At 38.3% G+C, this 144,179-nt stretch overlaps 2 protein-coding genes across 13 annotated transcripts in view; one reads left to right on the top strand and one right to left on the bottom strand.

Moving 5' to 3' along the window:
* The window catches only part of GLDN (gliomedin), a 22,254-nt gene extending 18,297 nt beyond the window's left edge, over positions 1-3,957 (top strand). The window contains exon 10 of one of the 2 annotated variants that reach the window (XM_056345397.1): positions 1,916-2,748. In XM_056345397.1, coding sequence (XP_056201372.1) covers positions 1,916-2,063 — 148 coding nt within the window. In that variant the 3' untranslated portion in view covers positions 2,064-2,748. The other variant, XM_056345396.1, reaches the window with a different exon arrangement.
* A 1,359-nt stretch (positions 3,958-5,316) lies between these two features.
* DMXL2 (Dmx like 2) lies at positions 5,317-60,476 on the bottom strand. Of its 11 annotated transcripts, none has more exons than XM_056345385.1 (45): positions 60,253-60,476; positions 51,431-51,556; positions 49,645-49,716; positions 48,881-48,959; positions 48,092-48,248; positions 47,087-47,153; positions 45,090-45,268; positions 44,209-44,392; positions 43,027-43,201; positions 42,029-42,262; positions 40,636-40,913; positions 39,751-40,447; positions 37,945-38,066; positions 36,795-36,884; positions 35,290-35,407; positions 34,440-34,559; positions 33,747-33,974; positions 31,368-33,047; positions 30,958-31,068; positions 30,014-30,183; positions 28,590-28,687; positions 28,265-28,430; positions 27,023-27,287; positions 25,173-26,272; positions 23,881-24,072; positions 22,230-22,306; positions 21,473-21,600; positions 20,554-20,802; positions 19,605-19,643; positions 18,782-18,963; positions 18,294-18,424; positions 17,205-17,290; positions 16,762-16,963; positions 15,547-15,664; positions 14,687-14,749; positions 14,204-14,290; positions 13,983-14,104; positions 13,074-13,212; positions 12,408-12,468; positions 12,194-12,321; positions 10,556-10,633; positions 9,896-9,987; positions 9,259-9,311; positions 7,928-8,145; positions 5,317-6,800 (listed from the first exon to the last, which is right to left on the bottom strand). In XM_056345385.1, the coding sequence occupies exons 1-45, from the start codon at positions 60,337-60,339 to the stop codon at positions 6,591-6,593; spliced, it is 9,258 nt and encodes a 3,085-aa protein (XP_056201360.1). In that variant the 5' UTR covers positions 60,340-60,476; the 3' UTR covers positions 5,317-6,590. The 11 variants fall into 11 exon arrangements, with proteins under 11 accessions (XP_056201360.1, XP_056201362.1, XP_056201361.1 ...); XM_056345387.1 differs by having other exon boundaries at positions 18,782-18,942; positions 21,473-21,603; XM_056345386.1 differs by having other exon boundaries at positions 18,782-18,945; positions 21,473-21,603.
* Between the last annotated feature and the right edge of the window lie 83,703 nt (positions 60,477-144,179).

Raw genomic sequence — 144,179 nt, forward strand, 5'->3', positions numbered from 1 at the left:
GCGTCAGAGTAAGAATTGGTTCAGCTGCAGTCTGGGGGACGTGGATGAGTGGTTATGTGACTGCAGCCCACTTGTGGAACTTGACTTTGCCGAGCTCCTTGCTGGATTGGTGCACAGGCTTTGCCCTTGGCTAGCGCTGTTCGGAGCTGGGAGGGGGTGAGCTGGGGCTGCTCGTGCAGAGGAATGCGCGAAGGCACCAGCTGAGGACATGGCGACCTGGTGAATTGCACATTCCCAGACGGAGGAGTGATCCCACTGTTTGATTCCCTTGCGATAAGAAGTCCCTACGGCTCTCCCAGTGTATCTCCCTGCGTCGGAACTGGGAATTATGTCTCTATTTCTTCAGTTTCTACTGAGGACAGAGACAATACAAATCAAACTCAAAATCTCATCTTGTGGGAAGGGCCGAAGACAGACAGTCCAAGGGCAAGTCAAAGATTGCATCTGCTTTCAAGTTCTCTTACACGGCTCTGATGTCTGAGCCAAGAACATCACTGTACTTTGATGTCTGTTCACCAGCAGGTGTGAGTGCTGCCTTCCTATATTCTTTTGGATGCCAAGGAATGTGAGCAAGCTGCTTGGGTTCTACAGTATTTGTTCTGCCAAAGACAAGCTCACTTTTTGGCAACCTCCTTTAAATACCTTTAGGGCTTTTCGTTTACACATCGGTAAAAGACCATTTCTGTGATCACACACAGTGGTAGGACAGAGGTTCCTCACCTTTGCTTGGGTACTGTTAGTTGGGAAATGCCTTCGTGTACAGATGAACACAAGTGGAATTTGCAAAACCTACGAAGTTGCTGAGACATGGCCGTTCTTTTCAGTGATTCCCTCAAAGATTCCTTCAGCACAGGTGGAACGAGACACTGTGAATTCTGTGATAGTGAAGTCCTTACTTTTGGACCAGAGAAAAGTTTCTGGGAGTCTTTGTATTGATGTAATGGGAAAAACAGGTGAGGACCTGGCTGGTTCATTTTGCAAATGTTGAAAAAATATTGAAAAGGAGTTTCCTGTCATACTTAAAAGCTGGTAAAACTAGGTTTGTCTGACCTTTGGCAGGTTTTCTCGTGATGGTCAGATCCCTGTTATTATGACTGCTTCCTGCATTCTTCCCTTGTTTCATAACATGCTTTCCCACCTCTGATACTTACGGTTGACTGCACTAACCTTAGTGATCAGAAAAAGTGTTTGTAGTTTGAGTTCCCTGTAGCTGATGAAAATATTACACTATATTGTGTCATTTACCCCAAGGAGCCAGAGGATTAAGGAATTCCTGAACAATTTGGAGTTCCAGGCCAGACTGTCCTTGAGTGGGGGACTGGACAGAACCTCAGGAATGAGACCACACTTTTCTGCTCCTTTCAGGGTTTCCACACAAAAGAGGAAGACAGGGTGTTCTGTCTTGTAGATCTTGCACGTTTCTAATGAATCTTGAGATGCTTTTTATCTTGGCTTTTTTTTAGTAGAAAAAACCCTGAAAATCTGCACTTCGATGTGACTACTCCTGCTAAGGGCTGTCCTTCTAGCCCTAGCCCTTGCGCAAGGTTATTTACAGATGTGAATCGACTATCAGATGAACTGGGTTGGCACATGTTTCTCGGAGATCTCCAGCTTTGAAGCCTTTTTTTTCTTTTATTACACACATGCTGCTGGAATGTGGAGTTGCTGCAGACATGAATTTTACAAAAGCTGGGGGGGGAATCATCTAGTTACAGTTACTCTTGACTTTTCTTATGGTGATTTTTCCAGTATATGCTATCAGCGCCTCTCCCACAGAAAAATTATTCCTCCATTATCTTCCTTCTATTGTAAATTCCTAGATCTGAAATGTGCCTGTCATTAAACTGGGCATTTCAGAGCACTCTTGTAACTGCAGCAGATTCCTGTATTGAGTAACGTTTTTCCTCTATTCGAGGAACAGAGCTATGCGGCTGGATGGAAGTCAGAGGATGAGATGTGCTTCGTTACAGAAGGCATTACTTAGGATAAAGCATCCTCCTGCTAAAGCGCTGCGTTACTCGGTGATTAAATGCCAAGCGAAAATGTGTCTTGATAGTAGCTGATGACCCTCTCAAACTAGTAGAGGAACTCAGTCTGGCTGCTCAATGCTGCTGTCCTCAGACTATCATGCCATTAAGGAATTTCAGGGAATAAAAACAATTTTATACATAAGAGATGAGACATTCAGAGGCCAGCATGAGGTCAGAATTTTGGCTCTGCAGACGTGGAATTTTTATTCCTTTGATGTTTACTTGAGCAAATCACTGCATTATCTGAACTGTTTTAAAAAGAGGAACTGTAAGTTTAGGTGAACCTGCCCAGAATTCATGCTGGTTTGGTCAATCCCATTTTCTCCCTTTAGTTCCCACCTAGTAGAAAGCAAACTTCTGCACAGCTCTCATTTCACAAGTTGGGCCTTCACCTGGCATCTGATTCTTTTTCATACCCGTTCCCTTCAGTTGCTTCTTTCATCCCAGTGATAATAAAGCTCGTAGACTAAATAAAGTGAAACCTACTGAAGGGAGTTCAGGTTCTCGTGCACCTTTCAGGTCGGTTATTAATTTGGAATTATCTCCCAGCGTTTTGGAAGGTGCGTTGAGTGGAATACTTAAAAGACATCAGAATGGTCCTTGAACCCAAGTATTTTCAACAATGCTTCTATCTGTAATAATGCACTCTGAATTGCTTCAACCACCCAGCGCATGTAAACACGACGTTTTAATACAACATACCGAATACTTTATCTCATTTCAGACTTGGGCTTGACAAAGCGTCGCTGGGCACACTGCTAATTGAAAATGCCTTATACCATGGTCGTAACTACCTCTTTTCTAACTCGAAGACGTATTTCAACGTAGCAGTGGATGAGAAGGGGCTTTGGATTATATATGCCTCAAGCACTGATGAAAATATTATAGTAGCACATGTTGATGAAGAAACGTTTTCAGTCATTCGGCATATCAATACCACATACCCGAAGTCCAAGGCTGGGAACGCATTCATAGCGTGCGGCGTTCTGTACGTCACCGACACCAAGGACACGACGGTCAGCTTTGCTTTTGATTTACTGAAGGAGCAGCCGATTGATGCGAGGTTTGAGTTACGGTCTTCGCAGTCTGTTCTTGCTATGCTTTCCTACAGTCTAAGAGATAAGAATTTGTACACGTGGGAGAACGGGAGCTTAATGATATACCCTGTACATTTTGGCAGATGAATATATTTTAAAACGTCAGGTATGGGAGCCTTGTTTGACTAAATAGATTATTTAAAGCGATATGATAAACGCATGGGGGTCTCTCGTTATATTTCTGTTCACTGATGGTGGTTTGGAGTGTGCCTAAAAGGGAGATCAGGTGCCTTTGTATAAACACACTTCAATTATACAGGCCGTTCTCATCTTCTTAAAAGAATAGCTGTTCAGGATTGCAGCTGGCACGTGGTTAGCGCAGACTTGGCTTTTGTTTTCCCCCTGTTGTTCAGCCGATAATTATATCTAATGTACATTGATTATTCCGTGGTCATGTGCTCAGCAAGGACTATTTATAACTTCCAGTTGCAATCATCTTATCTGCAGTCATTTTCTACTCGGTGATTATGATCTAGGATAAACGCCTAAATAACGAAATTTTGTGTACATATACTTTTGTCACTTAATACTTTTCCACTGATGAACATTTCTTTTTGGACAAAAATAGACAGCTGTTAAAAATCATGGGGATGGAAATAGTTGTTTAAATAGAAGAAAAGCAGAAAGCTTCAAAATTTGGCAAGTCCAGTGAACTGTTTCAAAATGAAAAGCAAAATCCAGCCCGAGTACAAGGAAAACGGGAATAATGGTGTTACTAAATATTGAATATACATGAAGTTGTGTTTAGTAAATGGATTGTGGGAAGAAAAGTAACAAGGTATAGAATTGAAGATGTAAAATTTATGATTAAAATTCCCTTTTTAACAGTGCTTGTGTTGCTGCACTCTTCCTTGCCCGCTATGTAAACTATACCACTATAACTTGTTTATGACTACGCTTAATTATATTAAGTTCTGTTTCTAAAAAAAAAGCTCCCCATGTTCCTCCATCCAAGTGAAACCATGAAATGAAGGGTTTACTTTTTTTGCTGTTATTCTTAGAATTACAAAATATCTTGAGCAGGAATGCATGCACTCATCGGGGTGCTTAGTGACAATTTGTTGTTACTGTTAATTCAGAGATTGCACATTCACATCCAAATTTTTGAGAGCCGGAGGTGAGAAATAATAACAACCAGAACAAAAGCCAAAAGTTGCTGTTTCAGATGTCTGATTTTAACATCAAAACATAAACCCCTACTGTTGCTTTGCGTAGCTACGTTCAGAATCACGATCTCAGAAAACCCCCTACCTGCATTTCCAAGCTGCCTGTGTGTATTGGTAACGTTCACAGAGCTCATTCAAATATTTAGAAGCACAGTGTCACCGAAACCTTGAACTTAATACCCCTCTGTGACATCCAGGCACCTTGAAGGGATTAATGGATTTGGGAACATCTATGCCTGCAGAACCTTGTCTTGCAAATGTGCTGGAAAAATACCTCTGCTGCAGCGTGTGATACAGCCGTGACGGGGCCCGGCTGCACGCTCTCCTCAGCACATGTGCTGGTTTCACTAAGGCCAGGACTCAGGCCTTGCATGCTAAGGAGAGAGATGCAGAGCGAAATAAAAAAGCATAATTAATACTTCACACTAGCATATACATCTATAAAGAGCAATGGTTTTGTATGTGGTTCTGCTACTGCCTCTGTGGGGTGGGGGTCTTTTGGAGGGGGGTTAGTAGGTTTGGGGTTGTGTTGTGTTTTTAAAAATTGAATGATGGTACTAATAAAGTAGATTCTTTGGCTAAAAAGCAAGCTCCAGCAGTATACAGTTGAAGTTATAACTGTATATATATATAATATATATAGTTTAATTTATACAGTTTAGGGCACATTATAGAAACTGTCACCTCTGGCTTATCTTAAATCGTGTTACGTTTCTGAATGGCACTGTTGAAGCACTGGGCTCAACGCTGGGAGAAGGCAGGGCAGTGCGTTCTGCCTCTTGGCCTCGCCGGGCTGGGGCAGAGCCAGGCTGGCTTCTTGCAGCTGCCTTGGCGGGGGGGGAAGGGGCTGAGTTGTTACCCTTCGGCGCTGCTAGGGCAGCTACAATAAAATGCAAACACTCCTCGGCCTTCAGCTCGGCACGGTGTGAGGTCACGGTTCAGCTCGCTCCGGCACTATCCCATCAGCCCACGGAGGTTTAGTTAAATTAATTTAAACATAAGGAGGAGTTCTGGAATGGACCATTCCCTGAAATAAAAGTAATTTATTTAACTTACAAAGGGAAAACTAAACAATGACATTTACTCATCTTTCTTTTCATACTTCTCCTACATCACAGCCTGCAATTTAAAATCACCTTTGGCGAAAGGTGCTTTTTATTCTAGTATATTTTACAACACAGCACAGACATCAAAATTTTCATTGGAGGAATAAGACAGTTTGTTAACATTTAAATATGCAGACATCCGTTCCAGTCTCTTAAGAACATGTTTTTTGTTTACAACAGAAAAATACATCCGACAACAGTAGCTAGTTATATTACAAGCAAACAATATTGAACTCTGCATAGTTTATACAATATACTGTGGTAATAATTTAATTACCAGTTTTTATCCACTATTTACTAGCTGGCCACATAAAGCCTGACATTCATCTGAAATGTGGCATTATACGTTCCATTGGTATTCTCTTAACAGCTTCATTTAATGAAGTTATTTTCTGGATAAATGAACTTCAAAACTAAAAGCTGGTTAGAATTCGTGGATGTCTTCACTACAAACACTTAGTGCTTACAGTACATTCCTAAAGTAAAGGCAGGTGTCCAATAGAAAATGTAGTTGTCAGAAGGAAAGGACAATAGTGTGCAAATTAAAACCCATTGCATTTAAAAATGTGTTGATGTGCAAGTTACAGTATCAAGTGTGTGTTAATACTAACTGGGAAAAAAAATATCTCCACATAAAATGATACATGTCTCACAGTACATTCTTCATTGCACGTTCCACAGCATTTGCATCCATTACACTTTCTTATGAAAATCAAATACACCGAGTACCCTTAATTAAAACTAAACTATTTTACAATGAGGAGTGGTACACATGCTTCAGGTAGTGGGAAAATTGAATAAAAATAATCAGAATCACATCAGAAATGCTTACTGACTTGTAGAGCCACAGTGCTTGTTAAGTGACTGACAGCTGTCAGAATCTTTACAATACACTTACTAAACGCAGTTGAGAGTTACTGAGCGATAACCCCATCCAAGCCTGACTGTGCTGGGTTTAATTCTTTATTTTTACAGTCGTGCATTTCCACCCTGGTGATCCCTGTGGGCATACTCAAAATACACCTGTTGAAAAAGTGGTTTGTGTTTATTTTTTTTTTAATCTTTCCCCATCATATTTAATGCTGCAGTAACTGCTCTGAAAGGAAACGACATTTCCTTTCCACAGTGGGTATCACTGTGTTTTTAGCTACTTAAATGGACATTATATAAAAACAGGATTAGCTCACAATGCTACAGAATGTCAAAAATGCCTGAAGGTACATTGAAAGCACTGGGAAGAGCCCGCATTTTCAGGGTGCCGTCTGCTCCACAGGAGAAGATACGATTGCCTTGCACAGTTTCAATCTGCGTGACACCAGCACCGATATTTCTGAAAATGGACTGCTTAGCGTGCTCATTTTTAAATGAATGAATTAAGTTATAGCCAGTCAGTCTCCACACCTGTATCAAAAGAATGACAAATGACAAAAGGAGATTAAAATTAGGATTTGTGTTTTTTTCTGTTCCACATTGCTGGCTGCTCTAAACCCTACTCAAAGAGAAAAGGTATTTTTTTGTTGTTGATTAGCAACAATTGCAACAAGTCCAAGAGTCTTGAGAGGCTCCCGCAGAAGCACAGGCCAGACAGCAAGAGGCTGCCTTGATGTGGACCAGCTGGTACATGGCCTGGTGATGCTGCCCTGTGTTGCCTGGTCCATAGTGCCCCTCCCAGGATCCCCTCCCCCCCCACCCCACGAAAGCTGCAGAAATTGACAGGTTGCATTTTTATCAGAGATAACTCTTGTCAGCTTTCCAGCAGCTGGAAAAGCTTTCCTGCTAAGGAATGCTGCTGAGCATAAGCTGCGTAATTAACGAGAGCAGTGGCACGGCTGGCTGAGCTGCCTGTTGTGTCCCCAGTTGCGGGAGCGCCCATCAGGACAGGGCCACAAAGCGTGCAGAGGCACAGAAAGCCCACACAACAGTATGCGGTCCGGCCAAGAGGAAAAAACCTGCTCCCACCTTCTCTCTGCCATCTCCTTCTATTTCGTTCCTTTAGTATTCAGGAAATAAGCCCTTTAAAACAGGGACTGTATTTCTGTGTTGGTTTTTTTGGTTGTTGTTCCTTGCTACTGTAACATCTCAGTAGCTGCATGGGGGTACAGTATCAGAGAACAAACAGAACCTGGCGCTACAGGAACTTTACACAACACTGAAGTTGCTGAGCGCCCCCTGCGTTCCAAAGAGAGACAGCCAAAGGCAAAACCAGGACATTTTTAAGAGAGAAAAGTAAAGATTTCAAAATAATGCACTTCAAGTTCAGTCATGTAGCTTTAAAAAGACTGTTTAATCTTTAGCAAAGAACTAAACCTACTTGCTTTAGAAGGGTATTAGTATACTGAAGTTTAAATTATAAACTTTCTACACGTTGTAAGGCAAACGTCACGTATATCAAATGTAGGTTTGGGTTTTTGGGGTTTGTTTTTGTTTTGTTACTGCATTCATCTGGCTATTTACAGCTGCTGATAAACTGACATCAATATCAGCTGAATGCTCTCCTATACGGCTGAGCGCCTCGAGACCTTCCTTACCTTCATGTTACCTTCCGCTGAGCCCGTGACAAAATAGTCCTCAGAAGGATCCAGTGCAAGGGCCTTAACGGCCGATTCATGCGCTTGGAAGGTGTAAAGGATTTGCCTCTGCCTGATATCAAAGATGCAGACGTATCCCTTCCTGCCTCCAGAAATCAGCAGCTGGTGTTTAGGCGCATACTGAAGTACTGTGGCACCATGATCATGGCAAGTGAAGGCTGAAGAAGAAGGATGTCAGGATTTAATAGATTTGAAACTGTAAGTAGTTTTTGACCTTAAAATTCACTACTTCTGCAAATTGTTATCTGAATATTTTCTAACTTGACAGATACGTTCCTTCATTTGGGTAATGTCATATCAGCTGACAGCTTTCTGCTCTCATAAGAGCTACACAGATCTAATGCACAAAGCAAGCATGACAGGCAGTCTTAATTTATTTTATAATACAGGCACATACCTGAATTTCAAAAATTCACCATATTACGTTCATTTAAATTCCCAAGTTAATTTAAATTTGTAGCTATGCTATCCTTTTAAGTATTAATTACCTTATAGATATTTACTATATTCTGATTTCCTAACCTGTTTTTCACAGGAGCCCTGACTCAGTCTCTTTAAAATGAGGCTGAACTCCTGTGCAATCTGCTAGTTCTAAAATACAAATCTCAGAATGTACTTGTTGCTTAAAGTCCTGCAGTTGTTTACACATGTTAAGATAGATGAATTTGCTCTTTTAAAAGCCCAGGATATTATATTTGCGTTTATGCATATTTTTCTTTCATAAAGCAACATGCTAGAATTTTGCTTTTTTTTTTTTAACATGAAAAAGAAATTATTGAACTTGGTCAAATAGACACAAACATCTTTTCAGGCACCCAGCCCTAAGCCAAGGGCAGCAGACAGAAGGAGTTGCTTCTACTATTACCTACAGCTGCCTCTTCCTCTGTGCTCCAGCAGAGTACTGGATATCTTAATTCAGTGACAGTTTAAGTGAAAGCCTGCATACCGGTAAGAGTTCAATAATGCAGCCTTAACTGCTCAGCTGTTAATATCTTTTTCAGGATGTATTCAGGTATTTCAGACTTCATTAATAGTGTTGGAAAACCAGCTTTGTGTATGGTTGACCTCCTTTCTTCATACTTTTCTATACAGAGCAGACTAACATCATGCTAGAGACTATACACCACGAGTTCTGGTGTAGGCATTAGCATGCAACATGCATTTAGAACAGTTGCCCAGTGAAAATTTTTCCCCTTGCCCCAAATGCATACACACACTGTATTTCCTTAGCCAATAAGAAGTAGAGGTTTAATTTTCACTGCAGCACTTACCGTGTATAAGACTGTTACCAGACGAAACCAAAGTGTCCCAGAGGCACACATTCCTGAGGGGGGGTGGGGAAAAAGTCATTACAGCCTGAAGTGGTTCATGGGGTGACATGAGCTAGAAAGCGTCACATTCTGTGTCAGCGCCTAGACAGCAGGACTGAACAAGGAGGTCCTTGACTCTCTGCAGTCATTGGAGAGCATGTGCAAGGAGTTAAGAGCTTTAATTCCGTGCTCTTTCATGCTTCCTAGCGGAATTATGCTTTCTACCTTTAGGATGTGAACTAATCCTAGGCTGTACCAAGAAATTACAGAAGCTGTTCTTTTCGGAGAAAAAGAATGATCTTGCCTTTGCTGAACGTATTTCTCCCCCCAGCAACAGCATCACATCAGACTAGTGACATTTGGAGTACACTTTGAAAAAACTGGTTAACTGCTGACCACTCCTCACAAAAAGTAAATTTGGGAAACAAGAAACAGAAGGAATGATGTTGAAATAAATCATCTGGCAAGTTCAAGCTGTAACAAAGCTCAGAACACTGAGCCTTAAAATGTCAGCCACATGTTAACGCACAAAAGCTAATGAGTTATGGAGGTGAATGGGTAGATTTGGTGAAATTCCTCATTGTTTCTTTAAACACACCTGTTATCATTGGACTGTCCCGATGTAGCAACTAGACTTGAAGAGGTTATAAATGCAAAGTCACTTGTGGTTTTACTGTGGCACTGCCAACTCTGTTAAAAAAACAAACCAAAAAGATGCAATCTTACCAGTTGTAGCCTGCATTAGAAGTTACTATCAGTAACTGCAGTCTTAAATGTTGACAGCCTGACAGGCAATACAGTTTGAAACCTCAGGGAATGGAGCAATGGATTACAAAGCCAGTGCAAAATAAAAAGATACTAAAATAAGAAATAAACTATAACAAATCCACAGCAAACCTGAATTTCAAATTAAGCATGGTCTTTCATGTACTGCTAAGAAGCAGTGAAAAGAACTGAAGAGTTTGACTGAGTCTTGAGATGGTAAAGTCATCACTGTCAGCTCTGATTTTTAATTTAATCATGGATAATGCTGAAGTAGTATTTGTAATTACATTGCAGTTTATGGTTATCATGCAATTAGTTTTCCAAAGACGCATCATTGAAATTCTACAAAGTTGTTTTGATAAAGTATGCCAATGAAAAAGCAGCAAAATCAAAAACATTTCAGTGAAACTCTTACACTCTTGGCCTGTCTGAAGTCTCAAAGACTTAACTTTCCTCTTTACAAAGAAAAAAATAAAAATTTCTGTTTACTTACCAGATAGGGCTTAGGATTTGATGTGGTTTGGTTTACTTGCCAGATACTCAGAAATCCTTCACCATCAGCAACACCACACTGCCAGGAACAAACCGCATTCGTTAGCGTAACGTACTGGTTATGGGATGCTTACTTCGTGAGAGTAAACAGCTGACTTCAGGAAAAAACCCACCAAACCGCTGACTATCATCAACGAGCATCAGGTATAAAAAAGTAGTTGAAGCCAAGTGAGTTCAGAGCTGATTGTTTAATGATTATTTAATGATTGATTCTCTCCTACATACTTCACTCTTTTCTGGAAATGGAGGCTTTCTAAGTGTGGAAGCTTACCTTTCAAATCCTAACGTCAAATCTAAAGCTCACAGAGGCATTGTTACTCCATGACCCTACTTGATAATGCTTAGTAATGTAAGGTGCGTGACAGCGTGCCATAAGCGTGGTAAGAACGATTATGGAAGGACTAAGCTGTATCAGGAACGGTAAAATGACTGAGCTTTATTTGTAAACCATAACGCATAACAATTAATACTGTATATTCTATACAGCATATTCTACACCTGTAAGTATTTTAAAAATGTTTTAAGAAATACTTATAATTATTATTTTTTTTAATGTTTCCTCCTTTTAGTCAGGTTTCACAAGTCCTGCCTGAGTGACCTCCACATGAAACAGTGGGGACTATTAGTACATCTTAAGTTCTTGGTTAAAATTGATTCCCACATGATGTTAAGATTGCAGTATCTCAAAACATAATCAAACCACTAATTTTTAAAAAAAGTTTAAATGAGATTTTATGCTGCCTGAAAATAGGTATGCTGGGAGATACTTTATATTTCAAACTAATTCTAAACTTTGCTGGTTTATAGCTATCTTACAGTCACAGCCAAACTCCTTTAATTCACTTTTTATGGCTTTTAACTATAATGAAGTTAAATAGTTTCTCAGTGAGAAGACCTGCTAAAAAACCAGAATGGGCAACATGAAATACTGAAGAGGTGGGTATTCCTCTCAATTTTCTTCTTTGTCCTCTCTGTTTTCTGCACCTCATATACCTCAGAGAGTCATTTCTGGCCAAATTGTATGGCTCTCTTCTACTCTTTCTGCTCTCCACTGCACTGGAGTATACTTACATTCTTCAACTAGTAGGCTGCATTTTATACATCTGTATCTTCTAGTCATGCATTCTGTCAAAACTTTATCTTGGCCAGAATACAAAGTATGAAGCACTTCTAGAAGAGCTGTTCCTAGATTGATACAAGTTTGCTTCTACAAAGTAAGTTAGTTCAGTGTGTTTTTTTAATAGGTTTAATTTAAAAAGGTCATCAATTGGATTCGATCAAAATCCAAATCCAAAATCAGAACAGATTTTAGAACAGGGAGAACAAGAAGTCTGAAAATGCAGCAAATGGGATATGGGATAGCAGTGTGAAGCCGACAGAAGAGAAAGGAGAGAATAAGGGTCAGAGTTTTATTACAAAGCTTCCATATGCAGCCATGATACGATACTGCTTATGCCATCGTTCTGGGACATCTCAGCGGTTGTGTGTGTCACCAGTTAAGCTGTTTGAGAGGTCACAGTGCAACCAAAGATTTCCTTATGAATGAAAGAAAAGGGAAAATCCTAACTGTTGTACTTACCTTATTGCCCTGGGAATTGAAATACATTCTTGTAACCCTGGCGTTCCCAGCCTGCCGGAAGCACACCAGTTGCTGGGGCCTTGTCCACTCAAACATGCGAACGCTACCATCTTGTGCTCCTGTAAGATCTGAGATTATAGGATAGGTGTTCATTAACGCTGCAGTATTTTATAGAAAATTATCTACTCCATACTATTAAGTGTGATTCACTTACAATACTGATGGACTGGATGTGAAGCCATCCTCTTGACGTTATTCAGATTTCTTTTAATAAGCTTCGTATAAAACAAAATTAAAATAATTTGGAAAAAAGACACAAACACACTCTTCAATGTTGTTTACACTACTACACGGTGAGTTTCCCCCAATTAAAAAAAGCCTGTTAAGCTAACATTCTTTGTACCTAGTGACGTGTAGTTGCAGTATAGTAACTAAAGCCTGTTTATGAGAGGTTTTTAAACATGAAAGTTCAAATAGTATTAACGTTACCCACTTTTATACAAAGGACTTAAGCACACGTTGGGGTACATACTTTTGATATTAGTCCCAATGTGAGTATTTAAAGTTTGGGATTGTTCCGGTTTTGATTGGCTTGCTTTGTTTTCTTTTGTCCCCAGAAATTCCAGGTCCTACCTCAGAGTTCCCACAATAAAAGAGAAACCCCTGACCTTCCCATTATTGTTTATACCACGATAACTCTATGCCACGATATACAAGGAAATGCTTCGCTTGGCCACCTTTTTGGCTGGGCCTCGGTCATCGTAGGCCTTTTACATCAACACTGACCTAACAGCATGACGAGTGCACACTAGGTCTCTCTACTGACCAATACACTAAACAAGTAACAGTCTCCCGAGCTGCAGGCGACACAAGTACTTACCACACCAGCGCCAGTGCTGGTCTGGCCGCTGCCCAGCCACGGCATAGATGAAGATGGTTGTATTTGATTCACTCCAAAAGAGGGTGCAGTTGACTGAGTGAGCGTTGTGGTAGAACCACGGAAGTCAATATCATCAGAACTGTAAGAGAACAGTAGTGCTCTGCTTTAAGCAAACGTTCCTTTGCTACCAACGTGGTTTGCTTATCTCATTATCAAGAGCCTAATGGCAGCGCGTAGGGAAAGTGATTATAACAAGACTACAAATTGGTAATTCCTGCACTTACATTGTGCAAACGCTTTCCACGTGCTCCAAAGCGATCGGTATTTAACCTCAACAGGTAAGGTTTAACTGATGATCCCAACTGTGGTAGAGGGATGTTGAGAACATAAGCTCCCTTGAGAGGAATAGTGTTGGAATATTCCTGACCTGCCTGTCCATACGTGTATCTGTTCTGTGCAATGGTGTGTGGTATAGACGAGTGCTTGCTGCAGCCGATACGTTCACAGTTCTGGGCACAATAATGGAGGAGGCAGTAATCTGGGTGGTTGCATTATGCAACTAGCACCAACTACTGCAACTAGCCTCAGTGCTGCAGTGATGCAACTGCAGCGTTTTTAAGGTAGCACGTCTTTTATTAGCTTATGCACCGTGGGATTTTACTTCACTGTGCAGCACAGACATGCCCAAAATACTCAAACTCCTCAAAACTGTATTTTCTCCATGAGTAAAACAAAGACGGTAATTGTTCTTTTGCCTTTCCTCACTCTTTCGTAAAACAATCTGAAATCTACTGAAGAGGAGTGATTCACTTTTTTTTGTGTGACCCACCTCTGCTTACACAGGTATTGTACATGCAGCCTCACAGCAGAGCAATGCTCTTGAATACAACCACAAAAAACCGATCCTACCTTTTAGACTCTCGGTCATATTCTTCTCCAATCCATATAAATGACTGAGCAGCCAGCAGAGCCGAAATATCAAGTTCTTGAACATCATGCGTAGATGCCAAAACAATTTCATTGCTGTTTGCCTATGCAGCACAAATAGAAAATTTATGCTAACTATAATTAAGATGTTTTTATTACTGTAGTATTTGTACAGTTTTCTTCTTGCAGTATTTGAGGCTTACCTTATTGACTGCAAATGCCATTATCATATCTGATTCTTTGTGAATGATTTTTGCTTTCCCTCCGGGGTAGCCAAGATCTGCTTCAACCTACAAAACATGTATAAGCAATTTCAAGTAGCATGAAAATCCATTTTGTCATAGTATATTCAGACTGCAAAAATCTATACAAAATTCATGCAAGAAAAGTTCAGTGGCCTCAGCATTGTTTAGGAAGCTAAACTTTAGACTTCTCATACTCTTTGGTGTTCTAGAAGCCAAAAGTTATTATTTGAGTGTAAGAAACACAAAGTTGTGTGTGCAATGCTATTTACAAGGTGTTCACTCATCCCAATTATCAGGACATCCGAAGTTAATTCGCTGATTAAAAGCGTGCCACACAGACTACACAGAACACATAGCTTCTGTTAGTCACATTAGAGAAAGAAAAGCCAGTTCCACAGAACTTTTAAGAATGTGCTAGAGGTTTGGGAGAAGGGATACTACCTTGTTTTTGTGATCTTCTGCTACGCAGTTTTGTTTGACCTGCTCCACACGATCTTCTACAGACTACATAACATCACACAGTCACAAACACAAAACACATGCACAAACAAATATAAAAAAAGAATGAAACATTCCAAACTAGATTTTTAAAGGCCACTCTGTCAGTAAATGATGACAAATGTATTTTTAACTTTTTATAAAAGGCACAGAAACTAAGACAGGAATCTAAACAAACTCACTTAAAATGTAATGCCTCCTAGATGAACACAAAATGTATGGTAGAGTAAATAAATGGAGGAGTAATACACACACAAACTCCATACTTACAGGAATTCTTAAAGACATTAAATAGTATACTATATTTCCCGTGGTACTTATGTGTTGGTTTAAATTTTCAGTTAGAACTCCTTACAGTTGTAACTGGTACAATTCGTAAAACCCCATGTTATATATTACTATATAATATTACTTTTATATGTATATATTACTCATGCATATATACATATACACAAAGTAATAGCTTATTTAAATTTCTTTTTCAATATGACACACAAAAATATTCAAATTTATTTACTTATTACTGTTATTGCAAGTGTTCTGTTTCTATATTAGGACAATATTCAAATACATAAAGGTAAGGTGAGATATGTCTTGTTTAAAAATATTCGGTTAAGTTGGTATTTCAACAAACAATGTGAAAGTCATGTTGGTTAAAAAAAAAATCCAGATGCTGTTAAATGAAAGAAAGAAAACTGAAATGCCAACAAAAAAAAGGAAAGAAAAATTAAAAGAAATACTGAAGAGACTGAGGTACAGTTATAATTGGGTTCTTTTCAAAAAAAGTTACATCCTTTGTTTACCTCACTTTGCTTTCTTTTCTTTGTGAATATATATCTTATGAAAGTCTCCTGAAGAAGTTCTTGCTTCACAAGAAAATGCCAGAGCCTTTTTGCTGGAAGAGCCGAATAATCCTTTGATCTGGATAGCACAAGAAGGAAAAAAAAAAAAAAAAAAAAAAAAAGCGTCAATGTAATTAAAGCTGGACAGAAAAAAAAAGATAAAGAAAGACTGAACTTCAGGTGCATTTGAGGAAAAACCCACCAAGTTTAAGCTCTAATTGTTCAAGTATCGAGAATTTTTTTTTTGCATTTTTAAAATTCCACAGTATGTTAATAACTTCCAAGTACTACAGTTTAACCTGCTGACTTGCCTTTATCCCTATATTTGCACTCTAATAAAACTGTTTTTATGTTGGAATTATGCTGGCCCTTCAGAATTTTTTATGTTGGAATTATGCTGGCCCTTCAGAATTTTTCTACATTTTTCTTTCAGTATCCAAAATAATTCACAAATACTTAGCTTATATATGAGCCAACTAAAATTCATTGCCTCAGATGTAAGGACAAATATTTTTGAAAGAAACAGTGCATGTTTGTAGGGATATTTTATTAAAACAAAATTCTATAGCAGTATCAATCATGCAAATCCAAAGTCATATATAATGAGCAAACCTGAAGTTGTATTTTAGTATATTTAGAAAAGCAATCTATTTTTCAGCTGAAAACATAGTTCGCTATCTGTGTTTAAAGATACCTGCAAGCACGACATTGGTCTAAACACAGGATGATTGGCTTTACAAGGATCATACTTCAATTTTCTCTCCTCCTCCTGACATCTGCATGTATTATTTTCTTAATTATTTAATTAATTCTTAATATTCTTTTCTTTTGTTGCTGAGCTAGGGTAGGAGACAGCTGCTACTGGAAGAACAGTCAAAGAGGTTGAATATGGTCTTCCCAGCAGCAGCTATTGCCCTTAATTTGTAGTCCTCAAAGCTCAGCTCTTATTTTCCTTTCTTGCTGCAGTTTTGAAAGGTGCAGCAGAATGAGGAAAGGCTGCTGTGGGAGACAGCTGCATAAGAAGAACAAAGGGACGTGGGAAAGTGATTTCTGTAAAGCATTGGCTAGACCCAAGATCTAGGCAACCTTCCTTTGGCTGTTTAACTTTAGATGGAAACAGCCTCTAGCGTTTCAAGGATTAAAGAACGTGGTTTTGCTAGAAAAACCCACACTTACTTGAATGGTGTGTTTTCAGGTTCAATCATTGCTTTATTGCGGAGAATAGCTGGTCCTGCACCTACGCCAAGGTCACTAGGGTAAGTATTGATGTAATTCGGTGGTGGGCCTTCGAACTGGTCCATTCTATCTTGAAGAATCTGTTCCCAGTGTTCCAAGTTTTTTATTACAGCAATGCCCAGCGGTGATGTTACAGGCAGATCTAAAGAGAAATATTAACAAACTAAGGCTTAGAGGAAAAAAAAGGATAAATCATTTAAATTACAGTGTGTATAAAAAGCCTGAATAATAGAACCATTAAAAAAAAAAATCTTGAAAGGACATGTACTTGTTGGCAATTGTAAGAAATACTGTATTGAATTATTTAAATTTAAAAATGAAAATGAAAAACCAAGAAAACCACTTATACAGAAAAATAAAATATGAAGCAGAATTTAACATACCAGTGAATTCCAGACCAGCAATGGGAAAGAAATTCTTAACATTGTGCAGAACTAATTTTACCATTGTCAGATGCAGAAGAGCCCAGCTGTATAAAAAGAATAGATCTAGTTGTGTTAAAACAACATTAACAGTTATCTGCACAATATTTTTATCCTTCTACCAAATTCACAGATTAGAGAAACAGTGTAGATGCTTCACTGAGATTTACCAGACCCATAAAGCTACTTATATCTCAACTATGCAACATAAGGGTGCCTCTGAGGGCACCTTGCTGCAACAGATGGCATCCCCTTTCCTCTTTTACAAAACCCACACTATTGTACTCTTCCCCCAGATAAAAGAGTGTGTGTGCAGGGGCCTCTACAAGACCGAGAATTAAGTACAAGCCCCCTGAAACACCTCCTGAAATTCTCCATGAAATCACGATGAATATAGATGAGACAATTACTTGAGTTTGGCATTCATGGCAGAAGCTTCCACACTGAAAGAGTCTCACAGATGTTAAAGATACAAATCCTGTACAGTAAAGCTGTCCGAACTAATGAGAGGCCTGAAGAACACAAGAGAGCCGTCGTTTTTCTCCATTATTACAAAGCTGAGATTATCCACATTATTTCATTTTATCTTGTAATATTTGCTCTTTTATGTGTTCTATTTAATCTGGCCCTCATTCAAAGACTAAAGACCATGCTTGAATCATCAGCCTAAACCATCATTCTAGAGCTGGCATTGTGGTACCTACCTCATGTTCTTAAAAACGTCTTAAAAATGCAGATGGGGATTTTTTTGGGTTTTTCCCCTCACCAAAAAAAGTGAACCACACAGCCTTGACTTCCTAATCTGGTTTGTGTTTTTTTTTGGTTTTTGTTTTTTTTGGGGTTTTTTTCCCTCTGGCAAGTCAATGGGGAACTGTTACTGTGATGAGAATTTGTCACTTCCATAATCCCACTACCACAAATACTTGCATCCACAGTTCTAAAATTATTTTATTTAATCTGGACAGTGCAGAGGATCTGTATTTTCTTTAATTTGGAAGCAAAGGTAAGCACATAACAAAGTATTCTAAAATAGTGGAAATTTCTGCTAACCTGTAAGAATTGGCATCTTTGTGTTCCTGGATCTGTATATCAGAGAGGAAAGCATCGTCTTCTTCCTCATCACTGTGAATGCTTTCATCAGAATCATATATAACACCGCTGTCTGATAAAGGAAGAAATGGCTGCAACGCAAAATAAAAGCCTGCTATAAAAGCAATTTTCTGATATTTTAATATTCAACTCTTACTTTAGTTATCACTGTCACAGAGCTTAAATGACAACAACTTAACCTATAAATAAGTTTCCCTAAAACATAAAAAAGTAGAAAGGGAAAAAGCGTTAATCCCTATTATGGGCAAGAGACATGTTTTGTAAGTAATAGGCTTGTAGGCTCTTCATCTTTTATTACAAGGGTAATATTCTGCAGCTTACTACAAAAAGCCTCCAAATTTTCACGTTATTTTTGTCGTCCTTTAAAAGTTAACAGAGAAGAAATATGCTTTTAGGAACTTTTATGAGAATCTTCCATTTTCAATTACCTTTGCCATAAAATAGTCCCACATGCTGAGTTCTGGGGGGATAAACTTTTCTTTGTAAGAGGGTCTCTCTGCCGGTACAGGTGGTGGTACGGTGCTATCCTTTACTGGTCTTCCTGGCACTAGCATCCTCATGTTAAACCGACGGCGATGTTTATCCATTTCTTCTGATGGAAGAGGTGGTGCTAAATTCAAGTAATTTCAAAAGCTGATACTAATATTGCATCTTTAGAAGCGGTGGCCGCATTTTATGATTGAAGCAACTAAAACTGTTGTTACTGGTACTAATTTCTACTGGTTCAGAAATCAAAGCCAGCCTAAATAAAGTAAGTGTAATCATACAAAAGTTCACATGATAAATTCAGTAACGATGGCATTTATACATTGGATAAATCATGAGAAATACATTTTATTGTCTGGATTAAAAGCTACATCCCCTAAGAACTTAAGTAAAAAGCTTTTAGCTGAAAAATGTCTCTAGAAAAAAATTAAGAAATTTTGTTGAGAAATAAAAATAATAGATACAATTTCACTAACTGTAAACTGCACAAGTAGCAGTAGTTACTTAAAATATAAACCAAGGACCTCTCTAGTGAAGAAAATTTGAAATTAGACAACTGAAGTCTATTTTAAAAGTGTTACAATTTAAAATGTCTTAATAGTTATCATCAAAATATTAATGGGGAATTTGTTTTTCAAAGTGTTATTGGCAAAGCAACACTGAAGATCACACTTACTTTATTACAATGGAACTAGGTATTTAAAAACTTTTTTTTTTAAAAAAAGCCACTACTAACATTCATCTACACTGCAAGTTTTTACAAACCTTCATTACCATCCTCTGAAACATCAGAAGCTGTAGCAGCTTGCAGGTTAAAGGAAAACAGAATACATCTCAAATGAAGACATGACTTTATATAAAATTATTCATATTAACATCTTGTGAAAATAACTGCCCTAAATGAGTTTAAGTTATTCCATGAATGACAAATATCTGTTGTGCATACTTATTCGGTGCATTGCCTCATTACTGTTTTGTTTTATATTCCTGGTATAGAACATCTGATTTTTGCATGTATTTCAAGCCTATCATTGTTTCCAAAGTCTGTGTGGCAGGATTTTCAGTATTGTTGCAGTGTTAAATCTATGACAAATGGTTGTCGTTGCCTTTGCCTCCAGAGGCTGAATTCAATCTTCACTTGTGCTTTTCCTCATGCAGTATATTAAGACATGCTCATCTGTCTTTGCAAAATTCCTGGGTTTAGTTGGAGCTTACATATGCATGAACCATTCTTCTGACAGAGAAGGTTGATATGTCTGCTCTGTGGTCTTATGCAAGGTGAAATCGTGTCTTGCAATAAAAATTGGTTTCAGAAATACTGTTTCACCATTACTGCAGTCGTTAAACAGTAACGGTGACCTCTCACATGCAGAAACCCATAGGTATTAACACTGATTTATATAATCTATTTTTTCACTAAAAATTATGACTTAAAGTTCTGAAAAGTGTTATAAGTAAGCATCTAAAGGTAATATTAGCAATATAACTGTACAGTTTTCATGGCAAATTAAAAATGTGCAGTTGTCCTTTGTAATGGCACCCAGCAAGACTAATATTTTTTCTGCTTTTTAATTAACGTAAGTTTTCTTGCTAGTAGATATTTAAATTCTGCTTGCTTGGGTTTTGTCTATAAAAGGAAGGAAATCCCTTCTGCTACATTGCTAAAAGGTATAAAAGGCAAATCAATTAGTATGACCTTTAGAGAACAAAGTACCTGGAATATTTTCCGACTGTCTTCTAGGTTTTACAAGAAGTTTCACTCCTCCACCAAAAACTGCAGCCCACATTCGACTGTTCAAAGGGTGGGCTGCTAGTCGAAATAATTCATTACATGAATTTGTTGCAAGGGCATGTATAAGGAGACTCAGGTAGACAGCTACAACAGCTTCGCAAAGCAGGATGTTTAACTTGGGTTGATCTTCATCCTGAGCTGAACTTAAGAGATTTATAAGTGAACTCACACCTGCAAAGAGGAAGGAGGAAAAGTTCTGTGTTGAATGAGTAGGAGTACAAATGGAGGAAAAAAAAAAAATAAAAAAAGGAAATGTTTCACCTCTATGCTTTATGTTAAACATATACTACTAATAGCCACGTGACTTTTATTCAGGTGAAGTATACTATTAGTATTTTTCCTAAAATCATAGAGATCAAAATTAAAAAGCACCTTCTTGGGCGTGGGACTTCTGCATTGTAACTCTCTGCAAATACTATGGGCGGTTCAGTTTGCCTGTGAAATTCCTGCATTGTTTCCACAGCCGACCTCAAAATACTAATTTATGCTCATAGATTGGGAGCAGTTGTTTTGGTGGCTGCACCAAGCACAGATGTCAGAGTACTGCAGAAACAGCCAACGGAAATAGCTTTGCTAGGTGGTGAGGCAGATTGGAGGAAAACATTTTAGAATGACAAATTATCAGCTTATTGAGTTTATCCTAAAGGTCACAGTCTCTTCTTCCAGCAAGATATTTGCCATATAGGAAGTTTATTGTTTTGATACATAAAAAAGTTAAAGGCTATTATTAATTTGAGAATTAAATCAGAAACACTTATCCATCACTGATCATCCATCATATTACAGGACAGTGAAATAATTTTGAGATGTGGTGCTAAAAGTAACCTTATTTTTGTCTCACCAGGCCACTGAGCAGGAGATGAGTTTGGAGTTGCATGCTCCTCAATACTTTCTGTCCTCAGTCTGCGTCGATCACTCAAAAGCAGTCCTTGATAAACCATCCCTGTAAACTGATTTGCTTCTGTTTGACTGCTAAATACAAATTAATATTTTTTTCTGATGAGAATCTATTTTAGAATATTTTTGTAATAAAGTATTAGTATATACACATGCTTCTCATTTTAATCAGAAAACACAACATTTAAACTTCTATAGGACTAAGTCAAGAACTTTATAATTTCACAGTATACAAAATGCATCTTCTTATTAAAACTCAAACTGTTTCCATGTGGCACTACCAATCTGAATATTATATGCATAGCTCCAGATTGAAAAAGGCTTTTTCAAAATTTTTGATAATGTATTTGTTCTGAAGAAATTTTTTTAAAATGTTTTTACAGCGTTCTCTTCCAGGTACGGTTTGGGATATAAACTAACTGCAACCTGACTTCAGTTAGCTCAAATATTTCCCCTGCACCCCTATTTGGCAATGAATATGCTGTGGAAAATAGCATTCAAATATTTTTCAGACGCATCCCAAGTGAGAATGATACCAGATTTTCTTATTATTTACTGGAAAATATCTGAACCATTGGTGTTGTTTTATCGGTGTAGAACTGCTCTGGCATATCAAAGCTAGCAACAAGCATGAAGAATTTCCACCGTGGATATGCAAAGCATACTCAAATGTAGGACTGCAAGAAAACTTCTGTTTTTACCTGTAGCTGTGGCTGTCACATAGTGCTTGATAAATGGATGCAGAAAGTGAAGCTGCTAAAGAATGAAGTGTGTACACCTAAAATAGAAAGAGCCAATAAGCCATATATAAGTTATATCTAAAAGGTGAGTAAACTGCAACTCTTTCTAAACAGCGCTGGCAATGTGCTGTTCAGGAATGTAGTTTTAATCCAAGTTCAGCAAATAGTAACTGAATGTTACTTGAAGTTTACATACAGTACTTGGAAAATCACAACTGCTTGTTCAAGATCATTTGATTGCAGCCAAATCCTTCTAATATTAGGTCAAAATAATTAACTTTAATACAGAACTGCTGAAATGGATGCGTATACTGAAGGAATAATTAATATTTTATTATATTTTATATTAATTTTAATATATTGTATGTTACACTGAAGGAATGATTAATATAATAATGAAAAGCTCCTGGAAGCTGTATTATATAACATTGCAGTTCAGCGTAGTAGTAGTTGCTCAGTATGCATAAAATACAGAAGTTTCTGTAAACGTTGTATCATGTGTTATCTGTAATCTCTTTGCTACCTCAGTTACTTATAGATTTCCAAAAGTCTCCAGCAGTAACAAGAATAATACTATTATTGCCTCACAATGCAATGGGAACACTCCAGTTCTTAAACAGAAGGAATACAAGGATTTCTTGGAATGTCTGATGAAATCCACAGTGTAGAAAAAATGGTACTGACAAACTGTTAAACATGTAAACATTTTTTGTCCCACCCTGTGTTCATTTTCATCATTTCCTACCATCTTCCATTTAATCAAATGCTAGGCCTTAGATTAAAACGATGAATTATCTAAGTAGTTGCTTTTGAGTTAGCAGGTGTCAGCTCTTCTGAATTCTCTTTTAAAAGAAAATGCATGTGAAGTATGAGTCCTTAAAGAAAGACGCTTGCTGTAGCATAATGCAGGATGGAAAAGGAGAGAAAATGAGATGTAAATTAGCTTTTAGAAACTTAACTGCCTTGCAGTGAGAAAACCCATTTAGTTTCTTAATTTTTCCCTACTTTTATTTAGTCAATAGAAATTTAAATTAATATTTTGAATACGAATACTGACTTAAATGTACAAAATAACAGTTTAGCTTCTTATTAATTAACTGGGTCATAGTCTCAGTCTCCTTGGCTTTCTTCCCCCTCTATTTGCTGAATCTGAATAAAGTTTATTCACCCTCAAGTATGGAATCAGGTAAAGTGAGTCACCACAGTTCCTTAAAAACCAGTACACTTGAGGAAATTCGCACTAGAGTGAGGTTTATAATATCTATATTAAAGGAAGGTTATAATGTCACTTACAGTGTCCCATCTCTGCTTTCATTAATCTCCCTACAGGATTTGACCAGAATGATAATGTAATAATTACCTGACTTATATGATCGTGTTGTTTTAAGAGGCAAGGGTTATTTACATTTGAAATAGTTTCCTGAGAATGACCAGAATTTGGATGAAAGGGAACTATAACTGGATTAAAAAGAAAGCAAGCAGTTATCTAGAATTTTCAGTCTTGTGAAAGGTTAAGTGTTGAAAAGTTAACTCAAATACGTTTCGTTTTTCACATGCTCACTCCCCATGTTATAAAAAAGTCATTTTATATTTCCTGAAAGCTTTTCATTACCTTGACATCTTCAACATTAGGATGGGGCGGTGATTTCATCTGCACAATAGTGTAAAGAATATCATGGATGTGGTTGTTCAAATACAGCACAGGATTGGCTATCACCGTTTTTGTGGATGCTATGCTTGCAGAAAGCAATGGTAGTGTTGTGGGTAATGGTAGTGGAGACTGAAGTTGTTTTACAGTAGTTTCCTGTTTAAAAGAAAAGATTGTTTTTAAAATTATTGCTTTGAGAAAAAAAAAAAGTTTAAAACCTGATGATTTTAAATCTTCAATTTTTTTCCAAGGTTATTTGTCATTTTTCACTCCTGTCTACTCAGTAGAGACAAGATTTTACTGTGACTGATCTCTAAAGTTAAGTTCTTATTTACTATAATAACATGGATCAGACTGGATAGCCAAGTTTTCTAGAACATTTTTTGATTTAGTGCAGGAAGATATCTTTATGTAGTTCATTACAAAGTGTTGGGATTGCCTATTAAGAAACACTAACTAGAAATGCACTTGCTGTAGCATAAATTGACATAGTACTCCCTGGTCTGAGTTAAATAATAAAAGTAAATTTGCACTATTCGGAGTTTCTCAAGTGGAAACAGAAATTTTTTTTTATTCTTAAAAGTGTGTGCTTAGCCTAGTACCACCAAACCAGTGTCTACTGCTCCTGTTTGAAATGCGAGAAATCTAGGACTAGAGCAAGTTAAATGGCTTGCCCAGTATCAGATTACCTGCTGTAGTTCAGATTAGTCATTAACATACAAAAAGAGTAGTTTTCAGCAAATGAAACAAATGTAGAAAATGCCACCATATAGTATAAGGGAGCACTACCCTGTCTGACTTGGTATTATTTGTTGAGCCTTGCAGCTAAGATCCCATTCCTTGTAGCTCCCTTGCGTGATTTGCAGAGGTGTAGGGAATGAGATTTTTGTCATATTTCAGCAACTGTGAGATTAATTTATTATATGGGTACCCAAATATTGCGATCAAAATTATAATTTCATTGGAATACACGTATAATGCTGCAGGTACAAAATAAACAGCAACATTCCTATTCCATTATTATAGGTCGCCTAATCCTCAATGTCACATCAGATTCTTAAGAACCAAATAATCAGGATGTGGAAAAGCAGCACACTTAAATACCAAGTTCCTTCTCCAAGAACAATAAAACAATCTTGACCATTAGACTTGCAGAACACAAGCAGCATCTGTCTAGGCACAAACTTAAGCATTTGACAAATCTGACAGTCCAGAACTGTTCACACCTGTGAACAGAAATTAGCTGAATTTTTTACCTGCTGTGACTCTTGCAGCAAGAACTTCAGCTCCATTCTTACTGATGCTAAACCACCACCTTGTGCCCCATGAAGACTACAGTAACTTAGAAAAACCCTTAGAAGAGCTTGGTTCTTCTGCAGCCACCATTTTCGTCTTTCAGCATGTTCTCGTTTTGCTTGTAACCTACGTCTTTCTATCTGGTGCCGTTCATATGAACCAATGTCTGGCTTATCCATAATTTCATCATGATCGAGTAGATCCCCATTTACTTTGGTGTATGTTTTACAATAGTCTTTGCCCCCTGCGTCGTGGTTGCATATTTCATGCATAGCAGCAATCTCTTTTTCAAGCCAGTTGTACAGCTGAAATCTGAGCTTTCCTCCATCTACTTCATAACCTGTAGCCAAAGTCCTCAGTTCAGTCATAAGGATCTTCAAACAGGCTCTGAACTTCAGTTGTTCAGCAATAACATCAACCTCAGTGTCTCCTGCATCAGAAACGTCCCCAAGTGGTGTTTGTGGGATGTTGGTGTCCGAGGTTCTCTCATCATCTTCTCCATTCTTAGAATCAGATTTTGAGTTTTTCATCATTATACCAACATCCTTGTCCTCTTCGTCTGACCCACTTTTGTCTTCACCCCAATCAAGAGTAAGAGGCTCATCGTCAAATTTTACCGCTGGTTGACTCCAGTCGAATTGTGCTGAAGATTCAACAGTGTTCTCAAAAGCAAAGGAAGTTGAAGTTGGCTTTGACCAGTCTATATCGCCACTTCCAGCACCATCCCTTAGGGCTTTGGAATCTGAAACGCCAGCCTGTATTGGAGGACTAGATGAATCTTTCTCTGCAGCCACAGTAGACTTTTTTCTTATTTTTGGAATTTTGGAAAGGACTTCAAGAGCGAGTACAGGGCAGCCCACTTTAAAATGAGCATTTGCAGTAGTGAAGAATAATTTTCTTTCTATAAGATTAATTTTGTCAACAAAGCTTTTCTCAGTTTTTAGACCTAAGGTGGCCAAAGTCCCTTCTGGTGAGCTGAAGTATCTTCGGATGAGCAAAGGGTGAGTCCGAAGATAATTGTAAAAACTGAATACCACAGGATTGCATGACTTGACGATAACTAAGGAATTAAACAGATAACATCTATTGAAAATGGCTTTCAAATGCTATTATTCTGTTTTGCAGTATTTCCTGCGGTACAGAGTTTTGTCAGAACACAAAAACAGAGACAGTTTTGTGTCTAGTTGCCAAAACAAAATGAAAGACTTATTTATTCCCCACCAAAAAACCCCTAAAGGTATGAGCTGGATGAGTAGAAAGATGCTAAGTTGTCTCATTTGCCTCACTATTTAATCCACTCAGCTAGACCTAAAATAAAGCTGGCATGATCATCCGGGTAGAGATTTCCCCAAGGGAGAGAATATGCCACAGAAACCTATACAGCCACCTGTCACTTAACATTAATCTCAGAAGAGACAGGATAGGAAATCCCGCTAGAACACTGCTAATTCCTAGAAGCAAGAACAAGAATTTAAGTCCGTTGGAATAAAGACTGGTCAGCATACAGTGGCAGAGAGGTATTGTAGGGAAGTACCAAACAAAGGTGGCCCTCCTGAGCTTGTCTGACATCAGAACTAAGTTTGGTACTTAGTTTGGGGGTTGGACATGAGTCCTCGGAAGAAACTGAAAAAGATTTTTTCCCTTATTTTATTAAGAAGCAGAAATTGAGTGGGCCAGTAGATAAGCCAATTAATGATTTCAGCATAATAGCATCTCAGTAGAAAGGACTGCATACATACAAAGAAAGTATTTCTCCTTCTCTACTTTATCTTAAAAAGTTTGTCCCATCAGACTAGTGGTTTCCTCTTACCTGGGTTTTCATCATCATCTTTAGGTGTTTGTTCCAGTAACGTGTCCAGTGCTCTAGTGTAATCTTTCATTATCCAGTATGCAATGCTTCTCAGAAATGGATCGGAATGCAATTTAGTACAGCTGAATCCAGCTCCATCCTTACGGCAGCCCAAAATCTTTTCATAAAGAATGGAGGTATATGTGACAGAGGTTTCAAACTCTGATTCATATAAACGAGCAATAACCATAGCCAACTGGATGTCTTCCATTTTCTCAAGGCACACCTACAGTAAGAAGTGGGGAAAAAGTTGCTTTATGAGGGAAAGGTAGTTCTTGAAAATAACAGTGAAGTTAATAGCAACATGTGTTTACAGAACAGATGATTTTTTTCCTCAGTGTATCTGTTCTTTAAACTATATATTCATCTTTGGGTCAAAAACATGGTAAGTGAGATACACCCAAGTCACATACTTTCTTCCGTGTTTGGAAAGAGGTGTACTTTCTTCTATTTCAGGAATTATGGTATGCATAGCAGTACATCAACATGTAAAAAATTAATACAGCAGAAGTAAAGGTCATTATTTTTATTCTACCTAGTAGAATGAACATAACTTCCAGCTTTAATGCTAATATATCACTGGTAAGATCTTCTTCACACTATCTCATCTACCAGAATTTTATCTCTCAGGATAATTCTTTACCTTCTCAGGTAAAGACAAACATACTGTATATAAATAGGGAGGATAAAGGTTCTCTAATTCTCATTCTCTCCTGAGAGGTACTGCTTAGGTTATGATCCGGCTAACAGCTCTCACCTCCCTTGTGGCAGGCAACATCACAGCTCCACCAAAAAGGGATGCTCGAGCTGCTTCGGAAGAGAACTCTGCCTCCTTTTTTCACTCAATGTTGTAACAATAGGTCATGCAGAATAGCCAGAGGCTGAACAGAGCGCTACAACTTAACTGCGCTGATCACACAAAGTTTTGCTGGAAGGGTCATGACTGGTATTCCTAAGAGTGCTTCCACTGAGGACTGATGTACCTGAACAATTATTCTGACTTTCAGATCAGCTTCCAAGCTGCTTTTCACAGTAGTGTGGGGGTAAATGGTATGCCTGCAGGGCACAAGGGGGTCATGTGTGGACATACTGTACAATTTTTGCTGCCGCAATTTGTGAAAACATCAGCAGAGAAAGGCTTGTAAGGATGCAGTTACATAGGTCAAATTAGAAACTGAAACTTAGTTTCTCAAAAGTGGATACCTCTATTGCATCTTTCAGTGAACCTGCTAGCAAGAAAAATGCAGCTGATTGTTCAAAGCGTTGTTTTCCCAACAAAGCAAAAGCATTTTTTAAGGCAGCTTTGCGCCATCTATCTTCACTGAAGTTGTGGCTGAAAAAGGCAGTCATCTTTTCATCATGCTGGGACCTGTGTAAAGAAATGCAATGCATACAACTACTTATTACAGAACCTTATCATACAATCCCTTGAACATCACTTTAAATTAAACCTTAATCTTGAACAAGTTCTGCTTTGCATTCCTGGTTCAATTAAGATTTAATCAACCTTATGGTTAGCAGAACTCACCTAAACAGACCCCACACCACTGCTTTTTTCTTCATAGCAAGGTAAAAAAGTGCAGCATCTAAGGCATCATTGTTCCTCTGGAATGAAGCTTTTGCAACCTGTAGTAAGCAAAACCTACAATTATTAACTAAAAGCAGCTATGTTTTCAGTAAACAACATCCTCTGTCAGGGAGGATTGTCGAGGTGATTGTATTATTTCTACAAAACAACAGTTACTTCTGTCAGAATGTTTTATTCATATGTAATAGCTCTTGTTATATTGTAAATGTTCTTAAGAGTCAGAAAAACAGCACAACTGCAGATACTAACCCCTCTCAACCACAGTGGGACATTACAAATAAAAATGTTTTCTTTAAAAGCGTTATAGCAACTGATACTATTAGGTGAAATTCCTCTTGCAACCCATTATTTACATATACTTAAGCTAATTTAAGTTTTTCTTTAATGAAGACCGTTTGTTTTTTGTATAGGACTCAAATGTAATTGCATTTGATTTGGAGTACTAGGATAATTAAGTTCTGGTGCTCCTGGATTCTCTGAGTATCCTGTAACTTTTTAAAATGTATTCTTACAACAGATGACTTGGAATTCAGTAAACTATTAAGTACTTCTGTTCCAAAGACATTTCAAAGATTGCATTATTTGTTGTAATTCAAAGCAAAAGCTAGTAATTATTCAAATCCATCAAACTTCAAGTTACAAGGAAGCTGAAATTCTTAAAGCAAGGATTTAAATCTCATTGGTAGCTATGGGAAACAGTGTTAGATATTACCTCAAAAATATATTGTATTTTATCCCTTATTAGATCTCCCATAAGAAAACTCTGCATGCTAATGAGATTTGGTATAATTTTTGTTTTACATAATATAGGTGCATATTTCTATAAAACAGTAATTTTGCGACTCTTCAGAAGAGTAAAAGCTGCACTTATGTGCAGTTCAGTTCTTTTATGTTCTATAGTACTCCATTAAAAAAATATAAAATTTGCAAAACCACCCTTTGTGTAGTTTTTATTGACTAATATTTTTAGATATATTTATTTATTAAATAAAACCCACTACTGAATTGAAAGCATAATTCCCGTTTTAATCTACAAATACAGATTGTCTCACATACCTGAAAACAAGTTTCTTCTTAAAAACAGGGTACTTGGTATGATCTTTAACATACCATAAAGGGGGCAGAGAAGTTAGGTATTTCAGAAATGGCTTTTCCCTAGTTCAACTGTAATATATCTTACTGTTAAATATAAAAATATTGTAAGCCAGGACTGCCAACATCAATTGGCATGGAAAAAAACCTAGTTACACAGTCCCCTGGTGGGGCTGGAGTACAAAGGAATCTGCTATATACAAGGCACCATGCGTATCTGTTGAGGCATACCTAACAGCATGTAACTGTAATTTGTAAGCAGTAAGAAGTACCTTCTCAATGCATCTTCGGAGTGTGTTGATATTCCTGACCCACCACCCAATACCCATAGCTCTCAGTTCAGACCACTGTGGGTCTCCCTTCTGGATAGCAGGAATCATATTGATCAGCTCCTCCTCAGCCTCAGAATGAAAAGCCCATGCAAAATGGCAAGTAGATAAGCCTAAAAAATAACATAGGATAATAAAATTCACACGATTAATACTTGTTAATAAGAAAATGGAATATGTGAGAGGTGCAAAGTGGGATCTTCCCACCCAAGAGTTAGGGAGATCTGCGAGAGGCTGTTTCCCTCAACAGGAAGCAGAGCTGCTAAAGGAACAGCTGAAATAACTTTTTGCTTGCTAGGAATGTCCTCTCCTCAGTTTCTCCCATCGTTTTCCACTACCCCATTCATATATGTACTGGAGTTATGTGGTGAAAGACTGAAGGAAAAATACTGTTATCACAGCAGCAGACCCATTCTGGGCCAGAAACCTTTCTGTCTGTGGTTTAGGTGGTATCTGTTTTTCTTTCCTGTATTTCACAACAACATCTACTCAGATTAAGCAAGGGAAAAAAACCTGTTGTGATGAAAATAATAACATAATCTTTAAGGTAAGATAAAGCCATGGTCATGTAAAGCAGTATGTTCACTCCTCTGGCAGAAACAAAGAAATATATGCACAATCTTTATGTTACCTGGCTGAAGACTTATCCATGCCTCAAACTGAATGGGCAGAATCTACCTTCTGTGCTAAAGCTATACTTTTTCTGCTATACTTTTGTTTAGCCTATACTAAACCTTTACAAGATAAGGGCCTTTATGGAACAGATATAATCTAAAATTAACATGCAGATATTAGAAATATCATAGTATTATAAATCAAACATAACCAGATCCCATCAGCTCAAGTGGGTTGACCAAATGAAAGCAATGCTTTGCTCTAAGAATTACCTTGGTGAAGCAGTTGAACTCGGTATAGAGGTGGGAGTGATGTTAGAAGGCAGGTGTGCAAGCGCATGGCCAACAAATACCGTAAGCCACATTCATCTAAGGTATCTCTTCCTGTGAAATATAAAATACTGACCTTTGAACATGCAGATGACTACAAAAAGCATATATACAACTTGCCACGTGCAGTGTGAGGAACGTATGTTTTTTAACATGCTGAGAACCTGAACTACCAGTTATTATGTATGAAATATAAGTAGAGATTTATACTTAAGCGTTTTTCTTTCTTACTTTATCTAATCTGAATGACTGGTGCTAGCTTTCAGCTTTGGTATCCCAGAATACCCAAGGACTAAGTTTACATTTGCTGAGAAGAACAAGAATGTTAATTCAATAATATATCTGTTACTAACCTGAGTAATTCTTATCTCTGTTCTCATCTAGTTCAGTGCTTGTCGTGGCCACGGTGTCTGCCAAAGCAACAAGGAACATCTGCTCCAGTCGAGTGAGGCCTGGCAGACTTGAGTGCATCAGGTGGCTTGAAAGGACACTAGCATGTTCTCTGCCAAAGTAAGTCGGACCATACTGTGACAGGTTAATAACTTTCGATTTACTCTCCCTCTTTTCAGGCTCAAAATCAATGAAGTCTTCAGTTGTAACAGGCTGAATCTGGAACAGATCCGAGTACTGATCCTCTGTTTTCCTCTTAGCCTGATCTTCAGAGCCCTGAGGTATTTTAGAAGTTTCTTCAGAAACGTAAGTGGCATCTTGATCTGCAGCAAGCAGCGCATACAGTGGCAGTGGGGGAATTGAGTCTATCTCTGTGTAGTCTCGAGTACCATCTTTTCCAGCTGTGATGGTATCCTTTGCAGTACTACCGCTTACACTAATGGTACGAGAAAGGTGGCGTTTAGGACCAGTTCCTTCTCCAGCTTCTGTGTCTTTAACTATTGCAACTTCTCCTGCAATACATTTAACTAAATGTGATAGAATGGCTTTGGCTCGACGAACTTTACCCAGATCCATAAGTTCTAATAACTGGGTTGGATGATACTGGGGTAGAGTAGGTGAAAGAACATGAGCAGCTTCAAAAAGGCCACCGTCCTGGATTACAGTTGGAGTGCCAAAAACATCATCCACAATACCCGCCCCATCAATGACACTGGTCTTCTTTGCTATCAAGCTTGTTTTGAGTGGGTCTTGTGTTGTTGAGTCTTCAGTAGTAAAAACATCGCTTTCTCCGTCACCAAACTTGACAGCATGTTTCCATTGGGCATAAACATGCATTTCACAGTCCATTCCCACCACCAGTATGCCATCTCTCACCCAGGACAGAGAAACAGGCAGTGAAGGAGTACCATCTACAGATGATACCAAGTCAATTGATCTAAGCAACACCCACTTTGACTTTATACCTTGTTTTATGCTTCCACCTAGTGGTAAAGTAATGACAGCTACTCCCTCTTTGCTGCTAGTTTGATCCGTTACAATTCCCGAAAGTCTTCCATACATGAAGATGTTGGCACCAACTCCAACTGTCAATATATGTGAACCGTCTTCTTTTGACACCCAGTCCAAGTGCACCAGATGCTTGATACTGGGCACCAGGTATTTGTCTTTATTCAAAAAAGCATCTGATTTACTGTAAACAAATAAATTACTATCTACACTGACCCGCGAATCAAGTACGCTTCCAACCTTAACTAAATCATCCAGATGAATCGTCTGTTCCAAAACCCATTCTGATCCTCCTGTAGACTCACATTCCAGTATACAAACATGCATGGAAAATTCTTTGGAAACAAAACCATTGTGCTGTATGGGTTGTTTGTACGCTACTGCAAGACGTCCTGTGTAAGAACAGCTAACGGCAACTGGCCTTCCTACTATGCTCACTGTACTGCTGTTGTCTTCTCCTTCATCATTCATTAAGGGCCATTTTCTCCAATGGTATGTTTCCCTTTCTTCATTTTTGCTGTTTAGATCTGTCTCTACAGTACATCTCCAGAACCGCACTCTGCTGTCTGAACATGATGTCACTATCAAATAAGGTGCAAGGCAGACTGGGTATATCGATGAAGAACTCAGGTGACCTGAAGTTAGAAAAAACATTTCCTTTTAGTAATATAAAGTAGAATGCCTATATGAATAAGGCAGACATAACACCGTCTAACTACTGATAGAGAACTTTACCCAACTCCAAATTAGAAAAATAAATCCAGGTTGTAAAGGCAAATGTATTAAGGCTGGTAACAGTCTTGCGGCTTGAACATTACTATTCATCTGCATTTCTGGTCACTATTCAAAGAAAATAAGCCGAAACTGAACTAATTCCAAGAAGGGGTGTTCGAAAGTCTTAATCAGATGAGATTAAAGAAGTTAAGATTAGGTTCATCTAGCCTACCAAAATGAAACCTAAGGCGGAGTGGGGAAGACAGGAGAGACATAGAAAAACAGAGAAACAGGAAGTGTAAGTACATCAGGTAAAAAAACCCCAAACAAACACCCAGCACGTTAATGCTGGCAGAAGAACAAGTGAGTATAAATTGTTCGTTAATAAATTCAGACTAGAAGTTAGGTTTCCAACTATTGGGGCTTTTAGAGCTTTCCTGTGGGGACTTGATACATGTATGAAAGGGTAACATGACATGGACACAATGATTTGAAAGAGTCTTTTTAGTCCTGCATTGCCTCTATCACTAAATTAGAATGTGACAGGCTGAGGAAATACAATCCTATAAACTAGGAGGTAAATTAGTGGACCAACGGGATAGAAAAAAAGTTACATTTACCTGCTGAAGGAGTTGCTCTTATTACTTCTACACCAACAGGAAGATCCAGAGGTTGGCTATACACAAGTCTGGAACTCAGAATGAGTTTACTAGCAGTCTGAAGATTAGCAATTGATGAAGATCGTGGAATGGGACTTATACCAGGTGATATATCTGGAGAGGAATCCACAGTCTTTTGCTCAGGTACACTAAGCTTATTCTCTGATGATGTAACTTCTGTTGGTTTTGCTATATATATATAAAAAAAATGCCAACAGTGTTAAAAAAATTGTTTCAAAGGACAAGGCATGAATATACTACAATCAGATTTATTATTTTAGCAGTGCATAAATTACACTGAAAATAATTATATGATGTGTGCAAAATGTGTTAGTTTCATTGCATGCTGTGACTATTTGTTTTAAGATACCCGTAACATTCTGAAATACTGACAGTTTAAATAAAGGTTCCAGTGTGTAAGTACACGCTCATCCTATCAAGAAATTTTTATATCGCTATTGGTATAGAATGCAACCAATGTCTGTAAGGAATCGTACTTCTATTGCATTGACAAATTGTTCTGAAGATTCCTGACTCTGAGGCTTCTGCTTGACAAATGTGGCACAATTTGTTTTAAAATCAACCACTAAGCCCTTATTTCAAATAATATGAAAGAAGTGTCTGTCTCTAAGAAAATTAGAGTCACTCACTCACCTAAACAGGCTTGCACAGATTTGAGGTGAAGATGCCACATCTGAAGAACAGAGCAGCCATTACTATCTTTTTCAATTACTACTAGGTAGAACTTTTCTGAGAAAGGTGGTGGACGATACCCTGTAATTTAAACATATTATCACTATCATGAAGTTTACATTCAACAAAGAACTTTCAATAACAGAAGACATTAAAAACTGATACTTTTTCCCCATTTGAAAAAAAATTGCGTGATTATAAAACAAAATACTCAAACAGTGTCATTGACAGTATTTTTTAATTGACGTTTTGTTTATGGCTATGGAAGAATTACAGAAACAAAGAGACAGACTGACTTACAGACAACCTGAGTATTAGTGGCAAGTCTAATTTATTACATATATTTGCCTTCCCAGTCAGTTTGAACTGTTTTGCTAAATTACTCTTTTCTACCTGCCCTTTTTCTTCCTTTTTCGTTTAAAATTTTAATTCTACTACCAAATTCCCTAGTTACTTTCCCTTGTATTAAGTTGGGAGTCAGGTGTATTCACCTTATCACCTGGGATTACATACTGATGCAGAAAATACACTTTTGTTCTATTTTTTAATAGTTTTTTATATGTAACAGAGCATTTTGAAAAATGGACTTTGTCATGTAAATTCAAATGTTTCACTCTATGCAAAATAGAATGCCTTTGTTTACGGTTACCAGGTAAACAACAATTCATATGACCAACGTGAAACAGCCATTTTACTAAATTCTGCAGATTCTCATTAAAAAGGGACGTAGCATATGCTGGCTAGATTTCACTAGTCCTTAAGAACATTTTCAGTACTTACTTCATACATATTAGTTATTTTTATGGTATACCTTGTGATGGCTGGAAAAATATCTCAGTTTCCTTCCCTTCCACATCTTCCTTATGTGGTTTGTATCCCAAAATGAAGTCTTCTTGAAAGACATGAAGCAATTGTGTGTTTGAACCACACTGAAACATTAAGCAATAGTTACACTTCCAGAAGAGTATAGCAACATTTTGTAATAATGCAATTATTTCCTTTGTGCAATCTAGCTACCGAAGAGGATCACTTTCTTTTATAGTGTTGAAAATTATTTTAATGCATCTGGAAAACTAACCATTTTCCTCTTATATTAAGAAAAGCATATTCTAGAACCTGAATGTTTGTATATTCAAATAATTTCCCTGAGATCTATCATGCTAGACAAATTCTGTAATGACATATTTTGCCACAGTTATTGACAAATGCATTAGTATATGGTTTTTATTTCTTTAGGCATTGAATAAATGACAGTGGCAAAACCTCTTAAGACTTTATCCCTCTTCAGTGGGAAGACATGTCTGCAGTGATTTGCTTGAGAAATCTAAAAAAGGGAATGAATTACAGATTTTCCTTCTCTTGGATATCTCAACAGCTGTCCTTCCTGACAGCAACAGATTTCTTTGCAGTACCTCCACCTCTTTATAAAGGAAGCTGCTGGCAGTGAAATCCTCTCCTGCAGCCACGGAAAAATATGTCCCCCAAAGACAGTGATGGTAAAGTTTCCATGTTGCAGAACACCCTTTTTCCAGAGAAACATGGAAAGAGAGTATTTCCTGTACTAATCTATAAAAGTTTTAGAAAAATAGTTTGTAAATCTGAACTCAAAATTGAAGATCCTATGTGATTAATACTTCAAAGACATGGAAATCTATTGAGAAATACTTCTTTATACATGTCAAAAACATCCAGATGGCTAATTAGGAAATGGCAAAACACACTGTTTTCACAGGCTGCTTCCTAACAGAAAATAGCAATGGAACATGTATGATCAAAATAACTGTAAGTAAGAACAAGGTATAAATAATACTACTTCCTCATTGTTTGAAATTTATAGCTAACAGATGGAAATTTTTCTTACAAGACAGACAAAAAAAAAATCTGGAGTCGTACATGGCTATGATTCCTATGCTTTAGAATAGTTAGGTCTAGTTTTTAGGTTTGGGGTTTTTTTAATATTGTTCACCTTTTTGTTTATTTGAGGGGGATTGTTTGGTTGGGGTTTTTCCCCCCGTTAAATTAGAATGGTTTGTAAACCAGTCTCTAGTTAAGTTTTGTTTTCATCAAGATTTATGTTTAGAAAATATTGTTACGCTGACAACTTTGGGGCTTTGGGCTCCTAGCAGCTAAAAGAAAGCTATCTTGACTAAAATGTTCCAGGTATCTCAACATCCAGAAAAATTCAAGGCATTCATCACCATAGAGAAATGTCATGTCTTTTACCTCTTCTAAACAGACTTCTAAACAGGTTAATTAACAGCCACAACTACTAAACACCTTTATGTGATACCCTTAAAGAGTTAACAATTTATTTACTTTATTTGTTATTGCATCAAGTTCAATAATGCATCCTGGTCGAGCAGTAGATTGTTGGCTCACAATGTTAAACACTTCCCCAATAAGTTTCTGAAACAGAGCAAAATGAGAAAGGTTAGTATATTTTTCTTTGAGACAGAAGGAAATTGCTGTCATTTACAATAAACTGATGCTTTAATTATCCTTGTGGCCATAAATCATAACAGATTTCTTCCTGTTGTCATTTTGGCACTTATGAATAATGCGTTTATCAAGACATTTGCACTGTTATGAGTCTGCAGCTATCCATGGGGTTAGCACACCAGTTTTTATGGAAACCAAATCTTGTTTATTTAAAGATTTATCCTTTCATAACATAACATAGTATCTGTGCCATGAAAAACTGAAATATATTGCTTCACTTTAAACAAAATTTTCAGGTTTTGTCACAACACAAGAAATAAATCAGTAAAGATTATATATAAACTGAAGGCTCTTAATTTATGCTGGAATGCGCACAATCATCGCTCCTAGAACAGTTTCCTCAGACTGATCTGAATACTGACAGGCTTTATCTTGTAGGATAGTTTATCAAATACCAGAAGAATGGAAAAAAAAATAGGAAGGATGTGCTTCTTTATACAATAACAGTGCCAGGTCTGGCTTTACTTTGCTTTAAATCATAGAAATGAAAGAAAAAAGGATGAAAAAACTGCTTATTACAGAAAAAGTAAGAACTAATATTACCCTTAGCAATAACCTACTGATTTCCTCATATCCCACCATCTCTACCCTTCCTCATACATAAATGTAACTTAGGTGGATACACCAAAGTCTTGCTCTTCTGTCCTCACCTTCCCACTTACTCTTGACTCCCCTCTTTTGAGAGGGCAATGAAAGAAATCCTGTTGGGGAAACCTGTCAGGACAATTTTGTTTCAGTCCAGCCACTGTTAGCAGCAGCAGCTGCATTTCTGTCTGATAACATTTCTAGACAGCTACAAAACATGTAATTACGCAAGGTATAATGTGTAGTAAGAATGTAGTAAGAATACATGAAATGGCACAAAAATTACACAGAACCAAGTGAAGACAAACCACTGGAGGGGAAAAAAAGTTAGCTGAATTAGTTTTATTTTAATACTTTCAAACCATTGCTACCTAAAACTTACAGATGATTCAGGGTCAGATAATTCATCTAGAAGTTTTCGGGCATCTACAACAGCTTGATAGAGTCTCAGGTTTTTGCCATCTGATGCCACAAAGCAAGCACTAGCAGAGTTGCAGTAAGTACCTAATAGAAAACACAAAATTTCATAGTTAAAAAAAAATGGCAGTCAAATGGCATCAAGTAGTTGAACTTTGAAATAACTCCCTTTCTGCTCATTTACGTAACTGAAACTCATCATGAAAGTTGATTAATAAAAGCAGAATTCATTTATGTTTACACACATGTAAAAATCAGTATGTAGTGCACGTAAGGGAATGCTGCCACTCCTTAATGTGGTTACGTTCTTTTCACTGTCACCTCTAAGGAGGTGCTTGGAACGGCTAACTAGCTTCCCCAGATTGCCAGCGATGATTTGGAGTAGGACTCTAAGGTATACTGTTCAGGAAGCTATATTAGCTGTAACTTTTTTCCTTGTTTACTGTCTCTAGGCTCTTTGGATAAAATTAACTTCTATGACTATTCCCTTTTACACTCCCCTTAAAAGTGCAGATGCAGAAGTGGAGGGAGAAATATATCTGCAGTAGTGAATAACATACTAAAAACTAACAGAGGGGCTTGTTTACTTCTCTACTGTGTGTAGAACAGGCTTGACACAAGGTTTTCTATTCTAATAAACATTTTCATCTTACATTATAAGAGGAAAACAACTAGTTATTTTTGTTTAGAAAGCTTTGTGAGATTCAGACAGCACAGAATGTTACTGTGTGAGCAGAGTAAACCTATTTATTCTATTTTAAACCAAAGATATGTTACGCATTTATTATTTAGGATTTTTGAGGTTGTATAACATCTTTGACACCCATTTAATCATTGCAAAGGTCAGGCTTGCCTTAGCATAATAAAATAACCTGGCACTATTAGTATAAAATTTAATGTTACATCCAGCGCAAAATGACATTTTTAGTGCTGTATACAAAGATGACAACTACTACAAAAGCATCTTTGTGATAACTCAAAAATAAATATCTGAGGGGCTCAATGGAGTAACATTTCTACAGACAATTATCCTAACTGCAAGAGAAAGCCCTAAAATTAAATACAAACCCCAAAGAATTGTCCTAGGGCATTACGCATCAGATGTTGTACTGCCTGACCTCTGAAAAAACATTGTCTGCGGTTCTGTGAAGATAATGTAGTCTTTCTTTAAAAATACTCCGTGTTCTAGCTGGACTTCTGTAAACCACTGATAACCTGAAGAATTTTGGTATTGTTTTAGGATCTTCTAAGCAGAGTTCTTAGCCAGCATGTTAAAAGATTTTGCTACTGTAAATTTTGGCTGAAAATCTTTCCCAATGATTCAGACGGTCAAGTGGTCCAAATACCAGTTTAGTTCAACTCGCTGCCTCCTGCAGCTGTATATGGCCAACAACCCAGATGCCCAAGTCATTGGAGCATCTGTATTATTAATACCACGTCAATGCATGGACCACTCAGTGAAGCTGCCTAAAGCACTGAGGAAAGGGATAGTCTTGTTCTGTGTGAAAGCAATGATTGCTTCCTCACACAAAGAAGTTACTGAATGTCTGCTGATCCACAGTAACTACAGACACACTCAGACCAGATGAAACATTTTGGAGTGGCTTAGCCTCAAATGAAATAAAAATGCTTAATTTGCATAATGCAAGGAAATTGCTGAAAAGTTAATATAAATATACTCCAAATACAATACAATAGTAATTTATTTTAACAAATTAATTCTATGACTCACAGTGTTAACTCTATATGGAAACATAGTAAGTATACTCACCAAGGCAATAGCTGGGAATAAGTGTTGGAAGCCAGGCTACGTTAGAGAAAGCGGAGGTATGAAGAGAGTTAATTCGAGCCAATTCAGATACTCCTCCAGTGTATGACAAAGGTCCAATAGGGTCTACACGCCATAGAATCAGTTCACTATAGATTGCATTTGGATCATGGAATGTACGAGTTGCTGCATTTTTAAGTTGCTGCCTAGAAGAACCTTTCACATGTTTAATAGGATCCATTATTCTGTTTATCCTGTCAGAGTCCCAGCAACTGTCTGATTCAGGAGTTAACAGAGCATTATGGTGAGAAGATGTTAGCAGCAATGGTAAAACAGAGTGGCAAGCTAGATCATTGAGATGAAAACGGTGACCACAGTACCTAAACTTATGTGATACAGTTAGCACAGTAGTAAAAGCTGATTTATCAGCAAAAGTAACTGCCCATTGATTTAGAGAGCCATCTATATGTTTGGAAATCATCATTACTATGGGAGAAATTATATTCACATTTGCACTGTCCTGGGCAGAGCTTGGTCCTTTACTTGCTAGAGTCTTATCTGGAAAGTCCATTGTCTTCTGATGTACACCATTACTGTTATCTTTTACAAAGACAGGGCAAGCATACATCATAATATTTTTGCTAAGAGAACTAGCATCTCCTGATGGAAATGCAACAGGAATCCTAGAAGAAAATGAAACCTAAAAAAAACAACAAACAAACAAAAAAAAAGAAAATTAGAATAGCAACAACTCAGTGTAAGTCTGAATAAATGTTAGCTGTTTCACAGGAAGACTTAAATTCTTACTGATGTTCAGATATAAAAGAAAGGACAGAATGATTGTTGATTAAGATCATAAATACTGAAACAATTTCAAATATACAATACCTGAACTTGTCGAAAGATGCCTGGAGTGTATTCATCCAAGTATTTCACATGCCACACCAAAAAGGTACCATCAACAGGATGGATAGTAAAAAGCATGTCTGGATTTCTGTTCCATTCAGTTAGGAGCAACTCAATTTTCCGATCTAACAAAACTGTTGGAAGAGGCATGCATGGGCCTGCTAGTAGAGATGTTTTAGGGCTTCCCTCTCTTTCTCCATCTTCATGTTCTGAAGAGCCTGTACCAGTCCCTGTCTCTGATTCTCTATCTATAGACAAGTCTGCAACAAAAAAGAAATGTGCTATTTTATCCATTGCAAAGATTTCTCTTTCAGTTTCTATTCAAAACACGGGATTTTTTAACTTGCTAGTAGTACTATCAGATAAGAACATTCATGCACATTGAGAGTAGAAACATCTTTCTTTGGTCTGTCTGTACATAAATGTGAGGCTCTGGCCTTTGACTATTGCTTTATGCAATACAAGTAGTAATAAATATAACTGTAAAAATACAGATACTTAAGAGTAATGCCCTGCCTAAGACTATTTTGGTCAATTATATAAACCCACACATTTTATATGAATGCTGGTTCCAAATTAATGTGGGGGTGTGTGTTGTATTTATAAGGTAATAATGAAATATATGGCATGTAATCATTGATGAAATAGTACGTATTGCACGTTCAGGAAGAATTATCACACACTTTACTGCATTGGTAATCTAGATTTTAAGAACCTAAGCATTATAAATGACACAATGTATCATCAGTTTACTATCACTAATTGGTCTTACTGGTTTCTTGTGGTTTAACCCCGGGACATTTCCATAGAAGATTTATTTTTACACATTCTTACTGGCCAAGTAACTCTCCCACAGCAGTGTAAAGTATTTCTGGTAGGATATATTTTCCAACATTAATTTCAAAATATGTCCCTCCATTGTGAACAGCTACAGTTGGGATCATCAGGTGATCTAAGGTTTAAGATTTAAGTCTTACCAGCACTGGAAGCATTAAAATGGAGCTATGTCTAACCCTTCTTAAAGCTTACCATAAATCGGTGTGTCATTACTGACAATCAGATTGTAAAGTAAATAGAGAGCAGGTCTTAGTCGTAATTTCATACCTCAGTGGAATACATCCAAAATGGAAGTGAAAGACAAAAGCTACCTGTCTTTTTCACCTTGTATATAAACTATTGTGTTCCAACAGAGAGTACATCATGGATTTTTTTCATGCCTACAATTACAGCAGCCAAAATTTCAGCTGTAAATGTTTACTTATTTTAGATTAGTGATAAAATGTTAGTACTTACAATACTTGTGCTAAATAATTGTGTTATTGCATTAATGTGCTTCAAAAATAATTCTTGTGCTACATTTCTCAGTATTACTAACCATGATCTAATTTCATATGTAAACCTCTCTCTCTTTCTTCCATTTCTTCTTCCTCTTCAACCTCAGCATCAAAATCTTGTTCTAGTTGTTGTTCAGAAATTTTTCTGAGACGCTGCATAAATACTTCAATAGAGGATGTAAAATTAAACTCTTTATTATTCAACCAGTGAACAACGAAGCCTCCATTTCCTTCATCTATATTAAAAGCTGTTCCAGCCAAGACTGATGGAATATCTGTGGACATTTTTAAACAAATAAAAAAGCTATATATTAAACTGCTCATCTTTACATATATACACACACAGAGATTTCTTAATTAAGACATTTAACTTATTTTAGAGAGAACAATTTTTGCCTGTAAGATTAGAAAAGTAAGATGCAGATCAAATTTCTACATGCACTTGTAATTAAAAAAAGTAAAGATAGTTTAACATCAATAAATTTACATGAAAATTGATTTTTATATGAATGGAAAATGATACTCAACAGTTCTAATTGCTCAGTTTCATATGTTGCAGTGCTGTCATTTCATACAGATCTTAGGTAAGGTACATGATTGCCCTTTAATCTTTTCCTGGTTTAAAACAGGCTGCATTACTCTATAAAAAGCAGCTGTTTCCTGCCAAAAAGTCTGGTATAACTTTTACCATTCAGTACATATTCTGTAGGATGCAAATACTATTCATCATAAACCATTGCTTCCCAAAATCCAAACACCACCAAGCAGACTTGAAATTTAGGTTTCTCTTGCTTTCTGATATGTAAAGATGAATTTAATTGGATTTTAAAAGTGCTGAAGTTATTCAGAATAAATTCAGCCTCATTTGTCTTACAAAACTATACGCCAAGTAACAGACTTGTGAAACAACAGTCGTCCTACAAATTCCCTGTATTTGCTTAAGCAAAGCAAAGATGTGAACCTCAGCCCCCCCCCCCCCCCCCTTTTTTTTTTCATTTTGTGCAAATATATTATAGGTTAATAAATTATTTTATTTCACCTGTATTAGGGTTGATGCTTGCTGCTATATGAAAGTGACCAAGTGCATTTGCGTGATGTGAAATGTGACGCTGAACTTCATGAGTACCCTGCTGATCTGGCAATACATCTGTGTGGGTAACAAGAACTGAAGATCTCCTTTGTCCTTTTCTCATATTTTTCAAATGGTGAATTGTCTAGTACAGTTATAAAAAAATAAATTAAATACTAGAAAACAGTAAGGTAAAAATTCATACTTACACAAAGCCTAAAGCTTTTTAACTTCCTTCTACTTAAGAAGTAAAGACTAATTTCAAAAGGATTATTTTAAACATGTTTCAACAGAGATTAGTAACACTTATGTACATCAGTTCTGGTCAAAGGCAAAGCTGTTCTAACAGTCTTTTGAAAGTTCCTTTAATATCCGCTCCAACAAGAAGACAGAAGTATGCACTATTCTGTGTAACATTCCTAAACAAGATTACAACAATCTACAAGCAGTAACTTTTGCAATATCATTTGATAATGAATTATTTTTGTGTAATGGAAAACTGCTGACAGCATGTGGAGAGCACAACTGATTCAACAGCTCAAAGCATACTTGGTTCCACTCTCCCTCTTTGTTGATGGTCATGATATGTAAGAAGTAAAAACTTGGTCTGATTGTAATAGTCTACAAATGAGTGGTGGGGTGGTTGGTTTTTTTTGGTTTTGCTTTCTTGGATTTTATATTGAGAAGTTCACAGTAAGGGAAAACCTAAAAGACTTTACATGACTGCCACTGAAATTTAGAGACCCATGATACCACCTTTTGGAAATGCAATTATCAAATCAGATAACTAACAATTACAAAACCCCAAAACTTTACTGCTTCCACTGTTTTCACAATTACAGAGTTCCAGACCCACTCAGAATGAAACCATCATTTACTATTCCTCGTTAAACACTGTCTCTTCCCATCACTATTAGTTAGCTATAGAAAAAGTATATTCAGTTTTAGGAATACAGAGCTTAGGTTCAGAATTGCAAGGTCTCTGACTTCTTCAATGTTTAGCAGTAGACTTTCAAAAACTGATGTGAAATAATTCAGACTATCCTGTTATGCTTATATAAACTAGATAATACACATTCTTAGATTTCTACCTGCTTGAAATATTTAAGAATCTTGAAATAAAGAAATGACAAAGTAAGTATTTACTTGTACCTCTAGTGCATGCTGTATTTTGTCCTTTTGCTTTCCAGATTGAGAGATGGTGCTGCTAATGCTGGAAGTGCTAGTTTCACAGATCTGCTCACCAAGAAGAGTATCTTCTGGTAACAGCGTCTCTGCCCATAGCCGGCAGATGCCATCAAGACATGATGTGAGTAACACATTACAGACCAGACCCCTAACAATAGACATATTATGGTTACTACCCAATATAAGTAAATTAGCTATATGGACGCAGCACAAATTAGGGGAGCGTACAACTATTTAGTAGTTATTGTTTCATCCAAATTTCTGCCTCTCCTCTAACTGAAGGTTTTATGTCAGTAGTGGTTTTTAGCATGCTGATAAACCCATAGATTATTGGCAAGAGTGCACATGAACAGGGAATGGTTATTATCTGATAAATGCAGCAGTTATTATAAAACTGTAGTTATGCCTAAACTATCTCACTTGCTGGACTATGTGAAGAATGCATAAATTTTACTGAATAACAAATAGTGAAATTGAACAACTAAACCCCTGTATACAAAAAGGTGCAAAAGATGGCTTACTAAACACTAATAATTTTAAAAAATATTTTATTTCCAATGTCATAGCACCATTTGTTGAAGAAAAAGCCTTACCATCCATGCTTCCTGGCATAACTTGAGAAGGCACTGAAGTTTAGACCATATTTTAGAATAAATCTCACCTGTCAACATGACTATTGTTATTGCAGTAGGTAATACAGAAGCTTATGGGAAGATGTTGATATGTTTTTCTTTGAAGTATAACCTGAGAAATCTATGTTCCTGACGGCCAAACTTTAAGCACAGTATTAAAAAATACTTAGTCAAAGGCTTGCTTGTTTTTTTAAAAAACAAAAACTTTCACACCTGGGCATGTACTTGCTAATGTTCCGCCATGAAAATCCTGTCACTGCTCGAGGATGTGCCAAATAAACAAATGAGAACTGGACAACCCCCGAGCTTTTTTTCTTTTCTTCATTCTCTTGGGGCAGAAGAGATGACTTCCAACCAGTCATAGGGTACCAAACCTTCAAGAGGCAGTCATCCTAGGTAAAGTAATAAAAAACCACGGAGTTAGCTAGCTATAATTAAAAATGTCACAAAACCAAAATCCCAAATAATAAGGAAACTGCTGTTCTGGTATCTTTCATGAAAAACTGGATCTGTGGTCCAAAACTATTTGCAGTTTTTCAGACAAGCCCTTTCTGAGACCACTTATTTAATTTATGGCATCCTGGAATGCAGGCTAAAGAAATATTCTGCTGACAACACATCACTCCCATAAGGTATGTTTCTTCCAGTCCTACTTCTTTTCTCTGGGTTCACTATGCATTTTCCGCATAGCACATAAGCATGCTTAAATGTCCATTTCCCCGCAAAGATAGAAGCCAGAAATAGGCTGCTACTCATGCTACAATATGAAGCTCATTAACAGTCAATTTCTCCACTGAGACAATTCATACTGTAAGTCCCTCTTTGTTCCCATGCACAGGACACCTGACTCATGGAAAGCGCTGCACCCACTGAGCATAGGCACACAACGGAGGAGCAGATGCATATTACAACCTTGGCCTTTACCAGCACAAGCTATGCTACCTTCCTGGCTTGAATGGTTGGGCACCACTGATGTAATTAATTGAAACTAAACTGAATCACTACACAGCAGTACTACAAATGCTGGTGAGACTGGAGTTATGTGAATTAAGGTCAACATTACTAGCATGACAACAGGAAGTTTTACAAAGCTGGGTGCCACATCCCTGCATTTCATGACTTCCTGCAGGAATGGAGATACAGAATAAAGTAAATAATAAATTTCAAATCTCAGAGTGCGGATAAAAGACGGTATTTCCTGACAAGCATCAAAAAGTACAGTATCTGACCACAGAAGGAAGTCTGACAGGCAACCCTGTTAAGAATTATGATCAAAGCTGTGTATCTCATGAAATAACTAATATAGAGCTGTCCAATAGACAGAAAATTACTTCTGGAACAATACACCTCATTTATTTCATCAGATTCTTAACTATATAAAAGTATGTTCATGGGAAACAGAAATATGGAATGAAGCATATATTTTGGCAATTTGCTTACAACAATAATTTTGAATGTAATGTTTATTAAGGTGCTGTAAGTATGTTTTTAGTCTTAAAACAATGCAGCTCATGATTCAGCTGTATTCTTTAGCAAGTTTAAGAAAACAAAGGTTCCTAAAATTCATCTCATTCTTCAACCAACATTAAGTGCAAGCAATAAATCCTTACCTATCCAGACTTGAAAAGCAAAGGGAATCACTCAAATGAGAGGGTGACATTAAAGAGAATTATTAATTGAAAACTTAACTTGAATAGCAATTTGCCAAAAAGATGCTAATATAGAAATATGAAATAGACGTTAAGAACTGATAATTGAACACAGAATTAACTCAGTAGGAAATGTTTTCTAATTTATCCACTGAGGTGCGCATATTTTTATGCGGTTTAAAATGTGTATGTATTCTATCATTATGACCTAATATTTATCCTCATTACTTCTAATAAGCAGAAAAATATGCTTATGCAGATCTGAAAGTTCATGTAAATATACTTTTAACTAAAAAATATATATACACACACAAGTCTGTATCACTGTTACTGTACTTCCAGGTTGACTGTCAAGCATTCAGTAAGAGTACACAGCTAAATCCAGTTTCTTGTTGCTGAAATAAATGGAATCACAAAAAAATACAGTATTACACATGAGATGATAATTTAACTTGGCTCAGAATATGACAGAGTATATGGGCCAGGACTGTTCTATATTATTTACTTTTGTCAAACATATACAAACTACCGCAAACATGTAATTACTCTTTTTCTCTTTACCTTCCCAGCAGTTGCAAAGTATTCACCATCAGGAGACCATGCCATCAAGTGTACTGATACTGCAGTCCTAAAGAACACCAGAGTGAAGTTGTAAGTAAAGTCTATTTATTCGGTACTATTATTCCATATGTATTCAGTTGGTTAAGTATTACCATTCATTATTTAAATGAAATATATTAGTATTGTATAGTTGTTGCTTTAAGCATACTTTTGAAATAACAGAAGCATAAGAAGTATTTGCTAAGTGAAAAAAACCATGTTTTTTCACAGTTTTACAGAAAACCAGCCCATTAAACATATTGCTTTAAGTACAGCAAGCCTAGGCTAGATCCAATGAGATCACAGAAGTGAAGTTTGTCCCATGTGCTCCTCTACTGCCAGTGAAGCCAAGACATAGTAGGAAGAAATGAAAATAACTTGTGATACTATTAGTCTGTGCCTAGAGCTTATGGGTCAGCTGTCTGAAAGAGGGAAGCAGCCAATATAGTGCTTTGTGGCCACAAAATCTACAACAGCTTCAAAAAAAGTCATGAGAAAACGGGTGCATAGACAGCTGCTTCCCAAGTCTATGTAGGAATGGCTTATCTCTAAGAACTTCTGTAACGGGGATCTCAAATAGAATTGGGTAGAAAGAGTTTCAGGACCCTCTTCTTAAGGTTCAGGAAGCAGCTCGCATCTTTATCAGTGTAGCATATCTGCCTGGTACTGCTCCTCTGTTCCGTCTCAGCCAGTATTTAAGCACTACTTTCGCAGATGAGAAAACAGGGACAATTTTGATACATTGCCAGTGCTAGAGTTTGGGTAAGCCTTTGACTAGGTTATCTGGTGATAGCTCGCTTGAAAAAGTGAGCAATTTTTATTTGGAGCAACTTAACATTGTTTGAATACTCTGGTATTTTAAGCTGATCTAAAAGCATACTTTAAAATACAGTTTTGGAGAGAAGATAGGCTTGATATATGAGGTAGCACTGCGATTTGTCTTAAAATAAAAATTCTCTCACTCACTTGCACTGCCAGACACATTTCCAGTCATTTAGAACTGGGAGAACTTTATCATCTTTGATCTGATTGTCAGGATCTTCATCTTCATCTTCTTCTGGAATGTCAGTAGATGGAGGGGCCCACAACTGCAAAAAGTCAGTTGCTGTCAGCAGCCTGTTACCTGAAAGTGAGTAATATCAAAGCTGTGAAACCAAGATGATGCATGTATATTGAGAGATTAAGCCTGTCATCATATTTTGTTGAGAATTACTCAAAACAGGTTGGAAATCTAACTTTGGAATGTCCATTTTAAATATGATAGGGTATATTATGCAGCTGTTTTTACTATGACATTCTGAATTTAAAATGCCTTTTAAGAAAGAATATCAAGGTTTTTTTGGTGACTTCAAATGATAAATCATATTCAATAATGAATGTTGCAGATGCTAAATAGCCATTCACGCCTCAAACAAATATATGTTCTTGGACATCTTATAAATATCCATGTCCAGGTACATTGCTGACTTTAATTGTGATAAAATTCTATTTAAATGATTATCAATGGTAATTTAAGTCAGTTAGCAACTTAACACTGTGATTCTGAAACTAAGATCTTTCATGAGAGACTCAAATGCTTGGCACAGCATCTTCACAAATGCTAACTGTAGCCTCACATTTTATGCAACACTGCCTGAGAATAGATAATCTCAAATTTCCATATTCACGCTCTCACTTTTTTACAATAAAAATACTTTGTGTTCAAGTTTTCCTAACTACAAATGTTGAACGAATACTTCACAAACTTTACATTACCTTGAGGATCCCATGCCAGGTTGTAAGTCATAGAGCTCAGGAAGAACTGCCCAGTTTTCAGCCACTGAGACTTTAATTGCTGTAGTTAAGGAACAGTAAAGGATTATTTCTCAAATCAGCAGCAAAATACAAAGGTATTTCTTTCTTTCTCTATGAAATTGCTATTAAGGTTGTTGCAAAAACATTTAGAACCCAGTGGTAGATTGCTGAATCTAATTTTTATAATTTCTTTGTTTTATAAAAAATAAATGCATCACAGTGCCCTGCAAACCAGATCTGGACTGTCACACACACAAATAAATCTACAGATTACTTTAAACTACTTGGGTCATACATTTACAGAAACATAAGGGATGGCAGCATAGATGCAACAAAGACAGTGAAACCCGCTTGAGAACATGCTTAATACTTGGGTGCTTGGCTGTGGCTATGCTGTTAAAACAAACCTGGGTAACACATATACAAGTCTAAGTCATATTTCTGTACAACAGATCTGACGACCTCTTCAAGTTAAAGAAACACCAGCTTGTCACCATGTCATTCTAGTACAAAATTCAAGAACAAGATGTTGTTAACTAAGGAGGGGTGCAGTCCCCAGTTAGGCTAATGCAGTGAAAGATTCTACCCATCCAATTTTATTATGGATGGTGGAAAACATTTATCTACTAGCCTTTTGTGTGCCAATGTAATATAATAACTGGCAGACAGACTTTTGCCTCTTCTAAAAGCCTAAACCAAATTACAATCATGAAACACATACTTACACAATTTCTTTTATGAGAATTTATACCAAGTGGTTCAAAAATGCAAACAGCATTTCCATATGATGCTGCAATCTGGAAAAAAAATAAATTGAAGACTTAAAATGTAAGGTTAGAAGATAAGTACTATTCCAAAATAGCTAAATAATTTCCAGTACTACTTCTATGTGCTGCGGTTTGAGAAAAGTGAAATTAATGCAAGTGTCATTAACTGGTTACAGGTATACTTTAAGGAAGCTGTAAAATACATACTTGTGAACAAGCCCAGTTTTTTAACTCTAAGGAAGATATCTTGTTCAGTGGGATAAACACTGTCAATCAGATCTAATATATTCTTCTAGGGTAACTACTGTTAATGTATAAGGGAAAGCTGATGCCTTTGCTACTTATGCTCACATTCTGTCCACTTCACAGCTAACTATTTAATCATTAGTGTCTGGGTCTCAGTGTGTTCCCAGATTCCATTTTGTACCATAAACAATTACAAGAAATAGGAGGAAATGTAATTTATTTTGAAGTAAAATAGATTTTGAGGGGAGACAAATGGTAAATGGGAAAACTGAAGTACTTCTACAACTGAACCCCTCAATTTCTTTCACCCACTTATTTCACAGAAGCCTCCATACACAAAACAGTCTTTACAGTAATTTTTCTGGTCATGTTCCTAATACTCATATCCTTATGAGCACTTTTGACTATCTTTAAAATTCTTTTTTCTTCCATAGAAGATTTTTAAAAGAAAAACTGTTTATGTTCTTCCTATTCAGGATCTGGTTTCCTCAATATAGAAATGATGTAAAAGTTTCGCAATGTTTATTATGAAATCTTATTTCCTCTGGCAGGGGGTGGGGGAGTTGGGGGCAAGGTTGCAACAACACACTCCCAAAGAAAAGCACAGATGGGGAGTTCAGAGTCCTGAATGCAAAACCACCCAGGGGTTCATGGTGATCCTGCAAGGGCCACCTCTGCAGCTGGAGTCACTCTTCCAGTCCTACTGGAACTGCACTGCTGCAGTGCCAGCAGCCTTGCCAGCTAAGCCTGCCCGAATCCTAACTAGGGCTTTCTCAATAATGCAACAAATTTTTAACTAATATTAGTAGGCAGTGACAACCAACAAACAAAATTTGCTCAGTGCACTACCTTAACTCATAGAAAGTAGTTTTTTCTCAGCAATTTAAAGTGATTCTTTAGCATTGTTTAAGGATTAAAACCAAAACCACATAGCTAGTCAAGGGGCCACGCAGTTATGATGGCTCACACTGCAGCACATCAAAACACATGAAACATGCCTAAGCTTTTCTGAAAACCAAAGTATTTCTAGTTCATTATTTTGCAGGACACAAACACACACACGTGTGTGTGTATATATATATGAGTATGATTTATCTATGTCTTCTTTATTTAGATGAAAGTATACAATGGCAGAGACAATAACAATTTTAGTACCATTCCAGTTCTGATACTATACTGTGTAACTAACATATATTTCCACATTTTGTGAGACCTGTTATTGCAGGTCCTGCAAAGGAATAAACCCCATTGTTACAAGATGCCTCTTGCTTCCCTTACCCCCACCCCCTACTCTAAAAAACAAATTACTATTAAATTGAAACAATTCTTTGAGTAACACAAGAGGTGCTACTCAGAAAGTACAGATCAGTAAAACTGATCTTTGTCATGGAATTAACTCATTAATACTATTAATGTATTAAGCTGCTGTTTAATTACTTCATTTAGAGTAGTCAATTTATATTTTTTTAATTCTATACAAATTGATTAAAATCCTTACCCTGCCTTGTCGTTGGGAGCATTCCACACAACTGACTTGGATGTTTCCATGTTTAGCACCGGGAATAATTTGCACACATTCAAAGTCATTTGCCAGAATGACAATGTCACAACCAGAGCCATATGCCTGAAATATTTTTTTAAAGAAATAAAATTAATTAATTTTTTTAAAAATTAATTCTTATCAGACGACTGACGTTTTGAGAGCTGTGAAAATCTCCATTGAAACAAATGTTACTATGTAGTGGGTTTATTCCTAGCCAATTCCGTAGCACAAGCAGAATAAGCAACAAGTAAAAACAAAGTATCAAAGGAGAAATCCTCCAGACTTTCAATCAGGACAAACAAAAGCAGTAAAAAATAGAAAAACAACCCTACCAAAAAAACAAACTCCAAACTTACTCTAGAACTTAAGCTCTGTGTGTACTTTTACTTTTATTTGGTTTGTGGAGGTTTTTTTAGGGTTTAGTTGGGGTTTTCCCCTCGCCTCCAATTCTTGTTGCCTCTTACAGCAAGGCAACCAAAAGTTTACTATTCAGGTGCACTTATTATTGAATTTAAGTATAAATTTCTTAAAATACATGTACGTTGTGCCTCCCACTTTTTTTTTTTTAAGACTATTAAGTTATTCTTTTCTATATTAATCCAATTTCTGGGCTTTTCGGAGTTTTAAGAAGTGTACGTTACTGTAAGCCTGTAAACCAACAAAGATTTGTCTTGGATATATTGTATTTTATGCAATATACACTACAGTCTAATTTGTTTAAGAATAAGTTATAGAACAATGATAGGTCACAGCACATTTTATTGGCACAATAAATACATGTCTGTCAACTTCCACCTGTCCTAGTGGGTCAAAATAGTCTAAAAATTTTGTTTGCTCAGTGGAACAGGTAATCTGGAGTATTCAGGCACAGAAATCCCTCCCTAGCATCAATCTACCAATAAGCCTTTGTAAAGTAAAGAGTTATAGCTTGAAGTCTCTTTCCTTAAAGTAAGTTTTCCACTGATTCAATACAGTAGGCAGAAATTTTACAACAGCTGAATTAAGCAGACAGTGCAAGTCCTCAACAGTCAGTTTCAGATGGTACAAAATTACTTAAGTCATTTCAACTTGTCCCCTGCTTCTTTCACAATAATTTCCAAATTACTGAGTCCTAGCCCTCTCCTTTGTGGTTCATCAGTTTAAAGGCTACCTGTATTACTTTTGAGAAGTGTATGAGAAATTGTGAGTGTTTCTATAGATTTACAGGCTCAATGACCATTATCAGACACACAAAATTAATCGTGCAAGATAACCAGTGGAACTACAATGGACAATTTAGGTCTCGTGACCTTCTATGTCTACTTCTGATCTTTCTGGAAAGGAGCAACAAGTAAGAAAGTCTGAAGAAAAAGGCTTAATTTAGTGAAAGTACAATCACTGCTAAAAACAAGAAAGAAACAGCAATCCAAAGAGCAAAGCAGAAACTCCTCAGGCCTCAGAAATTAACACACCATAAAACTGCACACACAAAAATGAAAACTGCATACAACACATAGATCATCTAAAAGATTTCCAAGGTCATCTCACAAAAATAAAGTGACACAGTGTTCTCCGAGTCCTCAAGCCCACAACTGTTGTTCTGGGAAGCTCTGAGGAACTGATACTGGAGTTATTCACAATGTAAGTAGGAGGGGGGGAAAAAACCCACAATGGCTAAACTGTTTTTAGAGTGAGATTATCTATGTAACAGAATATTCTAGCTCCTTGACAAACAGGCTATGCAATTATTAGACCCAGTCTGGAAGGGAATAAGTTATTACTAAGATAGAATAGGATTATTTCCAGAAAGTAAAAGAAAGAATGAAGATAGTCTAAGATAAGTTCTGGCACTGAACAGGAAGTCTTTTGTTATGTTTTTGTATTTTTTAGTATCAGAATTTGTTGCAAAAAAAAGCCTCCACCAGCAGTGTGGAATGCTGGATAGGCCAGCAAATGTTCACAGGTAAGAAGGAAGAAGGTGGGAGACCAGGATGTGAATGCCCATAAGCAGACAGGAAAATAAAAGCAGCTCCTCTTGTTCCAATAATTTACTCAGAATTCTAATGTTCACAAGCGATTCCCCTACTATTTACTTTTACAATTTACAAATGGCAAGCCAAAGAGCAAAGAATTGAAAGACCTTCTTTTCAATAGTCTGCCTACATAACTACTAATACAAACCTACTAAAAGACTATTTGAATGGTTACCTAATAAACAAACAAACAAAAAAAAAGGTATTGATTCACTTCAAACAAGGACTTAAACCTTTCTGATACCCTGTATTTTCATTGTTGGTATTGATGACTTGCAAATCTGAAGCTAAATTAAATATAAATTATCACTGCTTGTAATCCTGTTAGCAGGAGATACAGGCGCGTGTCTCAAATTATAAAGGGAAAGGCAAAGACTTCTCAACTTTAATTTCCTTATGCTTACTGTTATTAAACATGCATGTTTCTATGTGTGTGTACTGTTGACAATGCATGAAAGAGAAAATCTTTCATACTTGGGTGTATCTGTTGACTCTGTGAAGCAAAATAATTTAGCATCTTCCTTTTTAAACATTTCAGTTTCTCTTCTCTCCTGTCCCCTATCCACATTCCTTATTATAGCAGCAAAGCAGTATTTTTCTGGCTAATTACATTACTTAGCATATTTTACAAAGTTAAGTAAAAAGGTGGTTATGACTTAAAAGAGTGTTTTACAGTAGATTTCCCCCCCCCCCCCCCCTTAAGAATCATCAAGATGTAGAGATCTCTCTCCTAAGTAAAATCTTCTTACTGTCACTCATATCCTTCCTACTCTGCCTGTGTTTGGCAGCACACCAACAAGTGACTCAGCACACCTAAGTGTCCTAGGCCAACAGAGAGGATTTCTGTTAAAGACCTTAGTCTGTACACATTCCCAACAGCAGAGTATTAGCCTTCAGCTCTAGGTTCTTTGATCAAGTGCCATCTCTTGGTTCTGGGGTAATTTTCTCAGTGTATTTATTTATTTATTTCTGAGAATGTGTCTCTTTCTTGACAGTATATTAAAGTATATTTACTTTAAATTTAAGAAGTACATTTATTATAACCCTACCTTTGGGAAAGGGTGTCCCCCCCATTTTAAAACAAACATTCGCTTTTTCACATTTGTAGTCTCCAAATTTCTCAAAACAGAAAAGGTCAATATACTATTTCTATTCAGAAAGATATTTCCGTATTTCACATTATATATATAAAACTAATCAAAAGGAAAATTTGTGTTTATAAGGCTTTTCTAATATACTCAATATATTAAGATGTTTATACTTGAACAAAACATATTTCTATTAAATCTTCTTTCCATTTTCTGCTTTCACTCCTTTAAGCTAGTACTGCAGTAGAAGCACCCTATGTTGGTAAAGAATAGGGAAGTGTCATAATGTTTCACATCAGTAGCTCCTTTTAAGGACTCAGCTGACAACACTTTCAGGAAGATCACTCGTGCCACCACAGGTCTTTCCTGCCAGAATAAGTGGCCTCAGTATTTGTGGCAACAAACTAACAATATGCATAGCCTGATTAAAAGGAACGGGAAATAGGTAAGCCATAAAAAAAGGAAAGATGGAAAATAAGATGCCAAGATACAGTAATGGATGAGAGCAGCACAGAGGTCTTAGATAAACAGAATTATAAGCAGTCACTGAATGAAACAAGTGCAGTAAAAACCACCCATGTGGAGTATCTGCCAACCTTCATTTCTAACGTCACTGATAACTTCAAAGAGAAAATTAAATGGAGTTGCAAAACTGCCAGATTGCAAGGATGACTTGCAGGATCTATAGGCAACTAATAATTTGTAGTTTGCCAGTGTCTGCTTTAACTGTCAAGATCTGGGACCACTGAAATGAACAATGACAAAGCTCTAATTGAATGCAGGAGCACCAGACAGAAGTAGGACATAGTGTCCTACTGTAAGAGTTTATGCTATGTCCTCAATTTTCAGATAATACTAAAACAGCATATGCATCTCTCTCTCAGCTGCCCATGTTTTCTGGTCTGGTTCTCTAATTTTAATGTTTAACACTGGAACTAACAGATAGGGAAACAATTATTCCTTCATATTCCCCTCTTGTTTTTTCTATATAATATTTTTCTCTGTATAAAAAAATAGTATTCTTCTTCATCTGCAACTCTACAAATTTGGCAGAAGTGAACTACACCAGAACTCCTCAAGCTCCAGCATGTACTATTAGGGTGTACAGAGGCATTTTAAGGTAGTAAATGATGTGGAAGAAACAGAATCGGCCACAGTGGTATTAAAAAAAATATTTCACAAACATCTAAAATTATTTACGTTAATTAAACTCTGTATTAAAACTTGATCTAAAGCCAGTATTGGCCTTATAGTACTCCTCTATTATAACAAAATTTATCCTTCTAGTTTCTGGCTATGGATGGTACACATACAAGAATCAGAAATTCCTCCACCTTCCTATTAGCAATGAAGACACCTGAATTCTGAAACATTTCTAAACTCTCACCAGTGGACACAACATTTACGCTTCCCTCCTCCCCTGCTAAGTACTAGTAGAATTACATACACTTAATGCAAACTAGCAAAGTAACTGAAATAAACCCCAACCCACTACTAGCCTGTGGCTGTAGAACAGGTTTTCCTAAGTTGACATTTGAGATGAATTAATTATTAAATACTTTAAAATACACTTACACACACAGCTTCAGAAAAAAAAAAAAAGAACATAATAAGGATTCAGATGTTAAGCATTTGCAATCCAGTTCACATAAACATGACAGTGGAAAACATATTATCAATAAATAACAGAGAGATTTGCAAATAAGTGTTTTAATAAGTAATTTTTCAAGACTGATGAAGTAGAGAAACAGCAGAGAAAACCTATTTTGAGTTGCTCTGTCTTGTGGACATAAAGGTGTGGATGAAGATTTTGCTGTTTTCAATGAAGTAAAAAAGTTTAGATGGGTGTCGGAGACTCATCAGCAACAGCTTCTGAAATTCATCACACGGTTCCAGGCCAAGTGTCAGTATTGGTATGGAAGATGCCAAGAAGTCTTTTTCAGAAATGAAAAATCAGAATTGAAAAAAATTAACTCATATCAGAAAAGTTCTTACATACAGACACCCCTAAAATCTGAAACTCTGATTCTTCATAAATAATTCTTAGAGTTCTGTATTTCATTTACTGATACCTCTTACAAGTAAATATACATAGTCTTTTGCTTGTGGGACACTAGCCAGTGCTCAGAATAATTATACTTCCAGAATCTAGCCTTTAGGTAATTGACATACCTATGTATTTCTTTATATATACCTAGACTGACCTTAGAAACAGCTACATTCTGTTTGGAGTTTCAGGGGGAAAAAAAACAACCCTGAGCTTGGGCAAAGGGCAAGTCATATGAACAGAATCAGAACAGCTCATCATTTTTATTTGAAACCACCTTACTCAACATCACAGTATGTCGGACTGGTAACATATAGCCCACTCAGAGTTAGGGTCAGTGCCTGAAACTGGCTCAACGTAAAACAACTGCTTAACAACAAAGGCTAAGTGAAATCAACCATGATTTGAAAAATGCAGTTTACTACCTTTAAAGACTTATCGGCTGACAGTTAAGACTATGAGGTTCAAAAAATAAATCCTTCTTCTGTCTAGCCAGGGTGCATGCTGTAAGGCCCTTCTGCATAAAGCTCAGCTCTGACCTTCTGTAAACTCATTTGTGCAACACAGTTAACAAGATTTGCTGAAATGAGAACATGAACTAACAGCAAGTTGAATGGTGCACAGAATCATTACTAGAACTTCTGTCATCTAGTATTTAAACCCTTTGCTTCTGTCCTTTCTGAGCTCAAATGAAGGGAGGCTGAAGATACTGCCTGGTAGAAAACAACACTATGAAACTATTTTGCTTCTAATCACCCTTCAAATAAATTTTCCTGTGTGTTCTCCACCCTGCTAGATTGGGTGCGATACAGCTATGCAACATCCAGAAGCCAATTTGTTAGGCAAACATCTCTGTGCTTCATCCCTTATTTGGGAAATGCTAGGTATATGTCAGGATTGCTGCAGGCAGGTGTGGGAGCATAAGGAGAAAAGAACACTATATGCATTTCCGATAAAGAACAGACAAAACCTCTGTAGCCAACCCACAGCAACTGTCTCTGCTTCTTCGGATTCGTTTTACTTTATGGAGTCACTAATATTTGCTTTTAGCAGGTTTTTTAGCAGAAAAATGAAGGGAAAAATTATTGCTTTTCCCTTTCTCCTCAGAATAACTAGATGACTTTCACCAAAGCTTTAACAAAGTTGAGGCAGAGTATGGTATCATCTTAGCTCCAGCTACACTGACTTAGAAATTAAAAGTTTACCTTTATTCCCAGCAAGAAGACATGTAAACAAGCCAAGAGCAAACCAATGAGGAAAGAAGGATGAAGAACCTCAGAACTGCAGTGCCCCTAATCAGATCAGAAGAAACTGTGTTCCTTCTCTTAGAACCCTAAGATTGCTGGAGTTAAGCATCTAAAGCAAGTTCATACTAAGAGGACACTTCTCCAGAAAAAGAAATAGGCCCAAACCTATTAACTAGTGAATACATATATACATGTACCCAAGCTGTTATGCTACTGTTAAGTGGAGTAACTTTGAGTGATTCATTTCTGCACACAAAAAAGCCATATTTTCAAGTCCCTGTGATGAATCAGTTGTAGCAATCTTGAACTACTTCTCACACATTTAAAATGAATGCCCTAACATCAGCCAAAACACAGAACAAGCACATGCGCACTCAGACAGTGGCTCCTCTGCCACAGCCTAGCTCCATATAGATTCATATAGTACAGCACATACTATGTACATCTCCCTTAACCTCTTGCCTTTTACTGCTCTGCTTCTGCTGTGTTCTAGACGCTGACAGGTACTGGGTCTTAATAGCCCGTCTATAGAGTCAGGCTCTGTTACCAATACTGATTATCTCTTGCCTAAACTGCAAATCCTGCTCCAGGATCTGAGCTAGAAGTTATGACTCCAAACAGCTTAATGGCTTGGTGGGACAAAGCTGTATCAATCCAGCGTTACTGATACTGACCAACAGAATTTAAGGTTAGGCACTAACAAAAGTGCCATCTGCAGTGGTTGGCAGACTATGATGCTACTGAGAGTCAACACAGGTGACCCGCTACCTAAGAATCTGGAAACAAGACCCCAAACTCTTTGCAAGCAGATGTTTTTAACAAATTCAGTTTACTATAGAATCAAGGTCTAGTACAGCAGGAAATAATACCACAAATACAGAGAAAGAAGAAAAAGGGAAGATGAAAGTTTGAGCTGTGGAAGTCCAGAAAATACATTTATTAAAACACAGTTATCCCTTTAGTTCCTTCTTTACTGTATTATAAAAAATTAGATGTAGCACCCAGAGAAGACAGCGAGGTCTGTTATACACAGTTTCATAATCAACATGCTACCAAACGATTCTGCATTTTTCATGTAAAACGTGACTTTTGTTCTTGGAAAATTCTTGTATGAATGATAATATCTATTATTCATTATTGATGTTTTCAAACCTATTATGAGAATTAGCATAAAGCTGTATTTCATAATAGCAGTTGACTTTTCAAATTGCCACAGTAAAAAGAAACACAATAGAATATGAATAAGAGTAAATGACTTATATAAATATCAAAAGTAACAGAGGTCCCTTTAATAGCAGTATGGCTGCATAGCAGCAGAACAAGGAAAATAAAGACAGACATTGCATCTTTTATTTCTTAAGACTTTCAAGCATTCATTACTGAAATTAGACATCTGTGATAATGGAAAGTAAGCTTTAAACATTTGACAAGTCTGCTGACAGTTATCTTAGACTAAACACGATGCTCTATATCATTTAGATTGGGATTGGTTTGTGCCTGGGATATAATCTTGTAAATGTTAATACAAAATCTAATGAGACAATTTATCCCCAAATAATTACATACTGATTAGACGACAGTAAGCGAAACACCACAGAAGGTGATCATTCATTAAAATCAGACAAGCATGTCACAAGCTAAAAAACTGGAAATTGACATTGGAATAGACAGCAATAGCCCGTGGATGATAAACGGATTTTATTATATAGACTACTGGACTCTTGAAATGTACTTAGTGTATCTCTTTCCATTGCTTTTCTCTTCCAGCTTAAGAGGAACATTTGACAAATTTGTGTTTTATTAACCACAGTAATTGAGGCCAAACGCTTATCAGTAGTGGATAGGCTTCTTAAGAAGCCTAGTACAACAGTATCTTCCCTTTGCAGGAGGACCATACACACACACTCAAAAAAAAAAAATAATGCAGCAAGCACCCAGCACAATCTGGGGACGGACAATTGAGGGGCTTCGCCGGCTCCCTACGGGAATGCGGAGGGCCCACCGAGCACCGGCCGGGGCGGCGGGCGCACCGGCGAACCCTGCCCCCCCGGAACTCCCCCGGGGAGGACGAGCGGCAAGACGCCGCCCGGGGCCGCAGGAGGCGGCGGGGTCACGGCTGCCTCCCCCCACCCTGCGGCCCGGGAGCGCCCCGAAGCAGCGCGCCCCCCGCCCCACCAGTAAACACGGCGGCTCCCAGCCACCCGCGGCCCCCGCTCGTAATCCCCGCCCGGCCCGGCCCGGTTCTGACCCTGCGAGGGCCGCCAGCCCCCGCCCGGCAGGTTAATCCCCTCCAGTCCCTCCCACCGCTCTCCTCAGGCCTACCAAGCCCCCTCCCCCCTCGCCGCCCGCCTCAGTCCGGCCGCCCCCGCAGCGCCACCGTTACCGTGAAGGGGATGTCCTCGACGCTGCCCACCGAGTAGCAGTTGTCCCCGGGGTTGACGGCGCCGGTGAGCACCTGGTGCAGATGCATGGCGGCCCTCCCGCCACTCCCCGCCCCGCTCTCCTGGGGACGGCAGCGCCGCGGCCGCCGGCCGAGACCCGGATGGCTCCGCGCTCGCCTCAGGGCCCGGGCCCTGCTCGCCGGGGAAGGGGCGGGAGGCGGCGCACGCGCCGGGAAGCGCCTGAATCAGGTGAGGCGCGCGCAGGCACCGCCCACTGCGCGAGCAGCCGCCCTCGGGGAGGGCCGCGGTGCGCGCGCCCGCCAGCCAGTGAAAGGCGGGAGGGGGGGCGGGGGCTCGGGCCAGCCTGCCCGCGCGGGGCCCGCCGGGAGGGGGCGCGAGGCTGCAGCTGCCCGCGCAGCGCGGCCCGAGGTGGGCGCGGGGTTTAAACGAGAGCGGGGAGGGACGGCCCGGGAGCGGGGCATGCGGCGCGCCGGGCTGGCGCCTCCAGGTGAGACGGGGCAGGGCCGCTCGCCGAGGCGGGCGGTGGGACGTTTCGTGAGGGTATGGGGGGACGGACACGTTTATACGCTGCTGCGGCAGCGTTCTGGGCGTGAGGAGGGTTCGGGAGGCGTGTTCCGCCCAGCGGGGCGGCGGGTGCTGAGCGGGAGGCGGCTCCCTCAGGGCGCGGTGCTGCCGGCCTCGCGCTTCGCCTGTGGCAGTCACATGTAGGGCTTCCGAGGATGGCTTGGAGGGGTTTTCTTTTTGGTTTTTTGGGGGTTTTTTGTTTGTGGTTTTTTTAGGGTTGGGGTTTTTTTTGGAGGGGGTGGGGAGGTGGGATTTTTTTGGGGGGGTGTTTTTTTGTTTGTTTTGTTTTTTTGAGGGGTGTTGAGGGGCTTTTTCTGAGGTGGGTTTTTTTGGGTGCTTTTCGTTTTAATGAGCCTCACATTTGCTCACATCACCCAAAGCTTGTGAAGCTCTTGTGAACCCACGAGCATCCCTCCAGCTGCTGTGACGCTGCTCACTGCGGGTGCACGGAGCCTCCCAGCAGCCAGGCCTGTGTGCGGGCTGGGCAGCGCGTACCTGGTCCTTGTGGGGTTACACTGCGTTATCCACTGGGGCATGAGGCCACCAGTGGCAGTGAGAACTGCTTTGTGTCAAGACCCAGTATTTCAGGGTCATTGTAAATACAGATTGACAGGAGGCTGGTGAGATAATTACCGGTACCTGATAATAGAAGAGCAATACAAGGGACATGGAGACCTTGTTTGAGGTGTCCGATTGCATTTTATGCACAGGATGTGACCTCACAGAAAATATGGTGAGGCTTTTGCTGCTTTATTTGTTATCACTGCCAAACCCTTGAAAATAAAAAAAGCCTTTAAATAGCCCTAGCCTTTTCTGTCTCAGAAGTGTGAAGAAGACTGGATCCTGAAAATTGTTTGGAAGGGATTCTAAACTCTGACGAGGGAAAAAAACCCAACTCTGTGTGTCATGATATAAGGAAAGTTCTCCATGTTCTTGTCCTAGGTCAATAGTAGTCTTGCAGTTGTACCACTGGTGCTAATGATTGAAGCTTAATCTCTTTCAAAGTTTATGGCAGTTTTGTCCCAGTCAGGACTGCAAGATACATGTTGTCTTATATTGCTGCTTGAAAGTGTACCTCTTGCTGATTAAATGAGTTTACTCTGAATGTAGAAGTAAATGAAGACATAATCAAGTTACCTTTGAATGGAAAAAAAAACCATTGTCGTCAGAACACTTGGGATTTTATCTACTCCCATACTTGTTAAAGGCAATCCCTTTTTAAAGGGAACAGTATCTGTAGCTGTAGTAAAAGGGGAAAAAAATTTTGATCTTCAGTTGACCTGATTGCATGCGAAATGACTATGTATTGTTCATATGCTTCCACTGATATTTATTATCCCGTAACTTTTCTGACTGAAGGCTCTTCCATATAAAATGTATGCTAACTTACAACTGATTTTAATTTTGCATAATTATTTTTTCAAATGCATACAACCGGACTTAGAGGCAAAAACAGTGTGTGTGTGGGGGGGTTGTATTTTGTTTTTCTAAATGAGTGGAATAAAGTCCAGCTAATGTCTGAAAAGACAGCTAGCTTTTGAATTGGCACAGACAGTCATGATATGTCGGATGATAGGAGAACAGTATGATCAAAAGGAAAGCATTCTCCTTTGGTCTAGTAAAGCTCTCTGGTTTTGGTGGCAAAAAGTGTGTAAATGAAAGTGGAATACCTACAGGATCAGTTCAGTCTTCCTTGGTAACAGACATGATGACGGACAGTTTTGGTTTTCGGCCCAGTCTTCCATCACCTAATCAGAGTAAGACTGCCAGTAGCTCTTGGGCATGCCAACTGTGAGAAAGGCTTCAACCTTATTGCTTGGGCAGGTGAGAAACTTTTCAGTGTTTGACTTGTGTGGTACTCCAATTCCACTGAGACTTTGCTGTGAGATGGAGAATGTGTGCTGTCCTGAAACAGGCAAAGTTCCTGTTAAAAGTAAAAATAATGCTAAATTGAGTTTAATAGTAAAATACTCCATTTGTAGCTGTGGAAACCTATAGAAACGGCTACATCTGTGTACAAGAGCTTTGAACAGGAATCATCCTGCAAGTATCTGCAGACAAGGCCTTGGCATTCTTCCTGAAACAAGTACTTTCACCTGAGTTTTGCTGACAGGTGGTTTTATTTGCCTCAATCATTCCTTCCTTGTTAATGTGAGGTATTTTAGTCACTAAAGTAGTTTTCAGTGCATGTAACAGTGGTTGCTATGCCTAGGAACATATATCTCATAAATAATAAAATTCTATAAAATAATAAAAGATTTAAGGGGCCTTCACTCTTCATTTCTTTTCCCTTTCATTCCTTACTATCTTGTTGCCTTGCTCAATACTTTTCCTTAGTGTTAAAAAGAAAGGAATCTGCAGTACCTCTGCTGGAGTCTGCCCAGGAATTCCCTGCTTTGGTTTGAAGTTAACTGGAGTTGTGGGAAGGGAAGCTCTGTTACCTCAGGAGAGCAGCTACTGTGTAGAATCAAAAGGTCTATTTAATTCATGCTAATAAGCTGCAGGTGGAGCTGCCTTAGGTGGAGTTTTAAGAATGTGTTAGGAATGCTGAGGGTACTTTGCCGTTGGTCTAACCGAATAGATCGGATGACCTCAAGACCTTGTCTGCATCATGTATAAGGATGACTGTTCTGGTTTGCCTTTTGCTTTTCCAACTACAGGAAAAGGAAGAGGGAGTCAAAGGAAAGGGGTCCAAATTTAGAAAACAGACACTGAACTACACAGATGCTATGGAGAAATAACTTGATTCCATTTGCTGAATTATTTTCAATTGGCAAAAGGTGATTTTATACAAAATAATCAGAAGGAAATACCTTGTTTTGAAACCATTATTATATATAAAAGAAATCTAACTTTTTTCCCCTAGGTTTTTTTTAGGGGTAAAAAACTTTTGCTTTTGGCAAAAGGTGGAGTTTTTTATGGGAAGGGAGAAAATACTGTGAAATTTGCATAGGGAAGAAATCCTAAAGCACATGCAAAAGAAATGTGCTTCACATAGTCTAGGGAGAGAAAGCAAGACCCATATGAGGCGTCATGCAAGATGAATGCCAGTGCTGGACTACCTTTTATTTCAAAGGTGAAATGCTGTACTCTAGCTTTGGTATCCTGAAACCTGAAGAACACACCTTGTTTTGTTTGACCACTCTGTCAGTTTTCTGTGCTCCTGAAGGTCTTGACCTTTCCCCAAGAAACAGAGGAGCTGAGCACAATGCTATCATGATCCTGTGAATATTTTCCTCACGATCCATGATGATTCTGAAATCTTTACTGGGTTCTTGATTAAATTGTATTTTTCTCCCTGAAGAAAAACTACTTGCCTGTTTTTCTCTAGAACTCATTCAGCAGTTAACTAAGCTTGGAGAAAATAATGTTTTTCAATCCATAAGATGCAACACCTGTTCTATTACTATTTTCTGAACCATAATGTGGTGGGTTTTATTGCTCTGCCTTTTGTTATTCCTTATAGAACAAGATTGCCCCCATAATGATCTTAATTTGTAAAGCATTGTTCATAGTGTATTTCTGTACAGGACCTTAAAAGCATTCACCTGTGAAGGATGGTCATTGCTTCTGTACTCCTGAAAAGCCGTTACTACAGCATAATTTTTGCTTGGATATTTTTAAAAGATCATGTTCATGGAAACTGACAGTCTTGCTTTCCCAGGGGTATCTAAATGCTGAACACTTTTGGCAGTGCATAGATATCTAAATATTTCATCTTGTCTAGACCCTTACTGTCCTGTGGAGTAGTCACCCATGCTTCCAGTTTTAAAGAAAAAACAAAACAAAAAAACCCAACCAATAACATTAAACATTGCAGCAAAAATGAAACTTTTCAATAATTCTTTTAAACCACAATCAGGTACTTGTGGAGGAAAGAATTAATGATTAAAGATTCCAGTCTGGTGGGGCTGGGTAAAGTAAAAATAGTTTAAACAGCACAGAGGAGTTGAGGCACTTATTTGAAGGTGCTGACTTTTTCCATGACTAAGGAGAAGGCTATGTCTAGGAGTGCTGTCTCTTACTTTTCTTTAGAAGCTTCAAGGCTTTTGTTTTCTTGCTGGTCTGTCTAATCATGATGTCAGTTCCAGACCAGTAGAGTGTGTTTGGGGAGGGGGTTAGGATTTTTCTAAGAAATGATTGAGCAGTTTGGTGATTTCTTCGCATTTAAGTACTTAAAACTGAACAAGCAGAGGCAGATTAAACTTAAGTTACTCCCTAGTAGTGCTATGTGGCATAACATTGGACTTCAATGACGTAAGTTGGTTCTCTTGGCTGAATTTATTCTGTGTGCTCTCTGCTAAATGCTTATACTATACAGAAATTCAGTGAAACATCTAGTGAACAATTATGTTTAGAATAATTTTCTGTGTCAGGATCCTAATATATGGTAGGAGGAACTGTTGTTTTAATATAAATATTTTTCTTCAGATGGAAGAATTAATACTTTTGCATTTCTGATTATCTGTGTATTTTGCCTTTCCATATGTCTTTCAAGCATCTGGAAAATACAGTCCCTCCAGTGAAATCACAAGCAACCATGTGCAATTCATTCTAAGTGCATGTTCTTTAACTTCCACTCTAAATGATGATTTAGTAGAATGACAAATGATTTTACTGTCAACTGCACACAATTAACTTCCCTGACATATGAGCAAGCATTCAGTATCAGACTGAGCGTTCACTTATGCATTAGGCATATGTGAAAGATGTTCTGGAAATTTCCCCTGGTCATCTTTTATTGAGGAAAAAAGCCAAAACAAGCCTCGGATGCATACTGGGTCATATCGTGCTGCAGCAAAGATTTCAATTCTGCATCTATCAAAGGCAGATGTTTCTGTCTTTAAGGAGGTAATGAAAGGTGTTATGTGGGGTTATTTATAGCACGCACTCATCCAGGAACTGGAGGACACCAGAAGAAGATTCCAATTATGAACTTGTGATGACAGTGTTTTCAGGCAGAGACCAGACCTTTGACACTAACAGTTTTGTAAGCACCACAGGAACAGTTCTGCGGTGAAGGCTGAGGAAGACTTCAATTAAAAGCCCTTCTGGGGAACTTCAGCCAAAACATTTTGGTCTGACAGTTGAAAAGCTTGTCATCAGTTTAGGTTTGTGTTACACTCTTAGTAGCTTTTGTACTGTGTATTTCTTCAACTTCAAAGTGTCTTGTCGCTAATACATCCTAACTTTATAAGATAGTTATTGTTCTTCTAGTAAGAAAAAGAATCTAGGGGAATAATCTTTCTCTTGTGTTATTTTCATTTTGCTTTCCATGTGGTACCCTTCTTGAATTTTACCGGCACTTATGTAAACTTTTTTAAAACATGTGCACCTGCATGTTACATGCTGTGTCATTTTCCCTAACTCATTTTCTACAGGTAGCTGAATGTACCCTAAACCAACATATTCTTAAGACTCACTGGCTTTTGGCAAGACCTTAAGTTAAGCCTATTGTGATATTATCTGTTTCGCAAGATTGTAGGATGGGATTTTAAGTTGTAAGTAAAAACAACCAAGCTTGTAATATTATAGCTGTCACTTTTGCTTCCTTTGAAATGCATATGCAAAAAAAGTATGTAATCATGTATGGAATTAGCTGCTGAATGTCACTATGATCCTCTTCTTCTGTTGGCAATATTAAGCCCCAATAAAGTTATCTTTAAATCTAAAGGTATATTTGCACTGGGTGAGGAAGAAGAGTGGATACAGTATCCAAACCATTTAATTGTTGTTCTTCATATGCTCAGCAGGGTTTCTGAAGAGCGTGTGTGAACATCAGCTCACATAGGCTACCTAGCTAGGTCTTTCAAACTGGCCTCTGGAACATCTTACTAGTTTCTTGACTGCCCAGGGAATACATTATGAAAAGAGGTGTGTAAAATAAAACTGTGAATTTGCCCCTTTTGCAACACCTCACAATTCAGTGTAATTGATGTACTATGTGCCAGTTGCTGGGTCTCATTTGTCTTTGCAATTTTTTGAGGATCTGATCATTAATGCTTAAGTACTCATGTCTGTAGCATAGACTCTGTGACCTTGTTGACACTGGAGCTGAGCTATTGCTAGTTAACCCAGTGGCATTCTCTTGTGTTGAGAACAACACTGTAATGTATCTATATGGGCTGTGGCTCAGGCAGTATGAACATGTTTACCGTGGGTAATTTTGGGAGCATGAGTATTTAATTTGCTTTATGCATTTCCAGTGAGCCTGACAGGACAGATATGAATCATTTGAAGTGAAGCAGAAATTATCAATATTCCCTCTTACTAACATAGCTCTGAGGCATCTCTCACCAACTCTGCTTGGTGATGAAATTTATTTTTAAAACTTGAGGGAGGTTCTCATGTCTAATTGACTTTTAAAAAGCTGGGCATACAGAACTGAGCACTCATTTAATAATAACTGTATGAGTCTGACGTTCTTTCCCCCCATATCAATCAGAGTAAAAACTTGAAAATACATTATATCCGGTGAAATGGAATATTAAAAAAACCCTCACATTCTTTTTAAGGGTTTTTAAAAATATTTTTTTCCTCCAAATACCTCCACTTTGGCTGTCTTGCAGCCTTAAGAAGCAAAGAACTGCTATGCTTCTCCAGCAGAATACTGAATTAACTGGAATCAGTTCCACTCAGTATTATTTAGCTGTTTTTTTATCCATGCTGAAACAGTCTTAGTGAAGTAAACTTGAGCGGATAGTAAGCAACAGTAACACCAACGAGCAGTCATTCATTGAGTTAGGTTTGAGTTACTGGCATTTTTTTATTGGAAGAAATGTCAAATTACAGTTTTCAGGGGTCTTTTTTTTTTTTTAGATTAAGAAAACATGGTAGAGGCAGAGGATCCTGTGTTCAGTGTCAATTGTGAATTGCCTGATTAAGGAAGGGACTGATATATATTTGCTTGTTGTTTGACTCAATGATTTTGATGAATGAGACTTTTAGATGGTACTTCTGTGTAAGAGCTAGTAGCTGAAGTGGCAAGTGGGCAGTTTACTTGGAGCACTTAAGAGACTTAGAAAAGTAGTCTGGGATTTTACTTTTCTTTGTCCTTTTGACAGTGAACATCTAAGTTGTTTAATATATCTCCCGGGGAATTGAATTTAATATCTTGAGTTATATTGTTTCTGTGGTTGGGTGTGTTGTTGTTTTTTTTTTTTTTTTCCAAAGTACTAAAAAGCCCTGCAGCTAAGACTTCCAGATACCCTTTCTCACTGAGCCCATTTAGTCATAGGGTATTTTATCTAGAACTGTTGCTATCCCGATTTCTTTTTCAGGAAGGCAGAGGTTTGTCATCTTTGCTTGGGCGAGTTAGTGAGCCATAACTGCCATGGAGTTCACCACACTGCTGCAGAGGTTTCTTGGTTTAACACTGGCTCATTATTTTTGTCCACAGACGACCCTTTGAAAATTTCTTGCAGTAATACATAAAAAGTATTAATATTTCAGGTATATGGAGTGTATATTTTTTAATTACATTCTGGAAGTGGCATCTAGGGAGTGTATCTCAAGAGCAAAGTGCTATCTATGTATCTAGTTGCTAAAACAAATCAAGCATCATGTAAAGTTTCTCAGAGGTAGCAGTGAGTTTAAGGATGACACATGATCTGCAAAGCTCTATGGACTTCATAGTTTTGAATTGGTGACTGAGTTATTTTGTGGGATTTGTATTACTCATAATAAATAATAAAAAGCAAGTTACTGTTGATAAGAAACTAAATATATTTCCCAGAAATGTATATATATGGAATAATTCAGTTGTTTGTACCTTCTCTCCAAAGAATGTACAGGTTTCTAACTGGAGATTCTCAATGCAAAGACAGTTAAGGATTGTTGATTCCTATGGTAACATGTGGATCTTACTCTAGTCTTCAAACTGATGGGTAGAATGCTCCACTATGTGTAGAAGTGAAATTTGCTTTGTCTCCTATTATATAGCATTGAGAATGTCTAGGATTGTTTTGATATGTGAACTGTGTGTTCTGCTCTTGCAAACAGTTCTGAGATTGTAATAAAGATGTGTGCTTATGAGAAACATCCTCTTCTCGGTTCCTACAATTGCAAACAGGATATAAGAAATTAACTGAATGCTAGCCATGATTAATTAATGCTATGCAATGGATTAACTGAAAGTGCACTCTGGCTGTCCAGTCATATACCTTAAATTAAGTCAAGACAAAAGGTGAAATTTGGGCCTAAATAAACAAATAGTTTTTGCCAGTGACTTCATTAGTGGGAAGAGTGTTTCAGGTTTTCTTTAATTTGGGTATATTTCTTTGAGGTTTTGTTGTGCTTTCTTAGCCTGTGTCTGTCTGTCTGCCTGCCTGCCGCCACCGCCCCCTTCCCCTTTTCTGTCATTCCCCCCCCTTTCTCCAAAACTTCTGAATTCCTTAACTGTGTTTAATGCTGAAGTCACTGGTATATATTATGGAAACTCTTGACAGGGTAGGGAAGAGAGATTTTAATTATGCCCCCACTGGTGGAAAATCTGTGGTGAGAGGTCAATGGTTCTGTCTTGTTTGGCACCACAGGAAACTGAATGTCAGTACCTTCATTTAGAGGAAGGAAGTGATGGTTTTAGAGAGAAGGTTGATGTCACAAGGGACATGGCAGGGCAGCAAGTAGGGGACTGAGGAGGTGGCAGGCTTCATTTGATCCACTGCTCATGTAACAACTGCCTCATGGAAAAAGGGGTCCTCTAGTGTTACCAGCCAAATGCATGTGGCAGCTGGCTTCTTGACCTGTCTCGGCTTCAGTTTCTTGGCTAAATTAGAATGGGTGAATTACAGTTATCTGCCTTGCCTGAAAAACAGAGGGAAATTTAATTTTGAAGGAGTGATTAAAATACTAGCTGTTCGTTGTGTACAATATAAGGAGAAGCTGGTATTGAGCACTTGTTACCTTTCAGTTGAGTGGTATGTGCTGAGCACTCTGGTAGGTCAGCAATGTGTATGCCTGTTCTGAGGGTGAGCACAGGAGTAAATGAGTTAAATGGTGGTAATATTTGCCAGCAGCGTGATATGGAAATGCTGCCCACTGCATCACACAGATCTGCTACCATCTGTTCATAAAGGTTTGCTGCACTGAGAGGAGCAGAAAACTGTATAATTTTCCTTATGTTAAAGCTTGTAGAAAAACTTTCTTTTGTTTTTTCTCTGGATGTTTATTTTCTCTGAATTCAAGTCAAGTCTCTTTGTTTAATGAAATTTCCATAGATTTATGAACTTAAGCAAAGTAGCCTTAGTCACATAAATAATATTTTCTTCTGTCTGATCAACATTGATTTTTTTTTTTTGCTTTGCTTTGCTATTCAAGCAAATACATAAACACAGTAATTAAGGTAGCAGGACAAGCAGTATGTTATGTGGATCATATGGTATTTGTATATCTTACTGATAATATACCTAAAAGGGATCATTTCACAATGACCTTATGGTCGTAGTTATCAGACAGTCTATATTTTGATTTTTAGAATTAAGCAGATCAAAGAGTATATTCACAATCATTTCCACATTTGTTACTGATGGTGTTTGCCATTATTCTTGGCCAAATATTTTAAGAGTTTTGTTTTTAATACTGGCTGTGCAGCCCAACTAAGGCTGTGGGGTAGTCTGTTTGTATAGGGTCTCAGACTACCAGCCTTTAGTATCAATACTGTATTGTAAAGGTAAGGTCAGCTGGTCTTAAATACAAATTTTTATTAAGAGGACAGCTGTGTAATAGCAAGTATGAGTAGGACCATGCAGCATCTTTGACCGTTTTCCCATCTACAAATGGCTGTTTGGGCACCAGCTGTGCTGTATTACTGAACCACACTGAAAGGTCTGATGTACAGCGTATGGGACTTCTAAGCAGTTATATTCTGATATTGAAACGGTCTCCAGTTGTCTCTATCCCAACACCTCTTTGTGCCCCATTAACCTGTTCAGGAGTCATCAGCTTTCGCTTACCTAAAGAATTTGTCAGTGTTTTGCTGGTGATGAGAACAATAGTTGCTACCTTTTATCTTCTGCCTCACCTCTTTGGGGAATCCCTGGAGCAGGAGACATACACGCTGAGCTTCAGTGTTTTCCAGCTGCTTTTTACTAGGAGCACCACAGTATACCTCAGTTGTTGCTGCAAGTAGTGGATTAGATCAAGCCTGAATTTGGCCTGCTTTGTACCAAAGAGCCAAAGTAATGCCGGCAGGCTTAAGAGCAAAGTGCTCTCCATTTGGTTCTTGAACTAGGCCTAGTGCCAGTCCAAAGATTAATTATATCCATTATGTCTTGGTCCTAAATAAATATATAAAATGTTGAAGAGGAGAGATGCCTAGGAGAGAGAATTCAGCATTGCAAATGACTGGATTACTTGGTCCTGCCATGACCAAGAAATGCAGTAGACATAAACTGGCTACTATGAAATTTAGTGATATACTAATTTATTATTATTTGTACAGCTTAATTTGATGCTTGGGTGCTTAGACTTGTAGCATCAGTGTGAATTCTCCATCTGTGCAGTTGTACCAATGCAGTAAAGAACTCAGATTAATTTATAGAGATGGCTGTTGACCGGAACCCCTGTCTGAAGAAAAGTCTGAAACATTTTATTGAAAAAATATAAACCAGAACAACTTTGAAGCAGGAATTAAAAATACTCAAAGAGATACTGAGGCAATAATTCTTTTAAGTATTTGGGAGTATCAGACACTGAATTGTCTGAAGTGTCTTCCCCCCTGCCCCCCTCCCCTCACCTCCTGAGGTGGGTAACTGGAAACTTGGGAGCTGATGCTGCAAAAGCACCAGGAATCCTTTCCCATTCCAACTGCAGAGACTGTAAGTAACTCTAGTAATTACTTTAATGGGGGAAAGATATGAGAGTGCTTATGTATATTGCTATATAGAGCCCAAAGGTCTAAGGGATTTATCCTGTTGTCTGCACCTTTTTTCAGTCATTTTACAGTCGTGTTGACGTGGCTATACAACTTGTATTTTTTGGTGGTAATAGATATATGCAATATATATAAACTGTCAATGCATTTAAAAAACCCCATATCTACATTTTGTGTCCATTTCTAAACTTCGGTCTCTTGACTGTTCCTGCTTCTAGGGAACAGAGTGGTTGAATGTTGCTGGCTTTTTCTCTTATTTCCAGCTGAGAGAAACTGAACAGATGGGAGTGGGAGAAAAAAATAATGACAAGCCAGTGCAGATAGCGTGATAAATTTGTTGGTGTTGTGTTTGTTTTTGTTTGTGTGGTTGTTTTTTTTTTTTAATTTGGGAGGACAGGGCACTTCAGAAAAGGTAGCAAAAATACACAAATATGTTTTGAGTGTTTTTTGTCCATGACTCAAATTTCTTCAGGTGCTACCTGGATGTGGTGGGAAGGGAAATAGTCTGTGCTACTATATTTAGAAAGGGTTACATCCATAAGGTAATGCAACCACCAGCATTTCAGAACTCTGCCAGATGGTGTTGGCTGTAAGGAAGTTCTGTGATTCATTTGGTAAAATATTTGTCACTGCAAATAAGGAGCTTCAGACTCATTGGTCTAGTCAGTGGTGGAAACCACCACTGGTCTCACCAGATGCAACACTGGACATAAAGGAAACTTCTTATGATGCTACTTTTCAGCCTGGGTACTTTGCCCAATGAGATGCAACTGTAAATTGGTTTTGCTTGTAGTTCCATCTCAGGGTTCAGCAGATATTAAATTAGCTGTTTCAAAAACCTGAAATATCTATTCAAAAATATCAAAATTATTTATGAAATTTTCCTTTACCGTGTGTTTATGGTGATTGATCAAAGGAGAAATGAGTTTTCAATTTAATTAAACACTCTCTTCCCCATTTTGGAACGAGCAGTGGGAACATTAGCCCAGGAATGGGATATCTAGTAGAAGAACCAAAAAGAAGGGATGGGGGAAGGCTAGAACAATGCTGTGTTTTTTTGTCAAATAACTCTTTGGGGAAAAGATCTGCATAGTAATATTCCAGTGATTTATGCTAGCCAAAAAAACCCAAAACAAAACAAACCCTCAAAACTTTTGTATAGCTTTGCTCTCAGTTGTGCTGTTCTCAAACATTTACTGTTCAGTTTCTGCTTTAGTGTCCCAAAGTTCAAATCTGTCCCTCCTTGCTAGTAATTAGTAAGTAGCAATACTGCAAAATAATTTCCCAAGGAATACTCTGGTAGCTGCCTTGGAAAAGTGACTAAGCATCCTCAGAGGCGACATCACATAACATGTTATGTTCCAAGAAGGACATACACTGACAGAAGGGATGTCTAGAGAGACACAACAGAAGCCTTTCAGACTTCTGATAAGCTTTTATGAGTTAAAGAAAATACCTCTCAGGACATAGATGGCTTCAAATCAGCTCCCCTCCCACATGTAAAACCATGGAAATCCAAGACTATTGCAATTTACATAGTCAGAATTACCTACTTAGGAATAGGGCTTCCTATGTCAAGAAATGATTATGGAAGAATTCTGTCTTAGTCTTGAGAGAGACAGAGCTTCAGCTTTCTCTAGCAGTGCAAGTCAGGCTTTTAGCTCTGGGTTTGTTTTTTTTTTTCCCCAGAAGTGCATGGTTTTTGCTGTTGTGGAATTCAGACACCAGAGAACCTTCAGTTATGAAGTAATTTTTCTGATCCCAGAATATCTATCTTGATACTGTAATCAAGAAAAATGTATTTAGAAAGAACCTGTGCCAAAGAGATGCTTTGGACCTTGATTAATATACACCAGCACCGTTTTGCTCTCTTTAATATACTTATCTGATTAAATCATGTTAAGTATTGGTAGCGGGGAGGCTACAGGGGTGGCTTCTGTGAGAAGCTGCCAGAAGCTTCCCCAGGTCCAACAGAGCCGCTGCCAGCCGGCTCCAAGGCAGACCCGCTGCTGGCCAAGGCCAAGCCCAGCAGTGATGGTGGTAGCGCCTCTGGGATAACATATTGCACGGGAGAACTGCATAACTGCAGATGGAGAAAGGAGTGAGATTATGTGAGAGCAACAGCTCTGCAGACAGCCAGGTCAGTGCAGAAGGAGAGGCAGGAGGTGCTCCAGGCGCCAGAGCAGAGATCCCCCCGCAGCCCATGGAGGCTGACGGTGGAGCAGAGATCCTCCTGCAGCCCGTGGATGATGGATGCCCAAAGGAGGCTGTGACCCTGTAGGAAGCCCACACTAGAGCAGGCTCCTGGCAGGACCTGTGGACCCATGGAGGGAAGAGCCCAGGCTGGAGCAGGTTTGCTGGCAGGACCTGTGACCCCGCAGGGGACTCACGCTGGAGCAGTCTGTGCCTGAAGGACAGCACCCACCGGGAGGGACCCACGCTGGAGCAGTACATGAAGAACTGCAGCCCGTGGGAAGGACTCAGGTTGGAGACATTCATGGAGGACTGTCTCCCCTGGGAAGGATCTCACGCTGGAGCAGGGGGAGAGTATGAGCAGGAAGACGTGGCAGAAACAAGGTGTGATGATCTGACTGTAACCCCTGTTGCCCATTCCCCTGCGCTGCTTTGGGGGGAGTAGGTAGAGATATCGGGAATTAAGTTAAGCCTGGGAAGAAGAGAGGAGTGGGGGGAAGGGTTTTTTCTGATTTGAATGGTACTAAATTGAAGTAACTTTGCCCAAGTCAAGTCTGTTTTACCTGTGGCAGTAATTGCTGAGTGATCTACCTGTCCTTACCTCTAGTCACGGGTCTTTCATTGTATTTTCTCTCCCATGTCCGGTTGAGGAGGGGAGTGATGGCTTTGGGTGGGCACCTGGCATTCAGCCAGGGTCAAACCACCACATGATCTCATTAAAATGTCATCCAAATATAGATATATATTTTCTTTATGCACAGATATTTATCTCTTCCTTTAACAAAACCATCAAATACACATTTCAATATATAATGAAGGATTTAAGTATAGAGAAAAATTCCAAGAGAACTTTGCTAGCTTGCCTGTGCTTTACTTTGACCAGAGTGCTTCATTTCATGTCATCTTGCCAGGTTTCTTGGAGCGAGTGACACATGCTGAATGTTAAATTTGCATAGTGCTGGGGTAAGGAAAGCAATAACATACGTATTGTGTACATATACATTACATATGTATGGCCTACACATGACCCTATAGAGTTGCATGTTAGATATCTGATGTTCAATCAGAATATTAGAGGGAAGGGAAATGCAATTCTATCTTTTGTCAGTCAGCATACAGTTTTCACAAAGTGAAGCCTTTATTATGTAGGACCTGATGAGTTTGGAGTGATGTATGAAAGAAATGGAACCACTGGTGATGGTATAAAAATTTATACTAAGGTGTAGTGTTACAGCATAACATTTTATTATTCCTTACATTTAATGTATGCTAGCAGGATTTGGGAAAAAAAGTAGAAAATTTATTCTTTTTGAATAATAATCAATTTTCAAGAATCAAGGGAACGGGTAATGATCTACTTTTTACTGACTAAAATATCAAAGAGAATAAAAATTAGAATTACTAATGAGAAAAGAAAGGGCTTAAACTGCAATGATAAACTTGATCTCAGTATTTTTAGATTTAAAGTGATTTTTACAGCTGATTTTTCACATGTGATCCTTCCAATACAAAATAAAGAAAACTATTCAGGTATTGTACTTAGAAAACTGAATATTTAACATTGTTCTGCTCTGGCAGAAACTCTATCTTATTTTACAGTGAAGACACTTTTAAAAAGGTTTATTTTTGTCCTGAATGATTTATTGTTTGTACATCTTTTGTTAAGTGATTATAAGGCTGACAACCTGACACTTGACAAACCTCTTCCCTAATCCTTGTAATTAATTTGCTTTATTCAGGCTAAAATAGAGCATTGCTTGTTAAAAGTTAATTTACTCCTGGCGAAAAAAGAACTAGTGTATAGAATCTCACCTCTAAACCTCACGTACAGATCAACCATACAGACATAAAAAGCACACTGGAAAGTTCTTGTCAGTGCTGGGTTTTAGTATCAGTGGATAAAAAATGATAACAAAGGATCTTTTGATTTTTACCACAGGAGCACATTGGCTTTTTTGTTCTGTTTGACACCAACTAATTAGGTTGGTCTGTTGTCAGAACGATTGCATAGAAACAGTTTCTTTCATGTATTGTTATTCTATGGCAGGTTTTCATTGCTTGCTAAATTGAATCCTATTCAGTTAGACTTGAGGCAGAGATAGTATTGATTCTTGGGAAAGCACCCAGAGCTCCTGAGATTCTGTACTCCTATTTATTCATCTGTTTAATGCTGGGCCTAAATATGTGGGTATTTTATGAAGGCTTGGGGATTGCCAAAGGATGCAGAAATACTTCCACTGGAAAATACATGTAAAATGCATTAACTTGCTGCCCTTTTTATAGAACATTAGTGACACCCAGTGGTTATGGAGTAATATACATTATAAAATCTATTCTAAGCCTTTTTTCCTTATAAAAGCTGGAGCTCAGACAACCCATGGAAAAGCTGCTCGAGGTCCAAGTACCTTTGTCAGGTCTATATTCTGCCTGTACTTTAGGTTCACAAATTTGAATAAGTTTAAGTGTAGAGGAATGAAGGCAGTGAGTTGATTAGCATTGATAATATGCAGCTGTGGCCTTGCCTCGATGGCAGTGGGTTGGTTGACATGGATGATGTGCAGCTGTAGCTTGTTCCTGCTAAGTAGTTAAATAGCCCTGAGGATTAGGGTTGGGGAGGAGTGGTGTGACTTCTGGAGGAATGAGAAACAGCGTGAACAGTAGAATCTGACTGGTGGTAAAGTCCTGTGCAGCCTACTAGTTTGTTCTGCAACAACTGGTGTCCCGTGTGAGGCTGGCTGAGTTGGGTTCCAACCGCAACAACTGGCGCCCAATGTACTTGAGACAAGTGGGAGAAACTGGGACCCGTAACAGACACTGTGAGAGGTGAGCCATTGACAACTAATTGATATGGGTATTGCAATATTTGTTGTCCATCTTAACTCGGATTGCAACTTTTGGCACCCAGCATAGACGGGGACTAATTGACATGGGTGCAGAAGAAAAGTCTATGTTAAAAATGCTTATAGATATATTTGAAAAAAGAAGCATAAAAAAAGCAAGAAGGCAACAAGAACTTTGCTAGGATGGTGCGAAGTAAATGATGTGCTAGTTACACAGAAAAATTGTCTCCGGCGTTCAGATATGGCAAAATGCTGGAAAACTACTTTTTGAGGCTACCTTGGGGGGGGTGTGGTGGTAAAATTGCAACAACATCACTACAACATGGAGATTAGTCTTAGACTTACTAGAACAATTAAAAGTGGACAGGGAGACAAATTCTATATTTGAAAAAAAAAAAGGTGGAAAGTATGATAAAATAGCAGTGAGAATTTTGCTAGTGTGGTGTAAAAAGAATGATTTGCCAGTTGTGGTGAAAAATGTCTCCAGCACTCAGATATAGCAGAGCGCTGGAATGTTACTTTTTGGGGCTGCCACGAGAGGGGACAAAATTGCTACAGCGTCATTGACAACATGGAGATTGGTCTTAGATTTACTAGAATGATCAGAAGTGGACAGGGAGAGAAAGGCCACAGCTGCATATTATCAATGCTAATCAACCCACTGCCTTCATTCCTCTACACTTAAGTAAACGAAATAAATAAAAAAAGCACTTCAAACTTGTTTTGAAGTAGTTCTCACTTTATCACAGCTTACTGACAATGGGGAAAGTCCCCTCTTTATTTCACACTTTAAAATAGTACACTGTATTGCCATGTGATTTAGTCTTCTCTTTTGGTATGGCTTAGGTAAGCATACAGAAAGCTGGGTTAACTGTTTTATGCTACTATCATTCCCCTTTTGTACCTTGCTTGTTTTGCTAGGACTTGATTTGTTGTTTTGCAAATACATTTAATAATTAATATTTGCAAGGTGTTTTGAAATTATGGGTCGTAAACTATCTTTTTACTATGTCAGCTGTGCCTTATTCACAAGCATAACCTGCTGATGAATTCAGTGAGACTTTTGTCCTACTAAGTTCCTTAAGATTAATTTTTTTGATTCAGCCTACAGCAAGAGGTCTGAGCATTTGTCTAAGATCTCAGACTTGGAAATATATCTCCTAAATATGGATGGTCTTAATGGGAGTGATTTCAGCAGAGGACATAGAAGGGCCAGAGAGCAAGACTTCATACCCCAGTGACACAAAGGTGATATGCTCTTACTAGTACCCTTCTATGCTTGAGAAAGTTGGAGGAAGAAAGGAAAAGATGCGGTGAGAAGGGAGGTGGAAGGGGGGAAAAAAAAAAAAAGGTAATCTAATGCATGTGAACCTATCTCTGTACAGGTAGGGGCTGGTGTAAACTTAAGGCTCATGAGGAACATTTGGGTTTAATTACTTTTACATACTTGGGCAAGTCATATAGTTCTAACTGTGTCTGGTTTTCATCTGTAAAATGGCGATATCAGTGCTTCTCTGTTTTTGAGAATAAATATACTAAAACCTAGTGACAGTATTTTTTACGGGAGTCGGGCCACTGCAGTATGCAACTGCTTGATTTGGTGCATGTAAACTGTGCCATCTCTCTCACGGAGAAAGGAACATGAATCTTTCACTGATAGGAAGGCGGTGTGTGTGTGAAAACAAATAGACTTTCTCCTCCACAAAGCCTTTTGGCATTGATTTTAATCAGAAGAAAATCCTACTACTGTTAGGGAAGAATGTAAGACTTCGAGACTTTTCAAAGACAGGCGTTGTTCAGCAAGCATGGTAGACCCAGCAGTTTTTAATCTCCAATTTAGAAGGAAAGCTTATCTAGGATATCTTACGACTTTATTTCAGTGTCATTGTCTTTGTATGAATTTGTTTGAAACGTAATGCCTTTGTTTCTTAAAATGAAATATCTGTCTGTTTCTTGTCTGGCAGTGTGCTAATCTCTTTTCAGAGATGCTAAGGGTAATCTGAGAGACCATGGCTGCATTTATTCAGAATCTGTTTCAGAAGAGATGCTGTTATTGTGAAGGGGTTGATTTTGAGTCTTGGAATGAGCAGCAAAATTAACTGACCATAAACCTGAAAACAGTCACTCAGCCCTCATGGTCTGTCTTTTGGTATCTATAACCCTTTCTGTCCACTTCTGTGCAATGCTGATCAATTTAGAACAGGTAATATTTCTATTCAGATTGGCTAGTACGCTGCTTTTTGATTGCAAAGGAGAATCCATGAAATTGAAATGAGACCGATGTAGGATTGATTTTCTTCTATGTGTCTTACTTTATCAAGACTTGAGCTGAAATATTTCAATATCATATTTTTTTCAGATGCATGCCTTTAACTACAGAATATATTTATCCTATCTCCCAGAGAAATGAATAATACCATGAGGAGCTATTTAATCATGAGCATGGAGATTGCTCTGCAGATTGCTGTGCTCTGACCACGCCAGTCAATACGGAATAAGAAAAATAATGTTGGGAAACAAGGTGTCTGATTCATAGTTACTTAGCAGTAAACATAGCCTGTACTTTCTAAACAGCTCAAAGAGAAATATATACAGACGGAAAGAACAGCATCTGTTCTTATTAACTAAACTTAGCAATACAAAATTAAAATTATGATTTAAAGTTCTTTGTAATGTCTGAGATGTCTCATCATGTTATTAATACTGGGAGGCAGACTTGTAAAGGAGACTGGAATTAAGAATATTCTGAAGGAGACTGAGTTATTTAACTCTTTTTACGGTTAAAGTACTGAGCATATATTCAGTTAGCCTATGAAGCTTGATAGACAATCTGAGACAGTCAGCTCCAAACCTTGAAAAACTGATTATCTTAAGCCTTTTCTGTGTTTTAGCAGTTCTTCCTGGTATAGTTGCACAATGTATTTTGTTTTCCTGGCAGATAAAGTCAAGCTGATATCAGCTGAACTTGTGCAGGTGCAGCATGTGTATGGTGTATGTGTTTCAGTGTGACAATATTAACACAGTTGTGATAAGACATATTTCTTTCACATAGACATGGCCTCAGGCTAATAGCCTTTAGCTTATAAATGTGAGGGCTCCTGTGCACAACAGGAGTTTTAGTGAAAGAGATGGTGCTGTGTGGGAGCCTTCTTAAAGACAAGAGATAAGTGAATGGAAGAAGATCAAGTGAGAGATCAAGTGTAACAATATGCCTGCGCACCTCGGCAAGATGAAGCAGCGATGCTTCACACTGACAGCTATAGGACTTTTGTTGCTCAGCATGACGTTTCTCAGTGTTACAAAGACAGCCTGTATTCTGGTTGTCTACAAATCCCATCTGCTTTAGTGACAGGTCTTTCAAGGAAGGACTTTGTAAATGAAGTATCTGCCTGCTGTTGTTCACTTGACATCACCAGAAAAGCATATGGGTATGTGGAGGCCCACATATGCAGACTTAAATATTTTTGCCTTATCCAGTGGTTGAGTACAGGTTTGTACCAAGAGAGTATAGGTACGCACATGTGATGCAAGTCAGAGTTTGGACTGGAGCACAGCTATCTGTTTAGGTAGTGTAGAGTTATTGCCATTAATGAGATGACGTGGTTTTCTCTGGGTGATTGTGTGCATGCTTTGTAAGGTAAAGTCGGATTTTAATCTAAGTAAAAGCCTTTCTCTTCTCAAATCATGACTGAGAAGAAAAATTGCAATAAACTGGCAAGAGTATTTCTTCGGCTTTTGCATTAAAAGCCTACAGCTGAGGTGATTAAAATTCTTGGCTAGGTTTAGCTGTTTGGGAGTATGGAATGTGGATAAGAAAGACTTCAGGAGACTGAACCTGTACTCAAAGAAGCCAATGGTAAGAAATATAGGAACATCAGTGTGAAGAGGAAGAGGAACAACTTCTAGGAGTAGGCATCTTCAACAGCACCTCTGCAACAGCCACTTTCCCTTTAAAATAGAAACACATCTGAGTGGCATGGTCTGAATAACTTTTTTATAAGGAAGTTGTGGGTTATTTCAAGAATTTGTTACTCTACCAAAATTTTAAGCCTTAACTAATAACACTAGAACATAGTTTTCAAGTCTTGTTATTTTTTCTGGTGTATAAATCAGACGTAGGCATCAGCCAGCAGAGATTGAGGTTGGTACCAAGCATCCAATTTTCAAGTAGTTGTATCTTTCTGTTGAGAAGTGTTTACAGCTTCTTGGCAATAACAGATGGATAAGGGAAATGGCTGAGGCAGTGTGGGGGGTGTGTGTGGTTTTTTTGTGTGTGGGGTTTTTTTTTTTTTTTTTCCAGATTTCACTTCTGGATAGAGAGAATGTCTGAAAAATTTCAGTCCTGGAGTATATGTTTCAAAAAATTGAGAAATGCACTATGTAAAATAGAATGGGTGGAGTCGTTCTGCTGGGTTGGAGCCAATATAACACAGTCTTTTCAAGTTAGCTTGAATTCTAAACAGCTGTTTGCTTGGGTGTTAAATAGGACATTTACATTTCTTATTCCTACCTTTGGATACAGGATTTTCCAGTCCTTATTGTAAGAAGAACACATATGTGCATGGGATGTGAATTGGTTACTTTCTATTTGAAACTATTTTTCTTATTATCCTTCTGAATTCAGAAGAATAAATCATACTATCAAGGTACAAATTAGATAACAATTGCATCCTAGTAAAAGGGGAAGAATAAAAAGTGCACAGTTCTTCAACCTGTTGGCTCACGTGTATTTATGCAAATGTACGTTCATTATTCACAGTTCATAGTTGCTCAAATTAATAATATTTAACTTGAACAATTCGGGAAAAGAAGAATAGGCTAAATTTAGCAAAGTATTTATTACAAATAATAGTAGCTCTAATTTTATATGGACAGAAACACTTTCCAAACATAAGTAACTGCCAGAGACTGCTGAAGTATTTCTTTACATTTAATATGTTTATCAAAATGAATTGGAATGAGAAGTTGCAAAATTACAGGTTTATATATATATTAAAAGAAATGTTAGCATTTACAAAACACAGCAGTAAATTAAAACTAAATATGCCTGTGATAAAATTTAAAATAAAAAATCAACCTCAGGAAATTAGAGGTGAAGTAGTCTTAAAAAAAAAAAAAAAATCCAATATCGTTCATGCATGCACAATCTCCTACTGGAGTTAATAACTATGCAGTGAGCCCTGCTGCTGGTTCAGAGTTTCTTTTGTGCATGTTATGAAGGGGGGGGGGGGGGGGGGCGGAACAACCCAAAACAAAACTGCCACAAGATTTAGACAGGTGCATAGTCAGGGATGTACCCAGCATGGAAGTAGGGGCTGAGTGCACAGGTACTTATATGGAGAAAAATATTTCCATGTTTGAAAATGTAGCATAGGAAGCAAAATGATGGTGCTTGCAATTAAGGTAACACTTGTAAATATTCTGCTATTAAATAACATAAATTCAGCAATTTTCTTATTTGTATTTTATTTTAAAATATTTACTGAAACTGTTGAAAAGCATTTATAGGATAAAGTCCATTAATGGACAAGTGCGAAAGTCCTGGGTTAACGATTGGACTTGGTGATCTTAAAGGTCTTTTCCAACCTAAATGGTTCTATGATTCTATTACTTTATGTCACATTCTAACACATCTTAACAACAGTATTAGGAAAAAGTTGAGCTACTTTTTTATATTATAGCTTGATCCAAAGCCTATTAAAAAAAGAAGATTGTTAGGACTTTGTCTTTTATACTTGAATTTCTAGCATTGCCCCAGAAATTATTAAAGGCTCTAAAAATATTATTTTGGGAAATCTGTAACTGAAATATAATATTTGAATTGAGTATTACTTATTTGAATGGAAGGGCTGCCACTATAATAATTCCCTCAAAAAGAATCATACTTGTAATAAATAGAGTGCTTAAATGGGTTTGCTATATGGGTTAAACTGCTAATAACTGATGGCTACTTCATGTCTTCCAAAGAAGAATCCTTGAAAAAAAAAAAAAGTGCTCAAGTCAAAGGAGACCATTTCTTTTCATTTGGTGGCCCTCTTGCCGTGCTTACAGGTAAAACCCTTTAAGAAGTGGTCATCTACAGAAAATGTTCAGATTACCTGGGAGTTGATCTGTGCTATTTATACAATCTGGAAAAGGTTGGTTTGAAGGAAAGATACAGAAAACTGATATTTATTTCTTTTAAAATGACAAAACTTTGGAGCAATATATGGGAACAAGTTATCAGAAAAAGAAAATCTGAAATAAGGAAGCATTGACTTGATTTTTATTTTACCTTTGTTTTTTAAAATGCTGGATATCATTGGTGGGCTCAGTAGAAATCCCTTGAAGAAAGTGACACAGCTCTTCTGTGTTCCGTTTTTGCTGTAGTAAGACAGCACAGCAATGAAGAGGATCTTAATAATTTCTGACAATCTCAAGAGAAGCTTGAGACATGGGATAGGACAAATATGAAAGCTGCTGGATTGTTACTCCCAATCCAGCATATAACCCACAAGATTTGGATGGTACAGAATCCCAGTCGTTGGTGTACTTGTTTTCCATTTTCCTCCTCACCAATGCTTACATTGCCTTCACATATTTAGGTGATTATTTCTTTGCTGAGGAATGACAATCGTCAGTACTCTTCATTTGAAGAGGTTGTTTGGGTATTTTTTTGTTTCCTTTTTTTATTTTCCTTGTGAAAATGGTTAGGTCATCTTAGCATAGTGACTTGTTGGAAAATGTAGGCATTGATTAGCCCAGTTGTTTCTCGAGTACTGTTGTAAATATCCTTTTTGTTCTTGGGTTTGTTTACATTTTGGTCAAAGATGTATTGCAGTTTAATGCATGCAGCCAAAGCACTTAAAATGTTTAATGAGTTTTGATTCCCAGGCCAATACCTTACTTGAACAAAATTGTGGTGGTTTCATTTGAAAAAGGAGTCTGCCCTAAAGAGCGGCTATATCAACATCTTTTGTGATCGCATTTTAAAAGTGGCAGAATATACTAGATAATCTAATACTCTTCAAATGAAAACTGTAAGGTTCTAATCCCCAAAGTGCTGTGGAGAAATCAGCCAGCTGGGATTTGCTCTGAAACAGCTTTGCAGAAGTATCCCCTACTCAGACATTCCTGTTTTTATCATTGATTGTGCAGCTGTATGTGAAACTTGCAGGGTAATTTTTGTGTTCCTCTGGTTTGGTTTCCTTTCCATATTTCTGTTGATATTATCTCAATTTTCAGATCTGCATTATTTTTTATGGTCCCCTACTTATTTCTTCTGAGTTTAATGAGTCTGTGAATACCTTTTCATTTGTTGTTGTTTCTTATTTCTAGTCTCTCATCCTATGTCCAAAATTCATCAGTTTGAAACTAATCTTAAGAGCCCTTGCCTGGAATAAAAAAGTAATAATTGCAAAGATGCTAATGTTCTTTGATGTTCACAGGGACTTATTATGGTATTACCTGCATGTTGTGGGTGGAGCTTGTTTGTTGGAAGGCAGCCTTCAGCAGTTGTGTGGATCAGCCACTTACAAGGGAGAGCTAGTGACTTGGACAGTTTGTAAAATGTGGTTTTGTAGTGTTTAATGGTTCTTGTTAGACTATGAGCTTTTGCCTTTTAAGGCTTCTGATGCAGAGATGAGGTGTGTTAGCTGGTTTCAGGTGAACAGGATTGCTATGCTAAATATGAGTTGGCCTTCATCTGAAGGGTCATAGTAGTCTGTAGTAGAAAACTGTCAATGTGTCAACATGGGCTAATGCAGTGATGTGAGGCAGTCCATCCTGTTGAGCTGTTACATGCTTGCTGCCACGGCTTATGCCAGCTGGCACTCACCCTGTGGTCACAGGGACAGCACAGGTAGGTGCTGTTCCCAATAGGCACCACTGATAAAGCTTAGTAGTATGAGCACAGGCTTGTGACATGCTGGAGAGTGAAGGCCTTTTTATATACTGGAATCTTGTAGGCTGAATAATGGTCAGGGGACACAAAGATTTGGGCTCCCAAAGTTTGACAGTTTTGTTGGTATAAGTGGTTGCATTACAATAATATTGCCTATAAATGTAACCTTACCCTAAATTGCCAACTGTGCAATATCCTTTTGCATACTAATTCTGCTAATCAGTGAGCTGGTTTAGATGTCACCAGACATGGGACAAGTTTGCATCTGACCATCCAAATGCACTTGATTTGGGTAAGCTTTTCAGGTTTATTCCCAGTCCAGCGATACAGGATTGTCACAAGAGTTTTATGGATCCAGCTTGAATTTGTCTGGCTTTTTTTGGTGAGAAGCAGACAATATTGAGGCTAGAGAAAGATGAGAATTTGTGCATCATAGTTGAAAGTTTCTCTCTTAGGGCCATAGGAGCAGAAGAGTTGTAGCAAGGGCCCTCTGCCCTTTTGACCTCCCAGCAGCAAAGGTAACAGATGGTGCCCTTTGTCTCAGCTGGCTGCACACCAAGCTACATGGGGTGCAAACCAAGGAATTTCAAGTACTGTAGAGCTGGGAGGATAATATGGTTGGTTGGTTGGTTGTTTTCAAGAGAAGACAAGAAGGGTGTGTGAATCAGGCCTTGCTGGCTGAAAGCAATTCTCAAGATTTCATGGGGTACTACTCTTCCATTTAATAAGACCTCATTTTTTTGACTTGCAAGTAGGCTACTGTTTTGTAAAACTCATTACAGTTTGTTCTTTTCAGAAAATGGGTTCAATCATGATGCAATTTGGATAACCAAGTTGAAGACTGTCATCCTGAAGTGTATGATGCAGCTATTAAACTAAATAAATGCCACCTTTAAGAAACTGCTTTTTTGATGTGTTGTTTGTTCCTTTTCTGATTGTTCTTTTGACAACTTGAGTGGAATTTTGTTAATTGGTTCTTGGAAATACTGGAGTGGTTTGAACCTATGTAGTTATCCAACCTAAACTCATCACTGTCTGCCAGTTTTATTTTGGCAGCAGATACTTCCAGTGGCATGGACATGTCTCAAAAAATTGTCCGTGTATGTATTTCCTTTGTGTTAGAGGCTTGCTTGCACAGGCTTACTCCAGAACCTCCATAATCAAATATGTTAGGGAAACTTATTGCAGTGTCAAACAGTGGCATAAGTTACGCTAGCTGGGAAATGTTTCTTCAGAGCAACTAATGCCACTTCATCTTAGTGGACAGTTTTCTCCAAATTATCTTGGTTACTTCTCTGTTACTGCTTCCAACTATCAGTTTGCACCTAAGCACTAATTTCAGTATTTCTAGAAAGCTAAAAATCAGGAGTTTATCTTGTGTGTATCTGTGTGGAAGTTCTTATAAAGTAACTGCATACTGATTAATTTTCTTCTCCACTTTGAGAAACAAACGGTTTTTAGAATTCTGTTTCAATACAGTATTCCTTCCCCCCTCCTTGAAAAAAGTGCCTGGAAGGAGCCAATGTGTGCATTAATCATGAAAATTCAAGCATGTTCATTTTTTAAGTTGTCATCAACTAGGAGTTTAACTAGTAACTGTTCTAATCCCTTGACTTCAGATTGCAAGTAACTAAAAAATGAAGCATTTAGCCCAATTAATCTATTTTTGAGGTAATGCAACATTCATTATAAAAGCACTGAGCTGTGTTTGGGTTAAAGTCTTGACCTCTCCCAGCAGGAGGAGTCAGAGAAGTATGTTATAATAATACTTCATCTTTATGTATTTTTGCATTTTGTAGTAGGATGGATTTTCCAGCAGAGGGAGAAGTATACTGAATTATTGGGAGCTGAGCTGTAATTTTGCAACCCCTAGTTTAGCAAAGCTATATGCAAAGCTGAAAATTCCTATTACTTTGCTTAGAAGACATACTTAATTGTTCTGACTGATGATCTTTTGAAATGTCAATATATCTTTCTGCCTAATTTGTTACCAGTAATTTTTATATGATCATTGTTTTGGTATTTTATTAAACATAATCAAATAGTGAAGTGCCTGTTATGTAAGGTGTTTTTCCCCCCACATCCATAATAGTCTGGTCTAATGAGTTGCCCTTTTCACTGATTGCAGTGATAGCTGTTCCTTAATGCTTAACTAAACCATTAAAATGTACTTTAAGGGACACATGTCTGATAACATTGTTTGTAGACAGTCAATGTCAGAATAATCTATGGAGAGAGCTGTAAAAACCAACCCAACAGAAAATCCCCCCCAAAACCCCAAGAACAAAACCAGGAGTACTCTGTTACAACAGTGTGTTATTTGAAGAGAGTGTGTGTGAAGAGTACAGCATGCTCTGAATTAAGAGCAAATCCCTTGATGTGGCCAACCAAGTATATATGTTTTGTCATCACTGTTCTTCCTTTACTAGCCTCAAATCTGTTCTCTTCCTCGCCCCTTGCTCAGTGAAGCACTGTGGCCATGTGCTCAGTGCTGCTGATGGCTAGTGATTTGTTGGCAATGCATGGTTTGAAGTATGTATTTTAGTTTGTAGAGCCACTGTACAAAGTCTTTTAGGTGCTATTTTATGAAAAAGAGTAGTGTCATCCCAAAGACTTTTAAGCAATAAAACATTTTGTTGCAGAACATGATAAATTTTGATCACTGCTGTTTCAGCAGCTTTGTTTTAAGAGACTGTCAGAGAGGCTGGTGGAGGTTGTTTAAGCTTTAGTGAAGCCACTTTAGTTTCTGTAACAAAATTAACCAATATGGAAATAATTATCCTGCAATAACTACATCCTCTGTCCTTCTTGTGAAAGTGGCCATGTTCAGCAGTGAAACTAATGGCACTGGGAATATTACTGGGTAACTTGTCCTCCGAGACCAATTCATGTAACACTGTCAAATTACACAATGTCAGTGCAAGGTATTGAAGAACACATTACAATGACAAATTAGAAGTGCAAGGTCCTTTGAATAATGTAGTTCCTGTGAAGGTGGAAACTCATTTCAAAGTAGCTCTTGGGACTTCCCAGGCTGCCTGGGATTTATGAATATGGCAGGTATTTTCCTTCTAGGGTCTGGAGGAGGGGGGACCGTAGCCCTGTGTATGGTAAAGGCTCTTGTTTATAGGAGATGAACTTGCTTGTTCATATGAGATGGCAATATATCCTGCTGCCTCCCTTCTACAGGGAATTTGCATATGACACTTGTTCAGATAATTCTTTAACTCACAGAGCAAGAATGGAAAATTTAATTTATTGCAATAAGGAATTACTGCAGCTCTGTTAGTAGAATCAATGATGTATAGAAAAAGGACAATTACAATTTTAAGCCTTTGCAGGGATACAGCCTGCTTTAGCTGGCACTTGGTAGCACTGAGCAGGTGTTGGATCTCTGTGAAAGGACGCTGAAAACTTTCATAACCAAATGGCATTGGGGACTGGGACTGAGCAAAAAAGGTAAAAAGCTGGATACATAAAATAAAAGGATTTAGGAGCCCAGTCCAAAACTGCAGTTTTAAAGAAAAAAAAAAAAACCCACAAAAAAACCAAACAAAAAAACCCACCACAAAACAATCAACCCACAAAAAAAAAAATCAAACACCCCACCCCCAATAACAAAAAACCCAAAACCCCACCCCCAATAACAAAAAAACCAAAACCCCACCACAACAAACACCCAAACCTCATTTGCTTCCAAGCTTAAAACAGCCTGCCAGTCAAGTCCAGAGGAATTCAGTTTTTTTCAGCAATGTTTCTTAGGCACCCTTGGGCCATGTTTTTGGTTCAATGTTCTTGATAAAGCAAAGCAGTCTGGTGCCTAACTTCTGAGCCTAGTGGCATTCTGTCACTTGGAGCTTTTGAGGCTTATCTCAAGTTATATTCTCAGAATGTACCTAGCAGATCATGCTTCTAAGTGTCTTGGAAATATTTTTGTGGGTAATAGTTTCCCTAGTGAGCTGGCATTTGCTACACCCAAACCAAACTAGGAATAAACTATAGTGTGAGACTTCAACAATAATTCTGATTTTTTCAGAAGGTGGAAGTTTAGGCTGTTAGTGTCTATGATATGATGAAGCTTTGGACAGTACAAAGACCAAGATGTCTATACATGCTTAGGCAGCTTTTTAATTTGGGGAAATAGTTTTTGTTCTCTACTCAAAGAAGAAGATGCATCATTGGATATTATCAATTTAAGTAATTAGTAGCAAGTTTCAGTTGTTTTTCTGAAATGTGCTTATGAAGGCTTTTTCCCTTGGAAGTCCTGTGGAATTTGGGATGGAGTGGCTTTCTCAGTGCTGTAGTGTGTGTAAAGTGATGCGTTTGCTTTTTAGAGACCAAGTGGGGTTTTTTTGTTGGTTTGCTGTCTCCCCCCCCCCCCCCCCGTAAAGCATGGATTCCATAGTAAAGAGCACAGATTTGCTTTAGCAACATTGTTTAATTTTTTTATTAAATGTCTACTTTTATCACCAGAATGGAGTAAAATTTGGAACTTCAGTTCCTCACCTGTGTTCCACTCGAAATCATGTGAAATGGCCTCTTGCTTATGATGGTACTACAAAGCTGTAATTCTGGTGTGGGTCATTTCACAACAGACCTGGTGCATTACATGATTTAGCCTACCATGACCTAAATTCTTAAGGTTATTGCAAAACCTAAAAAAGGGCCAACTTGCATGATTTCTTGCTTTATTATGAATATTTCATGATGAGCTGGTTTGGTTCAGTGGTTAGCAAATAGGCTGACAAACAGTCACTGTGTTTTTACATTGGTGAGTTTATCACTGTAACATCTTCAGCGGTATTTGAAAATTTAGGGTTATTTGCTGAAAGCTGTCTGAATTTTTAAGTGCTTGTGTTTTAGCAGTTTAAGGACATGGAGTTTTCTCTGCTTTCATTTCTTGGTAGTCTTATGAGCAAAAATGCAAGAGCATCTACTAGCTAAATGCCTCTGCTGAACTGTGTAGTTCACAGAGATCCTAACTGGGCAGCAATAAGGTTGGCAGTTTACTCCTTTGGAGAGCTGTCGGCACTGCTGATTGCGGCAGCAGCAGGATGCCTTGGCTAAACCATGCGTCTCAGCATGGAGAGTCCTTTGGCCGCCTTCTTTCCCTATCGGAAAAGGCACACAAAACAACATGACGCTGTTAAGCTCTATTTAGTAAGTGGACCCAATGAGGGACAGACTATGTCAGAGGAGCTTTAAACAGAAATGTGTATGTGCAGAGTTAACTGAGACCTGCCCCAATTATCACTCCAGCAAGCAGGTGCAGTCAAGCCTTGGGGACTGGATCCTTGCTTTGACTTTTCTCAGCGTAAGGTTGTGTTGCCAGCTCAGTGCCAATCTGTAACTGTTGTACCTTGCACTTTTTGCTTCTTTGTGATGACAGATGTGGGCGTACCAGCTCTGTATCCTTTTTGCTGTGTCTTTTTTTTAAATATCCAGGTGTCAGCACAGGCTTCTCATCAAGTTAGTGTATGCTGGTATCAATGGTACAATATTCCAGCAACTTCAGGTATTCTCCTGTTACTTGTTAACCCAGAAATCCCACCAAGGCTCACTATGCTTATTTTTAGCTTGTGTTGTCCTGTTGGTCATGGCTTGTTATGATCAAGTCCTCTTTGTGTTGTCCTCCATGGATCCGTGTCATTCATGGATCACTCAGTAACTCAACTCTTCATGCAGGTAAAGCTGCTGACACCCTTTGTTAAACAGGAGCAATGCTAAGACCACGTGTAGACATAAGTGGAGAGGCATGTAGTTCGGGCTGCATTTATTTTCACTGGAAGTAGTTCGATACTAGCTTGCAGATTCTGTTGGCCAGACCCAGATCTTCAAGCATTAAAGTAACATGTCTATATAGATGTTATAATCTCAACAATAGAAACCCTATTTAGGTAGAAATTATATGTAAATCAAACTTGTAATAGGATGAGGAAAAGATCGGAAAATGTAAGGATTTATTTTAGTGTAGCCCCAGATCAGCAACATCTAAAGGTCAACTGAAGGATGTGTACATGTGGTAGGTTGACCTTGGCTGGACACCAGGTGCTCACTAAGCCTCTCCTCAGCAGAACAGGGTTGGGGAGAAAATTAGATGGAAAAAACCCCCAAACTTCTGGGTTGAATTAAAGACAGCTTAATGAAGCAATAACAAAGGTTGCATGCACAAAAGTGGAGGTCATTTGTTCAGAAGCAAGGGAAAACAGATGTTACTCTCTGCTTCCCATCAGCAGGTGATGTTTGGCCACTTTCCGGGAAGCAGGGCTTCAGCAGGCTTAGGGGTTCCTCTGGAAGACGAATGTTTTAAATAAGGAATGCTTCCCCTTCCTTCTCCTTTCTCTTAGCTTTTATGTCTGAGCAGACATCGTATGGAATACCCCTTTGGTCAGCGTGGGTCAGCTGTCCCGGCTGTGTCCCCTCCCAAGATCCTGCCCACCCGCAGCGTACCGGTGGTGGTGGGAATGCTGGAGAGGCAGCCTTGGTGCTGGGCCGGCGCTGCTCAGCAGCAGCAACACACTGGTGTGTTCCCACCACCTTTCTGGCTACCAACATAAAGCTTGGGGCTACAGGGGCTGCTGTGGGGCTCAGCCAGACCCAGTACAGTACAATAACAAAACCCCTTTCTCTTTGAGGTCTTGGTAGTATTTACCAGCATATTTCAGAAAGAACTGTATTATTTTTATGTAGTGAAACAGCTGACTGAATTCTAATGACAATATCATCCTCAATGTATGGGCAGTTCATGTTAATAAAAAATTGTACAGCTTTTTGGGTTCTATGGTCTGCACTGCAACATCGGTTTGCAATGCTCAGCTGTGAGAAAGTTGGTTTTTGTTAGTGGGCAAGTACAAAAATGAAGGATGCGAAACTGCTTAGTCAACATCTTTTTGTTTTATTTAATTAACCTTCGGAACTCTGCTTAATTCTATAGAACAATTTCAGTATTTAACATAGTATTTTCATTCTTAGGCCATGCAGGTGTTTTGTTGTTTTTTTTCTCCTTTGGCCAAAAATATTTGCTGTTTGTGGACAGTTTTGCTTGACTGGAAATTGGGTTTGCCAGTGACTCTCTTTTTTTGTGCAGTACGTTTTTTTTTTTTGTGGATTTCACTCAGCCTGCTCAGCAAGAGAGCAGACTCGTACACAGTCAAACTTGGCCTAAATGCATCTTTGGCAAGGCAGTTGCAGTAGCATGGGCTGGTCCTAAAAGCATATTGAAAGGAAAAGTGAAACAAAAGGAGGAAAGAGTGAAATGCAATAATACAAGGAAACAAACAGGAGGAAAGGAAGCAAGTACAGGGGAGATGCTATGTGCATTCAGCGTCACACCCAGCTTTTTAGAATGCTTGGTGCTCCCTTGAAACATTTGGTAGGCATTGCCAAGAAGTGGAAGTGGCCTGAATGCCTTAGTAATACGCAAAGAAGGTAGATAGACCTATCTGTCTGAACTCCTCCTCTTTTTTTCTCTGACCTCTAAGCTTTCATTTAAGCCCTGTTACTCTTGCCAAGGCTTTCTGAGCTCATCATTTGATCTCACAGTCTCTCTCCCTTTCTTCCATTACAGCACAGCTTCACTAAACTTGGAATAAAATCCTGCTTCATCTGGCTGTACTAAATATGGTGGCATGCGTGACAGGAGCTGGTTGTGTGTAAAAGTGTGATTGCATTGTCACTTTCTTAGCCTAGCGTGCTATGGAAGTGAAAAATGATGAGGTCATGGTAAGGTTTTGATATTATTTGTCAGGCATTACCTGGTTTCCTCTGAACTTGCAGTGTGTTGTAACTGCTGTTACTACAGTTATTGTCATTTAGTTGATTGCTTTAGTGTTACTAATAAATTAGTGTATCCAGATTAACAGTTGTGGTTGGGAGTGTTGCTATGCTTTAATTTATATAAAAGCAGATTTGTGTTTGGTTTTGCCGCTTATATTTCTGGCACAACGTAAGTACAATTTACAGAGACTTCTGCCTAGAGTCATACTGACTGTTGACCAGTTAAACTCTTGCAGTTTTATTCTAGTTTGCATCTGTAAGTGATGTCATATTTTGGGTACTTCACCTGTACATCTAAATCTATTGTAGTTTGACCTAGAATATTCTTAGGTTATTTGGCTGGGGAGATATACCTTCCACCTTGATCTGCTGTGAGTTACAGTACCTGGTATTTGCATTTTTAAGTCTTGGCTAAAAAGACATAATGAACACTTAACCAAATGTCCACCAGTCACATCAGATACCGCTCCAGAGAGGTTACATTCAGCATTTGCTTTCTCTCTTATCAGGAGACAAAGATGCCTGACATTGCTAGACTGTCTGACTGCCAACTGGCAGTGCAATCTTATCTCCTCAATTCAAGTGAACTTCAGTGTGCTTTATTAATGTTTTGCGCCTTTTCCTCTATTAGAGTAACTGTTATGTAACCAATCTCATATACTACAGCAATGAAACGCATGCACAGGTACGTCCTTTTAAAATTTCATGTTATGTGGCTATCTGTAAATAATCCCAGCAACAGTTTTTCCTTCTACTAATTCCTCTGCTCCCATTCCTGCTCTCCCAGTGGGAAAGTGAAGGGAAGGGCTGCAGAATGGGGAAACGTGAATGGTTCCTGTGGCCAATGTGGCTGGATGGAAGGCGCTGCCACACCAGCACCCTAGGCTGGCAGTTGGATGTAAGAAAAGGCATTTTTTAGACTGTTCTTAGCTAAATCCAGACTCTCCGCTGCTCCCCTGGGGAAGGGCATGGTCTGGGTGAAAGCAGTAATGTCATGCTGGGCTAGAGGACCTTGTGAAATCAGTGTTATATTCAGACCTCACCCTCTGCTCTTGTGTGCTAAGTGATTCTAGTCAGGACTGCATATGGACTGGAAAGGGCTTATGCCACGTCCTTGTCTGGATGTTTTGTAAACGGCTTCTGGTCTGATTTTATGCATTTGTGGGTACGTGGAATCAAACCAATCTATATTGGTATACATGCTGCTGTGGTGACTGCAACTTGTGTTAATTTACCTGAATGACTTGGGTTACAGCTATGTGGCAGCACAGAGCTTAAGGCAGGGAATGTGCTCTTTAACCAATTTATTAGTCCCATTTTCTTGCGCTATTTCTGCATTTGCACTCAGGCACTTGGATGTTATATAAACTAAACTCTAGTACTACATGTGCTGGCTGTAGAATCAGCTGTCAGCCAGGGATTTCCTCTGTGCTACAGGAATGCTCAGGGTTGAGCACATTTCTAGCTGCTTTTTGCCATTTTGCATAGGAACACTAGGAACCAATTTGAGTCCTGTGCTCATGGGATTTAGTTGCAGTTGTGAGCAGAGCAACTTCCCTTAGCTTAAATTCAAGCTAGACAAAGATTTTACAGTAAGGGAAAGGTAAGTTTTTCAATAGAATTGCTTGGGCAAAATTTTAATGGACTATTTCACTCTTGCATGTAGCTGAATAGATATTAAAAGTTGGGAGGTATTAAATTATGAATGAAGTAATTTTGATTATAGGAGCTATGTTAGGGGCAGACTATGAAGTTGTATTCCTCAAGAAAAGGATTAAGTTGAGAAAAGCTAGGCATGATCTTGGTGATAAAAACGTGTTTGCTGCTGCAAAACTTGCTGTATCAGTTACTCTTGCAAGTTTTCTCTTTTGCATGCTGGATTACCTCTGCACATAGGCTCTTTCTGCAGTTTCTTCATATCAGGCTCAGAAGTTGTAAGTGTATTATACATGGGAAAGAAGGAAGGAGATTTCAGTTAAGTTTAACATCAGAAGAACCTCCCAGTTTCTCTTAGGTCAGTGATGGAAACAACACTTTTAGTTAGTGAGCAAATTATCTGATCTGTTGTCTAATGCGGTAGCTACCATGTGAAATTGTCCACACCTTGCATATGACAAAATAAAGATAGACTAATCTAATATACTTTTGAAGTAGCCAGCTATTGTGATTTAGGTAGAATTGTCTCTGGAGTAGTAATTTACTCCCTGGTACTTGCTGTAAAATCAAGTTCTGTGAGTTTCCTATTTTTGAGGGTGTCTACCCCTTCCTCAGCGGAGAGGAAACATCTCTGAATCAAATTGGATTGCTCTTTCTCATGTTCCTTAGTTAACATTTAAAGAATAGATGAGAAACAAGTGATAAGTAGAGGAGAAAATGCATGAGAGAGATAAAGAAGATGAAAAATGAGACATTTGCTCATGACAAATGCATGGACTTGTTGTCAGTACTTTAGTTCATTTCTGACTGGCACCACAAAAAGAACAGGTCTCCTGTGGCTTTGATTTTTCTCTTGTGCTTATGTAGAGTTTGCAGGCTGTATGCTTGACTGGTGTAAATCTGTGTAGTGCTGCTGAAGACAGGACATATGGCTGAGAAAGTGCTCTAGAAGAAATTATTCTGGTGCAAATGTGGTGTAAGCAAGTGCAAATGATGATGTGTGCTTTTATTTAGCTCAGATCCTTGAGCAAAGGGAAGGCCAGCAGATGACTGATGTTTTTAGTAGTGCCTTCAGCACTCCTTGGCTTGAAGGACAAAGTGATCAAAGAAGCAGGCAATGGATGGCGTAGAATCACTAAGCAAGAAACACCTTGGTGAAGGCAATCGATACCTTAAGGTAAATTACGGTTAATATAAAGGAGCTGGACCTTGGGAAAGCAGGCAATACCTGGCGGTTTACTGTGTTCTTAGTCTGATGGTATTGTCTCTGAAGCAGCTGGTCTTCTGCCTATGCCGGAGTGTGTCATGTGAGCTGCCTCTGTTGAAAAATGTTCCCCATACAATTATGTATCACAAACTGATTTTCATATAACAAGATCTACATTTCAAGTGCATCTGAAGGGCTCACTGTGCTGTTTGGATGTATTTAAATGATCCTTCATCTATAATTTATGTACATGGCTTTTGGCAGGTATGTATTGATTACCATTCTATTGGATGTCAGTTCACTCTCTCCAGAGATGCATGGAGCAAAGCAGAGGGCTGGCCCTTCTGTTAGAGCTTTATTAAGCTGTAATGATTTGCAGCCTTGCATACCACAGAAACTGTGTAAGGTCATGGGTCTTGGGACTAGAGCAGGTTGATCTATCCAGCATGGAGTTTGTCCTCCCTTTGGAAACACTTTGCTGTTTCTCTTCACCTATCATAGCTATGCAGATCTGTAGGGGAACGTTGTTGCAGAAAGTTGGTTGTGGTACGTACCTGTTTACTCAGATTTTAAATGTGAGCAGCTACTCCTTGGAGTATCAGAGTGCAGTGTATGCCCATATGTCTAGGCAGGTTTATGACCTGCATCAAATCTATGGCTTTGTTTTTTTTAAGAACTATAGCACACACATACTTTCCTTTCCTCTTCCCTTGTTAGTCACAAGACATAAGATGAACAGTCTTAGGTTGTTTTTTTTTCCTTCTTTTTTTCTTCAAAGGCAGGAAAGGTTGAACATCCTGAAGACAGCATTCATTTAAACTTCAGTAAAGCTGATGTGCTTTTGACTGTTATTACTGGTCCTTATTACTGCAAGGCTTGAATGAATATCACAGTTCCAATATGTGAAATTTTGTATAAACACTAAGCAAAACTCAGCTGATTAGCTTTATAGAGTTTACTACCTGGATAGAATCACAGGTTGATGTTGTACATGCTCTTCCCCTAAATGACAGTTTGTTGCCAGCTGGATATAATCAGTGTGCCCACTATATAGCTATGGCATGCTACTGCAGTTAGTTTTCTCTGCGTTATCCTGAGGATACATCTAAAGAACCAAGCTAAGCCTCATGTGGCCAGATGTGCTGGAAGTGGAAGGAGGTATTGTTTTTGGGTGGTGTAGTAGTTGACGTTACTCTATTGTGCTGGTGGCAGAAACTGTTTTGGATGGCTTTTTTGTACTAAGATAGATATCGGTGAGCTATGTGAAGCTTAGGAAGTTGTTCAGGTGGTGCAAGCTTGCAGAGCTCAGCAGAAGCAATGTTACCTTGAGTCCAGTACTGCACTAACATTCTCTTGCAGAGTGGGACTGTGCTACGCTATGCAGAAATACTGCTTGGATCGGCTCACGACCGGCTGTCCATCCCACACAAATGTATCCTTACCTTCCTGTTCCTCACTGCCGTGAGTCCATAAACAAATTTCTCAGACTGAGCTTGGCAAGTAAGAAAAGCAGGCCTTGTTAGGTATTTATGAACACTTTGTGCCTTTCCACAGCTGAATTTTCAGTATCTGTGGTAGTAGTGCTGAGTCATGCAGCTTGGTAGCTTGGTACAGAGTTAATTTTGTTTTGCCTCCTGTCTTGACTGCCACCCTGAAAAGAAAGGTTGGATTAAAAGAATTTTTCAAAAATATATCCAGAGGGAACAAATACCACTGATTAATAAGTGAATGTGCACCATTGCACTACAGAAATATACCTCTAAATTGGATTCTCAGTGCAAGAAATCCAAGGGAAGGAACTTGACAATGACAGATATTTCTGTGTGTGGTTTATTTGTAGACAATGAAGCAATTTGTTGGGTTTGTTTGAGGGTTGATTTTTTTGTTGGCTTTTTGGTTTGTTTTTGTTGGTCTTAAACACCGAAGGAAAGCCTAGGTACTTTTATTCATTTTTGTTCACTTATTTATGCTTTATATGCTTGAAGTTAGGAAGTCTGTTATTTAAAATGGAACAGAAACCATGTAAGGAGCTGGGTGTAGGGTAAGTGGAGAAAATTCCTGTTTTCCTTTGGTGCTGTGTTTTGATGTTTCTGAGACACACATCATTCTCTGTAGCACGCTGATCCTCTTCTGTCTGTTGGCTCTTTTACATCAGGCAGCAGAGCTCACGATCTGACTTTTTCTTCTACTTGAGAAGCCACCCAAGAATGCAACATTTAAGTTCACGAGTATTAGCCTGTGCTATATGTAGAGCTAGGTAACATGTACACTCGGATCATGCTTCTGTTGAAAAATAAGTCATGAAGCATTCACAGAAACAGAGCCCTAACTTTTAAAATGTGCTCATTTGGTGGCTTCCTAAGACAAAGAGATGCTTTACTTCTGTGTTTCAGAAAGATTCTAGGCAGAAGGCAAGCATCTGGGTGTCCCATGTGTCCTGACATTGGCATACAGGACATTAAGTACAACAGGAAGGATGTTAGGCTATTATAGTTATGTACTAAGTAAAAATCTGAGCTTATGTCCTTTACTGCATCTAGCCCTCAGTCTCCTGTAAACAGTAAATTATATGCACTGGGACACATCACAATTTCTTAATTTTCATACCTTTTACCTTAGTTTAGAGACTACTGAATTATTTCAGAGATAGGTTGTCTTTACATAAAATATCTACTTTTTTTCCCAGATATGTCTGTAAATGTCTTTATGAACTGATCAATGATATAGACATTTTTTTCTGATACACTGTACTGAAATATCACTTCTTGTTATTGCAGTCAACAAAACCTTTATTTCATGCCTGAACGATGACTGGGACAACTTACATGAGAAATGCTAAGATAGTTCTTATTTGTTCAAGATTTGCCCTTGATGTTTTGTTGTACATCTACAGGTAGTTTTCTCTACTTCGCAGAACTCAAGCAAGTGGCTTGTAGAAATCAAAGTGAAAATATTTCTCTTTTATACTAAGCTTTTGAGGTAAATAGGATAAGGTTGTGATCAAGGGCACAGAGTCTAGCCTGGAGGCCTGTAGCTGGTGGTGTTCCCTGGGGTCACTACTGGGTGCGGTCCTGGATGAAGTGACAGAGCACACCTTCAGCAGGTTTGCTGATGACACAAAACGGGGAGGAGCGGCTGATGCACCAGAGGCTGCGCTGCCCTTCAGCGAGACCTGGGCAGGCTGGAGGGTTGGTGGAGAGGAACCCCATGAAGTTCAGCAAAGGCCGGTGTAGGGTCCTGCACCGGGGGAGGAACAGCCCCACGCACCAGGACAGGCGCAGGGCTGACCTGCTGGAGGGCAGCTCTGTGGAGAAGGACATGGGGGTGCTGGTGGGCAGCAAGTTGCCCATGAGCCAGCAGCATGCCCTGGTGGCCAAGGAGGCCAACGGGATCCTGGGGGTGCGTTAGGAGGAGGGTGGCCAGCAGGTCGTTGAGGGAGGTGATCCTGCCCCTCTGCTCTGCCTTGGTGAGGCCGCAGCTGGAGCGCTGTGTCCCGTTCTGGGCTCCCCAGTTCAAGAGAGGCAGGGAACTCCTGGAGAGGGTCCAGTGAAGGGCTACGAAGGTGATGAGGGGACCGGAGCATCTCCTTTATGAGGAAAGGCTGAGAGAGCTGGGCCTGTTCAGCCTGGAGAAGACTGAGAGGGGATCTTAGCAATGTCTACAAATACCTTAAAGGCAAGTGGCAGGAGGATGGGGCCAGGCTCCTTCCAGTGGTGCCCAGCAACAAGGAGCACAAACTGAAACGCAGGAGGTTCCATCTGAATATGGGGAAGAACTTGTTTCCTTTGAGGGTGACGGAGCACTGGAAGAGGCTGCCCAGAGAGGCTGTGGAGTCTCCTTCTCTGTAGATACTCAGAACCAGCCTGGATGTGATCCTGTGCAACCTGCTGTAGGAGAACCTGCTTTAGCAGGGCGTTGGACTAGATCAGGGGTCCTCAAACTACGGCCCGCAGGCCGGATACGGCCCCCCAGGGTCCTCAATCCGGCCCCCGGTATTTACAGACACACCCCCCCCCCCCCCCCGCTAGGGGCTTGGGGGGGGAACCAAGCAGCCGCAGATGACTGCCTGCCACTTCATCTGCGCGCCGGCCCCCTGGTTAAAAAGTTTGAGGACCCCTGGACTAGATGATCTCCAGAGGTGCCTTCCAACCCTGACCATTCTGTGATAATATACCTTGTACTTGTGGAAATCCAGTGAAGAATTTTGCTTTTTGCCATATGAGTTTTATCTGCAGCCTAGATGAGCAAAGATGTATGTTGATAATTTCTGGTATTTCTGCACCAGTAAACGCTCTAGTTAATGTTGCAAACAGACTTTCATTATAGCCCTCTTTTTATCCCCACCAACTATTTTTGAAAAATTCTGCTGTCTCAAAACTGCCATCATTAGTCTCAGCTCAGAAGTTTTCAGGAAGGTTTCAATTAAATGCAGTCAGCTATTATGCAAGTGGGAGGAGAATACAAATTTCCATTACTTTTGTTTTGCACATAACAGCTTGAAAATAGTTACATGTGTACTTAAATTGTGGTGAAACATCATTTGCACATGCAGAGCTGTTCATCCTTTTAAATCTTAGACCTGGATTTTCTTTCTTCCTATCATAATAATTAAAAAGTAAACTGACCTAAAATCCTATCAACTTGTTTTCCCCCATTTTCAAAGCATTGTTATAGAATGACAAATGGTTTGTTCTTTCTATTGTATCGGTGGATTAGAAAGGCATTCAGCTGTTTATCCAACAGACTATCTATTTATGATTTTTAACTCCTGAGGGTACTTTTAGTGGACAGAAAAAATGCTTATATTTGAATGTAGTTTGAAGTAGTATTCCAGTCCCAATTATAATGTTGTTTGTGTTTTTTGTCATGAAATCACATCAGTCTCAAAGAAACTTCTTAATTCCCTCTCCGTCTAGTGCTTTCATTTAAAAAATAAAATTTTGTTCCAACATTTTTTTGAAAGTATTTATGTCAAATTATTTTTTCATGATATCCTATTAAGTTAGTAGTATTGGGACAGGAGATCACATACCTTATTATGACTTCCATCATTTCCTGACATGTCAGTAGTATTGGCACAAGATATACGTTATTGTACTGTACTGGGGTACACTGTGTCCTGTTACTGACACTTCCTGGCAGAGAAACAGACAAGCTGGTCCATTTTTTAATTTTATTTTTTTAAAAAATATCTTATTGATAGCCACAGTTTAGCACTCACTGAAACATCCTGTAATTAAAATCAAGGTCTCACATTTGTAATTGTAATGAGAAAGTGTGATATTTTGACATTTGCTGAAAAAGTAGAAACAGCCTCCATGAACTAGAGGCAAAACTGTCTTCAAAACCTTTGTGTTAGTTCATAATATTCTATAATTTTGTGACAACTGTTTTTCAGAAAAGACTATAATTAATATGAAACTTTGAGTTTTATTTTGAATAAGCGTTTATTTTCCAGATTTACTCTAGTTCGGGAATTTTTTTTTTTATTCTGACTACTTTTGTTGGGGAAGCAAAAATGGCAAGTTTTGATCAACTCTTTTTGTAGCACTAATGTGGAGAAAGATAAATATTCTGTAGTTTGGAGTTATTTTACCAATAATGGCTACAGAATTCATAATCCTTGGACTTTGCAAAGGTCATACTAGTATTAAGCTCTTTCAGTGGTACATTGGGAAGAATACAAGTGACGGGTTGATTAACTTTATGATTTTTAACCTACTCTCCCTTCATTTTTAATAGGAGATCAGTGTTGATACAGATAGTGAAGTCTGCCACTTCCCTGCTTTAAAATTAGTGTTATTTAGATTTTCTTTGGTGAGAAAGTGAGTTTGCAGTAAATAACAAAACCTTTAATTCATCTTGAACACTTTCTGATGTTTTTAATAGGTAATGTATATACACCTCTCTTTTAAATCTGGCAATGTTTTCTGTAATGCCCCAACCCCCTGCTGCAAGAATAGCATGGTAGTCAAATGGGGGACAGAACCTGTGTGAATTTCCGCAACATATGACATACACCTTGTTTGATACAGTAATAAGCTGAGAGCACCCTTTTCAGATACTGAATACTAAACCTGTCTACAGAGCGGATCTTTCCGTTTCAGCACCTGTCTGCCTTTTACTTTCTTTTACACCATGGTCAGTCCTATCTTCTGTGATGGCAAAACTTTTTTACTAATCTGACCATGGTCAAATTAGTTCAGGTTCGTGGTCAGATTAGTTCAATTAGTTATGTTTTTAGTTTTTAGGTCATTAGTTTGTGGTCAGATTAGTTGAGCTGAACTGTGGTTCAATTTTTAGTGCCCTGCACTTATCAGTTGCTGTCCTTGGGCTGTTAAGTGACAGCAAATATTACCTATTTGTTCTTTAATTGGTGCCAGCAGTGCTTTTCTGCTGAAGGAATCTGCCAAGTGGCTAAAGCAATTGGTATTAACCCTGTGTAGACTCATAGCTGTGAGTCTTGAGGTAGGAGGGTTTAGCCCCCTCAGTGCTGCTGCATCCCTGAGTGAACCAAAGGCCACTGGGCTGTTGCCTGGCAAGCAAACTTTCTCAGTGTGCCCACCAAACTGTCAAATGTTTCTCTGCCTGTTACAGATAACCACTGAGCCATTTCCAGAAAAAATGTGGAGAGATGGCCTCCTTTTTTTTGAGAGCTAATACCTTCTGACTGCTAGGCTTAGAGCTTTGGTTCATATAAATAATAAATACTTTTGTTGGCTCAGAGCACTTGCATGTGTCTCTTCTTTTGCGTCGGGCTATGAGAAGCCATGCTGTTGGTAGTTTCACTTGTAATTTCTGTTCTATACATCTTTTAGAGTTTCCTAATGAAATTTGACTCATAAAAATAAAGTAGTACTTCATTAATAATTTTAAAATACATCTTTAAATTACATTTAAATTTATATTCTATATATTAAATATATTATAAAATTTATATATAATATATATAATATATTATGTTATAATAAAATTATATATAAATAAAATTAAATTAAAATTAAAATTAAAATACAAATTTAAAATACATAATGATCTATGACCTTCAAATGAATCTGCATTTCAAGTAGACCTAAACAGAAAGTGTTCTGCAGATGCAGTATATTTCTGTAGATCAGGCAGTCCAGGGCTGCACTGCTGAAACAGCTCCCATGTGCTGGGGCTGCAGCAGGTGTTTCTCTCATCACTCAAAGCCACCCAGTTGACATCTGACTTCCAGATGCTCTAAAAGACTATCTTAAGATAGTCCTGCTCATGTTCTTATCTTTTATTAATTGTTTTCAATTGTTTTCAGGACATATATTAGTTTCTTCTGATGACAAAAAAAAAAAAAAGAAGAAAAAAAGGAAAAAAAAAAAGACGGCTTTGAAATGAAGTTGTACATCTTTGTAAAGTCAGACCAAGTTTACATCAGGTTGCAACTTCGGAAATTTACTTCTGTGGCTACAAATGATTATACTCATGGGGTGGCCATCTCAGCAGTGCTTAGCTAGAAGCTTTTAAATTCATCTGTGTGATTAGTATTTTTAATTTTTCTTCTGACACCGTTACTTTTCTAGCTTCCACATGTGCTTTTCCTCTTGTATGTCCCTAATTTCTTTCAATATTCTTGACATCTACAGCAGGTGTTTTTTGGCCTGAATGCTCCTCAACACCTGTTGCCTTCTTCCAGGTTTCCTTTTTCTAAGTATCTCAACTGCTATATATTGGGGCAGAGAACAGTATTTGTTTACATATTATGTGAACACTATGTGAAAAAAATCTATTCTTTTTTCACTGGAAGATTAGCTTGTTTGAATAGATTCTATTTTTTCCCCCTTATTTTCACTGTTGGTTTTTTTTTTCTGTGTATGGCGCAAACCCCTAATACTTCCCATTTTTATCCTGCTGAACAGATGGGCAATGACCAATGAGAAATGAGATGAGGTGCAGAGAGAGTCTTTTACTTTTTTTCTGCGGGAATGATCTATCATATTACTTTATGTTGCCTTCTTTAAGAGAAGAGATGTAAACCACAGGTTTTTCAAATGCATTTTTCCTTGTATTGTAGTAGGTGAAGAAACAAAAACCTGAGACATTGGTATTCTTCTGTGCTTCATCAAAACTAAACATTACAGTTGTGTAACATTGGGAGGGTTATACTACCCTGAGGTTCTGAATATTTAGTTGGTTCTTTGTGAAACTAGCTGATACCAAAAGAAACTTACTACAAATTCCAGACATGGCAGTAATGTTCTGTTAGTGACGGCCTAGGATTGAAGAAATGCAATGTTCATAGGGACAGACAAAGTCTCTTAGGAGACCAGCTAGAATATTTGCCTTTTGTGTCTGCCTCTCATCACTGATCTAATAAAAGATAGCTTGTTATTACAAAGCTCGTGTGTCTGGACTTAGGCCTCTTTCCAGGTTTTTTTCCCGCCCCCCTTCTTTATCACTAGATTCAACATGTTTGATGAACGCTTTCTCTCTCTGCAGTGTTTTCCAGAGAAAGAGCAGTGATGACTACCATTGGTTTTAGTGAAAACTGTGTATGTATACCACCTCTGAAAAGCAGTTCTATCCCAAGCTGATCACTTGGGAATCCAGACGTGATTCTCCTCAGTCTGAGAAAAATTATGGCATTCCTCTCTATTGGAAAACTTCCACCTTAGAGGAATTCCACTCCCTCCCACCCCTGGTATCATCAAACTATGAATTTGCCTTTCTCAAATAGAGAATAGGGACAGTCAATTCCAAGGTAAACTTGATCTGAAATTGATTGTAATGATAATTTATACAAATAATAGCATCTATTTTCTTCAGTTCTGGAGTTCTGACTTCTGCGTCCTTGGGTTTTGAATGACATATGCTTTTTGAGTCTGGGGTTTATACAAATAACTGGCATCACTATATATATAACTTTTAAGAAATTGCGTTTATGTTCCAGTTACTACTTTTTTTGTTTAATGAAGTCTGAAGAAGTAGTTTGAAAAGTAAATCTGTAATATGGGCCCAATCCCTTTTCTTTCAGTGTTAGCAAACATATGAAATGTTAAGTAGTTTCAACAGTCAGTCATGAGGGAGAAGCTTTAAAGGCCTGTTCCTAAGGAATCATTTTATGTTACATAGACTTTGTCTTTTAAAAAGAAAAAGAAAGAGAGAGAAAAGCAATAGTTTTGGAAGAAGACAGGCTTTCCTCCCCAAATCAAAGCACAAGTTTCAGCAGGCAAGTCTGCAAGATAGAGATGAGCACCTTTAATTTTTATCTGACTCAGCCAGCTCTATGAAAACCTTGTTACAGAGGTTTTGGAGTTCTTTATTTGCTCACACAGAATATTTGCATTCACAATAGGACATGCATCAGGACTGGTATAGGTATCATTGCGTATGTTCCCATTTATCTGTTAATAAACCAAGTTCCCGTTTGCCCTGGGAGAAAGTAAGTCTATGAATTTCACACGTTCACTGACAAAGGTCAGTGTAATATTTTAGGTACAGAAGTGCTAGAGTACAGCTGTAGAGAGAAAAGTGATGGGAAAAGTATAGGAAATACCTGCTTCATAACAGTACTGTGGTTTGAGCAACATGTCTGACTGGTATCCATGTGCTGAGGAAACAATTTGTCTCTTCAGAATGTCTGTAAAGATGTAACACGGCTGATTTATTTTGTGAAGCCAGTGTGGTTTCTCTACCTTGTCATCAGACTCCACATGGGCATACAATACTAGGTCATGAATGAAGAGTGTTTTCTGATGAGCCTTGAAGGAAAACAAAACAAACAAAAAACCCAACAGTGTTTGATTTGCACCCTTGGAAAGTTTAAGCTCTGTGAGATGTCATTTTAAAATATTTCATATGTTTTCTTTTACATACTCTCAATACGTCAGCCTCAGCTAAACGAAGAACTAAATTAAAACTGTCATTTCAGCTCATAAATAACAGATGTCTCACCCACTTAATTATTTATAGTCTTGAATCTTTCAAAAATGAAAATGGCTATACACATTTTTAATGTAGTTCTTGGTAATTTGCTGCATGAATGATAAGATTCCAGATAATCCCAGCACACAAACATGAAAAATAAAACTTTGACTGACTCGCTTATCTTATGTGACTGCTTCTTCGATCCCCTGTGACTTTTTTTAAATTAAAATTTAAGTGAAATCTAATCACAACAAAATGATGTTCATACACTTGCATTAATAATTTATCTGCTAGAGATCACAGTGCAGCTAGTATGGACATTAGAGATTCATTTGCTGCCTGAAAATCAATGCTTTCTCTTTTTGGTAAGATTCATCTTTTCATCTGCGTGAACTGTGTTTGGAGGATGACGAGTCTGAAATAACAATGTTGAAAGAAATTGAGACTATACTGACATAAAAAACCTACCCACCACCCCCTAAAACCCACTCCTCTGTATTCCTTAGCTAATTATGTCACTTGTCTTAATGACTTAATCTCTCTTTATGAACATAGCTAACCTAGTGAAAGATGAACTTACTGGGTTAACAAAGTTCCACTGGCACACAAACCAAAGACCCAGTGTGTGAGCTGAAAGAGGAAATGTGTGGGTTTGAATAGCGCAATTCACTTTGGAAGAAAGCAATCCCCTCAAGCAAACACACCTTTTCCTCTCACCTCCTGAGCAGTGCAATTTCAGTTCCTTTATGAGAAATAAGAGAAGCACTGACAGTCCTTATATAAGGAAAAAGTGTTTGGACTGTCTGGAATCTATGCTGTGTGGCCTAAGAATATTTTATGTTAGAGCTGCAGAGGTCAAGTATCATTCCCTGGGTGGAAGACAGGCTCTTTTGGAGGTGGGTAAACTGAGGGAGGCAGAAAGTCCAAAACAGGTTTATAAACGAAATCTATGTATGGTTAAAAAAGCATTTGCAGAACAGCTGTGGGGGAAAAATGAGTGGTAGTTGGCAGCCTGCAACTTGCCAAGATGCTAAAAGGCTTAAAACATTGACTAAAGAGACTGTATTGCACCTGATCGTATAATTCTAGTTGAAGCAGTCACTGAGACGCTATTTTTTTAAAAATGCATGAAGATCAAAAGGGTTGCATACAGAAAGCTTTAGTAGTTAAGGCAAAATGTTTATACTAATAAAAAGAAGGAAATCTGACTCATTCTTTTTTGGAAGAAATTTGGTAAGCTGATTTTGCTACTTCTGATCGGATGCAGCAGCATTTATTAGCTAGGTATTTGTTAACAACCTTTGCAGGCATAAATTGGCTTAGTTCCTTTGAATTAATGGTGTTGCTGTAAATTGCACCTGCTGAAGTTAAAGTCCAGGGTTTTCAGTCAGGAACTGCTCTTTTGATGGGAGGAGATACTCTACCACTGGAAATGGAGAGGTTATACTGGTACGTGGCCTTGAAGGGCTGACTCTGAGAAATAACTTGTACCTGTAGCATGTCAAAGGCATGCATATCTGTTTACTAACTGTTGGATTACTCCAAAGAGAAATAAAAAAGCACTGCCTACCTTTCTGTTGGTTGTTCAGGCTAAACACTTTCATATTTGCCAGAAAGAATTGTGTGTTTGTGGTCTCTCATCATGATGCATGTAAGGGGGATGTTCTGAGAAGCACTGCTGCTGAGGGGAAGGTGGGCTGACTGCAATCTGGGGTTGTGGGAAGTGATGGGTAAGAAGTCTGGGGTAGAGCGAAGTAGATTTAAGCACTGATGTTCCTGTTGGTAGGGGGATGAGGATGGAAAGTTTGGGGAGCGAGAAGTAGAGGATGGGAAAACAGAATTGCTGGGGCCTGGGAGAGATATAGGTAACAACTGTTCCTGGCATGTTCAGTAAGAACTTGGGCATATAGGATAGCTAAACTGGCCTCCTCAAGCATCAGAAGCTGCTACCTACGTGACAGGTAAGCAGGCTGTTGAGCAACTACAAAAAATACAACCTAAGTACTATGAGGAAGGGAGGATTGCCAAGGACAGGAGTAAGATGCCAATTCAAGGAGCTGGAAACAGCTGGGGAGAGCTGCTGGGCCTTGTTTGTTGATGTAAAGGGCAACTTATGAATATGAGTGACTGGAATACCCACGTAAACTGATTAAGACTTCCTCAGTGCTTTGTAAGCTGAACCACTATTGGTGAATAAATGTAGAAAAGCACTTTTACATGTGACAGAGCCAGGCAAATCAATGTTTTGCAGACACCACCCATCCAAACTTGGCTTCCAGCTTAGTGTGTTTTGTAAATATTATGTCAACATGATACTGCATAACAAAGGGAAAAAGGGTATACTGGCATCCATAGTCTCAGCTGCAGGGAAATCTGACTAGCTATTGTAATTGGAGAATGACAAATCAGGATTGCAAACAGATTTCCATTCTCAGTTTACTCTATGTAAGGACTGACAAAGGTAAGTAAAATACTGATTTAAAAATCTGATTTAAGCTGTGGCAGTGTCCCTTTTAATGATGTTTTGCACCAGTGCAGAATTACATATTGCAGCTTTTTAGTAGACACTGCCCTTTGCAAACTTTCTGGAAAATATTTTCCATCATTTTGACATTTCATTTAAAATGAAATATAGAAGATATTAGAAATTCATGTTCATGATGGGTATTATTTGTTTGACTTTGAAATATACAGAGAGCACACATTAATGCACAGTGACTGAAGTGTTACAGGGGTGTGCGTCTGCATATTCATGGGATGCTTCTTTACTCCACAAAAAAGCGTTGCAGAATCAGGAGTGACCTTTTATAGTACTAAAAATCTGTGTGTGCAACAATGAATAATTTAAAAAGGGGCCAGGTGAAATGACCTTCTTCCCAATAGATATACACATGTGTGTGTACATAACCAAGAAAGATAGAATGTTCTTTTTCCTTGCAAAGGTGCACAATTCCACAATGTTTTCTAAGTTGCTTCTGTTTAGCAGAATGTTCAGCACAGACATTCTTACCCAAACTGTTACATTTGTATAGGTATATCTATAGTTTAGCTGTAAGCCTAGGATATATATCAAGGCACTTGTACAAATGTGCCTGCTGTGAATACTGCTGCAAATGGGGAGAACCAGCAAATCAACTGTCAAGCTGTCTCCTTTCCTGTCATCCTTTTGGAGTTCCACTGGGGGAATATGAAGGTATTTATGTCTCAGGGCTGGAAAAGGGCTTACTGTAAGTTTATACAGAAGTATAAAATGAGAGCTAATAAAGTGGAAGTTCCTGCTGAATTTTATACTTTCTTTTTTATAATTCTTTGAGAAAGGTGGTTATGAGGCAAATATTTCCTTTATACTAAAGAGGAAACAGGGATATGAATGGTTTAATTGAAGTGCACATAGGCACATGTATGATCAGAGCAGAGAGTAAGTTGTAGAGTGCTTGAAGCTGTTATGAGTGCACCAGAGTATTGATTGACAACTCCTGATTGTTGACTAGATGAAGATAAAAACCATTTGAATTTGAACTGACAGTTGTCTTCCTTTATGGTTTAATTGCTGTGTAAAGAACTAGTCTTCAAGGTCTTTGATGACCCAATTAACTGCTTTACAGACCCAACACACCTTGCAGGTGTGAGGAAGGCATTTTAATCTTTTTTTTTTTAATATCAAACTTCCTAAAGATTATATTGTTACTGAGGGATGTTATTTTAATTTATGCAACTTTTTCTGAGGTGGGATTTGTCAACAATTTGTATTTAACCTCGCGCTCAGCTGACTTCTATATTTAATGCGGTCACAAACTTCAGTATGTAATTGTAAAGCTTTTGTATTTCTGATCCTGAGCTTGCACCTGTGGGTGTTGAAGTGTGTGGCATAGCATGTGAAATCCTCATAAAACTGAGAGCTACTAAGTTGGAAGTTTATTTATACAACTGGAAGAACTACAGGCTTTCTTCCTTTGCTGAGATGTTACTAGTTTTCCCTCCAGAAAGCCCTGAAATTCTGACCTATTGAAGCAGAAATTCTAATTGTAACTGAATAGTGCTAAAAAAACAACCACCCTTTAATTCTCTTTCCCCATAACGGTCAACACGGGAACTTTGTTAGTTCCCAAACAAGGTCCGAAGTGGTGGCGTTTGTAGTGGGAATTGACTCAATCTGGTGACACTTCTTGTTCTTTGGTCCTAAAACTTCTACTTAATCGTAGTGATTACCATATTTTTAATGAGGCCCCAGTTTCATTCTACTTTGTGTACCTGTATTTGCCTGTGCAGTCATTGCAAGTGCACAAAAATACAAGAAAATTACCAGTTCTAAGTCAATTATTAAATGCTTATGTGCAATTGTACAGTTAGGCAGTACCCAGGTTTTGGTGATGTAGATAACTTCCGTGGGGGACATGCATCATAGGAGAGAATATATGCATCTAATGCAGAATAATTGATTATATCATTACAAGGGTGTAAAATCCTTTTAAAGCAGGATTAGTAAGTAGATATCTTTTTAATTGGGATATACTTTTTAAAATGGCTGATGTAGATGGAACTGTACTGGTCTACTTCCCATTCTGACTTGTACCACCTGGAACTGATGTTTGTCTTTAGCTCTTACATCATATTTGTAGGGTATCCAATAGCTGCTGAATAAAACAAAGAGAGCCAGTAGGGAAGAGACAACCTCGCATATATCCATCTGTCTGAGATGCTGGTAGAAGTCAAAGGCAAAAAAAAAAAAAAATAATATCTAATCTGTGAATTTGCAACTAACATCCATAGACTAAACCAGCTGAATAAGTCAATAAACCCTTCTCAGTCTGAAGTGTATAAAACTTGTGTGTTTTGTATTTTGTTCAAATAAAATAATTTTTCAGCTTCCCTATTTTCCTGATAACTTTAGTTTCCGATTAGAATTGTCACAGACCTTACACTTTTGAATGCCAGTGCTGGATTGTTTTCTCATGCAAAGTGGTCTCTGATCAAGAGCAACTGATTATGTACTCTCCCCACATGCATCAGCATGTTGATTATGTGAAATCTCACGAAGAATTACAGTCAATGCCAATCACTGTCTAGCTGAAGGTCAAATTTTACATTCTTCTACTGATGTCGTCATTTTTTTCTATACTAATCTATAAACCATGTAAGGAATCCTTGGATATATGTTCTTAACAAAATGTATTTATGCTTTCAACTAGTGTTTTAGCATGCAAAAACAGAGCTCTGTTCTTGTTCAGCATGCTATTTGTATGATATTTATTGATACTGGGAAAAGGAAACACAAAGGAGAGCAGCCCCCGGGTAAGGAGTGTTTAAAGCTGAAGAGTGATGCTTAGCTGTTGCGCCTGTTTTGTGCAAGGTCTGCATGTGCGTAGTACAGAGGGGCGTACCTATGCTCAGTGCAATTCTCGTATTATTAGTCACGTTCACTGTTGAGTCTGCTTCGGTTATTTTAACATCTGGATGATGTCAGCACTGCAGATGATGCTTTAGGGCAGTTAGTGCCATGCTTGTACCCCAAAAGTCCCAGGAGCACAGCCCACTGACTCAAACAAGATTGGTTAGGAAAAATATTTTTGCTTAAATGTCCTTAATAGGCACTGTATCTTTTTCTGATGTAATTCATTTACATTTAATGTATCTGATTAAATGCTACCTAGTGATTGCTTTGTATTAGGCTCCCATATGGAGCAGTTACTTATCTGGCAGATCTAGGCAATCAACAAAAACTTGATCAGTAAAAAGGGACCTTTGTCTGAAACCAGACACCAGCAATGGAAATAGCTATGCAGTGTAGTAAGCCAGTGTTAAGTCATGAAATGTTTGCCCAGCTAAGCTTGAAGTAATTGGAAAGTCCAAAAAAATGCAGAATACCACCACCACCACTCGCCAACACTTCCTGCAAATGGAAAGATACTACGTGTTTGTTTCAGATCGGTTCCTTTCATTTGAAATGTCAAGGGCAGAGATTTTGAGAAGGCAATTAAGCTATATCATATATGTTACATCTGCGTGTTATTTGCAGACAGTTTATCTTACGTTAATATTTTTCAAATATGGAGACTAGGGATATATATGTGGGATAGAAAGATTCCCCCCTGAGTTTCTGCTCATTTGAAATAAAATGCTACTCTGCCCCCAGCCCCATTTCCAGTTACCACCTGTATAATAGAAATAATAGCAAGTCGTGCTTAAGAACTAAGCCTTTTTTCTAGATTTTAATATTTTGCTACCAGTTTACAGAATACAAAATAAGTATGAAATTAATTTAGCACTTTTTTTTTTCCAGAATGCTATACTAACACTACTATGTCTACGTGGTAGAAGCGGAGTATTTCCCCTGGCAAAATAGGCATATCTGTTGTGCTCTTTGCACTCCAGTACAGCTGCGTACAATGGGAAGCTCAATTAAAGGGCTAGCTGAAAACCTTTTTCTTGACAAGATCACCTAACACAAAAAGCTTTGTACTCAAAATCATGTCTTTGAATGTATAGTTACATTCACATTGAAGGAACTGGATGCAAAAGTTAACTATGAATTTTTGCAGTGGAGTATGATGAATTCAGCAGCTCAGAAGGTAGAAGTAAATAAAGATTGTTATGCATGGTACTACCATGGTAGCCACACGTCTCAGTCAGAAATGGAATTTTATTTCAGCCTTTGTCTTCCCTTAGATGAGATGTGTATGAAAGAGATTGGAATGACTTGACTAGTATTTCACTAGCAGATCGTTGCCATGTGTTTTTGTATTAGGTGCTTTGATGTTGCTAATAACGAAGATGTTTGCAGTATTTGAAACATTTCCTTTGAAATAACGGTTAAAGGAAGAATAGGGTTGTTTTATATTGTGTTTTTAGATAATTTTCACTGTGCTGAAAGTAAACTTTCAAAAAAAGAAGTATAGAGGCTTTTAAAATTTTGCTTATAATGAAACCTGAAATCCATCAGAATTCAGTCTGACTGCAGCTCTAACATATTGAAATTGGATATTTTTTTCCATCCATAGCAGATTTTATTTCTTAGGATTCAGTATGATCGGAGACCCACTCATTGATTCCCTTCGTTGGAAGGGAAAGTGGTGGATTCTGAGAGGTAGAATCTATCTGGAGGAACCTGTTTGTATTTGGTTACGTGTTCACAGTATTTGTACTACACTGGTGGTGATGCTCAAACAAGTATTTTTCCAATGCTCAATGATGGAAATGAACAGGTATTTTGCTGAAAAGTCAAAAATTTCATGAGGAAGGGACATTTCCTTACAAATGCTAGATATAGCAGGTGTTGTGATGTTAAAGGAGGACATGGTGAGAGAAATAGTTATGTATTTTCTTTTATGGGACTAAAGTCCCTAGAAATACAGGCTCTGTCCTGTTTCAGCAGCCTTGGGCAAAACTGTTTTCCTGCAGTTCTATAAGTAAACTAGGATTTTGCCAATGCAAAATATTTATACGATTATAGAGGTTTTTCCTGATATGATTTATGTCAGTGTGATTCTTAGCACTGAACTGATTTTCAGTGAAGAATCTCTTTTCTTGTTTAATGCTGGTGTGAAAGGAAGGCAGAAACAGTATTTCTTATTCGTTAACTTGTATAGTCAAATTAATGCCATTCTAAGAAAGATGGCTTTTCTCATTTAATTTTTTGATTTGCATAATTTAGATATAAAAAATCAATGCGGTGAAGAGTGTGATACCCTGGTGTGGTCTCTTGGAACTGCTCTGTCCAGTGTCAGTCAGTAGTAAAATACATATGTCTGTTCAGTCCAGAACTGGGAATTCAGGATTATCAATTTCTTCCACATTAACTGTTCCCAGGATTATGCTGTACCTAGCCCCGCTATTATGGCTTCATGGTTTGAAATATTACATTTGAATTCTGAATCTTTGTATGGAGCCAGTACTATTGAAATAATTCTTTTCTTGACTTGGGGAAATATTCAAAGTCATAGCTGGAGGGACTTCTATCTTTAACAAAAACATAAAGAACAAGGTAAAAAAAGCTTTGCCAGGGTAAATGTAAATGTTCATTGTATATTTCCATTTTAACTTGAATTGCATGTGTAATATTTGTGTTATATTATATTCACTTTCATTATAAATTCTAGTGCTCTACCCTGGCCAAAAGATACAAATATATTTTGCTAGATGAGATTTTTCCAGATGTCCAGTGTTTCTCATTTTTAAATGCATGCAATGAAGTTTCTAGGAAGCTTACGTGCCATCAGCTCTCACTGTTTAACTTTTGTGAGTGAGCCTGGCTGGCTAATGAAGCTGATCTGAGCCAGCCAGACTCATGATACCTCTGCATCTGGGTCTGTGAAAACTCTGCAGTAAGAATCTGTAACCTCACCCTGAATTAACCTTTTCTGAGTCCCTGCTCAAAAAAAACTTACACATTTTCAAGCAGCTCTGCATTATTCACTTAGATCCGTGTCTAGCATGTTCATTGTGTAGGACAGTGTTCTCTTTTGTGTCCTCACGTTGTTAGTTTTGTTGTCAAGCAATAACATGTGCCAACATGTTTCAGAACAATGTGCCAGACTCTGTCTATAGTTAATTTCTGAACCTCAGCCAACAACATTTTGTATGTCTAGACATATTTGGGAGTAGATTAACTCTTATACCATTCAGTTTGGTTGTATAGGCTTTCTTTGGACCCCTATGATGTTTGTTTAGATTAATATACAAAAAGTATAGGTCTAGTTGATTTTTTTATTTTATTAAAGAAATTATCTCATAAGGGCATATCAAAGGTTGTCATGTCCAACACTAAAACATTGTGTCTGAAAAATCTAACTGTGAGTATATAACAAATATACTTTTCTACAGGATTTAGCAAGTCACAATAAAAATATCATTTGACTGTTCAGAAAAAAAATAAAAGTATAGAAGAACAGTCTATGCATAGTATGCTCGTAAGCAATTCAGTAAAACAGTTATTGTTCAGTAAGTTATTTCATCAAAATTTCATCAAAAATTATTTATTTTTTTGGAATTTAAAACTGCTGCTTCTGTATTGAAAATGAGCATGCATAACACCCTGTGACTTCATAAGTACACTTATCAATTATACTTGAAGAGTGATTATGGTAGATGGCAGATCAAAGACTTTATGTTCTAGTGTTACCCACAGAAGATGGGTCAGATGAGAAAAACTTCACTAGGGCAGACCGAAGATCTAGCTAGTCCAGCAGCAGATTTTTACAGGAAAAGTATAGGAAAGAGTCATTTTATATTCTTGCAACTTGTGGCAATCAATAGCTTAAGGACATCTAAGTCAAAAGTTTCAGCCGAACCATTATATCAAATATCCAATGATAGACCTATCCTTCAGGAATTTCTCTAAGCCTTTTTCAAGACATTTATAGTTTAGTCTCTGCAACAGCTGTGGCACAGATGCAATTTTTCATAGTGCAATTATGTTGTGTGCAGAAACATTTCTTTTGGTATGTTCTGTGCTTGCTACCTGATAATACAGCTACATAGTCCTGTTTGTGCTGTCTGGGCGCATCTCCTTGCACTGCTTCAGTGTTCATCAGCCTGTCCCTGGAGCAGGGAATACTTGGGGTTTTAGCTGCTGAACCAAGAGTGGCTTCTGTGGAAGCTTGACTTTCAGCGTGGAAGAAATCTCACTGAGGAACATCTTTCATTCTTTGTAGACACACCTGTTGCTGCTGGATTCTGACGTTAGTAGTCTTCATGATTATTAAGGATGAAGGTCTGCAAATTCAGAGAGATTGTGAAAACAATGTCTGTGATCTGCGTGGTTATCAATATGCATAACTATAGCTTTAAAAACAGTAAGCTGCATATTTGCGCAGTAAATATTCTGGGATGATTGTCCCCTGGGTCACTTCATACCCACAGCCTATCAGATAATTTTGACTGGACAGGCTTTCCCCTTAAGCATTTTTCTCCTTGCAGATAAGTGAGTTTTGCCCCCTGAGGCATTATTTCCCCCGAGATTGCTTTCCCTCAAAGTACTTATTTATGGTTACGGTTAGTTTTGGGAAGTGTTAATGGTATATTCTGGTTTTATATGATGCTTTTCTTGTTTATCCACTAAACATTTCAGGATAAATAGTTTATAGCTCCAAAGCTCCCTATCTTTCTCCCAGTGCCAGGAAGACCAGGAGATGAGTCAGTATTTCTCAGTAGCAGTTTTCTGTGAAACTGAGGATCAAAGAGAGAAGGGATAATGTGCTTGATTCTAGTTCAGCAGTTCTGGGCCACCAGATAGGTTTAGGCAGCTACACAAAATCCCATCCCAAGCCACTATGGGTTTGACTCAAAACCTTCTAGAGAATGATATCACAGTTTAGATGACATTTAAAGTAATTTTTATTTTCCTTGGTCTAACTTCCACCTATTCCATTATGCATTCAGTTTGGCCCAGTGTTTCCATCTCCACTCAGGCTGATTCAGGAAAAATACTGTCTTAGAAGTGAAAGCACTCAGCGTGTGCCAAGAATATTGATTTTAATAGCAATTGCTGTCTCAGTATTTAGCAAGAGAAGGATTATCCATTGAAACAGAAGTGCACGTTGCTGGCTTTAGCGTGAATGCCTGCTTCTGTACTTCTCAGAGAGAAGACCTCTGAGGATTCTTATTCCATTCTAGAGCATTAAGAGTAACCTGTAAGTGGAGTTTATAAAAATAATGTGGTACCAGGAATATGTTGTAAATGCCCTGGTTGCCATCATAATAATTTAAAGTCTTTCAATATAGTTTTTCCCATTTTTTGTGTCATATATGTCCCCACTTCTAATTCAAACATAAATTCATAGAATGGTTTGGGTCAGAAGGGACCTCAAAGATCCCCCTAATTCCAACCCTGTTACCACGGGCAGGGACCCCTCCCACCAGCCCAGGTTGCTCCCAGCCCTGTCCAGCCTGGCCTTGGGCACTGCCAGGGATGGGGCATCCACAGCTGCTCTGGGCAGCCTGGGACAGTGCCTCGCCACCCTCTTAGTAAAGAATTTCTTCCTAACATAAATCTACCCTCTTTCAATTTAAAGCCTTTCTTCTTTGTCCTGTTGCTACAGAAACTACTAAAAAGTCTGTCCCCATCTTTCTTATAAGCCCCCTTTAAGAAAATTAGAAACATGTTTCATTTCTAAGCATTGTGTGGATAATACCTGATCTGAGATGTATGCAGCTGCTGACTTTGGTACCTGTTGTTTGAAATTTCAGTTTCAATTTCATCAAACTTATCTGTGGGTGTTTTGGTTTTTTTTTGTTGGTTTTTCCTCTGTATTTTTTTGGTTTTTTTCATTCCATGAATTACTTCATAATCGAGGCAATTTGAGAGATACATAAAGTTAACATAAAGTTTACATTTTGGAAAATAGCAGATAGGAACTGTATAGTACTACTGTGGCAGCATGGAACAAGGAGTGAATTAAAAAGACTGAATTTAAAATAAATTAACCAGTATCTATGCTTTGCTAGTGGGTCATTTGAGACATTACTTATTTAGTGCCATAATGATGTATTAATGTAAAAATGTTATTTATTTATGATGTATCCATGCATGTGCTAGGCAACTCATAAAATAGAGCTGATATTTACTAAGAACAGCTTACATGCTTAGATGGGATAAAATCTCATGGTGATAAATGGCAATATATTACCTGCAAATCCCAGATTCTGATGATGGAAGACTGTTGGAAAATGTAGGAGAAATGTGGCTTTTTTTTTTTCCCCACAAACCACACAATGGAATTCTATTAACTTAATTTTTGGGTTTCTGCTTCATTAATCTCTTTTTCTACTTCTTATTTGATCTCTTCTGATGTTTTTCCTAATACAATACTTGACTGTCATATTTACAGTACACGTTGCGGGGGGCATATGAAAGACGAGCAGTCATTTTTGTATTTGAGGCTAGAAACATCTTACAGAATTGCCACGTTTTGTGAAAAGTGAGTTCCAATGATATTATATCTAATACTTTTAAATCTTAATACTTTGGGCAAAAATTTAAGAGCAAATGTATTCATGTTCCTTTCTGTTCAAATCAAAAACAAGTTTAAAAGCTGTCAGATTTTTTCCTTTTTTTTGTGTCGGTTATTGTTTGTTTTGGGAAATGGACTAGAAAAGTAGAAGTAAATGCATATGATGTTGATTGTTTTGTATTTCAGTAAATACAGGGGTTTTGAAGTTTTTTATTTTTTTTTTTTTAGCTAGCTTTGGTTGAATGAAATGAATGCTGTGAGAATATACTTGATCTTTACATGTCTGTTTTTCAACTGATAAGAACACTAGGGCTACAATAATCAGATTTTCCATCCTGCAACTCAAGAAATATCCTGTAACAACAGATCTCTACCTCAATCTTTAGATGATTAATTTTTTGGTTTTTTTTTTTTTTTTTAAATATTAGGAGATGCTGTTTATTTCAAACTAAGGTTTTTAGTAAGAATGTATGTGTTGTGTTTTGTTTTTTTTTTTTTTTACAAGGGCTTCTTAAATCCACAGTGCAACTTTTGGTGAGAAGCTGGGGAAATGGTAGACCACAGGGCAGAGTAGTCAGTGGCTTTCCAGTTACTAAAATACAGGCTCTGGGATCAAACGATATTATTTCTGCCTTGTTTAAAAATCTTTAACCCAGGTCTTCATATTCCAGGAAAATCCCACAAATCTGAGGCTGGTTTCTGTGTTTATAGATTTACCGAAGGAATGATTAATCTGATCTACTCTGAATGTTTACTTCAGGATGAAATGAATTACTAGACTCCAATGACTTTTAACTAGATTTCTATTGATTATGAAGGGAGCCTAGGGTGAATAAGTCTATAGCTTCTAACAGAATATTAAAGATATTCTTGGATAGCTTTAATGTGTGACCTGTAAGTGACAAACTGTGAGTTTTGTTGTTTAAGAAACATCATATAAAATCATATCAATCTCTCATTTCCTTCAGGTAGACAACCGTATAAGTATCCAGGGATGTACTGTATGTATTGAAACATCTTTAACTCGGCTTACTGACTGAATCAAACCTTACTGTTTAATCCATCCTGCTTTTTAGTATCATCTAGTCCTGCAGTCCTCTTCCATGAAGTAACAGAAATCAAGGTTTTCATGGCATGGTCACACCTGTATGATGGTGTACCTTCAGCTATGGAGTGACACAACGCTTGCTCATATTCGGACAATGTAAGATACCATATTTGGTCAACTGATGTGGTGCCTTCACTTAATTCAAGACAGTTTATAGGAGATTTTGTGACGAGGCCTGGTAGTGAAATGGTAGATATTTTGATTTTGGAGGAGACTGGAGGATGGAGGTTGCTGAATCAGCATCACGCTGTCCTTTTAGTAGGTATGTGCTCATGATACTGCAATTGTTCACCCTGTTTTTCATCTGTTATTATGGTTAATAGTTGTTTGTTTGGTTTTTTTAATCAAATTATATGATAAAACTGATTTAAGTCAACAGCTGCCCTTGCTTTTTTTCTTTCTAAAGTCAAATTGATCAAGAACTAGAAAGATACACAGTTAAATGTAATGTTACTTTAAATGCTAAATGTTTTTGCAAATACGTATTTGTTTCCATGACCAAAGTGGTTGCCTGAAACCCAAGGTAATCATAATCTGAAACAAAGGAGTAGTTAGTTCCTTTCTTGCTGAGATGGGAATTCATTAACACTATTAATAGACTTGCTGCATACTAACCTTACTCTAAAATTATGGGCCCTTTTAAATGCTTTCCTTAACCCATGAATGTATGACACAATCTGACTTTAAAGGCATTCTAGTGAAAGAAAACTCTTTTTCACTAGATTATATCTTGTGAAGAAGTGAGTATAATAAATTGATGTACTGTATATTGTATGACTTTAAACATCTCTACCATAATGAAATAAGTTAACCCAAATGAAGGAGAAAGTGGTGCTCAGGGATAGAAAAAGAACAGAATTGCCTATGTCAGTGAATGAAGGAATGTGCATTCTATGTAACTTTCTTAATATTTGACATAAATTTTGATGGTTTTCTGACAGTTATGCATCTTCTAGCCACCTGACGTTATTTACAATGTAACACTTGATAGGCAATTTCTATAATAAATACAATTCATTTAATCATTGATTATGCTGATACCAAAACAAATCCACCTTAGGACTCTGAATCACAAACCCACTGGTATGTATCAATCTCTCTGCCATAAATGCTCATGGAAAAGATGGCCTTTGCAAAATGTCTTGAATATTAATGGATCAAGCCCTGAATTGTACAAAGCTAGAGCAATTGGAAAGGAATGTCATCCTTGACTGACATAAATCTGCTCAGCCTTAGAAGTCCATTCTCCCCAAATGAGAATTTGACTCCCTGAACATGATTTGTGATTTAACATCTCATCTGTTGCGTAAGGAAAAAAAAAAGGCGTCTTTCCCTCTTGATGCTAGGATCTACCTGTGTATCTTTTCCTGATATAATTCTGATCTTCAAATATTTATAGACAGGTCCAAATAATCTCATTTGGTCTAAAGTTATCATGGAATCCTCCCCTAGCAATTTCCAAAACCAGTACTTGTTCTGGTCTTAATGCTGGGGAAGTTAAATAGAAAGAATGGGGTTCAGTGTGGTCTGGTGTACTGCTACACTGTGCTTCAGAGGAGAGTTTGACATAGAAGGAAAAGAGAGGAAAAACTGCAGCTGCATATGTCTTTTTTTTTTTTTTTTTTTAAGGTACCAAAGAATAGCAAATGGAAAAGCACATAAGAGATTTCTACCACATCCTCTTAAGATGTAAAAGTCATTAAATGGCAGCATGATTTAGAATTCTGTGTTATCAAAGGATTCTTCACTTTCATGTTGCTTCCGTGAGCAGAAGTGTTCATTACTGCCGAAACGGCAATGGTACTTTAGACATAGTAGGCTATGTGATGAGCTTGACCGAAGTATGCACAGGGTGAGGGAAACTGCATCCCTTGTTACGCACCGAATTTCACATTGCAGAGTTGTTTCCTGATGGTCTTTATCTTCTTTCCTACAATCAGCATAGGGTCATAAAGTTGTTTTTAGAGGTGGTAGTTTGTGAGAGGGATTCACCCTAGCCTTAGGAGAATTTGTCTATATTTAAAAACAGCTATCTTAATAATAGTATATAGTTTATTGGTGGTGTTCTTGCAGCCATTCTTTTTTCCTTGGTGGTTCATTTTTGTATTAGAATGACAGCTCTGTCTGAGATATGTTGGGTGCAAAGGAAGTAAAGCATAATTTCTGAATTCCTGACTGGGAAGAAGAGCAAGAATGCAGAAGGTAAAGATGTTTAGAAGGCAATGACACTGAGTGTCTTCTGGTGCCTCTGTCAGTACTTCAGTGTTAGCTGACAGGAATGCAAATCTGGTTGTCTTAGCCTTTTTGGTCTTGAATCTGGACAGAACTGGGTGGTACAACAGGATAAAACCAGCCAGCTTCTCTGTGGTTGAGTCACGGTAGGATTAAATAATCTTTGATCTTCCCGTTTCATGTAGGGTTTATATTGCATTCATCCTCCTGTAGAACAGACTCTGATCATGGATGACAAAAGTGTCTGATGAGAACATGTGTACTACTAAAATGCAAGATGTAATCAAGACAAATCTACCCTCACTGGAGTCATACAAGTCCAAAATAAAATCTGCTAATGTAAATGCTTGCTTTTTAAAAATCGTTCATTCATGACCTAAGGCTTTCATGACATCTTTTCACAGTGAGACTACAAGGCTGCACTTCATATTTTTTATTTTTTTTAGGCAGGTAGGGAGACATTTTGTCAGTGGACCATAGACATGTTAAATTCCCCAGTTATCATAAAATTGCCAAGTTGTTCTTTCTTGAAATTCTGTGCTTGTTTTTATCTGCAAGACATGCATTTTGGACATTTCTGTCAGTGGTTACAAAATCCTGTGAGACATGCTGTGGTAGCAAGATCCTTTCACCTCAGGGCACTTGGAGTTCACAGCAACAAATACCAGCGTAACTCCCCTGAGGACACTTTAGAGCATCCTCCTTTTTAGGCCCTATACCAGGACAGAAAGGCAAGCTGAAGTGCTGCTTATTTTTGCTTTCTCACAAAAACGAATGACATCTCTAATGTGAGCAGAAAAGGCAATGCTACAGCTGTCATTCAGTCAGTGCTGAAGGAGAGAAGGCAATTCAGAGGAAGAGGGAGAAAACAACGTGAATGCCTAGAACTGAGGACACAGGATCATTGAATGATCTTATCTAAGAGTCATATGTATAGTGGACATGTATCCCACTACGTGAGAGGCAGTATCTGAAATTGTCCTGGTCAGGAGTTCACCACATAAGGAAGCTGTGACTGTTACTGGTTTCTGTGTAATCCCACCAGCTTTCCAGCTGTGGTGTTAATTTTTTATATTACTAAGAGGCCTGAATCAGGATATGGTTACAGTAGATGCTTATACTAACACCACCCCCACCTCCCTTCTTTTTTTATGGCAAGAACTTACCATTAGAGTGAAATATGAAAGGGCTGGAAGGAATGTCTTATGAGGAGTGGCTAAGGACTTTGGACTTATTTAGTATGGAGAAAAGGAGACTAAGGGGTGACCTCATTGCTCTTTGTAGCTTCCTGCGGAGGGGAAGCAGAGAGAGGTGCAGAGCTCTTCTCCCTGGTATCCAGTGATAGGATGTGTGGGAATGGTTCAGACTGTGTCAGGGGAGGTTTAGAATGGATATTACTAAGTGTTTCACTACATAGAGGGTGGTTGAACTCTGGAACACGCTTTCTAGAGAGGTGGTCAGTGCCCCAAGCCTGTGTCTGAGGCATTTAGACAATGGCCTTAATAACGTTCTTTAACTTGATCAGCCCTGAATTGGTCAGGCAGTAGGACTAGATGATGGTTGTAGGTCCCTTCCAAGCAAAATAATCTGTTCTATTCTATGTGAGCCAGCAGATTAGAGGCCTTGCGAAGAAAAGACAGCAGCAGTCAGTCTGCTAGGCTAGTTGTCATAGTTCACCCTTAGCCTAATCATCATGTATCATTCTGCAGCCATCTGAGCACGCGAGGTGTTTAAGAAGGGATTGGTAGGAAAACAATGATACTGCTTGGTTTCTGTGGTGCTCGTAAGGAATCTCTTCCATATGAGAAGGGCAAAGCCCAAAGGTGCTTCATTTCAGGTTTGGTGAGCTGATACAGGAAGATGGCATTCCTCACTGAAGGTGGAAGAGACCTTGCAAGACACAGCGCAAGATGATGAAGGCAGAAATAAAACTATATAGTCAATGTGAGTGGTTGAGAATGCAGCAGCATGTTCCATGCACTTTTTTTCAGTAGGGAAACGTGGTATTGTGGTATATGAGATGCTAGAAAAAGAATTTGTCTGAGAGGACAAGTGGGGAAAAATAGATCCTGGTTATGTTTTATAGAAATAATCTGCCGGACTGTCAAGTATCACAAAACAGTTGTGTATTTCACTAAAAAATTTCTGGGCTGAATGGCTTCCAGATAAAGTCAGTGGAATGTCTTAATTTGGCCATTCTTTTGACTCAGAGCAACAAAACATTGTAGCTGCAATCAACATCGTAGCTAAAACTAATCAGCCAGCTCTCCCTGCTATTGCTGCAAAGTAATTTATCACTTTTGCCTATCCTCTGGCCACAGTCTGTGATTTGGTTTTGATGCTACTGCAGCAGTACCGTTTGCAGTGGAATGCAACATGCTGCAATTAATTTTTTTTATCAAATCTAATGCAGAACTCCCCAATTAAGAATATCCACAGCAGCAGATGTTAACCTTTTCCTATGAAGAAAGTTCACCTCTGAATTCTCCCATTTTTGGAATTTTTTCAGGTTTTCTTATTATCCTTACTCGATCAGAGGTGGAATCCTTCGATGTATAATGAGCACTGCCTACTGTATTATTTTAACTATACCCAGTGCAATGTATACTCAGTTCACTCTGTGAACATTATTTGCAAGGCATCTTTGTAATGGCATTTTTGCCTTCAGATTCCTCTACTTACTTTCCCAGGCTTCAAGTGAGTTGGTCAGCAAATTAACCTTACAGCAGCCTTCAATATTTTTTCTTTTCTGTGATGTGCTTTTCCCTGACTAATCTGATATTGCTGTTCGAGCCACTCTGTTACTGTTACAGGGCAGCTTGGAGCCTGCAAGTAAAAATCTATTGTGGAAATAAAAAGTTACCGTTCCAGAGTAATATCACATCTCCTTTTAAGCTGAGTGGAGATTTTGTAGAATTTTTTGTTGGGTTTAGTAGTTGTTGTTTTGTTTAATTTTAAAAATAAATGGCTTGATTTAAAATATTTTTTTTGTTCATATCACTTTGGTGCTTTCAGTTTGTGTGGTTCCCCTTGAGATCTGGCTGTGCAGTTTTCTGGAAGGTTACGGGTTTTATCTGAATTCCTTTGTACTTGGCATATCCTAAGGGTGCCCTCTTCCTGTAGGAAAGGAAAATCCTGCAGCATCAGAGATGAGATTGCCATTTGCCACCAATTCTTGGATGACTTCCAATACTGCTTGCTTATCTGAATAGAATTATTCTAGGCTCTGAATCCCAAAACTGCAGTGCCCAGATAACACTTTCTTTCAAGGTACTGAAATACTAGCTCATTTAGGAATTTAAAATCTGAATCAAGCGGTAATACTGTATGTGTAGATAAATGTCACTGGCACTTTTTTTTTCAGCAGGAGCCTATATTCTGCTGAGGTCATTAGTTCTAGTAGCAGTTTTCCCATGCCCTGCCCATGTCGTGTCTTTCACATCTGAAATTTTGACTACTTAAGTGCATTAGGTAGAAACAGTCTCCTTTTTGGGGGTAGGTGGTATTCCAGGAGGTCATAGAGGTTTTGAACATCCAGAGCATTATGCTTCCACCTAACTGCCTTGTAATGGAATTGCTTGGTCAAGCTTGAAGGGTCACTAGGTAAGTGGACTGGCTGATCAACATCAGCTGGAGATATGGCTGAAGGGAATGTTTCACAATGCTCTCCTCTCCTGCAAAAATGAGAGTGCAGTACGTGGGTGTAGCTGGGCAGAAATCCTCTCTTCAGCTCTGCGTGGACTCTTATTTGGTCCATTTGGCTTCCTGAACTAACTCATCCACTGCCTTCGTAAGTTCTCTCTGCTTGTAAGCCAGATAGCACATGCTGATGGTACTCCCCTCGTACCTCTGCAACAATAGCACATGCTGATGGTACTCCCCTCGTACCTCTGCAACAAGTCAGAACGTTAAGTGGGGAGATGAACTTTTTATGCTCATACCCTCTCTTTTTCCACCTCTTTATACACCACTGCTGGAGTGGATGCAATATTCAGAGTATTCAGAAGTATTCCAACATAAAGCTAAGGACAGAAAAGTTAGAAGCTCTATGTATTCAGACAGTCATTCCATTTATGAAGCTAGCTCCTGCATTCCACATTCTTGGCTTTTCCCTCAACTGTTTGAAGGTTGGATGACCTGTGTCATGAACTGTATTGCACTGGTAGTCTTACTGATAAGCATTAACCTTAGTTTCTTGGTAGTAAGACACATTCTATGCAATAGTTCATAATGTGAAGTCAGCTCAGAACTGTTCTGCAGATACCACTATTCATTTATCTTTATTTCACAAACTAGATGTAACTTTTATAAGCACTATATAGAGAAAAATTGTGTAATGCTTGCTGTATATTTTGGAGCATAGTTCTCTGGCCATGTGAATGGTTTTCCTAGATAATTCTATAATTATGTAATCAGGGTTTGGGAATGCCCTGCAAAAAGCTGTGTCAGCATATATAAAGGAAGAATGTTAGCTTATTTAAATTTCACCAAATCCTAGTAGTAGCTACAGGCAGAGGGAGGAGTCTTAGATACAATGTGAAATTGCTTATGACCTTGTTGGGGGGAAGACAAAGGAAAATATGTGGCTTTATTAGTTTACTAAGAACAGCCTGGTATCTACCAAATTAATAATGTAAATTCTGAATGTCCATAAATAAATTAAAAAAGACCAATGAGACCTCTGATTTTTCTAGATTTTATTCCAGTGTTTCGGTCACCTTCAGTCACTGATTGCAGGAAAAATGCCAGATGCCCAGCAAGTAAATAATGTAGCTCAGGCTGTGATTGTTAATTACAATCAGTACTAAAGAACTTGGTGGAGATGATGATCTCTTCAACTCATGAGGAAAAAGAAATATCAAAAGGACTAGACAAAGAATATTCAAATAAGGAGAATACAAGAAAAAAACCCCAAAAACTTTCATCTGTGAAAAATCATTGCAATGAACTTTTTATTATAAAGCACTGAGGGACAAGTGTTAGGGGGTAATTTCCTGAATGCCTGTTCCTAAACTCTAACTTCTTTATGCAGAAGATAGTGCTGAAAGGTAATAATTAATCATTTCCATTTAAATCTTCCAGGCATTGCACTAACAAGATTTAGCTGCATAACTCCTGTGGCTAAATCCCATGCAATGTTGAAAATGTAGATGATAATATCTCCATCAAAAAACTCAGTGTCATGGCAGAAATATTGGAGCCAGTCCCTGTGGGAAAATGGTAGTGATCTAGTGGCTGTCAACTGCTATGAGATATCGTTCTCATTTTTGTGTCCTCGCATTACTCCCAGGTTTTGGCTACTGCACAATGTGGTTCATAGTTTCAGTTTACTGAGTAGCATTTGATCATACAGGAAATAGAAAGTACACTAGTAAAGATGATGAACCTTTGCTTGAGTAGACCCTTAATTATAGGGTAATCACATTAAGAATGATGGTTTCATCGTGTGACTGCCTGAAAGATATGTCACATGACCTCAGAAATGCCTACAATTCCACTGCATGAAACTGGGGACTTTGCTATTATGAACTTGAATTTTTCCTTTTAAAGCGATTTGTTTTGTTGTTTTACATTCTAAGACAAGCAAGAAATTTAATATTGCAATTAAAATAAGTAATGCTCCTGACACATTACTGGCTGTCACCTGTACTACTACAGTAGTAGGATAATGTAATGCTGCTTTTGTTAGTCAAAATGTCTTATTCTGTTAGCAAAAGATAAGCCTATTCTTTCTTATATTTATGAGGAAGGTGGTAGCATCTCCAGACAGAAAACCTAGAGCTGTGGACTTGTTCTCACAAAAATGTCTTTGGATGTTTTACTTTGTTGTTTGAATTAGCATGGAGGAGCAGTAATTGCCACTTGCTACTGTTCATGCAGATGTTTTTCCTGATATGAATGCACGCTTGGCTAGCACCATCAAGACAGTGACTAATGTGGTTTTATTAGGAAGGATCATTTGAAAAGGGTGTGTTTTTTGTAAGGACTTTGAGTGGTAGAGCTGAATGTTGTTGGTAAGCAGTCTAGGAGCTGCTGAGTTTCAATGTAGTATGAATGCATGTTTCAGAAGTGACTAAAGCAAAGTGGATCAGAGCAGAGGTGCAGGTGTAGAACAGCCTGGAAACTTTCCTCTTTCCTTCGTCTGGTGGAGGTCTGTCATGCAACAAAGATTTAAATAAAGAGTGTCCCTTCCAAGAAGAGGCTGTGTTTTAGATTTTTTCATACGTACATATTAGAGTTAGTAAAAGTTGAATATTCGTGAGAATGTTTACTGTTTTATCTGAACATATCATTCAACTTTAGTATCACAGGTATACCAGCTACAAGGAGTAAAGGGGAATTCTCCCTGCCAACAACTGGCTATCCTTTTACGAGCAGAACTCCCATCTGTATAGTCTCTAGAGTGAAGTTACAGGCCTAGGTAACACTGTTTACAAATATGAGAAACCTGGAAGAGATAATACTTAAATTTGGGGCTGCTGTTTCCTCTAGAGGAACAAAACTGTAGTCTTTTTGAAGTTCATGAATACAGGTCTCAATCCCGGCAACAACGTTATAGTACATCTGAGATACGGAGTTCTTGTACCCTGTCATGAGATGGAGACTGTCCTCTGATATGTTTAGTCTTTTTTAATTGTGGTGTTATATCACCAAATTAGCTGGAAAAGATTGTGCTACTTGAAAAATAGTGCACACAGTTAATGGATATACAGGCTGAACTTTGGGTCCAAAGAATCTGAAAATCCCTGTGAAATGTCAGCTTAATATTAGTGTCTGACTGCTAATTGCTTAGTTAGTATGGAAGTATAACCTTGATTATAGATTTCAGTATTTAAAATGACACGGATGCAAAAGAAATAACAATGAGGCTAGTAATGGTGAATAGACCAGATAACTCACTAAGGGTAGATTCCTTATCTTGTTGTAGCAGTTAAAATGAGAACAAATTTCCTCACCAGACCTCCCAAACCCTTCCTTCCTTTTTGAAACAATTAGCTTTGTTTCCAGTTGTCATTGCATTTCTAGATATGTATTATTCTGTCTCTTATTTGACATAATAGAACTCATTCATTTTTATGAAGGAAATACATAATAAAGGTTATTTTTGCATGGTCTTTAAGTATGCTTATCTGTCTGACCTTAGTGTATTTTTCTGCCTAGGTACTCATTCACTTTGTAGTATGTTTGAGCTTGGAGTGACAGAGGGGCCTAGTTTGAACTGAATTTAATTGTAGTGGACTGCAATGACTCAATTCTATGTTTCTGTTCTTAGTGTGCATGGACAGTCCTTCTATGTTTCTGTCCTTAGTGTGCAGTGAGAGAGAATGTATTGAGAAATTACTGCATATGTAGTGCTTGCATGGTTCTTCAGCTGCCTTCAGGCAAAGCTTCTCGACCCTTGAAGACTGACTGGCTTCATAACTGTGTCCCCTTTTCTGCCTGGGATGCTGATAACAGTTTTTGTCACTTTGCTGCTTAAGAGCTAGTGAACAGCCAGCACTGGTGCATTTGCCATTGTGAGCTCTTGGAGCTGGCACAAAGCTGACGTTGCTTCGTAAATTGTACTTTGTGTTTAACAGCTACCTAGGGGTCTGCTGAGATTCTGGAAGGTTTTGAAATGAAAGATTGAAGTGAAGCTGTTCTAGAGGCTGTTACAAAAGTGATGAATGAGTAGGGCACAGTACTAGTGGGGCTGAGATTCTTGTACAGGAAAGCAAAGCTGGATCTCTAGCAGTGAAAGCACTGAGGTAATTAGTGACACTCCATCCTACCCTCATCTGCTTCTGCCAGAATGCAGCTGCACGCTGGCCTTCACATGAAGCAGATTGCAGGGTACTAAAGTTGGCCCAAGCTTCAAAGCTTTCACTCTATTGCAGTGGAAAGCAAATTGCCCTCAGCAGACATCCATTTGCTTCTTAAGTGGAACATGCAGTCTACAAAGTTGCATTTGTTCCTTTTTACAGAGTTCTGGTCTGCAGACATGTTCTCTAAAGAAGTGACATGCAGTATGATGATAGCTGCTGGCACAGCAAGAGGACAGTTCAAATTGAAGTCATCAAGTAAAAGAAAACAATTTAGTAGAAAATCTTTAAAGCTGCTTTTTAATTCATTAGCAGGAAAATGCTGTGTCAGCACTTTTTAAATTGTATTTTTGAAAGGATGGAAAGAAACAGTCTAGTGTTATTTCTACAGGTTCTTTCAGAGTAAGTTGCGGATGACTTTGAGCAGTTAAAAGAAATGTATCTTTATTGCCTAAATATTGTAAAAACATGGGGTTTAAGTTCTGCAATCAATTTCTCATGCAATGCTTTGAATGGATAAGAAAATATGTTGAAGTAAGAGTAGCGTGATTGGTTATGACTTCAAATCTTGAGGACCTGAGAGACTGGCTAAAATAGTTCTCATGGAGTTTTGTGCTTAGATATAGTCTGCCCTTTGGTACCTCCTGTCTTCTCCCTTTAGGCTCTTGAAGGACATATCCTGTATTTATGACCTGTTTAAAACTACATAATTATCTATGCAATGAAAATAACTCAGTCTGAATGTTCATCTCAAAGTTCAGTCAGGTCTTCTGTCTGATGCTTTTTCATACTCTGTTTCAGAGAATATGTATGGGAAGGGATCGAGCTATGCTCCTGCTCTGGTGAAATGCTGCTCCAGAAAGGAGAATCTTGGTTTGAGAGGCTTCTGCAAGCTCTGTACGTTTCAGCTTCTGTTGCTGTGTATGAGGACTGGTTGTATTTGGAGCCAAGAAAATTCTGTAGAGCCATGAGGGTTACTGTTCAGTCCTGGCACAACTGAAAGCCAGAAGTTATTGCTTGCATCAGCCATACCATATCTGTGTCTTGCCACCTTCGCTAGCTTTATCAACCTAATAAAATGAGAAATCTTGCACTATTGCTCAACCATGGCAAGCTGAGGCTTTCTGAAATTCAGAGGTCATGGTTTTCTGTTGCTGGTTGGGTAGCTGGTTCTCATTTATGCCTATGAAAACCTTTGTAAAAAGTCTTCGAGCGTTTTTAATTAGACCGTCCCAATATGTTACTTCTGATTAAAGCAGAAGATTGAAGTAATGAGGGTTGTAAACCTGTGCATAGATGTGTGATGGTAATTTCAACATACCCACTGGCTGTTTGAGATTGCTGCTATCTTTAGTTGTGTACTAAGATTAATTTCTTTCAAAAAAACTTAGACCTGCAGATTCCCAGTTCATAGTAACTGAAAGCACCAGCTTATCTAAAGTAAAATAACAAGGATTTATTTGATAATCAATTAGCTGAAAATTATTGGTAGCTGTTTTGGGGCAAAGTTTGTCAGTGCCTAAAAGACTAATGAAATGTAATTTAGACTTTTGAATCGCAGGTTCTTTTGGCAAGTTAAACTAAAAATCAGACTATGGATTTGCAAAATCTTCAGTTACGCAGAAAGTCCTAGCATTGCGACATTATTGCTTAAAAGCTTATATCCAATAGAATGGTATCTGTGACTGAGTGATCTGTATTACACAGGGTTTTTTAGGCATATCTCTTCTGTAGGCAAGTACCCAGAAAATGGATGATACCAGTATGGGAAACATTAGGCAGTTTCTGTACTTGTAGAGTAGTGATTTCTGTTCGAAATGGCTAAGACAGTTTCGATTGCATTGAGTGTATTTTTACTTCTGAATTTCATTGTCATACATCAAGAATGCCTGAAATTGCAGAGATAAAGGCATTGAAAAAAATGTTGTTATAGCACTTTCTGAGCTTCTGGTAAACTGATTTACATGCAGCAGATCTGGGGTAAACTGAAACAGTAATTGACCCCATTGCCCTTTTCTGGTTATTCAAGGTGGAGTAACCTCAGGGGGATCTGTTCATCTCTCTACCATAGTGCTAGATGACTGCAGAGTAATTACAAGGAATTCAGGTTTAGACTTATAAAGGTTTGTTACTAGCCAGTGGATATCATTGGGCTCAATAAAATCAACAAGCTTATAATTAGTCTGAACTATCTAACAGTAACCTAATTTAAAAATGCAAATAATAAAAACATCTACCATAACATTAAAAAAGTCTTAACATATTACAGATTCTAGTCACAGAAGAGAGTGCTGATCTTGAAAAGCTTGATGCCAATTATGTGCTTCACTGAATTAAAATGAACTCATGTTATTAATAAAGACTCAGATGATCTAGTCTGCCAGTCCAACCTTTCACCACCTCACACTTTCATTAGAAATGAAATTTTCAATTAAGAACTGTCTTCCAAAACTTAGTATTGAGTTCCAAAATTAAGTTTTCCAGACTGTGATTCAGTCACATGAACTTAAGTAATACAGAAAAATCTTGCAAAATTTGACACTGTGACATGTCATTCTCTCATACTGCTTCATGGGTCCTTTCACATTAAGTGATCATCTTGTTCAGGCCATTGACAGTGAAAACTAGATCCATCTGAGCGATGATTTTTATAAGAATAAGGCTCAGAAATAATCCAGATGTATACAAAGCATAACACCTTTCAAAGGCAATATGAAATCTGAAAATTGAAATGCAGCTGTCGGCTTTTCTGATGAGTGCTAGAAGCAATGGATGGAATGAAAAATATTAAAGAAAGCTTTGTGCTAATTTTTTTTTTTATAGTTCAAAGAACATTTTCTCATTGGAACACTTTAATAATCCTTAAGGAAATTCCATTAATTAACTTGTGAACACTTGACATAAGTCATTTTTGGACTTGGAGAGATGCTTGTGTTGTGATTATCAAGGCCAGGAATCAGAGGATGAGGGTTCTGTGGCTAATTTTATATTGGAGTTTTTGTTCAATGTTGAACAAAATCTCTGGGGATTTACATAGATATTCAGGCTATATGCTACACTCCTCGTTACTTTTAATGTTTATTTTTTATTGGAGTGCTTTGATATTACATACCCAAGTTGGTGAGATTCAGCTTAAGTGGTCAGATACTATTGATCTGGGAGCTGTTTCAGTTGTAAGCAATCTATAGAAAGAATAAAAATTAAAAAAGGTGGTTAACTAGTTATCACATATAGATATACACGTGTCTGCTATGATGCTTAAGGAATCATAAAAATAAAATGGCAATGCTGTAGTGTTTTGTATGCAGAAGCAGTTGCACTCGCTCTCCCCAAACAAGTTAGACATAGTATTTGGGCTAAGTAGATTTACTACAAAATGAATGGTGAACTATAAAAGACAGAACAAAAAGGTTAATTTGGTGTGTTCCTGGAAGTGCCTTTGAGCTGAGCTGGCTTCGTGTACACTCATGGAAGTTGAACTTTTTATTGAAGGTGGGTTTTTTTTCTATTTGAATAGCTTTTTTTTTTTTTTTAAAGGTTCCTACATTTGTCATGTCAGAAAAAGTAAAAGTAAGGACTTCAGAAAATACTGTAATTATTTCCTTCAAAGATAAGACAAAAATGCAAATGCTGTGAATGTTGGCATGGTTTCATTTTTTACAAAATATTCTTCAGACTTAGCCTTTGTTACCTATTAATTAAAATTTTATTGTGGGGAACATTTAGTTTCAGAAATATTTAGAAAATAGGGCTTGGGGGTGGGGGGGTGGGCAGGGCATGTGGAGACAAGGTACTGTGAATATTGGAGTGTGAGTACTAGTTTCAGAAGAATCCTGGGGCTGTGGGGAATCAAGTCTGAAGACCACAATCTGGAAGCTGCTTCATTCATCGGCGTTCTCAGTGGGATATAAAATTCCAAAATTTTCTTCACCGCAGAGGAGGACCAAGACAAAACACGAGTCCATAAATAAGGAATGAATGAGACTTGATTTTCTCCCTCCTCACTTCACTGAATTTTGATCAAGGACAAGAATGTTAAACAATTATCCTTACAAAAAGTATCCTGAATGGTCAAATCTCTCACTGAGTGCTTACGACCAAAGTCTTCTAAAAGATCTCAGCACCAATAGCGTGGCGGAGTGCTTTGAAGTTGTTACTGTCCAGTAATAGGCTGGAGACTGGAGGAGTCCCTACAGTAACTGCAGTTGTGCCAGTGAAAATCCCTGATAATCTTATGACACCATTTGTGATATGTTTGGGAGTGGAAATTGTCGCTGTTTTTTCCTGATGTGCACAGGATATTTAAAACATAATTTGTTTGTTTGAATATTTCGTTCTGCTGTTGCACCTGTGATGAACTTGAAAGCTTTTGTGAATCAGGTATTACTTCTCCCACACCGCCTTTTGCAAGTGGAATTAAATTCTCATCCTCTAATGCACTCGCATGGTGTGCTGAACCATTGCTTTCTCTGTCCCTTATAACTACGTATTTTGGTCCTGAAAATAATTCCAGCTGCTGTAGCAACCATATTTGGCTTAATCTCTTTAGTAGTATCTAGTGGTACTACCAACTTCTGGCAGACAGTAGGGCCTTGTGGAAAGTTGTGTGAGGAGTAACTGGGCTGGTATCCTCTGTCCTTCTTGTCTTTTGTTTGATACACAGAACATAGAGGAAAAAAGCATGTTCTTAGAGCGAGCAACTATTTCACTCAAAATTACAAGTTCAGCAATAAAGTTGTTTTTATAAATGGCTGCCATTACTGCTGTCTGCATATCAAGTTCCAGCTAGCGCTTTGAGGTTCACTTCACTGCAGATACTGAAGAACTTTAACAGAGGATGACAGAAGAGAAAAAAGGAAAGCAGAAGACCAAGTGAATGACAGTTTCTCTGGGAACCGTCCTCCAACAGAGTGCTCTGATAAAATTCTTCCCTGAACTGGTTTCTTTTTCTGTACCTGGAGAAGCTAAACAATTCATAACGAAGTGCCAGTCACCACAGCTCTGAGGTGGTACTGAAGAACTTTACCAGGGCTCAGAGCAGCCATGTCAGACGAAGGCTTGGAAATATCACAGGGAGAGATAGAGAAGTTTTTGGAATATTTGCCTCAGAGGAAAGTAGTAACATTATATAAATGATGAATGTAATAGGAAATAAGAGGAAGGCAGAAAGTAAGTTTCTTATAATAGAAGCTTTAGCATTATATAATGATATTACATTGCAGGATGTATTGGGTTTGTGTGCAAGGTTTTGGAAGTGGGAAGGCTACTTCTGTGAGAAGCTCCTAGAAGCTTCCTCTGTGTCCGATAGAGCCAGTGCCAGCCGGCTCCAAGACAGACCCACCACTGGTCAAGGCTGATCCCATCAGCAATGGTGGTAGTGCCTCTGGGATAACACATTTAAGAAGGGGGAGAAAAAACCTGGACAACTGTAGCTGAAGAGAGGAATGACACTATTTGAGAGCAACAGCTCTGCAGACACCCAGGTCAGTGCAGGAGGAGGCAGGAGGTGCTCCAGGCGCCAGAGCAGAGATTCCCCCACTGCCCGTGGGGAAGGCCATGGTAAGGCTGGCTGTCCCCCTGCAGCCCGTGGAGGTTAATGGTGGAGCAGATTTCTGCCCATGGAGGACCCCGTGCCCAGAGCAGGTGGATGCCTGAAGAAGGCTGTGACCTAGTGGGCAGCCCACCCTCGGAACAGGCTCCTGGCAGGACCTGTGGACCCATGGAGGGAAGAGCCCAGGCTGGAGCAGGTTTGCTGGCAGGACCTGTGACCCCAGAGGGACCCAAGCTGGAGCAGTCTGTGCCTGAAGGACTGCGCACCGTGGGAGGGACCCATGCCAGAGGAGTTTGTGAAGAACTGCAGCCCGTGAGAAGGACTCACATTGGAGAGGTTTGTGAAGGACTGTCTCCTGGTGGAGGGACCCCATGCTGCAGCAGGAGTAGAGCGTGAGTCGTCCTCCCCCTGAGGAGGAAGGAGCAGCAGAAACAACGTGGGATGAGCTGACCGCAACCCCCATTCCCCACTGCCATTGCACTGCTGAGGAGGCAGGGAAAATTGGGAGTAAAATTGAGCCTGGGAAGAAGGGGGGGGAAGATGTTTTTAAGATTTAGGTTTTATTTCTCATTATTCTAGTCTGATTTGATTGGTAGCAAATTAAACTAATTTTCCCAAGTTAAGTCTGTTTTACCCATGATGGCAATTAGAGGGATCTTTCCCTGTCCTTATCTCGACCCAGAGCCTTTCATTATATTTTCTCTGCCCAGTCTAGTTGAGTAGGGGGAGTGATAGAGCAGCTTGGGTGGGCATCTGACATCCAGCCGGGGTCTACCCACCACAGAAGAGTAGCAGTCACTTAATTTTCTGTTTTCAAGGACTTAGATCATTTTCCAGTGGGTTTCATAAGCATATTCTATCAGCAAAGAGAGATAAGACCTGGAAATCTTTGGTTCCAGTCTAGCCTCTTGAAGTAACTGCATCCCCTCCAACCTGCCCAGTCTTGGCTTTTCCCTCCACGGGCTTGTACTTTCTGCTGATAAAAAAAGTCTTAGTCTTCATAAAGCAGGTTTTTCACATGCATTGCCTTGTCAATACTTTATTAGACTTAGTTTATTTAGCTGGCTGCAGCATCTGACTTCCATATCTTCACTTTTGTTTCTCTTTCACTTCTCCAGCCTCACTCCCAGATAGTTGCTATTTAACTATTGACATTTCTCTTGAACAGCACTTTGTCTCACCTTCATCTCTTCTCGATTCTACCCTAGTGTCCCTTCTCAGCAGTCTACTTGCTCCTGAGTAGACCTAGTTCCATTTGCTCTCCATCTTTCTTTTGACCCAAATGTTCTGGGCCTCAGCCTGTGTCTTTCCCACCATTCTCCAGTCTCTTTTTCATTCCTCAGGCTCCTCCTCCCAGTCTGTTCCCCTGGAGGATTTGTCCTCTCCCTTTATATTTGAGTTTGAGAGCTGCCTCTTCTGTATTGCTTGGGCTTAGTAAGGAGAGTGTTGAAACAGCAGCAAAAACCTCTGGCCTTAGTTCAGGTTCTTAGACTCAATTGCAGAGAAAGACCTCCTGAGGCCCCTGGACCGCGTCCAGGACAGACGGAAAGGTTGTGAAGCACGGCAGTTGGAGCCACGGACGTACTGGCTGTGCGCAAGCCATGAGGCTTGTGAGTTGGGCATTTCTGAGTGGCTTTTCATTGAGCGTGCAAAAGGCACAAGATCTCCGCCAGCTTGCGAGTCCTTAGGCTAAAGCGTAGGTTTTCTTAAAGAAAATTCTTCAGGCTGCAGTATTTTGACTGAAATTTTCCAGGAAAATTAAGGCCAAGGAGATACATGACACATGATCAGAGCTTTCCACTGGTGTGAGTGATTGAGAACAGCATCTTAGTAGAGGAACTACTTCAACCTCAATTGAATAATATTCTGTTAGGGAAAGGTTGGCTTTTTTTTTTTCTGTCTGTCTCTGGAGGTAAGTATTTCTTAATTCTTTTACTTTTAATACCTGTTCCTTAATGCTTGTTATTCTATTGATCTTAATCATTATTTTTTTGTCATCAAATCATTTAGGTTGGAAAAGATCTTTGAGATCATCAAGTCCAACCATTAAGCCAGTACTGCCAAGTCCATTGCTAGACCATGTTGCTAAGCACCACATCTCCGTGGTTTTTAAATACCTCAATAAGCAAGCAGTGACATGAGAACTCTTGACACTTGCAGTGAAGTTTGACCATAGATACATACTCCTCCGTAAGTGTGTAACTTGCATTCTTGCTAATGTTTCGTGCTATTCTTATGTAAGTAAACTAAAAACCCAAGTATAAGTGAATAAGTCTTTTGAATAAATTTAATACATCAGAAGAATAAAATTTTGATTTTTTTTTTGCAGTGGAAGTGGATCAAGCAAAGATGTATATAACTTTATTTTTCCTAGCATCAAATAAGGGAAATGAGAAGTAAGGTGTACCTCTTTATTTCTCTCTTGATTTTTAACAGATGTTTTAGCTCCAAACTGTAGTTGTCAATGCATGTCCTTTGAAGACATAAAATCAACCTCAGAACCTTTTTAAGAACTCCATTATAGACACAAGGTCAGAAACTCTTCAGCAAGAACATGGGTTTAAGAATTTACTTTCAAAGGTGTTTTTAAAAAGTTATGCTGATCTAATTCATACTCCTCGTTGTGTCACAAATTAAATTATCATATTCTTCTCATGGTTCAGTTTGAAACCCAGCGCAGGCAACCTAGTTATTAGAGTCCTTTCGAGTAAAAATTATGTAAGAACTCAATTTTATTCTTAGATTGCCAAGCTTTGTAGAAAAATTGGTCACGTTTGTTAAAAAGCAAAATTGATGTGGAACTTTGTGATATTTAACAAAGACTTGCCTTTTCGCCAGTCCCTTTCAACACAGAATTTTCCTGTTGTCTATTTTTCGTTAAAAGCTGAATGACTGACAATATTTTTCAGTTATTTCAGACAATGTAAAAGCTTATATTGGAGAGGATTTGTCACTCTGAATTTTATGTTTGTTTAAAGCAACTTGCTTCAAAATTGCCAAAAACTACACTAGAAAAATTTCTATATTTTATATTATTTTCTATATATATTCTATAAATAACTTTAATCCTTTAAATATACAGGGAGCCATGGAATCCTCATTGTGCGTGGAATTTGTTTGGAGAAGTCCTGGATATCTCTTGGGCATTTAGAACACACTGTGCAGTATTATCCATTGTTTCTGAAATGTTACGAACATTTGAAATCATTCCTAGATAAGAGTTGCAATGAAAATATACATGTATATATACACCAGTATATGTTAATAGATTTTGCCTTTATGAATGGAGTATTATATTTTAAACCCAGTTGTATCCAATGAGATATTTACCTTAGGCATTCTGTAGGCTGACCTGCACTCTACTGGAGTCACCTTAACATGGACAATAAAGTTTAGTGCAAGTGACTGGGCATTTAGTCAACCTATTATCTGGCAAGCTGTTGAACTAAAGGAAGAAACGTGTGAATTCTATAACAGTTCAGTATTCTTGTAGCAATCAAAAAATTGTTTTCCTAACTTCATTCCATTCTTAGAAGACAGGCGTGATTATTATAAGTCATTAAGTATTTACTACTCCTATTTTTTAATCTTTATATCCATACTGCAATGCAAATCTTTTGAATTTCCCCCATCTCTGGGGAAGAAAGTATGCATGTAGTTTATACTTCGTTCCTTTCTCTCCCCATCCTTTTTTTTTTTTTTTTTTTTTTTTTTTGTAAAAAGAAGGTAGTAATTCTGAACTCGTGGAAATGGTTTTACCTGCTTAACTTGCAAAGTCTTCTCTGAGCCTGTAAAAAGCTAGAATGTTTGTTTCTACTGTGATAAACACAACAGAGTATAGCAAGCTTATGTGGCGTGTGTTATTCCGTGTGGCTGTACAAAACATTCAGTGCTCTTCTACCAATGTGAAATATGTGAAACACTTCTAAGGAAAGATATTAAATGCAGGAAGTTTCATATCTGCAGTTACTAATTTTTGATTTTTTTTTATATATAACATTATTTGTCTTTCCCTGGACTTGGAATAACAAGAAACACTGAGTAAGCCCAAAGAATCTGGAGACACAAGAAGGACTGAAAAATCCTTCTTTTTAAAAATACTGATTGAAGATTTGGCAATGGGGTATGGGCATCTGTTCCTAGACACAGCCTTGCATTTAGGCAAGGCTGACAGATATTAAGATTGCTGATACTTCTTGTCCTAGTTTTGTGGAGAGATATCTAATGAAGACCAGGTTGCCTAGCATTTATTGATGCTTGAAATTTAACTGAGAGGTCTAGGAATAAACTGATGTGGAGGCTGACTAACCTCTCCATAGGGCCCATATAGTTGAACTTTTTGATTGGGTTGTATATTGAAGACAAGGCACAAACTTTGACTATTCTATACCTCCCAAGTGGCTAAATGAAATACTTTGTCGTACAGACCTTGTGATGGCATTAATGAAAATAATTTTCACTATTTATGCAGTTATTGGTAAAAGCTTGTTTCTTGGCTTTATTAGTTGTTACCTTATGATGAACGTTCCAGAAAGGGATCTGTTTTATCCTGTCTACATACTGGGTTTTCCTGTTATCAAAATGTACCCTAACTTCATTTTAGATAGAAGATAAAGACTGAAAAGGAAGCGTTGTCTATTATATTTTTCCAGCATTATAGTGTTTTTTTTAAAGGCTGAAGACATTTGGTGATATTTACTCTATGTGGAAGAAGAAGTTGGGACTTGGGAAGGATGTTAATAGAGGACGGAGAGCACATATGCAACACAAACAGTTTAATATTTTAATGTTTGTCATTTAGGGGAGTCCATCATATAACTTAATGTCGGGCAGACTGCAACAGTGAAAATGCTGAATTTTTATTCGTTAAAATGTTTGAGTTTTAATAGCAAGTAGCTGCTTGAGTTTTAATAGCAAGTAGCTGCGATGACAAGTTCTAGATCTCCTTGGAAACTATAGTATGATTCAGTAAAGTCTGTCACTCAACGTAGACTTGCTTATGTTCTGTGATTTTTTTTTTTTTTTTTTTTTTTTCCCTGTGGGAGTAACACTTGTCCAGGATTGCTATGCGAATAAACCCCTTAAGACACCCCACCCCCCCATCACTTACATTAGAAATGAAGTTTGAGTGTAAAAATTCTAAGGCTGTCTGGTTTTTCTATCTGTGGCCTTTGATGACTATTTAACCCTAAAATGACATATTCATTTCTGCTTCTCAGCCTGAAAGATACAATGTCATGTAAAATGATGACCTCCTATAGCTGGCAGCGTAAAAAGGAGCATGTAAAGTTTGTAGAATTCTGCCTGCCTCCACAGGGAACTGCTTCTGCATACTTGGCTTTTCATTCTTGACTCATAACTCTGAACTGCCAGACTGATTATTTAAATTGTAACTGCCAGTTGATCGGCAGAAGGAAGGAAGTTTATCTGTCCATATGAATTATTAAATAGCATACCAAGATGTCACCTTGTAACATTGTGTTAAAATGCCATGATATTCTAAACAGTTGCCTGAAAGCGCGTTGAAAATGGATCCACCTGCAAGTTTGTAGACATCTATTAATGGTTATTGCTGATAAATTACTTGATGAATTGCACCTTTTTCTTAGTGAAATATCTTCTAAGGTCTGTACCTTTCTCAGATTAAGATTTTTTATTTATTTTTGTTGTTATTGTTGAAGATGTCCTTGTGTAATTTGAGCTGAATACAGATACTCCTCAACTGCTCTTTCTGTTCCGAGGTTGGATATTTTGTAAGAGAAGCATATGCATTGCTGTGTAAGTTTGAACCAGTGTTTTGTGCAGGACAGGAAAGCCCACCCTTTAGTTACAGTGTACGAGCACACAAGCAAGTCACTCTGAGATAATTTTTGAGTCGTTACCTATATGGGAAACACTCTTGTGCATGTTCATACCCGGATATACTCAACAAGATAATACAAGATAGATTGCAATTTTTCACTGAGGGATAAGTAACCTCATCCTTTTATGAGCTAAAAATGTGTAGTTACCATGGAATAATTAATTAAAATTTATCTTTCTCTGCAGTGAAGTGTTGCATGTGTCTATTGTCTCTCTGATAAATGTGTTTTAGAATATAGTACCATAGAATCATAGAATGGGTTGGGTTGGGAGGGTCCTTAAAGACCATCTGGTTCCAACGCCCTGCCACGGGCAGGGACCCCTCCCACCAGCCCAGGGTGCTCCCAGCCCCATCCAGTCTGGCCTTGGGCACTGCCAGGGATGGGGCATCCACAGCTGCTCTGGGCAGCCTGGGCCAGCGCCTCATCACCCCCATGATGAAGAATTTCTTCCGAATACCTAATCTAAATCTTCCCTTTTTCAGTTTAAAGCCATTCCCCCCCGTCCTATCACTACAGATCCTTGTATAAAGTCCCTCTCCAGCTCTGTTGCAGGCCCCTCCAGGTGCTGGCAGGCAGCTGTAAGGTCTCCCCGGAGCCTTCTCTCCTCCAGGCTGAACAGCCCCAGCTCTCCCAGCCTGTCTGCACCGGAGAGGTGCTCCAGTCCCCTGATCATCTTCGTGGCTTCCTCTGGACTCACTCCAACAGGTCCATGTCCTCCTTATATTGGGGAGCCCGGAGCTGGATGCAGCACTGCAGGTGGGGTCTCGTGAGAGTGGAGCAGAGGGGCATTATCTCCCCCCTCGACCTGCTGGTCACGCTTCTTGTGATGCAGCCCGGGATGGGGCTGGCTTTCTGGGCTGCGAGCGCACATTGCCATCAAGGAATTATGGAATAAATATGGGAAGGAAAAGTTTCTCCTTAATCTCTACCAGATGTTATTTATAGAGCTAAGGGGTATGAGTTCTGGATTTATTTTTGTAATGCCTTGAAGCATGAGGGTGCATGTTTTTTATTCTGTTCTCAGTAATAAACTTGTATTTCTCCTCATTATCTGTGTATGTCTAACCTGTCTAGTTTCTGGTGTGAATACTTGAAAGAAGCAAATAAAAAATTCACTTTCTGTGTTCATTCATACTGATGAAACTCAATTAAGTGAATATTCATGTAAAGCAAATACAAAAAAGAAGTAAATGTAGCCAAGACAAATATATTTAAAATTTCAAAACTTTTTTTTTTTTTCTTCTTCCTCTTGCAGTATCTGCTGTCTCTTTTAGAAATCCCAAGAGAACATATGAGTTATCAGAAAATGGATGAATGAATACCCTCTAGAGACAGGCTTCAGTTGGGGAAAATTCCAAGATATGGAGAACAGGTATCAGTGAACATAAACAATACTGCTGTGTGGAGAAGAGAGTTGGGATTTCTCAAGGCTCACTTAAATACGTACAGTAAGTACAGCTTGAAATTTAAAGGGGCTCCTTTGGGCAGAAAATCTTTGAATATTGTAGCTTTAGATGAAGTAATTTTCATAAATATTGAATCTGAATCTCAAAGCAAACTTGTTCTGCATAAAATTCAGCCAGAGGATGTCCTGGTAAGTTCAAAGTAAGGCTTAACTGACTTGTACGTAGATGCAGAAACCTTTAGTACTTTTGTGGCTAACAGTATTTTAGGAGCTATAGGAATTTAAATAAAATCATTGCAAAGGAAATGAACAGTGTGAATTGTGAAATTCTTTTTTGTTTGGCAACACTGAAAAGTAGGTGTGAAAAACCTGAGTTAAGCTAAGACAGGCATTACCCAGTGGTTTGGAATTTTTTTTTATTTAGATAAAAATAAATTTAACTTTGGTGGGGGGGAGGGGAAGGGAAGGCAACTGACAATCGACTCAGGGCAGTTCTGTAAAGAAATATAAATATGATTTATTTTGTTTAGAACAAGTAATAAATTTAAAAATAAAAAGTTATTTTTATAAATGTTAGAAATCAGTTTTCAGCATTGTTTTGCAAATCCCCTCTTTTTAATTTTTTGGGTCAACACTTTTTCAGTCATGTCACTGTCCATTGAGTGGGGATGGTTGTTTGGGGTTTTTTACAAACTGGTTGAAGTCTGAATCAGGCTGAACTTTACAGCTGAACCCATGAATCTTTATGATATGAGCTCAATTTTCTGTAGCTAAAGCTATTTGTGGGTTTTGTTGATTGGCATATGAGGGGGCAGATAAATGTTGTGCAAAAACTTTACTACTTCTGTAGAGCTGTTATTCATACTCAACAGTACAGATCTGTGTCTCTTTTTGAAAAGCAGTGACCTATAATCATGTGCTTAGTCAATATTCTAAAACAACTTTGTGGTCTATGGTCTTTTAAAGCTTTTATTTATTTGAAAACTCTAGTGGGACAAAATACCTGTTTTTAGCCTCTTGAACACAGTGAACTCTGTCTGTGTTCCCTTTAACTGTTTTTCATCAGGGCTGTTGTGATATCAAACCACTGAGAGCTCAACGAGAAGTTATAATATACAAATGATAAAGTTGCTGAGAGTAGAAAGTGCCAGGTTATTTGATTTCTTGTGGTATTTCATATCACAACTGTCATTTGAAGGTCTAAGGGAGTATTTGTTTTTCATTAGATGCTCATGTTCTATTTGTTTCCTATGGGATACCTATTTGTTTTTTATAATCTATTTGCATCTGTTATGAAGTGATTATGTATTTAGGGCCTGATTCATGCCAGAATAAATCAGTAATTATTCTAAAGGTGTCATTGACACTCTGCCACTGTTAAACTAGCTTGTGGGAAGAGTACTAAAAAAAAGTGTTCTGATCTGCTGCTTTTTGTTACTGAAGAACCTCAGGCTTTTGTATTGGGTTTGTAACAGTCATACATGTTTGGAAAAGCATTTTTCCTCATGATTAGCTATTATAATTACATATTTATATATATTATATATTCATATATAATATAGAGATAACAGTGCAGAATATGTCTCCTGTGTATGCTCTCCTGTGTAACTGCAGCACTTTTACTGGTTTAGATCCCTCTGGTTTGCAAACACAGAGAGATGCTCATAGAAGGCAGATTTACCTTAGGCTGTCCATTAGCCTTTCCAAAGCAGTTTGCGTGCTTTCTTGTGTGATAGGAGAGACATCGATCAACTGCCTGGGAAGTTAAATGGTCGCAGCTTAATCATGTAAACTTTTGCTTTTCCTGGGGATTGTGGGTTCTACTGCTGGGAGTCAATGCTGTAATATTTATCTACTCCTGGCAGAGAAATCAGCATCTTGATTTCTGCCAGTCTTCCAGTTGTTTTTTCTAAGCTCTCTACTATAGAGCAGTACGTAATTATGGAATTCTTAAGAGACTTCATAGCTGCATTTTGTTTCTCCATGCTGTAACTTCTGTGGCCTGTACAGGCTTGCCCTTCACCTATTTTGTTGGTTGTTCTGAGAAGGGAGAAGAGAACCTTCCTGCTGCGAAGCGTGTTATCTGCACAGATGATCTATTTGTAGATTTCTGAAGAAAAGTCAAATGATGACATGTCAGCTTCTCAGTTCTGGAGAAATTATCCCACATTACCTTGGCAGTGCTAATAGTTTACAACGTTCATGGTCTGTAATGGGCTGTTTGCCTTCAAGGGCTTTGACAGTTTTGCTGAACTTAACATGTACTCAGCTAAGAGATGATCTTTCTTCACTACATCACTTGCCATTTGAATAGGTCACATTTTGATAAGATGTCTTTTATTTGCTGACTGTGGAACTGCTGTATAAATCTTCCTTTATGCTTACACATTTCTCAAAAGATCCACTATATTATTCTGAGAGCAAATACCTAATTATTTGCTGCTGAAAGCCTTGTAAGAACACCTCTCTTTATTTTTGAAATCCTTTGATGACATCTGCCACAGCAAGTTTAAATCCAAAATGAATAATGCAATGGGAAGTTATTTTATTCCATGATCTTGTTGAACTGGAGCCTGGCTTTACGATAAGACAAAAAAGCAAAGGCACAGTGCCTGGCGGGGGTGGAGTGGGGGGTGTCCTGAGTGGCTTTGTTAGGGTTATGCTATCATGGCTGAGGAAGTAAAGATCTAGACAGTGCATTGGCTTGTTTGACTGCAGTACAGCCAGATGTGGAACTGAGCACTTGTTGATGACATCAACATCGGATCAAGCTGTACAGGTACTTCCACACCTCTTAAATACAGACCTCCTGAGAGATTGCCTCTGAAACTGATTCTCCTTACAGTGTTATGTCTTCCAATTACATATTGGAGGAAATAAATATTTAGAAGAAAAAACACTGCTGGTGTGATAGATGGAGCTTGCTTATGCTCTACTGACTAGTATCATCATGATTGTATTTGTAGGGCTGCAAGGAAGAAATGTTCTTGGTAAGTCTTGCACTGCAGAATGATCTGGGCATTTTTTCAGGATTTGGATGCCTCTTACGGCTGTCTTCAGATTGTACATGTTAGTTATGACAGTGCAGGCCAGCACAATTAGGT

This window comes from Falco biarmicus, chromosome 7 (assembly GCF_023638135.1).
Source record: "Falco biarmicus isolate bFalBia1 chromosome 7, bFalBia1.pri, whole genome shotgun sequence".
Classification (NCBI taxonomy): domain Eukaryota; kingdom Metazoa; phylum Chordata; class Aves; order Falconiformes; family Falconidae; genus Falco; species Falco biarmicus.

What these genes read in the sequence shown, in the direction of transcription:
- DMXL2 (XM_056345384.1), bottom strand. Translation starts at nt 60,339, where the DNA reads ATGCATCTGCACCAGGTGCTCACCGGCGCCGTCAACCCCGGGGACAAC. An exon ending in AAGCATCAACCCTAATACAG is followed by an intron (nt 42,263 to 43,026) that starts GTGAAATAAAAT and finishes AAATGTCCACAG; the next exon opens with ATATTCCATCAGTCTTGGCT. An exon ending in TGGCATTTGCAGTCAATAAG is followed by an intron (nt 14,105 to 14,203) that starts GTAAGCCTCAAA and finishes TGTGCTGCATAG; the next exon opens with GCAAACAGCAATGAAATTGT.